At 39.9% G+C, this 141,055-nt stretch overlaps 7 protein-coding genes and 1 long non-coding RNA gene across 18 annotated transcripts in view; 3 read left to right on the forward strand and 5 right to left on the reverse strand.

Moving 5' to 3' along the window:
- Nucleotides 1–395: 395 nt before the first annotated feature.
- SCP2 (sterol carrier protein 2) lies at nucleotides 396–11,831 on the reverse strand. The gene is made up of 16 exons (XM_052665731.1): nucleotides 11,690–11,831; nucleotides 11,282–11,336; nucleotides 10,723–10,794; nucleotides 10,292–10,423; nucleotides 9,795–9,859; nucleotides 9,335–9,461; nucleotides 9,019–9,082; nucleotides 8,691–8,777; nucleotides 8,228–8,378; nucleotides 7,590–7,737; nucleotides 6,550–6,657; nucleotides 6,143–6,296; nucleotides 3,766–3,859; nucleotides 3,095–3,224; nucleotides 1,648–1,727; nucleotides 396–1,260 (listed from the first exon to the last, which is right to left on the reverse strand). The coding sequence occupies exons 1-16, from the start codon at nucleotides 11,729–11,731 to the stop codon at nucleotides 1,165–1,167; spliced, it is 1,605 nt and encodes a 534-aa protein (XP_052521691.1). The 5' UTR covers nucleotides 11,732–11,831; the 3' UTR covers nucleotides 396–1,164.
- Nucleotides 11,832–11,888: 57 nt separating this feature from the next.
- Nucleotides 11,889–17,307, forward strand: ECHDC2 (enoyl-CoA hydratase domain containing 2). 2 transcript variants are annotated; one of them, XM_052665733.1, is made up of 10 exons: nucleotides 11,889–12,016; nucleotides 12,766–12,833; nucleotides 13,409–13,496; nucleotides 13,616–13,702; nucleotides 14,355–14,447; nucleotides 15,004–15,060; nucleotides 15,436–15,623; nucleotides 16,026–16,076; nucleotides 16,344–16,391; nucleotides 17,021–17,307. In XM_052665733.1, exons 1-10 carry the CDS (start codon nucleotides 11,914–11,916, stop codon nucleotides 17,096–17,098), a joined length of 861 nt encoding a protein of 286 aa, XP_052521693.1. In that variant the 5' UTR covers nucleotides 11,889–11,913; the 3' UTR covers nucleotides 17,099–17,307. The 2 variants fall into 2 exon arrangements, with proteins under 2 accessions (XP_052521693.1, XP_052521694.1); XM_052665734.1 differs by having other exon boundaries at nucleotides 11,913–12,016; nucleotides 12,674–12,833.
- Nucleotides 17,308–19,904: 2,597 nt separating this feature from the next.
- Nucleotides 19,905–40,287, reverse strand: LOC128072206 (protein zyg-11 homolog B). 3 transcript variants are annotated; one of them, XM_052665729.1, is made up of 14 exons: nucleotides 40,199–40,287; nucleotides 34,765–34,930; nucleotides 31,677–32,431; nucleotides 29,364–29,504; nucleotides 28,235–28,411; nucleotides 27,397–27,461; nucleotides 26,627–26,726; nucleotides 26,489–26,539; nucleotides 25,726–25,887; nucleotides 25,572–25,619; nucleotides 24,770–24,967; nucleotides 24,628–24,680; nucleotides 23,649–23,746; nucleotides 19,905–21,538 (listed from the first exon to the last, which is right to left on the reverse strand). In XM_052665729.1, exons 2-14 carry the CDS (start codon nucleotides 34,814–34,816, stop codon nucleotides 21,348–21,350), a joined length of 2,091 nt encoding a protein of 696 aa, XP_052521689.1. In that variant the 5' UTR covers nucleotides 34,817–34,930; nucleotides 40,199–40,287; the 3' UTR covers nucleotides 19,905–21,347. The 3 variants fall into 3 exon arrangements, with proteins under 3 accessions (XP_052521689.1, XP_052521688.1, XP_052521690.1); XM_052665728.1 differs by lacking the exon at nucleotides 40,199–40,287 and adding an exon at nucleotides 40,075–40,192; XM_052665730.1 differs by lacking the exons at nucleotides 34,765–34,930; nucleotides 40,199–40,287 and adding an exon at nucleotides 40,075–40,192.
- Nucleotides 40,288–40,345: 58 nt separating this feature from the next.
- On the forward strand, nucleotides 40,346–42,370 carry LOC128072209 (cytochrome c oxidase assembly factor 7A). Its single transcript, XM_052665735.1, has 4 exons — nucleotides 40,346–40,480; nucleotides 40,760–40,977; nucleotides 41,047–41,187; nucleotides 41,746–42,370. Exons 2-4 carry the CDS (start codon nucleotides 40,872–40,874, stop codon nucleotides 42,189–42,191), a joined length of 693 nt encoding a protein of 230 aa, XP_052521695.1. The 5' UTR covers nucleotides 40,346–40,480; nucleotides 40,760–40,871; the 3' UTR covers nucleotides 42,192–42,370.
- An 836-nt stretch (nucleotides 42,371–43,206) lies between these two features.
- Nucleotides 43,207–63,131, reverse strand: LOC128072210 (uncharacterized). Of its 3 annotated transcripts, none has more exons than XR_008202174.1 (5): nucleotides 63,054–63,131; nucleotides 57,539–57,799; nucleotides 57,163–57,425; nucleotides 55,215–55,312; nucleotides 43,207–47,772 (listed from the first exon to the last, which is right to left on the reverse strand). It is a non-coding gene; the product is annotated as an uncharacterized LOC128072210 (long non-coding RNA). The 3 variants fall into 3 exon arrangements; XR_008202175.1 differs by having other exon boundaries at nucleotides 57,539–57,733; nucleotides 63,054–63,125; XR_008202173.1 differs by lacking the exon at nucleotides 63,054–63,131 and adding an exon at nucleotides 60,915–61,024.
- A 4,098-nt stretch (nucleotides 63,132–67,229) lies between these two features.
- Nucleotides 67,230–81,206, reverse strand: SHISAL2A (shisa like 2A). Of its 2 annotated transcripts, none has more exons than XM_052666775.1 (5): nucleotides 80,923–81,206; nucleotides 79,825–80,446; nucleotides 73,037–73,176; nucleotides 70,350–70,424; nucleotides 67,230–67,713 (listed from the first exon to the last, which is right to left on the reverse strand). In XM_052666775.1, exons 2-4 carry the CDS (start codon nucleotides 80,004–80,006, stop codon nucleotides 70,366–70,368), a joined length of 381 nt encoding a protein of 126 aa, XP_052522735.1. In that variant the 5' UTR covers nucleotides 80,007–80,446; nucleotides 80,923–81,206; the 3' UTR covers nucleotides 67,230–67,713; nucleotides 70,350–70,365. The 2 variants fall into 2 exon arrangements, with proteins under 2 accessions (XP_052522735.1, XP_052522736.1); XM_052666776.1 differs by having other exon boundaries at nucleotides 70,350–70,428.
- Nucleotides 81,207–84,319: 3,113 nt separating this feature from the next.
- Nucleotides 84,320–100,195, reverse strand: GPX7 (glutathione peroxidase 7). Its single transcript, XM_052666572.1, has 3 exons — nucleotides 99,963–100,195; nucleotides 94,059–94,320; nucleotides 84,320–92,279 (listed from the first exon to the last, which is right to left on the reverse strand). The coding sequence occupies exons 1-3, from the start codon at nucleotides 100,167–100,169 to the stop codon at nucleotides 92,116–92,118; spliced, it is 633 nt and encodes a 210-aa protein (XP_052522532.1). The 5' UTR covers nucleotides 100,170–100,195; the 3' UTR covers nucleotides 84,320–92,115.
- Nucleotides 100,196–112,123: 11,928 nt separating this feature from the next.
- TUT4 (terminal uridylyl transferase 4) overlaps nucleotides 112,124–141,055 on the forward strand; it is a 34,987-nt gene continuing 6,055 nt past the window's right edge. For all 5 annotated transcript variants that reach the window (XR_008202185.1, XM_052665827.1, XM_052665828.1 and 2 more), the window contains exons 1-27: nucleotides 112,124–112,699; nucleotides 114,144–114,304; nucleotides 117,677–117,793; nucleotides 119,014–119,191; nucleotides 121,866–121,954; nucleotides 122,867–122,918; nucleotides 123,661–123,730; nucleotides 124,701–124,827; nucleotides 125,918–126,037; nucleotides 126,377–126,598; nucleotides 126,744–126,918; nucleotides 128,876–129,618; nucleotides 130,009–130,159; nucleotides 130,740–130,826; nucleotides 131,537–131,640; nucleotides 132,028–132,085; nucleotides 132,180–132,283; nucleotides 132,705–132,794; nucleotides 133,252–133,365; nucleotides 134,442–134,519; nucleotides 134,761–134,938; nucleotides 135,273–135,320; nucleotides 135,414–135,496; nucleotides 135,975–136,090; nucleotides 137,737–137,897; nucleotides 138,828–138,925; nucleotides 140,136–140,661. Coding sequence is in view for 4 of the 5 variants with exons in the window: in XM_052665827.1 (XP_052521787.1) it covers nucleotides 112,138–112,699; nucleotides 114,144–114,304; nucleotides 117,677–117,793; nucleotides 119,014–119,191; nucleotides 121,866–121,954; nucleotides 122,867–122,918; nucleotides 123,661–123,730; nucleotides 124,701–124,827; nucleotides 125,918–126,037; nucleotides 126,377–126,598; nucleotides 126,744–126,918; nucleotides 128,876–129,618; nucleotides 130,009–130,159; nucleotides 130,740–130,826; nucleotides 131,537–131,640; nucleotides 132,028–132,085; nucleotides 132,180–132,283; nucleotides 132,705–132,794; nucleotides 133,252–133,365; nucleotides 134,442–134,519; nucleotides 134,761–134,938; nucleotides 135,273–135,320; nucleotides 135,414–135,496; nucleotides 135,975–136,090; nucleotides 137,737–137,897; nucleotides 138,828–138,925; nucleotides 140,136–140,661 (4,612 nt within the window). In the remaining variant the exon portion in view is untranslated. The remainder of the gene's footprint in view (nucleotides 112,700–114,143; nucleotides 114,305–117,676; nucleotides 117,794–119,013; nucleotides 119,192–121,865; nucleotides 121,955–122,866; nucleotides 122,919–123,660; nucleotides 123,731–124,700; nucleotides 124,828–125,917; nucleotides 126,038–126,376; nucleotides 126,599–126,743; nucleotides 126,919–128,875; nucleotides 129,619–130,008; nucleotides 130,160–130,739; nucleotides 130,827–131,536; nucleotides 131,641–132,027; nucleotides 132,086–132,179; nucleotides 132,284–132,704; nucleotides 132,795–133,251; nucleotides 133,366–134,441; nucleotides 134,520–134,760; nucleotides 134,939–135,272; nucleotides 135,321–135,413; nucleotides 135,497–135,974; nucleotides 136,091–137,736; nucleotides 137,898–138,827; nucleotides 138,926–140,135; nucleotides 140,662–141,055) is intronic.

Below are 141,055 nucleotides of genomic sequence, written 5' to 3' on the forward strand. Positions count from 1 at the left end.
TGTCTCCAGGGACAGCCACACCAACAGCCCAGGAACGTGGCTGTAGGCACACACCAAGAGGGCAGCCTGAGCACCATGCCCACAGCATGTTCCAGCCACGAGGAGCCAGTGGGGCACAGCTGGTGCTGCAGCACAACCTGGGCCTCAGTGGGGGGATGGCGGTGACATCTCTATGATGAAAGATGTGAAAGTTCCTCAGTCCTGACCCACATACTGCAAGTGTGAGTAACGGACTGAGGCAGAGTTGAGCAAGCATCTATGGGCAGAAGCTGAGGAAGAAAAGGAAAAAAAAAAGGATGGGCATGGAAGCCCTAAGTGACAATCTGTATAAAATACTCAATTTAGTGCACGAATATGAAATCTGTTTACAAATCCAAGGAAGAGATGCACAGAAGAACAGGAAAATTATATTTAATTTTCTATTAAACTTCCAACCAGAATACATGTTCCCAAAACAGAAGTTAAAGCTTTTACAGGTGAGAAATTCATAATGACCAACACCAGATTTTCTCAGGAGAAAACAGGTAAACATTGATTTTATTCCCTCTCTGCTCTCCTGACAAACCTTACCTTTGTTCAAGATTAAGTATGACCAAATTCTGTAAATCTCAAAGCAATCTCTAGCTACCTGTGGATAGCTTTAACTCCAAAGTAGTTATAAGAAAAGTATTTTATAGCAAATTCCTGAAGGCTATTTTAAAAACATTGTTAGAGATCCCCCTTTATAAGACCATTTTAATTTAAGCAGCAGCAGATTTGTTAGAAGTATGAAAGCATTCATATGATCTCCTATTACAGTCTTTTACAAATGCAAATTTAAGTGATAAATCAAACTATTTCTAACCTTGCTCACTCTCTTCCCAACCTGAACAACACTACGCAGCTTCCATCAACTCTGAGTTTTATTAATTTTTTCTTGGATTAAAAGAAAAATCTGTTCTCATAATACAAACCACAAAGCATTTGCAAGAGTTATTGCCTCAAGCTTAGCCTAAAAATCTTTGCCATCTACAAACTGATGGAATTTATTAAGCGTTAAGGTCTCTAATCACTGATTTTAGATGAGAGGTCCAAATAAGCCCTGTCTGTGTCATGTTATCAACATCCAGCATCATTCTAATTTGCTGTAAAGAGTATGAAGTAGCGACTGTTACTTCAGCAAGCTCAAAGTTTAGCTTTCCCTGGCTGAAGTTGTAGGTTTTGAAGTTTCATTGCCATGCCCATGTTCCCAGATATCTTCAATTTGCCTTGAAAGAAGGCCTAGAGAGAGAGAGAAAAAAAAAAAGGCATGAAATGCAATAGCAATGCAACTCATGACCCAGTCATACTCCTCCCAAAAGCTGTGTTGTTATACTCCTGTAGGTGTTGGCCTGCAATACTGTAATTCCAACAGTCCTATCAGACTCCTGGCATTCATCAGCAATTGTTATTTTCTGACACTGAAAGGAAGAACAGAAGCCTGGGACAGTATACTGCCTATCTTTGTGATAGCTGAAGAGAATAGACTTGGTTCTGCATATTACCTGTGTTATCAGAAAGCCCTCCCAGCCATGCAGTTTAAGAGGAAGGGATTTATTCAAGTAATTTAAGCTGAAATATGCTCCCAAAATATCAGTATTATCACACTTTCATCTATGTTACACTTACTGTCTGAGGATTCATTTTGCCAGTCATCAGAGCTAACAAATCAGTGTCAGCCATTGTAATTGTACAGTCTGCTTTCTTATCTGTAAAACAGAGATGACTATGAAGATTCAAACAGACAGAACAGGAACACAAGCTGCAAATCCCCAAAGAATCTGCCGGCACTCCAGATCAGCACAATGGTACCTGAAGCACTCTGAAATAAAGGCCATTAAAAAACATCAATAAGAGATCACTTAAGAGCCAACATGCATCTGAGCTGTATTGTAGCACAGACCACCTCAATGCTGAAGGAAGATGAAGCTTTCTGAAAAGTGCCAAGCAAACCCATCCGTTAAAACAAGATCTACTTGTAATCACATAGAATATTAATTACAATGTTCACAATCATCCTGAGTTTCACCAAGCTGGTAGTATAATCAACACAAAATGAAGGTGCTTTCCCTGATGCTTTCCAAAGATACATTGAGTTTCACTACCTTCTACTCAAGTGGGAACAACAGCATTCCAAAAACTCTCATCTGGATTAATTGAAATAAAGAAGGTTTTTGCATCTTCTTACAAGAAATGACTAGATATTGTTAAACATCCAGATTTAAGTATTAATGCATATAGTAAAGGGCTAAAACCTTCACACACCTTTTCTTCCAGTCACTGTATTACTAAACCTAAGTCTTAGATAAAATCTTGCCCACGCAACAGAAAAGTGCTTTTCTCTCCATAATATCCTAGATAAATGAATTCCAAATCAATCTCTTCTCACGTTTTTAATTAAAAGCTTTATAACACAGGATCACGGACAGACAAAATTTTGAGAACATAATGTTATCTTTGGCCTGACCTTTACATTAAAAGGATGCAGGTATTAGACAAGACACTTCCATGGCAAAGGTACAAATCCTTCACCTCCAATACTTTTATTGAAAACCCACCACCACCACCCAGTCCTCAAGTCTTATTTATTTATGTCCATGTAGTTGTTTTTAAAATGGACCTAAAGTTTACATCAGCTAGTACAGCATTGAAATCAGATAAGTTTTATTGCTTAAGTAGCTGCAGAGAAGGAACTAGACGAGATAGACCAGTCTACCACCTACTGGTGTCTCCCACAAAGCACCTGACAAAACAGAACAAAACTAACAAATAAAAAGCCACACACACAAACCCACAGAACAAGAGTTCTGTTTACTTCCCTCCTGGTCCCTGTGGGAGTTGAGTGACACAGCTGACAGGTACCTCTAACAAAACATGCACCTACACACACAGAATTCACAGGAGGAGAAATCTTGGTCCTAAACACCATGGAATAGAAGTGTCAGTATTAAGAATAGTTTATAAGTAAAGTAACACTAACTCCAGTTTTGTTCAACATCACTAACTCTTCAGCAGAACAGAAGTTTATAATCACCTTATTCATCTTCTGCAATGACATGACAAAAACAACACTGACCTGCATTAACTGCTACTGAGCCTTTACCATTCTTCACGTCTACTATCCAAGTCGCCTCCTTCCCACCAGGACCATCTTTGATTTTGAAGGCAAAAACACCACCAATTTTCTTGACAAACTGCTCTCCTTCCTGTAATGGACACATAATATGCACATTAGTCATCTTCTTCAGAAGAATATTAAAACAGTTCAAGTGCTTTAAAAAAAACTTCACTCTTTCTACTAACAACTTCTATTACCTACAGAACTATTGCTTTCCTTCTACTAGCCTTTACTTAAACAACCACTGAGAAAAGCACACCCATGGCCATCTTTCTCTATTAACATCTATCCAGCAAAACAAAAAAAGACAATTGCCCCAAAGGTCTTATCTTGCTGTCTACCAAAGTGTGATTTCTTCTTTTACTCATGCCTACAAAGCAATAGATAACAAACACGTTAGTGTGAGTTCCTTGTATATGGCTTAAATGTGTCTCTACTCAAATACTCTTGAACAGATAAGGGCTGTCTGAACAAAATGCTTTACGGTACAGAACTGAAAGACATCTGACAGGGAACTGTTTCAACAAGCAGCACTGAAAAGGTGATTTATGGTACTGTATTTCCTCCAGGTTTTGCACATGTCCTGTCATAAATTAAAAAGGCTACAGGTAAAAGTAGTCCCAGAATACCTCTTGGAGCTTCTTTTCTATCTCTTTGAAGACCAAGTCTGACTTAAATCCATCAACAGCTGCGCTGAGAGGCACAGCCGTAACTCGGCCATCACTGGAGGGAAAAAAAGAAAAAAAAAACACATTTAATCACATTTTGAACATCTTCAAATTACTGCAAACAGGCCAACACCACTGAGAAGAGCCACACTGAAACAACACAGGGCAACCCCACTAAATCCAAGCAGAACTGACTTCCTGAGGGTGAGGCAGCAGTGTCACAGCCACCTCCAGCACACAGCTGCTTCAGATGTGCAGGCAGGACTTGTGGCAAGGAAAGTAAAGCACCCAGATCAACCAGCCAACTCTATCGCCACACTGTGTGCAAAGAGAGAAACAGCACAAACACCGCCTCAAGGACTACATGGACTACTTTTGCTTTTTTTTGTTGTCATCAAATAAACTCCTTTACAGAATGGGTCCAGAAGCTCAGTTATTGAACTCCCAGAAACAATCCTAAGTTCTGCCACCTTGCTTAAGAACATTTTATAGTCAACATTATTTCTAGCTCAATTTACAGTGGAAGCTTCAAAGATTCACTGCCCCATCACAGCCAGAAGTCTTGTCTTTCCCCAGAAGAGTGAGACTCAATCATCTTTATCATTTCAAATACCTTCTATGAAATAGGTTGATACATTAAGTACCCAGTCAGTTGGTTACAACTTTTATTTTTATATTTAAAAAATTAACTGACTACAGTATCTATTTTGGGGGATTCTGCAACTGCCAAGAAAAGCTTCAGCCCTAAGGGTCACTGGGCTCTGATTTACTTCCCACTTTCCCACTGAGAGCATTCCTGTATTTTGTGTACCTTCTCAACAAACCATCATCAAATCCAATGCTAAATGTCCTGCCCCAGCTCATACAAGACAGCAGTCATTCAAAGACCATCAGTGCTGCTTCCCCTTTTCCCTCACAATTCACATGCACCTGTTTGCTGTTTCAGGAGGTACTGAGCATTGCTCCTGATCCCGCAGGGCCATCAGCCCACACCTCTACTCTGCACACCCTGACAGGAGCATGACAACTAATTCCTCATTTGTGCAGGAGCACCTGGAGATTAACTGGGTAGAGAAATATCCAAAGAAACAGCAATTCATGCAGTTTGTAATTATCATCATCTTCTCTCTTCGAAGCAGAGTTCAAAGCTGTGGTCAGGTATGACACTGCTGAAATGCCAGAATCACTTGAAGAAGTGCTGCCAGAAATTATCTGCGTGGTGCTATGAGCAAAGCACTCCAGCAGATGTTTGCTAGGGGAGCAATTGTAGGGACTGTGTCATTTGAAGACAACACATAGCTGCTAATAAATGAAGGATGTACCTGCAGGATGTAAAGCTGCAAGGTATCTACAAGAAGAAAAAAAAAAAGCAGCATTGTTTTAAGAACTAATCCAAAACAAATCAAGTTCTTCTATCATTTACATCTTAAATTCTTGGCAACTCTTACCAAACCCACAGGTTACGGGCAGGATCTGAATCTAATGAGTGGGTCTGTGCAGATCTCATAGCTGTGCAATGCTGCTGCCTTTCCCTCACTTACACAACGCACAGCACTGCTCAGTTACGTAACTGCTGCCTCAACACATCAGCTGCGCTGTATTCCAAAGTCTCTCACACGTTGATGGAACTCCCTGTGCCAAAGCCTTTCAGAGAGCAAGGGATCAGCAAACAACATCAGTGCAGGTGAAACATGGACTGCAGGGGCTATGAGGCCCCAGCGCTACCAGGGCTGTGGTGTTCTGCCCCTGGAGGTGCCCACAGCCACGGCTGGGGCAGCAGAGCTGTGCTGGGAAGGCACTGAGGTGCCAACTCGACCGCTCTGTGAGTCTCTGCCTCGGGATGCACCTGTGAAATAATGAAGGCAATTCTCCATGCCAATGAAAGTGAATATAGGAAATATCGCCTATAGGAAATAAAGGCATTTCTTTGGGAGAACCTTCATCTGCAAAGTCTCCCACAGCTGACAGGAAGGCGCTGCCCTGGAGGTGCACCTTGTACCCACAGACAGCGCGCTGCCCCCACAGCTCCCCGTGCTCACACGGAGTTTTACAGACAAGGCTCAAAGCGACAGAAAAGCAGGGCACGGCCTACAGCATCGCCCTCAGAAAGCATCACCCTCAGACTGCCAGCTGCGCCCAGTCGGGCTCTGAGCAGCAAACCCCGGCTACAACTCGTGCCTTTCCCCCACGGAAAGGCAGGTCGCGGTGCCGGCAGCAGATCGTCACGGACACCCGGCCCCGCGCACACACACGGCGCAGCCCCGCCGCTCGGAGCCGCTTCCCGCGCCGCACACACCACCCCATTCGGGGCTCTGCCCCCTTCAGGCCCGGCGCTCACCTGGCGGCTCCAGGGAAGCCCATGGCGTACAGCGTCACGACCACAGCCCCGCCGAGGCCCAGGTTGTGCTGCAGAGCCCGCCGCGCGCCGCCTACCTGCCGCTTCCCGGCCAGGCCGCGCAGCTGCCAGCAGAGTTCGGCGCACTGCGCCAGGCCTGAAACATCGAGCACAGAGCGCGTGTGGGCGGGAAGGAGGGGCGGCGGGAAGGAGGGGGGCGGCGCCGGGCGGGAAGCTCACACGAGGCTGTGGTAAATCTCTCCAAAAGCTCAGCTTTAAAGCACGACAACGAATAAAAGTTATTGAAGCGAGTCCCGCTTTTGCCCGTGCAAACGGCAGTGGGAAGCACCCGCCTGCCCCAAAACAGCTCCGCGCCTGAAGGTGTGACTGCATGCGATGTGTTTTATTACCTGTAGCACCGAGGGGATGTCCCTTGGAAATCAAGCCACCACTAGGATTAATGACCCATTTTCCTCCGTAAGTGTTGTCTCCTCTGTCAATCAGGTCACACGCTTTTCCTGATGGAACAATAGTTAGAAAAAGAGAAATGCTCAGTGTTTTTTTAAAACATCATTTTTCAGGTCTAGCATCACAAATCGAAGATGCTGCAAATGCTTTCTGTCCGTTTAAGCCTTAGAAATACACCAGCACAGACTTCACAAGGGCAGACTGAACTGAGACTCGGCTGACATGACTGGAGAGAGGGAACGCGGGAGAGGAGCCAGGTGTGGGTGCCTGGCACAAAGGCTTGTTTTAATTAGCGCTCAGGATACAGTGTGGAGATATGCCCAACACCACGCAGTGATTAGTTATTATACTAAGGAAGCTACCGTGAAATTTATAGGTTTTCTTTTGTAAAAGAAAGGTTAGTTGTAGTTAGTGACCACTGTGAAAACATCTTTGCTTTGTTATCTCTGAAAGGAATTACTTGCAGAATTGTCATCAATGCTGGGGGGCTGCATAACAATGTTTCCTGAAGGCCTATGAAGTTGTCTCATTGAGAATGCTCACTTAGTAAAATAAGTGACAACCTAGTGACACTACCATCCACTGACAAAAGTTCAATGTTTTCTCAAAGTCACATAACAAAATTAGAGAAAGACTGCATCAGATACTGCAATCCCAGAGCCCTTCATTGCCTCCTCCTGCTTGAAGAGCCACTCCTGTACAAACTTGCTGTGTGATTTCATACAGTTGTCCAACACACCAATTTGCCTTCTGTAGAAATCACAGCAATACACCAATCTGTTAAATACTTCCCACAGTTTGCACATCTTCTTTATGTTACTATACAGGCAGCTTGCCTTTTCCTCCAGGTTAGCTAATATGGTGTTCAAATCTATAATATCTGTCCAGTACACAACTCTAATTAATTATATGAAGAGACAAAAAAAATATTTGTTAACACTTTCCATTTTAGTAAAACAAAGAGCTTCACTGATGCTATTACCTTCTGGGCAGAGTCCAAGAGCTTCATAGGTAATGAACTCATTAACTGAGAAACAGTCATGAAGTTCAATCACATCGACATCCGTAGGTTTTAGGCCTGCCTTTTTGAAACATTTTTCTGCAGCTTTTTTAGTCATATCATAACCAACCTGCAAGAAATTAAAATATCATTAAAGAAACAGCCATCCATTTCATTCCTTCTCTTAATTTTAATGTGCTGCTGTTCATCCTGCGAGTGAAGATAAGCTGATGGAGGTGGCATTTTCATTCACTTTAGTGCATCTCCTACCATAGCCCCTCATGACCAAACAACAGGTTATTCCAGCTCCAGAATTATATTAACATAAGGAAAATGGATTTAAGTTTTATTCATCTTATAAACAGAGAAATTCAACAAATAGCTTTGCATGAGAAACTACATTTCTTCCAGTTCACATTTCTATTAAGTAGCCCTTAAATAATTACACAGATTTTTAATGTTTATTTATTTCTCAGTGTTATTTCATAACTATGCTCTTTGCCCACTTCACCTGCCCAAATCACAGTTTGCTTGCTGATCGATGTTCTGTGGTATCGTTAGGACTTGCAGGTATTAAAAAAAAATCCCAATTATTATGGACTGTAGGACCACAAACCTACCATCTTCATACAACTGTTCTCTTCAAATGTGCTTGGGAAATCAGTAGCCATCACCTGGGCCAGAATTTCCACAGCTTGAGGCTGTAACTTGTATCTTTTCACAAAGTCCTCACTAGCCAAAACTGCAGCTGCAGCGCCATTTGATGTCGGACTAATGGAAAGAAAAATAATGTCACCATTCTGAATTATTAATGTTGAAAACAAAGGAAAAAATGCATTTTGACTGATGCAATTGTAACTACAAATTCGACAAGTGTTTGCTGAAGACCTCCAGTTTTTTTTATTACTGCCCACTGCAGTAACATACATACAAACTTTGAATAGGATGACATCTAAGAAATTAGAAAATACTTAAGATGAACTGTAACTTTTAACTGAACAGTAAGCAAGCTTTACTTCAATAGATGAACTACCAAATCTGTCTGAACAAGATTTCTTTCCCAATGCAAAGTTCTCTCCTTACCAACACTGTAAGACAGTCAAGAAATCAAAAATTTTGCGAGACTGCAGAACTTCATCTAAGGTGTATTCCTTCTGGAACTGGGAATACCTGTGGAAAACAAAGATGCCATCTGAGTTTTAGTGCAGTCCTTAGAAGTATACATTACTAATAACTCACTATCATTCAACTAACTATATAGCTGTTTTACTGAGTAGAACACAGTGGATTCAGAATGTATAGCAGCTATAGCAGACAACACATTGTAAGCATTTCTAAACATTGCATCTGTTCTGCAGGAATTGCGTACAGGCAGCGTATGCTCGCTATGGAGTTGGAGTGCTTTACTCACGGGTTGTTGGTTGAATGGCTGTGATTTTTCCATGCAATTTTTGCAAAGTACTCTGGATTTGTCCCTGGCAGGAGAAAGTAAGCCGTGTTGGAATACTTGCCTTAAACACAGCCTTCTAACTAACTTTTTAAATACTGTATTAGTGTCTACAAATTTGAACTTCACAAACAACTTCACAAAAGACTGCATCAAAGCTTTCTTTTAATTCAACATAATTCTAAGAAAGATGGTTGAGTTCTAGGTAACAGATGACTCTACTTGAATATTCAATGCTCCCTAATGTGAAAATAGAGAAAATAAATGTCTTTAACAATACCATATTTCTCCATATGTTCTTTGCCAGCATTTGCAAACATCTGCGGTGTTACTGGAGCACTTGCTAAGCCGTATTTATTTATCATTATTTCTAAATGTTTGTCCATTGGATTTGTTCTGTCCGAAAACTAAAAAGAAGAGAAATAGCTATAAAGCAAATCATCGTTTCATTATTCGCAATTAACCCTGCCTTAAATGTATTTTTGCCAAGTTATTAAAAGCACCACGTTTGCTTCAAATTAATTCTAAAACACTCCATACTAAACCTGCACTTCGTAGCTGCAATCAGAATCATGAAACTCGTTACAAATTTCTGTGAGTAAAAAAAAAAAAAGGCTTATTTTGTAACTATCTACAGCAGCATGTCACACCAGCTCACATTCATGAGCATGTCTCAGGGAGTGAGGAGGTGTTTTCTATCCACGAATACAGTGAGATACATGAGACGTTCAGACACTTACACCTGAAGCAAGGGATCCTTTTGCCATTCTCTCAAAGCCAAGTGCCAGAACACAGTCTGCCAAACCTTAAAATGAAAGTTTTGGCTATTCAGAACACAACATAGCTATAAATGACAATATGTACAATCAACTTTCTCATTACAATAAATATCCATTACCGTTCTTCCTCCCTTCTCAATTTTTAAAAGTGGGGCGGGGATGGTTCTGTTACAAAAACATTACTACTGAAGACTAAACAAATCACCAGAGCACTTAGGGTTATTTTAGAACAGTCCTCCGCAGTTTGAGAACAAGTACCTTATCTGACCAAGCACTTGTATCTCTGCCAGGAATACTAGAATAATCGTAGGGAACCTTCCTGTAGCTGTTGTTACAGAAACATAAGCAATCAGGTGCAAGAAAGTAGCAGAATCCACAAAGGAACTTAAGAAACAGAACAAGGAAGTTGTATTTGTAGAAATAAAGCCTGAGTTACTCAGCTGCAGAGCAAAACTCACCTCCCTCTACCAGCTGTCTGGCCATGAACAAAGCAGTAGATCCCGTAGCACAGTTGTTGTTAACATTAATGATAGGAATGCCAGTTAAACCCAAACCGTGATAGATGGCCCGCTGTCCACAGGTTGAGTCGCCTTTATGCAAAGACAGAACATTAACACAGGACGTAACATTAACACAGTGCCACTCTTCAAGCCTGAGAGTCTGAGCTGTCATCTCGTCTATCTCTCAGCCACACACAACAGAAAAACCTCGGAAAGATACAAATCATCGGACTTTAAAAACCAGGAGTTTTTTATTATGTGAAACAGATGGGAAATTGATGGGATCCCCCTTCACTTCTCCACACAGACGTGGATAAACTTTACCCCATTTGTGAGTGTCACAGATCACACACGCCACGCACACGTCCCAAGCACAAGATGATACTCACCATAAACATAACCCACACAGGCCTGCTCCACTGCTGAATACGGAATGCCAGCGTCAGCTAAAGCCTTCTGGCCTACAGAATTTTAAAAGTTGGGGAGAAAAAGAAAAAAGTTCTTACAAAAAGCAGCTCTCACAATCATAACAAGCAGGCTTGGCTTAGCGTTGTGATTCGTGCGTCTGCACAACAAGCAGAGCAGTGAAAGTTCTCCATTACAGGACGCGAATGGTCCAAAAGTTCTGCATCTGAACTCTCATTAGGACAAGCCTGTGCTGTGCTTAGTTCTCAGCAAGCTCCTTTCCCAGCAAACACCAACAGATCAGTCCCGTGTTCACACACAAAGGCTGCGGCTGCTCCCAGGGAAGCACGAGTAGCATGCACAGATAGGAAAGGATGTCTGATTCAATGTCAAGGCATCCTTTTGACTTCAGTCCCGTAAGGCTGCAGGGCAGTTGGGATTCACTTTCAAGTGGTCTTTCTTATCAGTTTTAGATTTGCGCTTTGCATCTGGCTTAAAATAGAATTGGTGGTCAAGCTAAATGCTTTTCTACTGCTGACTTACCAGCCTCTTTGGCCAGGTCGGGATAATCAACACTGTTCTCACCAGGCTTTGCAAACTGACAAGAAAAAAGCAACAGAACAAATCACTGAGATCCTTCACTCAAATGGGAGTACCGGCCTCGACGACCCACCCGGAGACGTACTGTGATCCTACGACTCAAGAGCTACCACGGAACACGTTTGTAGGCAATCCAGTTTACTAACGTAAACCATTTCACCGACCCAAAAACACTCGGCCAAAGTCCGCGTAGGTTTGGGAGCCGCCGCCAGGCCGCCCCACACGGCCAAAGAACGAAGGAGCGGGCAGCGCCGGCACTGACAGCGCTACGCGCCGTCGGGCGTTCGTAGTTCACGCGCTTTCTCCTTCTGTTTCTCCCCCTTCTCCCCCGCCGCGGGGTCGCACGGGTACCTTGGTCATACCGACGCCCACCACGAACACGCGTCGCCCCATGATGGCTGCAGAACCACTCCGCTCCTCGCAGACGCAGCGAGAGACAGCAGAGCGGAGGGGCGGGGCTTAGCGCCGGCTGGGCGCGGCCTCGCTCGGAGGGGGCGGGGCTCCTTCTTAAAGGAGCCGTGGCCCGGGCCCACCCCCCAGAGGACGGGGAGGAGCGGAGCCGGCCGAGGGGCGCCATGATGCGGCTGGGGCGGGCGGCGCTCCGCTGGGGCTGCGGCGGTATCCATACGGCCGTCCCGCGGCGCGGCGCGGAGGTGCGAGTCGGCGGGGAGAGCGGCGGTGAGTCCGGCCCGGCCCCGCTCCGCTGCGGCAACCCCGGAGCTCGGCGCGGGGCACGAGCGCTCCGCGGGGCCGGGCCGGTGTCCCCAGCGTGCTCGGAAGTCACGCGTTGCGGGCCCGTGCCTCGCCCCGCCCTGGGAAGGCACCGCTGAGCGCCTCCGCGCCGCATAGGAGGGGAGAGGGAAGCGGCTGCGGGCGCTCTTCGTGCCCAAAGCGGCAGCCGATGATTTACAGATCGCAGAGCTGCTGTTCAGCTCAGACTTAGGAACTCTGAGCGCAGTCCTCTCCCCAGCGAGCTGACTGGAGCACGAACGCAGAGTCTGTCACTTTCGTGCAAACTGCAGTTCCCACAAGATGTTTATTTTCACGTTAAGAGATGGAGTTAAATCTGACTATAAAATAAAACCTGAATTAAGTAGCGCTTGAAACAGAAATGTAATATAGACTTTTTTTCTATTACTGCAGTGCTTCTGCAAGATATCCTTGGAGGTGATTTTCTTTTTAAGATCTGCTTATTTATATTACTTGTAGCATTACTGAATTTCACAGTCACCTTGAATACAGGATTTCACAGGCACCAACTTTCCCATATTTCGTGGTACTGCCACTTTTTACATTCATCAGTTGTTTTAGAATATACTTTGTATACATTTTCAGGAAAGAGAAGATGCAGCATATGCAGATATTGTTCCCATTTGATTTAATGCGACAGAGGATTAAATGAAATATAACTGAACTTGTCTCCTAAGGTATTGCTGAAATCCTAATGAACCGACCCCATGCAAGAAATTCTTTGGGAAAAGTATTTGTAGATGAAGTGAGTATGGGCCTGGCCTGTAAACATGCTTGGAATCACAATCAATTAATCAATGTGATGAGAATAGCTGTGGGAAACATGAAGCCAAGATTTGAAGGTTGGCATAGGCTGCGTTTGGGGCAAGGCAGGTTATCCTGAGGGAAAGGATGTGGGTCTGAATCACAGTAACTCCAGGTGGGGAGCAGCCCAGCAGTGGAGTTAGGTCAGCTAACTGAGATGTGAGTTAATGTCTTCACTGGAGTAATCACAGCAAAGATGTGCTCACTGTCAGGCCTCAGCAGAGCTTTGATAATGTCTGGTAACAGTTTACAGAAGAGCTTGGCTTGTACCAGGACAGGCAGGAGAGTGTAAGGGACAGCAATGATCTATCTTTGAATGGAGATGAGAAGGAGATGGGAAACATCCTGAGGCTGTCACAAAGGGATTGTGGATGTGATTTCTGGGAAACTCCTGGCACTAGCAGAGAAATTAAAAATAATTAAAAAAAAAAAAAGCATAGATTAGAAGCTTGCTATGATTTCAGTATATACATCCATCTACTTAAAGCTTTTCTCGTTTTTACCTCTCCCTCACAGCTTTTCAGCGCTCTGGAACAGCTCCGCTTTGATGAGAAAGTTCGTGTGGTAGTGTTCAAGAGTAAAGTGAAGGGTGTGTTTTGTGCTGGTAGGTAATGGATCTGCAAACTGTGATTAAAAATCCATGGCTCCTAAGGCTGTGTGCTGCTCAGATTGTAAAAAACAAACAAACAAAAAATTCTCACCTTTTTCTTTCTTCTGATTTAGGTGCAGACTTAAAGGAGCGTGAGAAAATGGATGATGCAGAAGTTGGGCACTTTGTTAAAAGGCTGAGAAATCTCATGGATGAAATTGGTTTGTGACTATCTGAGCTGGAAGACTGACAGAAATTCTATGGGAGGGGTAGGGTGCCACCCCCAGCAGGATGCCATTTAGGAGAGGTTCTCTGCATGGCTCCAGCTTATATCTGATACAGAGATCTGATCAGAATACCAACTATGTTGCTGCTGCTGCATGTCATGTATCTTGACAAACAAGATACATTTCACTACTGAATTCTCTAAGATGAAGAGCAGTGGACAGATATAAATATCAGTATCTGCTAATAATGAAGCATTCTGTATAGAATTCCATGTAACCCTTGAGAAACAATGCTAGACAAAGTAAGTGATGTTAGTTGTCCCAATTTTAATATGTGCTCAAAAGCACTCATATGATGGTGACCTAAGGAGGGACTTGGACTTCTGAATGTCTTTGATAGTGTGAGGGTATTTATACCTGCTGCTGCCCACTGCTCTTTTTTTGGACCAATATCTTTCCGTTTAAGAACTGTTCTATTCTCACTAGAGAAATACCAAAGTTAAATCTGACTGAAATACCAGTGAGAACAGCAGAACAGCCAGAATAGAGAACTGCTAAACACTTTAAATTTAGGCTTTTAAATTCCAGAAGCGAATGCAACATAGTTTTGGGAAGAAAACGTTATAACCTGTGTTGTCTTCTCTAGCTGCCCTGCCTGTGCCCACCATTGCTGCAATAGATGGCTACGCACTGGGCGGTGGACTAGAACTGGCGCTGGCTTGTGACCTTCGAGTTGCAGGTCTGTGTGCTGCTTCATAGGAGACTGCATTTTAAAGGAAGCTTACCCTTGTGATAGCTGGCTGTTACAGGAACCTAGTAGGTGGATAAGAGAACTTACACAGCTCAAGAAGTAAGTGGGCATTTGTCCAGAAGTTGAAACATTTAGTTAATTCTGGGGAATTAATTTTCTTGCATATTTTTAGACAAGATTAGGATTCCTTCAGAAAACTGTTGACAGGGGATTCAGTAGTTCTTAGGCAGTATTGAGACAGCACTCTGGCTAGATCCAACATTCACGACTTAAATCAGCTTGGGGAAGAAGTAAGGCTTTTGCTATTTCAGTTTTTCATCCGATATATTTTATCTCCTGTGGGCCCGAAGTTCATTTGTCTGTATAGTGTTGCTACTTGCCTCTAAAGTGGCAGTTATATACATTGTTCATCTAGCTTGAGATGGACATTAAGCACTGTAGTGATCAGACTTTCCAGCTACCTGGAAAAACACAGTACAGCTCATAAGGACAGTGTGTGCATAAGAAAAATAAAATCTTTTTTTTTTTTTTTTTTTTTTAATAGCTTCATCAGCTAAAATGGGTCTTATAGAGACCACAAGAGGGCTTCTCCCAGGAGCAGGTAACCTTCATTGCATCTTCAGCCTCTTACTTTCTCTACGGTTCCATAAATATTCTGCCATTAGAGCACTTGAGATGTGCTCCTTATTTGGTTTGGAATGCAATTTAAGTAACATCTTCTAGTATCTGAATCTAGAGTTCTGCTCCAGGTCCTGTCTTACTGTTAATCAATGGTCCCTCCACTCTTTTTCTCACTTATTAAAATACTCAAGAATACTGAAGACTTTTAGATATTTGTTGAATATCTGTTGGCACATTCCGCCAGCAGTTGTTAGCCCTTTGTTTTTCAGACTTCCCTCTTGCATAAAAAACAAAGTGCTGTTGCTTTTTGAGGCATTTCTCAGAAATGAAAAATGGTGTTTTTGCTCGTCCTAAGGTGGAACCCAGCGCCTGCCCAGATGTATTGGAGTAGGTCTTGCAAAGGAACTCATTTTCACGGGGAGGCAGATAGATGGACAAGAAGCTGCCTCAATGGGATTAGTAAATCACGCCGTGCCCCAAAATGAGGAGGGAGATGCAGCTTACCAGAGAGCATTAACTTTGGCTAAAGAAATCCTTCCTCGGGTCAGTGTTTTATTTGTACTGTCAATGTAAAGGATGTTCTTTCTTAAGGGAAGCAGAAATGCAAACAACTGAGATCTCTTTCCATGAAATATCCAAGTCTTAGCTCCTGATATTCAAGTCTCTTAATTCTGTTGCTTTTGTGAATGCAGTTGCTGTGGGAACAAATGTAACATGCAGTTATTTAACCCATAGGATACTTTTACTTCCCAGACTTGCAGGTTACACGTGCACAGTGTAAGCTGTCAATCTATTGATTGTAGGTAACACTAACCTGTATTTTAGAAGAAGCTAAACAACTAACTGCAGACTGCTTTAGACTGAAAGGTCAGTTGGAGGTAGGGTGATGCCATAACTGCTTCTGTATTGTGAACTGATGTGGCTTTTTTTTTTTTTTAAATGAAGGCTCCAATTGCTGTGAAAATGGGAAAACTGGCAATAAACAGAGGAATAGAGGTAATCTTTTTTTAAATACTGCAGTGAAGGAGGCGGATAAGCAGCTCTTACAAATTACTACAGTAAAAATACTTAGAACAGTTAACTATGATCGTTGTTTGAAGAAAGCCTTTAGAACTCCTCTTAGAGCTTTTAAAGACAAAATTAATACAGCAAGGTTTCATTCTCCAGATGATAGCACTGCAGTTCTAATACAGGAGTGAAATCTAATGCCAGTCACTACCAGTTAATTTTTACTGTGTCCCTTTCCTTCCCTCTTGTCTGCAGGTTGATATTGCATCAGGGATGGCGATTGAGGGGATGTGTTACGCACAGGTAAGTTCCCTTTAGAATGCTTTTTAAAAGGAACCACAACTACTGCATGTTTTCTAAAGCCAGATACTCCCAATGTCCTCTTGTATTTTCTTCTCCAAGAGGGAAAACTAGCAGCTAAATCCTAAGCTTTGACAACATAAACCAAGCACAGTTCCAGATCTTTATTTCAGACTGTCAACTATTGTCTTGAATAGTCCTTCCTTAAATCAATATCCTTCTGCCTGAAGTTGAAACTAGGAACATACAATTACAGTACATTAACTACAGCATGGGTTTTACTAACAGTTTTAGCCTGTTTAGAATTCCTTCTGTAGTCATTTGACAAATTTGGAGGGTGTGCACCTTTCTCAGTTAACCATTTAACTGCTGTGCCTCTCAGCAGGATTAAAAGGCTTATTAATTAATTAAAACTTCTCCCAGGTAGTTCACTGATTGCTGGGCTTTGTTTTGGAAACTCTGATTTTCACTACAACCCAGTCTTTTTATTTTCCTCATTGCAAAATGTATTTTTTTAAGAAAAGCAATCTCTGCAAAGGGTCAAGACCACTACTGCTAAATTAATTGGCCTAAGTTAATTACTTAAGTGTAATTCCTTCATTACCAAATATATATTTATTTCTTTAATGCAGAATATCCCCACAAGAGACCGTCAGGAGGGAATGGCTGCCTTCAGGGAAAAACGACCACCTCAGTTTATTGGCAAATAATGCTTCCTAGCTTAACCCTTGTTGTCTTAATGGGTTTGGTTTTGTTGTTGTTGTTTGTTTTTGAGGAGAACCTGCTAATTTCTTAGGATTATTTTTATGATTGCACTCCTTATAATGTAGCTCCTTCTTGCCTTGGACTGCATTTCTGAATACTCACTGGATCATTTTTCTCTAAGGATTCACCAATAAAGATTTAACTTTGTACAGCCCATTGGTCTTAAAGAATGTACATTTTTCCTTGTTCTGAATCTGAAATAAGCTAGCCCAAAGGCAGTACAACCAGATGAACAAAGAGTTAATCAGTTATTTATTTATCCATTAATTATGTCAGGGTGGACTGCCTCCAGGCTGAACTGATGGATCTAGCTTCTAACCTTGTTCTCATGCACGCTGCTCAGTTCTTCTGTGCTTCAGTAGGTGACTGCAGAATAATGTGTGTGTGGGCTAACGTGGGGAGCAGAGCTGCTCTCTTCAGACAGCATACTGACAGCCTGACCACAGATATCATTTCATAGATTACTTTCAGCCAGCCAGCCCTGAGGAATGCTGAATTACAAACAGGGGTCTGGTGTTCACTGTGACTCAAGGGGCATAAGACAGTATTTCTAAACTGAAGCCTAACAGTACAGAGGCATTTGAAGTCCAAACATTTGAGGCCAGCTTCCTTCTTAGAGAAGAGGGGCTGAAATTGTCTTCCTCAAGGACTCACAAACTATGCTTTCCTGTGGGATGGCAACACTAATCTTAAAGGATTGGCCTTTAAGAAGAGCTCCTCAAAGCAACACAGTATTTTCATAAACATATGTTTATACTTGCAGCTGTTAGCTTGTCTTGTGGCTAATTTAAGTCTATCAAAAGTATATGAACCTACACTAGTACCTTAGCAGGGATTCTCTGACTGTCAGGAGCTCTTCAGGCATTCTCTTTGTTTCATAGATGTGACAATTCCTCTTCAGTTAATATTACAGTACCTAGCAGCTGAAATAAAAAAAGGTTTACTTTTGGAAAGCTGAAGAGATAATAGAAGCCTAGGCAAGAATGTGGCAGTCAGAAGTGGCTGAGGATTTCCTTTCTGTTCCATTATTTAGCAGCTCTGGTGACACAGAAGATTGTGTGTTAATGCAGCAAAAACTCAAGCAAAAAAATAGATAAATTAGACATTCTAATTCACCCATTGCTTATGTACAGAGCCCGATTATAAAGAACGATAAAAGGCCCTGTTTCTGAGTTCAAAACAACTGCTTTTAGAACAGCTCTCAGAAGACTGAACAAAGTATAAGTATAAAGCAGTCATAGACTCATAATGCAGATAAAAGCCTGATTTTCAAATTACTCTGCAGTTTTTTGTTGGTACTGAGGAGTCCCTGACTTCCCTGTACACAAAGCAGTGGCTGCCAGCTGTGCACTCTGCAAGTTGGTCTTTGCTTCTCAGCACAAAATTTCCCTGTCAGCAGTCACAGCTCTCAAAGATGTCAAAGCTTCTCCATGTTCTTTGACTTTCCATACGCAAATTTAAAGGCAAAACAAAAAGGTAGAAAAGGATTGTTAAATACTTGGTAGGCTTCTGCAATGTAACAGTATGCTTTAATTTTTCCTTTTCTTTCTTGATGAAAATTTATCACAGTGGGTTAAAGTATTATAGAAGTCATTCTGGCAAAAATCATCTGTGAAACTGGCCTATAAATATACTGCATCTAAACATGAGATTAAAAACAAATCTGTTCTCTTGACAACTTACAAAGAAATAAAACTTCCCAAAGGTTGCTTTCCATTATCAGTGCTCTTCCAGCATTCAGACATGCACTCAGTGTAGCTCTGTTGCTTCCAACTTCCCCAGACTGCAGCCTTCAAGCAAAAGTGAATTAATAAATAAGCTTTTAGTAAACACATGAGAGGTTATCAGAACATACTAAGAAAATGCAACTTACCATATTAGAAATTGTCTTTACAGTCTTGAATCAAACCAGAACTTAACAATACTGTAAGAGAGGTAACCTTACTAGATTAAACAGTACAAGTTTCCTTTGTAACGGTCTGCAAAGGTAAAGCAGAGGCATTATCTTCAGCCTTCACAAAAAAATAAATGCCACTGGCCTCCATAATTACTGTAACCTGACAGGAACTCCTGAAGCTGCACAGCAACATGAAGAGTCTTTTCTATAAGTGGCACATGCAAGTAAATTTTCTGTTTAGTAAGTTTACAGCTTGCAGCCATTCATGTTTTTCTAGTTCTGCTGTTTGTTAACCTGAAGCAAATGAGAACAAAACAAGAAGGGCACAGAAAACCATTTACAATTGTCTGGCTATAGAATTTCACGGAGCAACATCTTCACAGTCTGGACCAATGCCTGCATCAGATTCATTTTGTCAGCACATGATAGCAGAGATTTAGTTAAGATGTTGCACCAATTTCTCCTGCATTAGGAAAGAACTTACAGTTACTGTACTGAAGAGCTGTCGTGTTTGGTTTAGATTCTCATGGAACCAACCAATTCACATTCATTCCATTAACACCAATTCTGATGGGTTGTGCATGCCATTTCAAGTAATAAAACTTTCACCACAGAAGCCTGATAGCAGAAATCCCAGAAGGGTGGTAGATACAAAATTTGCAGATCATTATTTTAAACCACCTTTGTAATTTAAAGGTGAAATCAATTTCTTTCTGAATCAAGAAAACAGTATAAAAAAACACGCGAGCCAAATTATACCTTCACACAAATAGCATTTACACAACATGACACTGAGAGTTACTAGATCACTTCATTTTGAAGTTGCTGAAGTACACAATAACTAGATAACTGAATAATGGATGTGATGTTTTTATTTGAAGGATGAGAATTAGGAGGGAGAGGAAGGGGAAGAGTTTAAAATAGTAAAACATGGTCATCCTGAAGTAGTGATCCGTGCTCATAAACTATCAAACAAGTTGTTTTTTTTAAGTACCGATGTATTTACAAAACAGTCTAAGAATATCAGTCAGTTCCTGTGGAAACATGGAGACTAACCTGACAAACAAACAATTCTTGAAATAAAAGTGAGTTTGAATCGACATGCAGTTTGCTTTCATCACTTGTATTTTATCAGGCATCCATATGCTGTGCAATACGTTTCATTCAACACATCATTTGAAACCCACAGGTAACCAAGAAATAAATTGTTACAATGAGCATCTTTATGTAAAATTTCACACCTCACAAAGCAATGCAATCGACGTGGGTTTTACACAGAACACTGGGTGATATTTTGCACTGTGGTGACTTGGAAATATAATTCACTGCACAATACTAACAGAGTATTTACAGAAAACAATCATTAGTCTCTTATAAATAAGGTGACCAAACATCCCAGGCCTCCTGCTAAGACATGCAATCCCTTTTAGGATGAGAACATCTCACTCTAACGAGCCTTCTCTTTCCCTATCGGTTTTTCCAAACAGAGAAGAAAGATCCCACACACAACCAAAAGTAGTCAAACAGCAAAATCCCCTTCATGCTAGCAAGTTTAAAATCTCAAGCTTAGCTCATTCTTTTAGTGTCTCCTATCAAACTTGTTTCTATTGCTTTATTTGAGCAAGTTTCCATTTTCCCTGACACAGTGCTGATCCCAACCTTACTGAGAGTGCAGAGGACTCGGGAGAGCTGAATTTCAAAAAGGCAAAGGCTGAGCAGCAAGGAAAACAAAAGAACACAGCTGGCAGACAAAAGAAAAAGGAGGCTGAAGTCCTCATGTTCAGAAGGGTTATGAGAAGATGGACATTTTGGTCGCCTTAGATACAAGTCTCGTTTGTAACTTGCATGCAGGAACTTTTGTTTAAATCTGTCAAAGTGTTGAATACCACAACCACGCACAGTTCTACTCAAACACCAGTCTGGTAAACAGTTTTATCAACAGCAATCATAGGGATGAAATAACTTTCTGTCCCAGAAGTCACAACCCAAGGTGTTCCTAGAATTGTTGGGTTTCTTCCTTCTCAGATGTGCATATTCATCTGTACGAGTCCAGTCTCTTTGTAGACAGCAGTAATCCTACAGGTATGACCAGCTCAAGCAGCGACCCTTTACAAGTTGCATATGTGGTTGCCATTAAAGTTGACATTCACCAAAGGTTACCATACATGGCTCTGGGTACCACAATTATAGGCAAATCACTTTAATGGTGACCACTATATTACATGTTACTCCAACTACACACACATCAGAAGGGAATATTACAGAGACAATACTTTACACTCTTATACCTGCAGCTCTCAGTTTGGTTTATTTTGTTGCTGTTTTCTACATGGAGGTGGCCTCCCATGACGCATAATGTGCTTTTCCAAACTGTCCAGGATGGCAATAGCAATCCTCTGGACATGCGGATCAGTCTGGACATTTTCCTTAATGTTGTACAAGTGCTGTAAGCCACCCTCTTCAATTAACATGCTGCAGTACCTGGCAGCTGTAATAAAAGAAGAAATCAGTTATCTGGGGTAGAAATAACAGTTACTGTAAACAACGCTTGAGATTCACTTTCATCTCCTAATCCAGGCAGCATTTAGGACACTTCCACAAGTTCCCACTGAAGTGCATTTGTACTTTGGTGGGTGACAACAAGACAATAGAGTTATTTTGACAGGATGCAGACTGTATCTGTTCTCATGTCTGTCTTAGCTAGCTGCCTGGAAGGCGCCTTGTAACATGCACAGCATTCTCTTTCCCTCACAGCATTTTAAGTGCACATATGTAAGTTTTAAGAAAAGAGAAGCAGAAGTATAGTCTGAGTACCCAAATAAAGCTGTCTTCTTTAAGAAAGACTTTGATTTAGAATAGTTAACAAAAAATGGTACCACATATACCGTGTCAATCATACAGGCTTGGAGATTGAAGAGGAAAGAGCTCCCTAGAAAATATTTTGCCAAATGCTGCTTAAGCTGACTGGTACATGGTATAGCTTAACTAGCTGCTAGGAAAACCTTTTCAGAATAAAGTTACACTTATCTTTCAATTTCATTATAGCTTTTAAAAAGTCTGCATCAATTCCAGTGTTACGACATGGAGAGATCAGCTATATGAAGAGCCACACACATAACCTAATACACAAGCTTCAGAGGTTGTTCCAAAAAGGTCAGTGACTGTAATGGAATCCACAGAGCATTATGTCAGATGCACCCAGTTGCACTGTTCATCTCAGTGAAGCACCACCTGAGTTGTTTAGATCCTGACATTAAACATTTCTGCAGGGATCACATTTACTGCAGTGCTACTGCTATTTTAGGTAAGTTAGCTCACTGAGTGGCTACAGCATCATGAAACAGCAAAAAAAGGAAAAAAACAACAAGAAAAATCAATGCTATTAAATCCAGACCACTTTTTATCCTCTTCTAAGAAGGTGACAACAATATAATGCATCTTCTCTCCAAGAGATAAAGTCTTTTTAGTGCCAAGCATCAAAAGCTTAAGATTTTTTTCTCCCATAAAACACTCCATATTTCAGAATTAAATACATTCCTCCCCAGAGCACATTACTACATTTGCTACTGAGCATTTGGTTTCTCTGCAACTTTCTCTGGAAGCTTCTGGCACCAACTGCCATCAGAATTAAACTTTGAGACATATACTCAGAATATAAATATAGATATCTAATAAATACACAGAAAAAAAATTAAGACTCTACTATACTCAAATTAGGTAAACGTTACCCAGTTATTCACAGCCTCTGTGCTCTACAGTGCAGTTACTCACTGTCAGGACAAACCTCTGAGGCATGCTGAAAGCTCGGAGGTTAGGCAGCACAAAATAAACACTAAAAAATAAGACAGTACTCTGAATTAACAGGGTTGGGGCACAAAGAGGGGAAGAAAGCTTGTTTTAATTTCACTAGCACCAAATTAGTTGGTCTTCATGGAAAAAACCGTTACCCAGAGTGCGACCACTACAACTTCATCAGATATTTTATTTTAAAAAAAATCATTAAAAAAGCCAGGAAGGTTTGTCAGCTCTTACATTTAGGTACGCTCAGCAGACTGATTTCCTACCTCAACACTTGTGCATTTCATTACATGCTCTCAAGGCATTTTACAAAGAAGATGCTGGTCTTCTCATTTTGCAGATGGGAAAAATAGGTTGAGAAAGTGCTTTCATGTAGCAGCACATTATTGCAAAAGGTAAGAAAAAAGGCAACAAAACTCCTTTCAAATTAAAGGAGAGCAAGGATTATAGCAGGTAGTTGTCTTATTATCAGACCTTACAGGTACTTACAGCTTACTTGCCTAATATTAACATTTCTGAACAAAAACACCTGTGCAAGCTGCAAACGTAGGTAATCTTGACACATGTATACATTTTGAAATTAATATTGTGCATCAAACAGTAAAATTCTGGTAAATAAAAAGGATGTAGAGAGTTTTTTTTATTACTCCTTTCCCACCTTCTTTTGGTTAAGCCTCAATGCAGTTTCTCCAAAGTACCAGAAATGAAAACCATAGAAATTCCTATTAATCCCACTTCATGCTAGTGAATAGTGTGCTAAGGAATAAAAACTGTATGGGTAATTTTGTCTTAATACATACGATTTTTGCTGCAGACATGCTGCATGGCCCACACTGCCCATAACTGGACGCCCGGTGTCATGAAACAGCCAAGTAGTGGAAAAAATGGATTGAAAGACCTATTAGAAAAGAGACATGATCACCTTACTTTGTTGTTAGCTGTCCCCTCAGAGATCATAACGTTGCCTACTCATCTGCTGGTTTAACTGGGAAAGACTTTTGAGAAACTTGGAGTTTTAGATGCAGTGTCTGCCTTTTAACATTTAGGGCAATAACTAGCACAAATACATATAGTGGATACACAGTATATTTTTGCCACTACATTTTGATGATTCTTACTCCTTAAAAACAGGAGTAAACAGTGGAAATAAAGACTAAGCAGCACAGGACAGTAATTATCCAATTGTACTTTATGTAGCTAGCAATAGGACTAGAAGGAATGGCCTCACGTTGTGCCATGGAAGATTCAAGTTGGATGTTAGGAAATACTCCTCTGAGAGGTGCTGAAATAGGCTGCCCGGGGAGGTGGGAGAGTCACCATCTCTGGGTGTGTTCAGAAATCATTTAGATGTGGTACTGAGGGACATGGTTTACTGGAAAATATTGGTGATAGTGGATAGTTGGACTAGGTGAAATTAGAGGCATTTCCAACATTGGTGATTCTATGGCCTCAAGCCCTCTTACTTAGGGCAGATGGTGCTAACCCTGTGCTCACTAGTGTAACTTTACTGGTTAACCTTTGCATTCAAGCCTTTTAGACCCAGTGGACCTGAATAACTGAAAGGCAGTCAGAAAAACACTACATTTACCTTTTACAGGAGCCCCTGCCCTTCTTTGATCACAAAGGGAAAATCAGCATGCTGTGTATTTCAAGTTGACAGGTGTTTTTTCACTGGACAAAACCATGTCAGGCTGGCAGCTTACTCTGCTTCAGGAACAAGTTTTAAATCTAGTTCAGTTCTACTGTATTTTCCAAACTCTAAATCAAGGCAATAGTTACCTGTAAGCCACCATCTCACATTCTGGAGTTGGCCAGTTCAAAATGGCAGAATGCTGCAAAGCACAGAACAAAGAATATTCAATCTTACATACAAACATGCACAAATTGAAGAGCATGATGAAGTGCATCATCATTTCAGTACCAGCTGTTCAAGGAGAGACGTTCTCTGGCTGCGACTTAACGTCCAGGCCTGCTCTCCTCGAGATATTAAATGTGCAATAATCCCTGCTGCAAAATAGCTGACCTCCACCTCCACGCTGTGCAATAATTTGCTGATGTGGTCTATAAAGTCCTTCCACATTAACTCAGAATGGAGTTCTTTAACTTCAGCTATGTTATTCTGGAGGGGAGAGGAAGAGGGAGAAAAAATTAAAACATTAATAGAAATAATACGATCAAAGGAAGATGAACATTATATATATGAACTACTACACTGTGCAAGCAAACACATATAAACACCAAGATGACAATCACATATCAAATACTGGAAACTTTTCCTTTTTAATAAAGAAATTCACCTTAAAAGAGAGGTTTTGTAAGTAATTCTGTAATAAGTAATAAGTAATTCTGACCCACAGCATGTAGATCACAGAAATTTATAAGCTAGCTTTCATATTTTCAAAACACAATCAATCTCATTAAATCTCATCAGTGTGCAGTTCTGAATCCCACTGATTTTCAAGAACTTTTTGCATTTAGATTTATCTGAAGCCTGACTCTCTGCCCTTTCTGAAAAGCTCTTCTTGTTTACTGTAACCACTGATTTCAATAAGATTAGAGCCTTTGGAGAACTGACAAAATAATCTGAAAAAACGTCAGTTGTGAGTGAGGAACACTGTAAAGATTAAAGAAGAATTTAAAAATACTCGACACTTTTTCAAATCCACATGGAAACAAGATGGATTTTTAACAACACAGATTTCAGATGTTTTTGTTCATCTCACCAGAAGTCCAAGAACCTTCTGCTGAATGGATGATTCTGATGGAAAAGACTGTGGGGAAAAAAAAAAAAGAAAAAAAAAGAAATTCTATGTAACTGTTTACAGTGTTAATTATAAAGCTAGGTTGACAATCCACAACACAAACTGTGCTCCTCACCTCTAAAACCCTCATGAAAAGTTCAAGACCTTGATTCTCAATGAAGTGCCGACACGTCGTCGGTGATTCATCGGTGAGGTTCCAAAGTGCACTCAGTGTGAACTTGAGGGTTGTATCTACGAGATTCTGATTTGTTTTCTGTTTAACTATTTGTAGTAGTTGCTGGGAAAAAAAAAAACAAACTAATTATGGTTGCACATCTAAAAACCCATCTGTTCCTCTGCTTGTTTCTGCACAGACTCAGGTAGTGCAGACTATCATTTATAAGCAGATTAAAGACCTAAATATTTGGGGTCAAACTTTATCCCCCAAAATATACTACTAAATGTTTTTTGTTCCCCCCTTTCAACACTGTCACCTGGCAGAGGAATTCCTTTGTTCCACCATAATTATATGCACAGTACCATTACTGCTGGCACAAAGCCATCCAGGTAACTCTGGGAACCACACCAGCATTGACAGCACTAACAATTTAATTCAAATATTCTCTTTTTAATCTTTAATCTTACAGAATAAATTTGAAATCAATAATCTCTTGCTATTTTACTTTGTATTAAAATTTGCTCAAGCTTTTCCCACTTAGGTTTCTTTTCACCTCTAGTAAATTCTCCAGGCTTTGTTGTTCAAAAGAACTTTCAAATGAATATCAGCTAATGCATTCTTAGAATTCTCTCTCATTTTTGTATCATATCATCAGAAATACTGTCTGCATGAATAGCTTGAGAAGTTGGTATTTTTGATGTCAAGAAAACATCTGACATACCCTAACAATGAAGAGCTCTGCACCAAGCTGAGCAGTTTGCTCTGTCGAAAGCTGTAAATAAACAAAACTACAATCAGCATTTTTCAAGGACTTCAGAAATACTGTCTAATTGATTGCATCAAAGTTGTAGCTTTGTACCTTTGCAGCAAGAATGGAAATTATGGCTACAGCCATCCTTTGCATGTTTTGATCTTCATGATTACACAGCCACTGCATAACAAGTTTGGCTGCTTCAAACCTGAAAGTTAACGATAAGTTTAGCTTTCACAAGTCTCATCAGTCAATCAGAAAAAGATGCACACACAAGACCCTTCAGACAGAAGTGCATGAAACAAACAGAAGTGTGCCCTGTACCAAAAAACATCCAAATGAACCAGGAAACTACAGGTATTGCATGAACTTCAGTCAACTTTCAGTTCTTTGCTTAGGAGCTCTTACTTCTGATTATATCAAAGTGCACAGTAATTGCTTCCAAAGGAAGAAAACTTCATGTGATCTTCTGGAACAGCAGATTGATATGCTTCAAAAGCTTTAAGCAAAACATTCAAGTAGAAAGTCCGTGCAAAACACAACCCCCCTGCCCCCCAGAGACATCTGACTCCTCTTATGCAAGAACAGATGTTGACCCAGCCAGGTGAAATCAAGAATACCTGCATACTAAAGGATTTTTTTCAGATCATAATTCAAAGCAATTGTGAATTAAAGGCCCAGTGTACCACAGGCCACACAAATGAGCAACTGGAGTGACAGAAACTGAACAAACTGCAGCCAGAAACCCAGTGACTGATCAAGTCTTCAGAGTTGCCATGATTTTCCAAACATCAATAAATGATGAGCTTATTTCAGTACTCAGCAACAGAAAAGTTTTCTGCAATGCTACAGCTCATTTTAACTGGCATAAAACTTGCCTGTTAAATGGAACATCCTGAAGTATTCTGTCACTGCACAGAGAAAGAAGACAATTCTTTTGCAGCTATGAGAAATTAAGAAGAAAGATTTCAGAGATGCACATATTTCAGAATACTTTCTTGCTATGAATCCTTAAACATATTGCCAAAGACTGTACTGAAAATGATTGCAACTCAAAAAAAAAAAAAAAAAAAAAAAAGAAAAAAAGGAGCATTACAGTAGAATTATTCCCACTGTTCCCCCAGTGTTGGTCGAATACCATTTTGCCTGAGAGGATCACAAAACTCTGGCTTGGTTGTTTAAATTTTTCATCTAATTCCCAGACACACACACACACACAGAATCACACACACACACACACACACACACACACACACACACAGAATCACACATGACACCTTCAGACACTGACCAGAACATTTGTTAGGACATATATCTAGAACTGTAACTGCAACTATAGATACATAAGGAAACTCTATGCAAAACAGAAAATCAAAGCCCATTTAACTCCTAATATTTCACCTTAAAAATGGATATTTTCAATAGTGACACTTGTCCAGAATCACACCATGTCATTCAACATTGACTAAGTAGATCAAACTTTTCATAAAGCCTCCAGAAGTCTTTATAAGAAGCCACATTATGGTTAATATTGATTCTGTCAACTACAGTCCTATAAGGAGGAAGTAAAAAAAGGAAGCAGTATTTACTTAAATCCTGCACAAATGCACCTGTATACTTGCTTACAGCTACTCTTGAAGCCATGAGATCTGGAGAAACATTTCATGAAGTCCACGAGAAAAAGAAACCAGAAGATAAAGAGATTTCATCTTTTACCTGTTGATGGTTTGGGAAATGTTCCATGGCTTTCAGGAGCAAGTGAGTGACATCAGCCAGCAGTCTCACAGGCATGCCTGCAGCTAAATCCTGCTTGGTTAGGTTGAAGACACACGCACTTGCTGCCAACTGCACTGGCAAATTCAGGGGATGATTTCTCATTCCAACAACCACAAGCTGAAATGCAGAGTTTTGCCCACATTACATACATATGCACTTGTGCACACATCCCATGAGCAACCCACTGCTGCTGCAGATCACAACAGTGACTCAGCAGCACTCAGAATCTGCCTCATAGAAGGCTGCCTCACAGCCTCCTTTTCCCTTCAGTGAAAAATCCATATGGTGCGATTTTAATTCTCAGAAAGAATATTTCCCTCTGCTCTGAGATTCAAAACTGCCAACTCCTATTTCTCCCTCTCCTTTTGTGCTGCTTCCTGCAGCCTCTCAAAGCAGATGAGACCTTCAAATACAGCAAAAGACCTGCATTTTTCACAGCTTTTTCCCAAAATACAGTTTTGGCTATGTATATTGATTATGATCTCTGTTAAGAAAATATTCTTGTTCACCACTCATTGTTAAAATCTTTTTGATAATGAAGCCAATGATATCAAAGCCATTTGTTTGACTTGAAAGAAGATGGGGGGACAGGGGACTAAGCCTATTTCACTGATGTTCCTCTTTATGATTACAGTAGAAATTAAACCATCTCTGGTGTTCTAACAATGAAAAGCAATTCCGAGAATGAGTGTTAAGGAACATTCCTAGGAATTGCCACTAGTTACAGCCAAACAAATAAATTATTTGACCCAATACAGACTGGATTTAAAGGCATAACTTTGCACTTGTAGCAAACTCCATTCAAAATTACATGGAAAAATAACATAGGTGCTACTAAATTTGGACACTACCAAGTTAGTCCAAATCAATTTTAGTTAATACAAAATGCTAACAGAGCATTCATCCACATCTCCATACTTAAGATGTTGTTAATTTTAATCCATCATAGAATTTTAACCTAAAGAAGTGTAACAGTTTAAAAATTTTTTTTACCAGGGCTTTGAGAATGGCCTCCTTGAAATTCCTTAAGGAATGACACAAGACTTTCTCATCAGAATTATTATTTTACCTTCAAAATTTCAGGCTTTGTTTTTTCCATTACATGTGTCAAGCTGAATAAGTGGAAGAGTGCTTCCCTCACAAAGAAGGCCCGTTCACTGTAACGCTTCAGGGCTTCAGAAATCTGAGTTTCATTTGCTTCTCCTGATACCTGTGAGCAGAGAAATAATCTTTAGATCAAGATGTCATCATTTACTTAAAGAATTTCGTTCATAAAGTTGCAAACCTGCAGTTTGCAACACCAGTGTTTAACCCAAAGTCTTCCGTAAGCAGATAGTGACGTTAGCTGCCCATCTTCATCGGGAACTACATGGGATCAAACACTCCCCATAAAAATTCACTTCATGAGCCAAAATTAGGCCTCAGTCGTCCCTATAAGCTCAGCTATATGAAACAGCTACTTACAGTAGCACTTCATAACTAACAGAAACTGCTTACAATACATCAAATGCTTAAGAGCAGTCCACAGAACTACATGCTGTATGAAATTCCTTGCTAAGCTGACAAATGTGGTATTCTGGCTGATATTTTTGGTTTGTGGTTCTAGCACTGCCAACAAAACAATATTTCCTTTTTATGTCTGCAGCAGGTTTCCTATAAACTCAATCTGTAGCAATAGCTTTCCAGCACTGTATTAAAGAACACAATCATACTGATTGCAAAAGGAATCATCCTCAAAACCAGCCTTGAAATACATGTGAAAACTAACAATGAACTGCTTTAGGTGAAGGGAGCGTTAGAAGATACGAGCTGTTGACTAATACCACCTTCATCTTTAATACTCTTTAAACTACTAAATCAGCAACAAACTGCAATTTTTTTCCACTTCCCAACCTTCCCCACCTTCCATTTTCCTGTATTTTGCCTACTTCACAGCTGCAGTTGCATTGTTACAGGTGATTTGTTCTTCAGCTCTGCTACTTAAAGAATCGCTGCTGCAAACACCTTTTTAAATATCCCAGGGAAGCAGGCAGAGCTTGTTTTACCTAATTTGCCACACAAGGAAAAGCAAACATTCATAGATGGAAGTGACACATTTCATGCATTCTGCATTGCAGTAAGCCAATTTTTTCCAAACTTGCCAGACCAGGAAGATGTCACAGCCCTGACACAAGTGATACCAGCTTGGACTTTATGCTCTCTGCTGATTAAAACAGAGCAATCGTGTTTACGGACATGTTTTGCAGACAACCAAACAGTACAGGAAGAACTTCCACATGGCTTCATGGTTTCAACTACTATGTTTGCCTAGTGTTTAATCTTATAAGAATTTTCTATAATCATATTTCACAGGACTGTTATTAAGCTCATGATATTTTAGTCATGCTGTCTCCACGAGAGCTGTGTTCTGTTTATTATTTAGTACTGTCTAAACTGAGCAGCTGAATAGTTCAGTACAGTCACCAATAAATTCCAGGTCACCTCAAAAAAAAAAAAAAAAAGCCAGCAACAAAAAAGACTGCCTTTGCATAGCAGTCAATTGTATGAAGCATATATTCTTAACAGCAAGGAGTATATTGGGCTGTTCTATACCAAACGTGAGCTGTCATTCCCTGATGCCATACATCAGTCACATCAAAGGGGAACCTGCTTTCTCCAGCACTGTTTCAACACTTATACATATTAACACAGCTTTAACAACTTGGCTGAGTCTCTCAAGTATCAAAGGTCAGAAGTTCAAGGTAAAAATTATCATTAAATAACTGCCATAACTGCAATGAAAAGGCATTCTAAATTTTTAAACTGAAGTATAAAACACAATTTGCACAGGAGATATTTGGCCACATTATGCAAAACCTTCCTCATCCCCTCAGCAGTTTCCTTTCAAGACCTCCAAAAGAACTTTTAAGGTAGGCAGAAGAATTATAATGAGGAAATTACACAGTGATGGAACACAGCAGTAGCTCAGTTATTAAATTTTATCAGCTGTGTTAATCATTAACTGCTCAAAGCTGATGCAAACCATACCTCAGCCTCTAACACTTTGCTGCCTCGTGCTACACACTGTGCTGGAAGCAGGAGAATATTATGTCAGTAAATTACTTCACACTAGATCAAGTTCAGCTCTCCTACACCTAGTGTATTAAATCAGGACTTGAGGCTCACTGAAAAGGCACAGAAAAATAGATGTAAATGTTACATTTCACAGTGATATTTGCATCTAGAAGTTTCTATGCCAGAATTAAGTAGAAATTGGAAGTCAGTAACAAAATTCACAGTTAAAAAAGGAACCTACATCCTCCTCCTCAAACACCCACACGCGTTTGTTACAAACGATTAGATCTGTATTGCCTGAACATTCTGAGAAATTCCCCCACTTAACCTTTAGGTTTCCTTCTCCTGTTAGGAATTCTGAGTAGCCGGCATCAGTAGCTAGCAATCCTACAAACTGCATGCTTGGCCGTTGCTGGATAAATGCTTCTACAGCCTTATCTGTGACATGCTTCCTTCCAGAAATGTCCAGAGACACGAGGTTTGGCAAAATATCTTTCTGTTCCAGTAAACGAAGTGCTATGTCTGATGTGAACTGTTTGTCATCCGAAATGTCAAGGTGATTCAGGTATTTTAGTTCTCTTATAACATCCAGAATCTGCGTTGTGGTCATTTTCAAGCATTTCAGGTGGTGCATGGTCAAAGATTTCAGGCGGTCTTTGCAGGTGAGAAGTGCTGTTATGTCAGTAACAGAGGTGTTTGATATATCCAGGCTTTCTAACCTAGGGAGCGAAGCGACGTCTGCCAGGTCCTCGTTGTAGAACAGAACGTTGGTAATGCTTAATGCACGAAGCCCACACAGCTGACTGAAGCACCTCTCGTAGGGGTCTTCCAAAGAAAGAGTCAGCGAGTTCAGCACAAGGCATTGAAGGTTTTGCTGGATCCATTTATTGCTGCCAAGCCCACTTATAATGTCTGTGATTGTTATATCTGCATTCACCCCAGTGGCATCAAGTTCTACCAGCTTGTGATGGCAGAATGCTTTCCGGAAGGCCACAGCAGAGATCTTTGCTTTCCGGATGCAAGCTCGTTTCAAACGCATCTGATTGCCTCGGAAGATGCCCACAGTGCCATCGTTGAGAAGCCCTGTTGGAAAACAGCATTAGTGTTTGGTTCTAGTGTTCTAAAACAGCATTTCTACTTTGAGAATCCAAAGGGAAACAAAAAGGAGCGTTAGCAAGGAGAACTCATTGCAAAACAGCACACCTTGGACCGCCGTGCTCCTGATCTCACAAGCTTTTGAAATTCCGCTTTGAAGATTATGCATGCACTGTTGGATAATCTCATGTTAAAGAACAGGACAGTGAAATTAAGATGCAGTACATTCACAATACACATCTTGTTCAGAAGGTGGAACATACAGCAAAATGAGACACGGGTCTAATTTGAAAACTTCAGACTACAGCCTGCTGCTTTTGGCTTTTCTCACTAGAACTGGATAGAAACAGAATTCCAACATGCCTTGAAGGTTTTATTCCCTGGACACAGTTCAGTTAAGCTCAACGCAGCACCAGCAATTAACAATCCACTTGTGTCTTGCTTTAACCCAATTGAATACTGAAGCATTCAAATGAATTGGTAAGCAGGATCAATACTCTATATAAGCCAGTTATGTCACAGCTCCTTCATGAAGAAGGTAGGAGTGTTGCTCAGAAACAAGCTACGTGTCAGAAAGAAACCTAAAAAGTGTTTCAAAGAGAAGCAGCAGAAGGGTAAGTAAAAAGTGGGAAGGAGAGAAAGAGAGAAAGATAGCAATGAAAAAAGGAAATATGGCAGTCTTGCTGGAGATTATTATGCACTCCTAATTTTGCACAAAGCAGAAAGATTAATAGTCTTTTCCTGCAGAATACTGACAAAACACTAGCTGAAAAGATTAGTTTCATGCACAGGATTATCCAAAACATACTGGAAACACCAAGGTACTTTATCTGTGTCATCAACAGAGCAATTACTGTTTTATAAGCAACCACGAGATGGGTATATGTACACAAGCATACATATGAATGCAGTAGGAAGTCTCTCCTTCTAGTTCTGCTCTAGAGAACTGTAATGTCAGTGTCCCTGTTTTGTATCTTCAAGCATACTGAAGACAGCAAAGAAACTGAAAACAATATATTTGAATAAAAACATAACTAATGCTACAGTTTGTCTAGATTTAAGTCCTGAGCTAGTAAATGCCTCTGTAAGGAAGATTAATATTAATTTAAGATCTGCAGATCTTTCTAAACAACAAACAACTCACACATTTCTGACCAGGTAGCTGAGGAATGCCTGTGCTGCACAAAAAGGAAAGATATAACAGGAGGCAATTGCTATTCAGGAAATAAATATAGTGTAATAGCTTGGTTAAAACATAACTAAAATGTAACTACTTAGTAATCTTTGCTACCTTTCTAAATGAAGGATCAAGCTGAGCTCCTTGGCTGGCCTACCTTAGCTAACTCTGTTCACCTGGCAACATCTGTTTTTTGGCCTTCCTGCACTCTGACACAGTGCCTGTGATGCTTCTGCGGCTGCCCTCATCTCTGTTAGCACTGGCAGTACTTTTCTGTTCTTTAAGTTGGATTTCTCAAGACTACTCTAAACCATTACTTAACACAAAGCAATGCACGCTGAAAATTGAGAGGTTTATTGCATTTAGCAGACTGGAAACAAGTGGGGGAAACTAGAACACTAATATTTGCTCAGCCAGCCAGCCAAATCTGCACCTACAGTAGGGGGCCTTCACTCTGTTTACAGCAATTTTCTTGTGTCTGCCTCATCTCTAAGGGAAGTTTGAAGGAATGGGAATCCTGCCTCTTCTGTAGGGTAATCCATACATTCACTGCTTTCATCCCATGAAGCTTTTACACAAGCTTAACATTGTCCTTTGTCAGGCTTAAAGAAAGCAAACAAGACAGTATCTTTCCCATCCAATGCCCTGAGACAGGCCAGTACCTGACACATAAGAACACCACACACCCTTCAGAAAACAATGACATTGCAGCAAAAGTGCTAAAAATCAACGAGAAACCATTTTAATGAAGGAATCACAAGGTCATTTCAGAGTTTAATTACAAAGAAAACATAATTCAGTTAATTGGTCTGCAGGAAGTACTGAAATATTTAAGCACTGTTCAAAGTTGAGTTAAATCTTTTTAAAAGTGATTGAAAGATCCACTAAAGAACAGTCACTTAAAAGAACATTTGATTATAATCCTAAACATGAAACAAAGGCCTTTCTATTTAGAGCTCTCTGTATGGCTGTGTGACATCCAGCTGAACTTATGGCACAGCCAAAACGCCAAAAATTCTCTACTTGGAGACTAAGAAAGCATTTTAAGCAGCTGCAACACATTCTGCTACAAAACACACCAGAACGGCACTGCCACATCCCAGTGAGGTGCTCTCACTGATGACCCACAAAGAGTTGTTTTTACCATGAAACGCCATCGTCTGCAGCAATCGATCAGCCACTTCCTGAGGAAACATTCCTGGCTCCTGCAAGCACAGCGTCCCATCTTGCCTTTCTGTACAGAACTTCTCTAGGTTAGCAGTGAGGAAATTCAAGCAGATGTCAAGTAAGGAGTAAGGAGAAGCTTCCTCCTGTCACATGCAAGACACAATGAAACAGAGGTGATTTATCAAACCATTTTCTCTGTGATTCTTCCACATGTTTGTTTTGGGGAAAATAATTCTTTCTGTTAGCTCTGCTTACCCTTGAACAAGCAAATATTACAGGTGAGAAGCCCCTTAGAGCAGCACTAAGCTGGTAATCCAGGTCACACAAGAAACAATGCCAAGCTGGTGGGCATTTCTCTCTCAGAACCCACCTGGTCTGCCTGCTGGCGTTCACAGAGATCACTCCTTATTTCTGATGAGAGAATTTGAGTGCTTGAAATCTGCTGGGAATTAGTCAAGATAGACTGAATATATTTGACTGAAATAATTATTTCTGTCAATCTTCCATTTAAATCAGCTCACGCTCAATGCTGACCACCAACTTACATGAGAAACAAAGATAAACCTCGTGTAGTTTGGAGGAATTTTTGATACCCAACAGGACAGGTAAAGCTTTGGATTTAAAAAATAAATAGATAAATAAATTCTGTGCTGCAACGAGGTAACAACTCTTACACTATTCCTTCTAATAAAAGATACCAGCCTCCTCTTCATGCTGAGAATCTGGAAATCCTCTCTAGCACCAGAGCACTGGGTAGGGAGGACAAGGTGGAACATGAACTTCAACCTTTCCTTCAGAGACTGAGATTGCATATTGATATCTGAACACCCCTGAAGCTTCCCTTTTTTCATTCAGTGCTAAGAATAGCCTTCTGTTTTGGGTCTGGCAGATTAATCACAGCACTGTGAATCATCCCCAGGCTGCACAAAGGAGGGCTGACTGACTGACTGGTACAAACTCCCCCAGAGAGTTTTGAAAATAACAGCATCAACTGTTGGCACATCTCATCTGTAGGGCTAGGGGGAAAAAAAAGGCAGCTTGCTTCTTATATTGAAAGTTGTAGATGATTTCACCTTTCTTTTCTAGTTCTGTTGCTTCCTTAGCCTGATATCCTCGCTCACCATTCAAGTACAGAAAGATGCAAAAGTCACATAGAAGAAATATAAAGAAAATGACAACTGAATCTTCTAAAATAACATGAGCCTATGTAAAGACTGGGAGGCACCACATTATTAGATGGAACAGCACTTATCTTTAATGAATCATACACTGTCAACAAAGAGAGACTGCAGCTCAATAGCTCCTGAAAGCTTAAGTACAGGTTTGGGAACAAGAAACTCCGAGTCACTCAAACACAAACTCCTTCTGCAGCATTCAACATGCCACTTCCAACTCCTTTGACTCGATCTCAATTTTTATTCAGCTTGATTATTAAATATTATGGTTGAAGAAACAGGAGTTATTGTGTGATGCGACTCACGGCATTACCAGGAAACAGCAATTTGGGCTGCCTCCCACCCTGAGCTGATATGAAGAGGAGGGACAGAATCTGGAATCGTTAACGCCTTTTGTTTCTTATGATGTGCAAAAACACCTGAAATACTTCCCAAGAGAAATTCAACCAGTTATTTTTAAATATTGAGAGAAAATGAAAGAGGAAAATATTTTTCTCAACCTGACATTAATACGAATACAAGGCTTAAGACAGCTGTCGATTCAAATGGAAATCAGAATCCTTACTCAAAGGAATATGAAAATTATTCTCAGTGCAGCACAGACAGGCACATCTCTCATTAGCTCTGGCGCTTCTAATTTGATCCTTAGACATGACAAAAGCCAGAATCCGGGCTCTGTTCATCCCTTCTGGCACTGTTGCATAATTTGTGCCAGAAGAGCTAACACACTTTCATACATCAGAGAACAAACTGATGAGAATTTTTAGCCCTGCAGACAGGCTGCTAGCATATGACTCACAAAGCTATTTTCTCAAGCAGCACCTCTAGCTGGCCAATCTAATCCAGAGACACCGCTTCAACTTCCGTACGAAACAGGCACTTCAGAAGTCCACCCAGTACCTCTCTATGGCAATAACGGGACCGAGTCCACAGGCAGGGCTCAGTGACACCTGTGAACAGCAGGGCCATTTTTATTCGCTTCTCTTCCAGCAATTGCAGGAGAGGTTTGTGACTTTCTTCAGTTTTCTGCAACAGTTTGTTGCAGAAAGGCTGAAGGAACTCAGCAGAGGCGCTGGGGGTAACAGATAGACAGAGGAAATGCTTTTTTCCACGCCTAGTAAAGTCTCTTGACGAGAACCATAAAAGTGAATTCCTGCTACTGAAGTAGAATAGCTTGAATGCTACCTGTAAGCCTCTCACGTGACCAGCAGCATTCCTTTTCTTAACTTCTTTGCTTTAAGAGAACATTGCCCACTGGAGGAGCTCAGAATGAGGCTGCAGCTGTACTGAAGTCTTACCCGGTCAGGATTTCAGTGCTTCCTTTCTATAGTTATGCTTCTGCACATCAGAACAAGCCTAAAGAACAAGCCTGGTACTTGTTGTGCAGTTCATTTCACTTTCTGGTTGTGGTACTTTAATGCAACACTATAAATGTGTGTCACCTTCAGCTCGGGATTTATTTCATAAAGATCAGTAGAACTTTTATCATATAGGTCTGACTTTCTTATAGCCAGCTTAATCATCCTAAACTAGCAATTTCTTTCATTTCAGCAAACTAATTCACTGATCAGACCAAAAAAAAAAAAAAAAGAAAGAAAACAATCCTCAAAGCACAGGATTGTGCACTACTGGGTAGTGCTTTGTTTGCTAAAACATGCATATACAAAAGCAATGCCATATCTAAAACCAGCTAGTTAATGGAATAGTATCTCTAAGCAGAATAGTTCTGGGGAGGCTTTTTAAGGCTTATTTTGATTAATTCTACAAAAATATAAGTGGTCAATATCACCAAGGCCAGCTTTATAAAAGGAGAAGAAAAAAAAAAGGCGACAAAAAGGGGTAAGGAAAGAGGAAGGGGAGCACTGTGTGTCTGCCAGCACCCAGCAGTAATCCAGTACAGCATGGGCTGAAATGCAGCCCCAGCCTCAGTGTGGAGTTACCTTGCTTGGCCCATAGCGCATCCCAGGTTGGATAGGTTCTCTCACCAGGAACACCATCCTTCATGTGTTCTTTTAAAAACTCATTGTATCAACATTAGTTATTGCCAGACTACAGCTACTCAGTATTTCAAAATGCAGTCAAGAAGAAAACAAAGAATTTAAAGGCACACATTAAAGTACCCAGGGCAAACGAGAACCTTAAACCCAACATTATGGCTATATTGATATGCTGGGTGTGAGATTCCAAACAAAACCTGGTCCTTTGGAAAGGTATCACCATGCAGCCACCTGTTTATACAACAATAACAAGAAAAAAAAAAAGAGACAGGTTTACCCCATGTTTTCCACCAGTAATTGCAATCCAACTTTGCAGGAAAACTAAACGCCACTGCTGTGTGAGCCTTTTTCACTATAGGGATTGTGATCCTACCAACTCCAGCTTGAAAAATCCAGTTCTTTCCAGCTTAGTCTCAGACTCATAAAAATCAAATCACTTTCTCCCCACCCCCAAGTAGTTTTTGATCCGTTTTTCCTCAGTAAAACTGTATAAAGCCTTGGAAAACACCAACTTCAGCACCAAGAGAACTATTTCTAGGATGCACCCTCCAATTGCTACACCTAATTACTGACTCACTATAACAAGACTCAGGTGTGTGAGGTCTCTCTGCTCCAAACTCATCCCATTGGCTTTTCTTCCCTGAAAGCCCAAATAAAGGACACAGCATAAGGGACTTTTCAAACAGTACCAATTATTTCTCTCAACAAGTCAGCAGGGGAACAAAAGGTGGCACTGCCTTAGGCTTGTGCCCTAAAACAAACCCTCATAAATGACAAATAAACAACAATTCTGTGGTGTTCATCAGAATTGCTTTGAGCACTAGCAAAGGGAGGGGAGAGCAGCAAAAAATCAGCAGGTGGTTTAGGGATTTACGCTATGAAAAAGAAGTGTCACAGTTATCCTACTGAAATTAACGGAACGAAACAGAACTACACAATTTATTAACCTCTCAAGGAAGTATTATGCACGAAACTCAAATTTAATACTTTCACTAATTACTCTGGCACATATGGGAATGCACTGATTAGAGTTGGTGGCAATGCAGTCAGCAGAAACCACAAGAGGCCCAAAATTAAATAGTGCCACATGAAAACCATGCAGTGAGGCATATACTTGAAAATTAATATAAAGAACTTCCGATATGGGTCCATCAATTAGAAATGAGTGGAGAGAGGAGCCCGAGTGGTTTGCTTAACCACAAGGAAACAACGTGGGGCTGCCAAGGAAGGCATCAGGAGGAGCATCGAGCAGAAATAAGCAACTATTATGTCACTTTCAGGGCACTCCTGGGGCAATCTGCATTAAGAGATATCTGCACCATCGCCATTTGAAGATGGAGAATATGCTGGGGGGGGGAGGGTGGAAACAGCTATTAGGCTACAACAGATCATATGGGGAGGAAATAAATGAACAGCGCTCATAAATAAGGCACAGCGAATAAACGCTGCTGAAGAAAGCAAGCTGTGGAGGCGACACACAGGTGCACAGAACCGCCATGAGCTGCAGCCGTGCCATTAACTTCCATGTCAGCTCCCCGCACAGCTCGGCCCCAGCCCGCTGACAGCACAGCGGGTGCAAACGGCACCGACCTTAGAGCTCAGAAACTTTATTAGGAGATTCAAACAAAGGCAGCCGTCGGGCCGGGCCGCACCTCACGGGGACGCGAGCGGCAGGCGGTACGCCGCGGTGCAGCGGGCTGCAAGACGGTGCTCTGCCCCTGGGGCCGGCCGCTCGAGGGGCTCTGCCCGCCGGCTGCCCCCCGCCCCGTCAGGCGGCTCCGTGAGAGCGCAACAACCGCCCCTCTCCACAGCCCCCGAACCCGCCGACTCCCCACCTCCTTTATATAACCGGCAGGGCGGCAGCCGCCGCGTTACACAACAGTGAGGGCAGCGCGGCCGGCTCGCTGCGCGCGTTCCCTCAGCGGCGGAGCTCCGCGCCTCATGGCCGCCGCACCTCCCGCCCGCGCGCTGATAGAGCAGCACCGGCGGCACCGCCATCGCGGCCCCCGCTTCCCTCAGCACCCGCCTGTCAGCCCGCAGCGGGAGCGGCCCGCCCGCCTCACGGACACCGACCCTTCCCCTCCGCGGCACCTCGGCCCTACGGTGCTCACTCACCATCGCGGCGCTGCGTGCCGGCGGCGAGCGCCCAGCCGGGTCCGCAGCTTGTCTGCCTCTTTTTTTTTTTTTTTTTTCCTCTTTCCTTCCCTCCGCCCCCCTCCCGGTTTTTGCCCCTCCCGACCTGGAAGTGAATGCTCGCACCGGCCGGGACGCAGCGCCGGTCCCGCCTTCCTTAAAGGCGCCGCGCAGGGCAGCGCTGTACGCGTTTCCTGCCCGCAGCGATCTGCTCCGGTGCGGTCGGGTTTGCTGGAGAGGAGCTTTGCCAGCAGCCTTCGCACTGAATAATTTCAGGCTTCGGATACAGTAACAGCGATAAAGACAGCTCCCGTCGGGCAGGCACTGTGAATACATTTTTTGCCTGTTGGCAGCACAAAGTGAGCAGCGATACAATTACTCTGCCCAGGTAACGTGGAGAGTTCGCAGTTACACCTTGTGAGGAATTGCTTTGTACAACATTCGCTCGCAAACCCCCAAATAACAAATAACCCCAACCCACCACGGCCGAACGGCGTCTCGCAGCAATGCCGGAGGCGGCCAGCAGGGGGAGCCGCAGCCCGGCCCGCCATTAGCGCTGCTGGCGGCGTTCCGGGTTCGTCCCGCGCCCAAGGTTTAACTGAGCTCTGTTCATCCCGAAAGCTCCGCAATCCCGAGTTATCGCACTGAAATCACCTCCCGTTTACAGAACTCATCTGTGCCGCGCAAGGGGCGGCCGCACAGAGCGGCGCCAGGGGAGGCGGTCCCGGCCCCACCTCCGGGCGGGCGGTGACGGCCATCGCCGGGGGCGGCCCCGCAGCATGGCCGGGCTGATCGACTTCGGGGACGAGGAGGAGGTGAGGAGCTATCTGGAGAACTTGCACGTCGAGTACAGCTACCAGTGCTTCAAGGAGAAGGACCCCGAAGGTAAGCGGCTCTCCGGCGTCCCTCGGCCCAGCCCCCCGTCGCGGGCGCGGCTCTGACGGTGCCTTGCAGGCTGCCAGCGCCTGGCCGACTACCTGGACGCCGTCAAGAAGGACTTCGAGGCGGCCGCGCGGGTGCTGAGGGACAACTGCGAGGTGTACGGGCACAGCGAGAGCTGCTACAAGCTGGGGGCCTACCAGGCCATCGGCAAAGGTGCGCCCGGCGCTGCGTCGCGGCCCTTTCCTCCTTCCCTTTTCCCTTTTCCCCTTTTCCTTTATCCCCCTTCCCCTGCGCCTTCCACCCCGTCTCCCCGGGCTCCGTGCAGTCCCTGGGCTTTTTGATCCCAACACCCACACGTCCTGCCCCTTGTATTTTCCTAATAAAAGCAGGGAAGGATGGAAAACCTTAAGTTAAAGTCTTAAGTTCATCACCTAAGGAAAGAATTTCAGGTTAGCCACGTGTGCAATGTTTTATAAGTGTGTCTGCGTAAGCAGCAAGTATGTATCTGCTGCTGAATGTTGCTGTGTGCCCTTTCCTTAAAATCTGCTTTTCTTCCATTTATTTATATTATAATGTCTGCATAAACTAATTTGGTCACCAGGAAGCGGAGGAGGGCCTCCTAAGGTTAGCAGTGTGGCCTCTGAAGCCCTAAATTCTGATTGTAGTGCCTAAAGTGAGGGCTGCTGTCTTTCCCAGAGAGAGCAGTGTGGAGCAGAAAGCTGCCATCCATTTCAAGCTGTCCTTGCAGTAACCTTGGTTTCTGGTGCACAGGTGGACTCGCTGCAGACTTGAAAGCTGCCTACAAGTCTTTCCTGAAGTCATGTGAGAAAGGAGGGAAGAAGTCGGTGAATGCCTGTCACAGCGTTGGGCTGCTGGCCCACGATGGGAGAGTCAATGGTAAACCTGACCCAGTTGTTGCTAGGGACTATTACACAAAAGCCTGCGATGGCAGCTTTGCTCCTAGCTGCTTCAACCTCAGTGTAATATACCTCCAAGGAGCAGCTGGGATCCCTAAGGACATGAACCGTGCTTTGAAGTACTCGCTGAAGGGCTGTGAGCTGGGTCACGTATGGGCTTGTGCCAATGCCAGTCGAATGTACAAACTGGGAGATGGTGTTGAGAAGAATGATGGCAAGGCGGAGGATTTGAAAAACAGGGCAAAACAGTTGCACAAAGAACAGAAAGAGGCCTTGAGTTCTTTAACGTTTGGGGAGTAAAACTGTCTGTCACAGCTGAGACTGCAGCTTTAAGTGGCAGGTGAACTTGCATTTAATCTCATGAACATACAGTTTTCACTCAATAAGTATCTTGGAAGTATTTGTGTATGCAAATACATGTATATTTTTGTGGATGCAATAAACATGACCAACTCAGTGGCTTTCTACATTTTTAAATACATACGTTCTTAAGTGTTTTATTTACATCCCATTCCAATGGAGGAGAAATTCTTCTGGCCTATTGGGAGTTTGTCCCCATGGTTTCAAGCATGGAAGGCTCTTTCCTGTCTGCTGCTTTGGTACTGAGGCTTGTTTTAGGACCAGTTCCAACACACTCAGGTCCACACCCTCATTCCTAATTTTGCTGCCTTTGGATACAAAAGTACTGTCCTTGCACATCAACTCTGTTAGTTGTGAGATGTTCCTTCAGGCTGCCTGTTCATCCTGGACAGTGCCTGTTGCTGTCTCTGGTGATTATAGGTCTATGTGGATGTTTCTCTGTTAGTTTAGACCTAGAAGCATTTAAGTCATGTACAGGTGATTCCAAGCCCAAAAAAGTAATGTGTCTGCATGACAATATGTATATAGAGACATGCTCCCCTATAGATCTTGCAAATGAAATGGACAGGAGAGATGAGAAGCAGGAACAAAAGGAACTTAGTTTTGTTGGGCAGATGAACTGAAGGAGCAGAGTTTAAGAGAGAGGCTGTAGTAGAAAAAGTCAAAGAGCTGGGAATTGACCCACTATGGAACAGCAGGTAAGTGTCTAAGACAGGAGATTCCCTTGGACAAAGCATACAAACATTTCAAAAAACAGAATGTTGTTTGCAGCGCCTTGCCAACTGGTTTGTCACTGTGTTTCTGACTTCCATGTCTACCTGGCTGCTTTAGGATCACTCTCCAGTGCACAGTGATCACTCCTTGCTCAATTACACACTAATTGTTTTTAGTTTCCAGCCAGCTTTTGAAAGGCTCTCTCTTTATATTTTTTTGATAGATTTAGGAAGCGCAGTGCCAACTGATCACATGTTGGACTCCAATTAAACAAAATCATATAGCTTACATATATATAAACCATAACTGAAACAGTCTAAATATGTAAGGCAGTATATGTAAATAGACAATTTTATGTATATACGTATGCAAAGCCTGTGATACAGGTGTGTACATTTTGCTGCAAAGGTACAACTGATTCAGAACATGAAAGCTCTGGCTATGGTTTGAATAAAGAGACAAGCTTGCTATTAAAATAAACTGAGCGAAACGAACACAGATTTGATCACAGCCCAGAACTGAAGGTCTACACGGCAGAATAAATGGCTAAAGAATCTCAGTGTGTACTATTTCAGACAGATCATGTATGAATTACAGTAATTCTTCCAACTCAACTGTACTTACAACAGATTTCTTGCAAAACATTCCTTGCAAGGGATATGCTTGCTGCTGGAATAAAAATCACAGAGGCAGTGATAAAACTGGCATGCTGGAACGGCAGATGGCAGTATATCTAAAATGTTGCATACCTTAGGTTTAAGGCTCTTTGCTCTGCTTTTAGCAGCCTGCAAAAAAATCAGTAATGACAAAAGTGAGATTATTTTTTTCTGTTAAGTCAGTTAACATTTTGTGGCATTTCAGGAAAGTAGATCTGTTTCAGATGAAGACATGGGAAAGGTTACCTGTGCACTAAATGTGGCATTCCATTAATAAAACAGTTTGCAAGTTCTGTGTTCAAGAGTAAGCAATTACAGGTAGCTCAAGGCATTGGAGAACAGAGTGAAATGTTGAGCTTTTGAGTTCATAACGCTCGCTGCCTCCGAGTACTTTGTTCAGATCTTTGATCCAAATGAATCTGCCACACTGGTACAAGCTTTATTCCAATTATCAGTGTTCACAATACAACAAGCAGGGACTTGGGAACATCCTGAATAAAACGGACACACATAGCAGATAATTAAAGCCACATGTAAGTGCACACTGAAGAGATTTGTAGTTTGTTTGCTTGTTTTTTAGTAGCATGTGAACAGAGTTTAAATATTATTAACTTTGCATTTAAAAGGTGTCAAGTGTGTTTGTACAGATACGTTTGTGAAGCATCATCCAATTTTGTATCTCTAGTTTTGGCAAGCCCGAATTAAGGAAATTCTGTTGCACTAAGACATGAGAGTGGTAAAGCATTAAATCTGATCAGCCTGCTGCATTTCAGCATGTTATAAATTATACATAGTTAGTGATGTTCCCAGCAATCTATTCTCGACCTAAAAATGGTGTTCATGAGACATGATCAAAATTGGCTAAGATACGACAATTGCACTGCAAATCTTGGCTTATAACCATCTTGCTGTGATATTACAAGGGCATTATCAAAAGGCCAGTGCTCCTGCTCTTTCTTCTTAACTGATGTTACAAAGGATAAATTTTATGTCCTCTTGGGAAGAAAACTGTTCCTCCAACTCCTCTGAGGTGATACAGTAAGTGTGATAGACCCACGGTTATAATAGCATACTTAGAAATACGGAGCACTTGCTGGTCTCTTCAGGATTGGCGGATCGTCTTAGGAGTAAAGCAGCTTAACTCAGTCTCACAGCTTCCAAACCATTCTCTGTTTTCCTTTTCACTGATTTGTATTGATTTAAGCATACGGCCAACTTCCTTTAATAAAGCAGCAATGTACTCGAAAAGGAATTGTGACCAATTTTAATTTGTTAAATACACTCTCAGATGTGTAGTTTTAAATCACAAAAGCATTCACAACAGGGTGCCTCCTGGAGCTGTGAAAAGATTGCTAATGGACTGCTGTTCTTGTGCTGATATTTGAAAAGCACTGCTGCCACATCCTGTTGTGTCCCAAGTGTCCTTTGTATTCATTCTGGACAAAATAAGCTGTCAGGTAAAGAAGCTGCATGATGTTATGTAAGCAGAAAAGGGCTTGTTCTGGTGGCTCTGTTCCTGCATTGCATTGTAAAAAGCAGCTTTGCAGCTTGCCAGACCGTGTACATCTGCCAAAAACAACTTATTTCTGCAGCGTGTGAGGGTAGCATGTGAGCATTCTTATGTCCACACCCACTGGGATGGTCTGGGAGACTGCATGTAAATCATCGCTCTGGGAAAGAACACTGTCTTCAAACTTTGTATTTGATACGGAAAGAAATTCAGTCTATTGACCATTTTCATTATCATGAAACTGAGAGAGAGGAACTTGCCCAGGTAGCTTCTGCATGGAAGTGCAACATCCCTGGAAAATATCTGTGTCTATCATGCTCTGACTTTCCAGACGCTGTATCAACAAGATGGCCCAGAATCTAAACAAAGCAGATTTCTCCGAGACTCTTAAGACTTTAATGATCTAATTCTGTACGAAATTTGTGATGTCTAACTTCTTATTCCATATCTGTAGCCTCCCAGTGCTTTCATATTCAGCATCCACTCTTGAAGCAAACACTATAACCACTAATTATACTAATTTTAGATACTAAATCACATATATCTAGTTTGTTGTTATTGCCTTCTACTCTTACCACTAGTTACAATTACCAGTGGTATATTAGTTCCAAATATAGTGCTTTATACATCTTGCTTTGTTTTACAGTCTTGTTTGTAATATAGAAATTGGTTTGGTAATATAGTCTGATTTGTTATCCTTTCTTCAGCTAGTAAAAAATTTGTACAACATGGATTTGTAAAAGTAAGACCACTTTGGAGAGGTGATTTCAGATGGGGGTTTATGAACAGCATGATAGTAATGCATACATACACTCATAATCGTGAGTATAGTGGGAGTTCTCATCCTGTTAATGCACAACTGAAACGTGGTGCTTTAAACGTACCCCGGAGAGTTTTTCTTAGCAGCTGAAAGCCATCTGATAAAACAAAAGAAAGAAAAGAAGTGAAAACTCCATGTTTGTTACAGTAGTTGTCACCTAGAGCATTTTAGTGCACTTCAATCACTACAAACACAGAACTGCTTCTCAGGTCGTGGAGCCATTATGTACCAGGCTGGGATAGGAAAGCCACAGAATAAAACTGTTAGTTGTTTGGCCACAGTGTAATTTCCTAACTTAAAGATGAGGCCATTGTGAACTTACATGAAACATTCCTTATTCTGTCAGCCCTCTTTTGGCACTTGGTAGCTTGGTCTGAGCATTTCATTATCTCAGGATAAACACTGGAAAGAAGTGAGTTGATTTCCTGCCAGCTCTCCTGTAACTGGAAGCACTCCATGTTCCTCTGGAGTTTCCTGCCCAAGAAACTGGTTGTTCAACAATAGCTTTACAATAACCAGTGCTGCAAACTCCTGAGAAGAAAACCTGTATTTTCCCTACTGTACATGAAATGAGAACAAGCATTGAATGATTACTGACTTAATTAAGGCTACACAGTATCTCAGAGGCCCAAACTGACTGTTCTCCAAACAAACAACAGTTAGCATGTTCTTCACAAGCCAACAAACACTAAGATGCCTTTGAATTTCTGATAATATCTGTGGGATGCTATTCTGTAAAGATGCAATAGCCACCTCAGCACAAGTGTTTGTTATTAATAGCAGCTGAAAAGAAGATGAGAGGCTGTGAGACCGCCAACACTGCAAGCAGCTTTTTGTGGCTGCTATCTTCAGGAAAGTCGTGGGCCTTTTCTCTATGGCAATGTTTGCTCATTTGTTCTGCAAGTGGGACAAAGGAAACATGTAATATCTTACTTTAAAGGCAAGCCGAGATAGAGCAGATCTAGCTGTCACAGTAATGCAAATGTCCCTTGAACTGGCAAATTCAATTAATATTTTGCCTCAGCATCTCACAGCACTGAGCCCAGAATACCTGCTGTCATCCCACATGATACCTTGCAACACTGCAAGAGCTTGGTGCCCAGTTGTGGAAAAGTTTTACATTTTACAAGGATCACGGAAACACTATCCTCTGGAGAACAAAGGTGAAGCCCTCTGTCAGACTGCAATGACAGCATTGCACACACAAGCTGGGAAAATGGCATTTAGAGGCAAGCAAAGACACCTGGTGCTCAGGAGCCTACTGCTAATGCTACAGAAGAGCAGTGACCTTCACGCTTCGCTTAGCGCTCTTGAAAGGCATTAACATTGCCTGGGGACATAAAGGACAGAAAAAAATTAGTGACATCTTTTCATGTTCAAGAATGAAAGAACAAAGGTCTTTGATTCAATTCTTATTCATTAGGCTGAATCAGAGATATTGTAAAACTGAGAAACAGATATAACCTTGAAATCTAATGATATTGACCCTTAATACCAACAGCTCTGGGAACACTGCTTTTAGAAAGGTCCTTGTGCAATCTGGGCTATAGAACATTCATTCTCTGCTTTTGCCTTGACACTACAAATTGATCAGATGACTGTGAGGAGAGGAATTGATTAAGCACTTTCTGTGCTTGGTGGCTTGAACTAATAAGTGACAAACAAATGTTGTTTCTTGTTGGAAATTATTATGTGCAATACTGCTCAGACAGTGAATATGGTTAAAACAAGGGACTCTGTACTTCCTCCAGTATGTCAAACATCATCTTCTTCCAGGTGGGCCCCATGTCGTTGTTCTAAAGGACTTGCTGAGGACAAACACTGCAAAAAAAACCAAACCAAACCAAACCAAAACAAACCTAGCTTATAACAGAGAAGTAGAAGAAGAAACAGGAGGGCCTGCAATGAGTTTAAATCCCTGCATGTCAGAGGACTGGGACAGAAATACAGCTCTTCATCATAGACATCTTCACCTTCTGTCTGCAGCCAGGGTTGAACCAGTGCACAAACACAAGTCTGATATCAGAGACCAAGCCAGCTTTTTTTTTTCTGGGCTACCTGTGCATTGTATTTGATGGGATTGCAGTAGCTCTTTGAAGCTCTCCTACACCCATTAAAGGCTGAAGAAAAGATTAGAGCTATCCATCTATATTAAAATAAACAAAACACCTAGCCCCACAACAAAACCCAAATGTTCTCATGGTCTGGTGAGCCTTTTGTGTGTTGTCCTCTCTATGTGCTGCTCAGCTGTACTTTTAAAAAAATTTTGCTGCAGGAGGGCTGTTCCCTTGGCTACCAGTGCTGGCCTCTAATAGTTGGCATTTGGACATTCAGAGCTAATAGGATGAAAACATTTCCCTGTTTTTCCTTCATTCCAGTAGGAAAATGTTTCTGGAAGGCAGCAGCTCCATGGAAAACCACTGCATCTACTTGGGTGCTCTAGCCCCACTGCCAGGTAGTTCCATGGGGTCTTTTCCTGCTGGCCCCTACCTTGAGAGAGAAGTGCCCATGGGAGGTGAGGCTGGTGGCTTGTTTCTCTTCCCTCCTGCACGAGATCACATGTGTTACCTTAGCTGCTAACCCAATCAGATATATTTCATTTTAGCCACAGGCACCACGGGCAGTAGAGCATCACGCATAACAGACACAGCAAGTCTCATGCAAACAGGAGGGGCAGGGCACAGCAGACGCAGCTACCATCTAGGAGCTATAATCAGCATCTCTTAGTCTTGGCTTTCTGTGTTAAGGACACCGTTGCTTTTGCATTAGAGGAATGGAAATAATCTCCACTGAAGACATTCTGCCTCAGTGTTCTGCCTTCACTTGCCATCAAGTGCTCCATGACCTTCCATTTCATTAAAGCCTTTGCAAATTAACTTTTGCACAATAACCTGCCCTCCATAGACCCTTCATAGACTGAATCTGTTCTAATTTAAATTTGTGTTAGTGACGGATTCAAACACATCTTTTTCTTCAGTTAAGTGCCTGGAGGAAACTAGTCCTTTCACAGTCAAGCAACACCACGAAGGGACACTAATTCAAAAGCCAAGGTGAGGCTTGGAGTATCTATGGAAACTGGAGACCAGTCTAAAGAGAAAGCAGAAGAGAAAGCAAGAACACAGGTCTATCGGGTGAACAGGAGATGTCAGATCTCAGACAGAAGTTGAGAAAAGAAGGCAGTAAATAAGGCAAGTCAAGAAAGAGTTTTACACTGGATAGCTGGGAATCTGGTAAAGACTCATGGCTCTCTGTAAGTACACAACCACCAAGTTCCATGACACAGCAGAACCAAACAGTGACCACTAATCTATAGCAGGAGAAAAGGAAGAGTTACAAACACACAACGCCTTTACTGTTTTTCACTTTCTTCCTCATGTTCTCCTACTTTGGCTATACCAGTTGGAAATATGAGCAAGGCTGTTTACTTAGGGAGTATCTGCTGCACATGCTGAATAATTTTGCATGCAGGGCTGCTGGCTCTGAAAGCCTGCAAGAGCTCATAGGGAAGAGAAGGCAGCTCAGGGCAGCTTTCACAAAGGGCTGAGGAGAAACATGGGAAAAGTTCATAGGGAATTGCATTCAGGGCTTACCTATTTTTCAGGAATTTGTAACACTCGTGTGTAGTTGAAGAACAGAGGGAAGGTGATCAGCAAGACTGCTTGCTGAATTTGCATGCCCTGCTTTACACTGGTTATCGGGAAGATGCGAGGGCAGACATCTCTCTTTTCAAGGGCCAAAGAAATTAAGTCATAGCATCTTGCCACGCAAAAAGTGTCACAGTTCTCCTACACTTTGACATCAAGAAACCATAACTAAAGAGCTACTGCAAATCAAAAAAGCATGGAAGTGCTGGGGGTCCATGAGCAGATCAATGGAATTAAGCAACCCGCCCAGGCTGTAACAGCTCCTGGCTCTCTGCTAACCCAATTGAACTCTCTATTTTATTTCCACAAAGCCACTCTCTGTTCTGAGGTTTCCATAGGATACTATGGAAAAAGTCCTTTATGATCCACCCATGACTCAGGGCTCCACAATTCATACTTTGTTGAAGAGGCAGCACCTTAAAGCACATCAGAGGCTTATCTAGTTCAAGGCACAGTGCAAGCATATCAGACACTGCTTGTCAGCATATTGATCACTGCTGACCAATTTGCAATCATGAAACCAACACTGTATTTAGACACAGAAGTCATACTCTTTTCATTCTTGCTGATGACATAAGGTGATCCTGCATGAATGTTCTCTAGGGGAAATAAAATTTTATTGCAGTAGAAGTGATATTAAGACACATCACACTGGGACACTAATATGCATATTAATAAAGTATGGGCTACATAGAAACCTAGAAAAATTGAGCTAGCAGGGACCCTGAGGTTATGCAGTCTACCGCACCGCTCCAAGCCAGAATTATCTGTATTTATCACACCTGACAGCTATCTGCCCTCCAGTCCAACCTCTTCTACTGGCTCCACAATCCCTGCAAACAGTCTTTTCCTGTGTTCATTGGGCTTCCCAGCAAAGCACAGGGCGAATGCAGTAAAAGGACAGCATGCACACAAGAAAGAACGACCCCATTCCAACAGCAGCACAGACTCAGGTGTCCTGGCAGCTTAAGGGAAGTCTCACTCAGTTCAAGTGTTTATTTAAAGTTGATTGCAGTAGAGCATTATTTATAACCAGTTGAAAAAGAAGTCTTTTCAGTGTGATGGGAAGTGCAGGCAAGATACAATTCATCAGAGCAGAGAACTAGCAACAAGTCATGTAAAACAGCAGTTCATGGCAATGCAGGAGTGGCAGAAGAAAGGAGCAGCCACTCGCACTACTGATGAGGATTGTCCCAGATTTATTTTTTGCTGTAACTGCTCTTTATTTTTGTTGTTGATGCAGTTGTTACAACAGCATGTTAGAAATTAGCTGCTTTGTTTTATTTACTTCTTGGTAAGAAAAGAGATTTACCTGCCACGTGACATGCTGCTGTTTTCATATGGATAAAAAGATCACATCTCCAATCCCAAGCAGCCTGCAAAAATCTGGGATTAGGGCAAACGGTGGAAACCTACAGCTCCCAATACCTGTTATAGAAGGGGTGTTTTAACGTGCAGTACATCTTGATTTTACTTCAAACACTTTTAAATAAAAATGAATGCTCTCCAATGGCTGTGGTTCAGTTCCCCAGAAAAGAGAGCCATTGGCACAGAGTCCATTGCTGGCACAGACAGCCCTGCTCTGTCACATCCTAGGAAGCACAGCCAAGAGGCCAAAGCTGTTGATCTGACTAAGAAGCCCAAGTTGTTCTTCCAGCCTTAATGTGGTAAATGTGCCTCTAAGGATTTGTTTCATGTTGATGGAAAAGGAAAAAATACATTGTCCTCTGCACAAATGGCTTAATCGATCACTTTTCATCGTAAAAAAATTTCCCATTTCAGACAAAGTCCAATAAGGATCATATAATGATGGAACTGAAGCACTACAGCTAAATTATGGCAACTGGCAAATTCTAAGGAAAACACATTCGCAAAACTAAGTAATTCTGCAGGCTCTTCAATAGCTGTTATTCGGGTGCAGGAAAACAGACACTGCCCCTTCCTATGCAAAGCCTACTCCTCCTACCCACAAAAGCTCTCACGTACCTTCCCATTTGCTTGGTTAGCTGTTATTCCACGTGTTTGTGCCCCAGCCAAGTCCCTCACATATTACCTCATCTCTCAAATCTCAGAGTTTGCAGTTAAAAATCCCAAGCCTGGTAGCTCAGCAGACACAAGGAAGAACTGTCAGACCTTACAACTCTTAAGCTCCTTGCCTCAGGCTTCCTGGGTATAGTGGTGCTCCTATGGAGCATCTCAGCTGTGGGGGCAACTGACTGACAGCCCCAGTCGGAGTGTATGGGTAAGGCCCAGTTTTCATTTAGCTGAACACCAGGATTTATTGACACAAATAACAAACATCACCTAATGAAAAGAGACTTGCAGAGATGCGTTATATCCTTGATTCGAAAGAGAAATCCATCCATTAGAGAGAGCGATCTCCATTATAAAGCAGAGGGATGAGACAACTCCATTCTTCGCCCTTGTTGGGGTCCCCTAGTTTATAACATGTTTTAGTCTCTACCTTGAGTCACTCTGTCCAAGGTGATGGGCACACATGAGATCTGCCTCATCCATCTGTCCTTACTGATCCCTGGAAATCCCCAAGCAAGTACCAGACCCTACTGGGAAGAACCTTCCCCAAAGTACCTGAAGGAACAGGAAGGAAGAAAAAGATCCAGAAGTTGTCTTTTTCCCCCCCCATCAATTAATCAGAGTGACTAGAAGTTGCAGTGAGGATTAATTTGATCCCTCTTACGCTATCATGTTTGGATTTATTCATTTAAGAACAATTACTATATTGATACTGATGGTGTCAGTGGTTCCTCTTTTTTTGCCAGAAAACTGATTGACATCAATTCAAACAAAATGAACATGTGAAGTTCACTGCTTTGTGCAGTGGGCCTTTCAGAAATAAAGAAGTTAAAAATAATAAAAAGAAACAGCATGAATCATTGGCAGCCTTTATGTCTTATGATAGCTTTTGGTGTATTTTACTGAAATTAAAAATTACTGGGATATTACTGCAAGTAATTTCACTACTTTCCTCCTGAAACAGTTACTAGAATCTCTCTCAACTCCAAGTTGCCCTGTGGCCTGTGATAATTTTGAAGACTATCCTGGAAAATCTGTTAAGACCAGCAGTAACTACTGATGATGTGTCTTGTTCTCTATACTCTCTCTTTAATTCCTGCATACCAGTGAACTTTTTTACCCTTTCCTTTGATAAGCAGCACCAAATTCACCCCGTAAACTAATGTGCAGTCAGAGAACTGCAAGGAAGTGCTGCCAGCTCCTTTGGGTGCACTGCTGTGTTGCACAAGGCCAAGAAGCTTCCCTCCAACAGGGGGGACATGAGCTGCCGTTGGTGCCTGCTGAGAGCACACCAGACTGGCAAGCAGTCTGCCCAGGAGGAATGACTTGTACTCCTGACTACTCACCTACACCCATTGCCCTGCTGAAATACTTTCAATCTGAGTCAATTACCGCCTCAAAAATTTGATCAGGGTCTTTTATTTCACCCACTGTTAGGTGCTGCCTTGGCAAACCATCAGTGACAACCTTTTCACTGCTGTTTGGCCTAAAATGTAGCTGTGCTATCCACAAATGGAACAATCACAAGATGCTGCAGCAGTTCGTACAGAAGAGGCACAACTACACCAGAGCCTTAACTTTCAGATCAGATATCCCTTCAAATATGTGTACAAACATATTTTTCAGTATATGCTTTTTCTATACAAACATTGTGTCCAATCGAACATGCTCTACCAAAAATCAATTTATATTTACACTCTGCAAACTAAATACAAGTCAAGTTAGGCTGATCTGATTTAAGAGCTGACACTGACATTGCTTCCACTCCTACCCTAACATGAGTTCTTCCTGCTCTCCCTTGAAGAGGAAACACAGTAGACCTGGAGTTTTATTAGCTGTAATTAGAAAACTACATCTATAGTTGAGCAGTGGGAGGCTTTTCAATTAAAATGGATTTCAAGAATACACCTCTGTTTTAGAAAGACATGCATCTTTTGAGGAATTTGAGCTATACAATTCATTTATAGATAGTTTTTCTACAATCATAGTAACAGTATCAGAGAATGAGGTATCTTGACTGCAGAAGGGATTCATTTCTGCTCTTTGGAACTAAACATAATGTCACTAAAGATGTGCTGGAGAGTTTTTCAGAGGAAGAGTAGTAGAACGGTCAGCGTTTACCAGTTGTACAAGAACAGATCCCTTTTTCCTTGCTAAAGTGCCCAAAAAACATCACTGAATTGGTAGGTTCAAGTAGGCCTCAAATACACTGAACACCTTCACTTATGCTCTGCTCCTAGTAATGGTGCTTTTTTAACACATGAAATAGGGAAGTCTACCTTGAGGGCAAACCTGGACAGCAAAGTAAAGGTGCACATTCGTAGCTCAGGCCCACTTATGCATGTCAGCACGAACCTCATAGAATAACACAGCCTCTCCCAGCACGCTGCTTCCCCAGGACAGCAACACGAAGTGCTCATGGTGTAGAAGTACATGGAACAAGAAGTCATCTGCCTCAAGGCACGCCTGCAGGGAGCCATGAACAGGAGGGGGCCTGCAGCTCTGAAACGCCCCTTCTGTCCTTTGGCATATTGTGACTCTGGTCAGAATAGAACCCAAAAGACCGCACTGGAAAGGCAGCTCCAGTGAGGATAAGCCTATGGTGAATGCTGAGGAAACTGCACTGTGACTCAGCTCAGTTCAGATTTAAAACACAGCTCCAGGGGCTGTTAGTGTTGGGACGTGCACCTGGCACAAAAGCAGCCCAGAAAACAATGAAACAGGAGAATGCATGAAGGAGGATGGTTATTTTCAAGGGAAGCAGCACCTAACTGAAGCAATTGATCTTTATCCATTCTGACTTCCAAGTTTTTGCCACCTTTAACTTTTGACAAATCACTACTAGAAGAAAAATCCTACATAGTAGTTTAACTTTCTCACCTTCTGGTGAAATTCTAAGGATGTTCCTACCCCTGGTTTGCCAAGTTCACAGTAAAGTCAGGGGAAGGCGAGATTTTGTATTCCAGCTTAAACTTAAATGTGAACTGTAAGCCAAATTATAAACAACATTTACAAACCTCATTCATATGCTATAAAAAGATTAGAAGAGTACTTCTGTGCACTTCTGTGTCCTTTTCATACTGTCATCTCACTGTTTATACTTTTCTAAAGAAAAAAGATAATAGTATTAATCTATTCCTTGAGGCTGCTGGGAGGATTCATCAGTTAATATTTATGCAGCAAACTGGAATAAGTGCTTTTCAAGTGCTAAACATCATTATTGTTCTCTTCCTCTTAGTTAGTACATAATGTACATCCCAAGTAGACCAGAGAAATACTGAAATTGTCTTCAGTATAAGGGAAGTGGGAAAAGTAACAACCAGTTAAGAGCTAGTACTTAAAAGTGATGTGAGTGACATCTGTGTGTAACAAAGTAATCCACTGCATTTTGCAGAATTACACATATATAATTTTTACACTCATCACAGCAAGATTTCCCTGAGCAAAGATCCAAGAAATGTCTAAATTAAATACCTCAAATGCTTTTGTGTGCCTTGCAAACTAAACATATAATAAAACATACAGGACATAAGATTTGCAAAGAATCACTGAGGAGGTTTCCAGATTTTAGAGTGCAAAACCTACCTGCTGCTTCAGTTTGCTTCCTTCTTTAGAAGTGAGCTCTATGGGAAGGGACAGCCATGGAGGAGCAGGGCCAGTCCAGAGCTGGAAAACACCCCTTACTGGAAGAGGAAAAATAAAATCAGAAAAATACAAATTCCAGAAAAGACAACTCAGCAGATGGCATCACTGGTGATGGAGGAGCAGAGGTGAGCACCAGCATGGAGCCATAGTGTGCAGGACCCACGCACGCTGTCATGCACCTTCCCTCGCCCCCAACCCCTGCCCAGTGCAGTGGCAGGCACTCTGCTGTCCCATCTTCACCCAAACATCCCATACTATTTGATTTATTTTTTTCCTATTCCAGTGATATAGGAACGATACAGTATGTTTATCTAAGCTCAAATCAATTGGAATTACAATTTTCCATAGATATTTGTGGGAACTGTGAGAGATGGGCAAAATCTTAAGGCATCTCCTTGCTTTTCAATACTTGCCTGTTGTTAGTAGTAAAGTACATTGCAGCCTTGCAATCTGAAATTCATCTAACCAACGTATAAATGAATGAAAGGCAGGTTCCTGTTTCAAGACAGCCATCTGGGTCTCTTCCAACAGCAAATGACAGGAACACATGTTGCTAGAGGGTAGAATCTCTCCTGGGCCCAGATGAATTGCTGTGTGCTGGTTACTGTATTTCTCCCTTGGCAGTGGGAAAGCTGTGGCTGTATAGCTGAAACCAGGTAATTAATTTTTATGTGGTTAAAACAAGGTGGGACGAATCTCATCTTTGCAGTTCTATTTTACTTTGCTTTTAAAAGATCTGCTTGGTTTTACAAAACCTGAGCAAGTTTTCATCACTTCAGGACAAAGCCATGAAGATTAAAAACATTCAATTAAAAATAATCAAACGTGCTCCAGTAGCAGGGAGGAGCACAGTGGTATATGGTGGAGGGAAAGAAGTACACTGCCTGAGTACTGGCACTGCTGTGTGTGAGGCAGGAAGGTGCCAAGAGGAAGGTTCCCGAATGGACTGTTAGCAGGACTGTGTAACAAAGTTAACATATGGACATTAAGGACTGTTGAGATCATGCTAAAGGAAGTGAAATAGGAAACTCACCTCTTAAGCTTCTTGATGAGTTCCTAACTACCCTGGTAGCGCTGATGCTCTCATGCATAAAAGAACGCTTTTATTTTATAGCAAGAAATGATTTGTTAGTCAGCCTCCTCTTCTGCTCCCTGATAATTTAAATTAACGACACTTCTGTTTTTTCCTTAAAGAAATGGTTATTGCAACCTTCTTGTGGTGCCTATATATATATATATATATACACCTATTGTTCTTCATGCTATTACTATAATTTTTTAAAGTCTAAGCTGCTTTTTTGTTCATTTGAACAAGGAATATGAACAGAAAAAGCAAATGACATTTGCATAAAATAAAGGCAAAATAATTTTTTTGGCTTCTTGTTAAGCATCTTGAAAATTCCCACATCCCCAAAACACATACATGTATACACACATCGAAGGTCAGAAGCTTGTTCAAAGGATGATTCCCTTCATTATTATTTATACTGTTTGGCCAATGAAATGATATGCTTTCTCCTCTTTCCAGAGGGATTCTGGGTAACCTGAAGGGATCAGTAACACATTTGTTGTAGGTAAAATTGACTAATGACTAATTATTGACTATTACAAGCTTTCTTTTGCTTTTCCCACAGGAGGGTGTTTTTTTTCCTATTGTTTTCATTTTGGCATTAGTGGATACACTTTTAGCATAAGTTGCAGCAGCTCAGTCTTTGTCTTTGAAGGGTTGAGGGTCATTCCTATAGGAAGGCTGTGCATGATCTCTAACATAATCTGTCAGATGTATTAAAATCTGAAGAGTTATTCCAAAATTTTTCTAATTAGTTCTAAGGAGAATGTATTCTACTGCTTGATCAGCCTTGCAATAACAGGTACAGCAGCATCTTACCCATCATCCGTACTTCACATTCTTTATTTTGATCTGGTTATGGAGTCCACAACAATGTATGGAAATCACAGAAAACCTGGAGCACGTAGGAGCCAAGAGCCAGTGGCGTGGTGGATTCAGGGAGGCAACTGGAGAGCAGCTGGCAGTGACAAGCACAAGGCAATCACAGCATCCAGGCTTGGGCAGACCTTCTCTTGTGATGCCTTGGCACATCAAAATGGGACTTTCTCAGCTTTCTCTCAGAGATCTGAATTGTTAATTGTCTGGGAAGAGGGAAAAATTACTGCTACACTTTTGTTGAACAGATTGGTTACTGTGATTTACATATCTGCACTAATTAATTTACATCCCCAGCTGTCCTTCACACAGTACTTACCTCACACTAGTAATATGGTATCTTCTAAAATTTGGTTGGAACGAAGCAATTTTCTCTCACTAATTCCAGTTGTTTCTAATTTCAGTCAGAACTGATTGAGCACATCACTAATATCCCTCAGCAATCTTCAGCCGCCGTCTCACCACTGGGGAATGCTTTAGTGGTTGAGTGTCATTTTTTAGTTAGATGGCTTTGCTGGAAAAGTTGCTTTGTGTCAGTATTGCACCCTTTAGAGCCACATAAAACCAGGAAACTGACCTGCTATTTGAAAAAAAGGGTATTGTAAGATGATGTGTGTATAATGGGAGTTCACACAGTTTTTTAGCACTTAAAAATCACATGGTGTCATCAGACATGCAATATTGAACTGTCCTAAATGCTAAAGCATTAGGGTCATATTCTGGAATTATCCTGAGGGAGTTGCAGCACACTTTCTCTGATCCTTGGTATCCATAAGCAGATAATATTTCATTTAAAGAAAGCACCTAGCAGGATGAATCCTCCCTCCAATTGCATCAATTCACATTAAGCAAGCTCTTTAATTATATTCAGCTATATGGAGATGCAACAAAGTGCCTAATTTGCAGGGTTTGAAGGAGAAATAGGCTATGACGTGTCGTAACTCTTTATTCAGTTTTGCTAAAATTGGCCTATCTTTTTTTTTTTCCTTCTCCAGTTCTTTTCCCTCAGCTTTCTCCCAGTGTTTCAGGCTGGCTACAAGCCATAGCAGCAACAATAGCACAGTTCTGGAGCAGAATGAACAAATCAGAGCAGAGCAGGGCTTTGCTAACCCATTGTTTGGAGAGGCACTTTCCTAACAAGCAACGAGTGAGGTCATGTCTGCTCATAAAAACGTGTAGGCAGACCACTAGATATCAAGTTAGCATCAGTTATTCTTGCAAATTGTTTGCATGTGGAATGAAAAAGAGGCTAACAGAAAATCTGGCCTTAAAACTCCGTTTCTGTGCAGTGCTGTTGAGGACTCTGCAAACATTCTCAGCCAGCAAACCCACAGAGAATCCCCTTATTCTGGCTATCATGCCCAGGAAAATAAACCATTGTAGTAGAAACAACTAGAAGTGGAAAACATCTGCATTATTTAGCATTGTAGCCCTCTTTCTGCAGAGAAAATACAGTTGCTAGAAGAATGAAACCCATTTTGATGGATCTTAGATTCAAACCGTGACAAACAAAACCTGGGCCACCAAATACACACTGAAGACTTTAAAGATAGTTTCCTGTTGAACTGCTGTGCTGACACCAGCCTCCAGCTACGGATGATACTTTTCTGGAACCTCTGAAGAACACTGCTGAACCTTGGAGCTCAGTGTGAAACATCAATTCTCTCTACACCTTCAGATGAAAGCATCCTTGCTAGTAGCACCCCTCAGTATCACCCAGCACTGGTCTTGCACTGGAAAGCACAAAAGTGGAAGATATCTATCTTTCCTAATACCAAATAAGGTGTTTTCCAGTTCACTTATGTGAAAAGCACAGCGCCTTAGTAATTAGTAGTTTGGGGATTCATCATTCTGCCAGGTCTGATGAACATTAGCAGCTGAGGAATACTGCTGTGAATAGCCAAACACTGCCGTAGTTGTTTGTGAAGGGGAATTTTCAATCTAGGTCAGACATAGTGGATTACAAAAACAGTTTATCAAGCTACACTGGATAAAATAAAGGACTTGCTACAAAAAGAAAATGGGAAAGCTGTTATGCATAGTTTTAGCTTAAATAACTTGTTTTTGAAGTGTCATTTAATGTCTTTGTGAGGCATTCTATTTTGGTACTCACGCCACAGAATTTCATCAGTCAGTATAATAACAACTACATGTTAAAATGGAAGTTCAGTCTTGCAAATTTTTATCCTAAATCTGTATTCATACAGGTGTCTTCTTTAAAGTCCTTAGGCAGGAAAGTAACAGCAAAAGCTGGTTTCACTCAAGTGAAACCTGTCTGGTCCTGTTTTCACATGGACTCAAGCCTTTTCACAGATCCTGGTATTTCTTATGTTTATCTACACTAAGCTACAATCACAAATAAAAAGCAGTCCTAAGACAGCTATATCAGTGTGGTCAGACTGTTTAGAAATATCACAAGATTTTTAAGTAAGTGTTTATGAAGGAGGAAAACTCCAACTTGCTGATACACAAGCCCTCCTCGCCAAAGACCATAATGTCTGTTCTTGTTTTCAGAAAAATGTTCATTATAAAGCTGGAATTAAGGCCAGGTGATGTCACAAACAAGCTTGGGAAGGTGAAATAATGATTTATTGAAAGTAATTGCTACCTATTTTGATTACCATAACAATTAGATTACCATAACAATTCCCTAAGAAGCTTTGAGTAATAACTAATTTACTGGAGAAAAACAGCAAATAAATAACTTTGCCTGCTCTAGAAAACATATTAGTACCAAATCTGATTTACTATATAGACAGCAGGAGAGCTTCATTGTCCTTAGCACTTCTCCCCTGCTTTTGAATATTTGGCTTAGTGGAAGTTATGAGTCAATTAGGCTGTTGTCACTTAGCAACCACAACTGGGTTCAGGAGCAAAGCTCCTGGGAGCAGACTGCACTTGACTACTAAATATTGCCACTCCAGCACATCAGCACCACTCTCTCCTACTGACAAAAAATGGGGAGGAAGGGAGCACGGGAAAAAAAGTGGCTTCTAGAAGTATTCACATCCCCTTTTTCAAACTACCATAAGAGCTTTATCTTCCCCGGCTTCCCGCCATCCATATAGAATGCTTTTTGAAGAAGTGTTTGAGACAGTAAGGACTGAGATAAGCCTCTCTGCTTAATATTATTGGATTTCAATCCCACCAGTGTTTCACCCGTCTTGTACCTTCTCCTAATACTATGGAAAATAATAAGCATGCGAGTGTGCCACCAACTGCAACATGGGGCTGCCTTTATCCTAAATCAAGTTACAGTTGGATCTTCATCACAAAGGTATTTGCTTCTGCTGCAAAAGTTGGCTGGGAGCTTTGTCATCAAGCACAGTGATGGAATATTCCTGAGATTAAATCCCATCTCACTCTGATTATTTCAACAAACTTTTTTTTGCCTGTCAAAATTTGAGTCTAAACATACAGAGAGAATCCTGCAGATACCATGGCTTATCACTGGCTGATGCTGGAATACTTTAAAATATGTACTTAGGATGTCCCTGGATCAATAGCAAGTTTTGAATAAAAATATTACTGTAATTTCACATTTCCTGTAAATCATGAAAATTAAGTACTTCCAAAGTAGTAGACACTGCAAATGTTGGTGACAAAAAAACCATTATTCCTTTATATAAAAAAATACTTCAATTAACTCCTTTTTCCCTCATCCAAAGTACCATAAGTAGATTTATAAAACCTACATGATCCCTTGTGCCCGCTCTCGTAGCAGGCAGGAAGGCCTGGAGAAAGCAGTGGGAACTCACAGCACCCAGAACAAGATTGCAGACATTCTGGTCCAGATCTTGATGCATCCCTACAGTGCAAATAAACTAGTGCTAAGAATTATTTGTGAAAATAAAATGCAGACAACAAATAACTGATCAATTTAGAAAGATCACAATGCATTAGTTGAGATTCAGGGCCTAATTCTGATGCTGTTTAGAGCCATTTAAACCATGGACTCTGAAGGAACCTGCCTGGTTCCTTCCATACACTGGTGCATAGGAAGGCAGCCTAAGGCGCATTCTGCTTACAGCTGTGACCTGTGACCAAAAGCTCTCTGGAATTGCAAATGCACAGCAGAAGGCTCAAGGCCATCATCCAAGAGTGTGTCAAGGGAGTGTTTTCCTAGAAGTTTAAATGTAGGCTTGAAAAATGTTAGACAGATATCACAGGAACTCCCAATGCAAGCTGAAGCCCAGTGCAGCTGGTCTCAGAGAGCAGTGACTGGTGAGCATAAATTTGCTCAGATATTCTAGCATCCAATTAAACTACTCTACATTTTTCAGATCTAGCTGAAATTACCAGTAGCCAACTATTTGTCATTATATTTTGCCTCTGAAATACACTGTGGAAAACAAAGGTAATTAATTTGGCTGCTGCATGCAATGCTTGCAGGGTAGCCCCTAAGTATTTTGTTCAGCCCCAGTACATCTGAAGGAAAAATGTCTCAATTCAGGGAGGATCCAATTTTCTGCTTGTCACACGTAGCAGAAAAGCCTCGGCTGGAAGGAAAGTGCTGCTGCTGCTGCCCAGGGAAGAGCAGTTCTCCCTTGCTGCACCATTCACCTCATCTATCACTCCAGTGACTTGCTCACTGATCATTACCTGAAGGTCCAGATCTACAAACAGCATCTGCCAGGGATGCAGATATGCAGTAAAATGGAGTCAGGTATGAAGTAGAATCTGCTGCTGTGGAGCTTTGGCAACTCAAGAGCTGTTGCCTCCCCTGCACAACTCAGAGCAGCAAGAAGCAGCGATCCACAGAAAAAGCTGCATTACATTCCTCACAGTGGCAGTATGGCCTGTGTGTATCTGAATCCCTCACAGCACCATCCCTAAGCCTTTGCCCAGCCAAGTTCCAGGCTGCATATCAGCTGCATACATTTGTGTGTGTTTTTCTTCTCTGCTACCCAATCCACAGCTGTCATACCAAGCTGCCCCATGCTGCCACAGATCCTTTTCCATGGCCTGTGCACTCCCATTAGTCACAAAGCTTAGCATCTTCTTAGGAGCAAAGAATTTTGAAGACATGAGCGCACGACCAATGTAAACAGCAGAAGAATAAGAAATGCTTAGAGTCCTGTCTGATAGCACTCTTAAGTTTCAGGATATGATGTTCAGAGTTCTTGGGAACAGCATCACAGCAGTAGCAATGAGGTAAGAAGTGATCACTTCAATACGAACCGAATATTTCATAAAGCTGCTAACACAAAGAGCTAACAGCTTTAGAGCTAATAGGACATTAAAGATTTCTATGTCTAAAGTTTTCATGTTTTGAAACTGAAATTAGTGTAAAATCCAACAACATTCTTGGTAATTAGAAGCATATTAAATAAATTCTACAGAGCAATACGATTACGTTTAAATTGCTTCTAATAACATAAACTGCACCATGAAACAACTGTATTTCCTAAAATAAGGAAACAATGTTTAAAGCAAAAACATTGTTACAATAGGATGTATATATTTTAGATAGCATAAACTTATGCTCCTAACTAGCACAAAATAACGGACAAGCATTGATCCAATTCTCAAGTTTAATTTATGCTCAACAATGCTGTAAATCTGCTCCTTAACTGGCAGAGAAACAAGTGCTGCTGAGTGTTTTCCTCTAGTTCCCTTAAGCACATACAGCACTCCTGGCTCCTAAAAACTCATTCTATAAAAGGCTACTATATGTGTTTGATAATGTAGGATCCAATTTGTTGTAGTCATTAGACTGGAAAGTCTACGTGCGTTTCAACCAGAAAAGTCAGTGTGCTGGAATAGTGATACAGGACTGTAGTAACAAAGAGACTAGTACAAATGGAACAGTGTTACAAAGGAAAAGCACTTACCTATCTCTGAATATCAAGGCCCCAGCGAAAAGCCCACAAGGAAGAGATCTCCAAACAGAGATCCTTTCCCAGTGGCAGTCAGCCTTAAATGAGGTCTAAGGGAGGTGCAGCCAGGCTCCACCCCCTTCTGGTCACACAGTTGAATTGCCTTCATCTGTGCATCCAAGGCTGAGCCAGTCCTTTCCCCAGGTGCTCAATCAGTGGTTCAGGCTGTGACTCAGCAGTTCCATACAATGTGTTACCCACATATTTGTTAAAACGCTCAGATCTCAAATTGGTTTCAAGACTTACCTTAAATAAATTCAGATTCTGAGTTCAGATTCTGAAACTTACCTAGTATAATGTTTTCCACACAAACCCTGCAGTTTTGAATACTGAACTGAACATGGTGTTCCTGAAAGGGAAGGACAAAGTAGAGAAGTGTAAGTGTTAGGGGAGATGAGCCAGAAGACAAAGTGCTAAGCACTTTTCCTGAATCATCTTCTATTGTGGGACTGGAAATTTGCACAACTGTTGTCCTCTCTTAAAGCAGAAACAAGCAAGGAAAAAAAAAAAAAAAGAAAAAAAAAAAAAAGAAAAATGCAAGATTGGAAATAACTTCACCTAAATTCTCTCACATTTCTGTTGGCAAGATAAAAACCAGAAAAAGCACAGAAGTGGGTGAATGTTTGGTTGCAAACACTTGTCATGCTGTCATGATCTACTGTTAGACAAATGTCACAAGAATGACTCTAATGCAAGCTTTACTGACAACGATAGCGTGAGCTTGGGCAGTTGCACAAGGATAAGAAAGCAATCTGTACTGCCCCGTGATCTCTGAGTGCAGAACCGTTTGTCTCCCATCTGGTCTTTCTTTTCCTCTTTATGTGCTTTTCAAACATTTCAGAAAAACAGCTGGTGTACCACTGGCATTGCACCTCACAGCTTTATCCCAGCAGCCTGAATCATAGTGATAAAGCTGAACCTAGGTGTCTATTACCCAGTTTCTTGACAGGACACCAACACAGTTCTACAGATTGTATCACTGCTGTAAACAACCAGACAAACCAATATGTAATGCCTTCAACAGGCTTTCCTGTTATCTTGTCTCTCCTTTAGAAGCAGTCCTCCACTGCTCTTTTCTAATACATATATACTTTTTTCTCCTTTATTTCCCTTTTCCTGTATGTTACTGTGTGGGATTAGTGGTAGATACAGAACATCGTTCAAATGCAGCTCAACAATTTGCCAGGAAATTCTTTCCACAAGTGTTTAAATCTTGAAGTTGCACTTGAGATATTCAATTTAGTCCCACTGTATCACTGGAACAGAGTTCTGCACTTTCATTACTCTCAGTCCTGGAACATTTTACGCTTTCTCATGCTATTCCAGAAAACATACATATGCAGATAGATGAAATGTAATGTTCTATGACATTTTTTGTTTTAGCTGGCTCACATTTAGCAATTACTTGGTGAGTAAAAGCATTATTCCACACATCCCATGACTAACACTACAAAGTGACTGCTCAGTGAAACCACTTTTGTTGTTTTGTTTTTAAGATACTGTAATCTTCTGAGTAAACTAGAAAATTACTTTACTGAAATGCTACCAAATTACTACCAAGAACCCTTCAGCTCCTCATATCATTTACTGTTGCCTACCTGATAAATACAAAACAGTACCAGTAGATAATCTGCAAGGAACATTATTATCCTCAAGTGGAGCAAGCTCTACAGCTGTGATGTACTGGAGGGATCTTCACAACTGCCATCCAGCAGCAACAAAGTGAAGAGCTAGATCCAAGACTTCAAACTCCAAAACCCATCAGAACTTGAGGGAAAACACTTGCATGTCACTCACAGTAGCTGTACAGAAATTGAGTTTGCTGCATCCCTCATAAATAAATCATGAATCAAAGATCTGACCTCATGCAACGTTATAGTTACTGCACCTCAGCATCAGTAAAATAAGGCATTTTTATCTTTTAAAAAACACAAAGAAAAATGCTTCACCTGCAATACTGTCTCCACTGTGGATTTGGGGATGATTGATATATTTCTTTTTAAGGATGGCAATGTACAGAACAAAAGGACATTTTAAAAATAACAAGTCCCTCTACCTGTTTTAAAACCCGAGTACATGAGTTCTGACTTTCTTTCTCTCCCCTAGCTTCTCAACTAAAACATTTTCTAAAGAAAATATGTGAGTTCTATGTAAGAACAGTAACAGACCAAAGGGAGCAACTGATCTGTAAAGCTCAGGAGGAGTGAAAATCTTAATTCTATAACTTTGCAGACAAGTTGCTCTGAGTCAGTTTACCCACATCCAAATCTATGCTCTTGTCTATTCTCATTTCCCACAGGTAGTTATGGCAGAAGCAATTTGAAGTATTTCGTAAATAACTTACTGGTATTCAGCCTGTTGCTTTATTTCCTCTCGTATAATTGAGTTGTGGTGGTTTGACATTTTGATTCAGTGTTGTAGAAAGAGCAGATTCAATTTACTGAAATTTCTGTGGTTGATGCATTTAGGGAAAAATAATGATTCCATTTTGCAATGCATTCATTAAAGGAAAGGTACTTAAATTTGTTTTCAGAATCAAGTAGCCATCAGGAGCATGAAGAACATGGCGCTTTCCTCCTTGGGCTGAGCAACAACTTCAGGCAGGATGGTTCTGACCTATGGCCTGATTTCCACAGTGATTTGAAAACTACTTGCAAAGCCATTTTGGTACTCTTCTTTCTTCATCTGTATATATGAAAGGTATTGACTACATGCCGCATGAAAGCGGAGGGAGAATGCAGAGATGCATAACAGCAACGGGCCAAGTCATCTTAAGGTGCCATCTCTGGAATCCAGACTATCATGTAAAACATGAGAACTGACAACATAAATAATCTTCCTGCTCTCCCCTCCCCCTTCCTCTCTATTCCTGGGGGCAAGCTGACTTCTGAACGCCCTTTTGGAACTGATAGAGATTTTACAGTAATCAGAGCTGAGGAGGCCAATTCCAACCGTCAAAACTACTTGTACCAGATTTAGCCAGACTAGGGCCTGCTCAAACTGAGTGGGTTGGAAAAGAGGAATTGAAAGAAGAAACAAACAAGACATTCTCATTGCTGGGGAGTAATGCAGGAACTTCCCTTTCACCAGGTCCTTTGAGGTCACTCTTTTTGAAGTACAGCGTATTCCTGGCCCATTAATACCTCCATATCTCTGTGCAGACATCCATCCACAGCCAACAGATCCTGAGCCTCCTTTAGCCCGTTTTCTCCCACAAAGTCCTCAAGGCGATGCTGCTTGGACTGGCTCAGTAACAGCTCAGAGTTGATAGAACATGATAATGACAAAAACAGTCCCGTGGCCCTTCCATTCACACCAGCTTCTTTTTTAGCAAGGGGAAAACGGAGCTGTTGTTTTCTACAACTTATGTCTCACCAGCTAGAGAATCCTGAAACATCAGCTGTAAAAAATGGTATTTTTATGCAGTTATTTTTGCTTACATTGTTTCCACTAATAAATTTCAACTTCGTGTTGCTCTTGCCATCAAAATGTACTCTTCTGTACGTAAAGCAAGGCTCTTCAACAGTTTTTTGTAAAAGATACATATTGGAAAAAAGCATAGGAATACAGGAGAAGGCTATAAAGAAGTGGCAAAACTATAAGGTAACTAAAATGTAAATTTTAGTATATTGGAGAGAGACTTATGGCCTAGGAGATGCATGGATAGGTTCTTTCTCTACAGAGATGTTGTGCACATGCACTATACAGACAAGTACAGTCATATGAACCAGTTATCTGTAGACAACACTCTTGAGGTCACTAAGGTCTTTCATCACGTCTGCAACGTTCAAAATCTTACTACTTTATAACTGAAAAATCACAAGACCTATAGTTCAAGCTTGTATGAAATTCAAGCAATTTCTATCATTTCTTTTGTTTTAAAAGGATTTGACTGCTGATTTAAAATTAAGGATATATTTATGTGAATTTCAAGGTTGGAATCCTCAAAGAAAACCAGACAGCAAAACTGGCAAAAATCAATTTTTTTTTTTCCCTTCTGATCTTTGACTGACTTTCTTTTATGAACTTCATTTTGTTAAGGAATTTCCTCATCACAATAATTTTAAGATCTATGATAACTTTGAGGAGACTAAGCTGAGGACAGTGATGAATTAAGAAAAACAACACAGGTGAATGCCAGATTTTATTGAGGAACTGCATTCACATGTTTGTGAACCAAATCATCACACTTGATTAAAGGTCATACTAATAATGCAAAGACATCACATTAAGACGGCACACAAAGAAAATTTCAAACAATGCTTGGTCAACAGGGTGTACCAAATTATGCTCTGCCTGACAACTGTTATATCACTGAAATTGCACAGCATAGGACAACAATTTGCATGAAACTAATTAGCAGCAGTAGCTGATGCAAATTAAAATATACTTCCCAGTACAGTAATCATACAGAAATGCATATCCTGGCACAGCTCAGGTTGACATCTTGTAATCAGCTGCAATTACAGCAGCCAGGAAAAAAACTCTGGAAAAGTTGGTGAGGTTCTTGTGGGCCACAGTCTATCCTTGTGTCTGAGGAAATATCTCTTGAAGCCACTTGGTTCTGTCAACAGCTTGTTTTGGTAGCCACTATGTGAAGGATGCAGTTCCATATCTGCAAAACAACAAACACAGGTAAGAATTAGTCTGAACAGGGGAAGATTTTCTTCAGCTGAAAACCAGAGTTGAATTCCTACAAACAAATACACAGGTCACTGCATTTCACTGAGATTACTCTTCCAAGCAACTATAGTCCTAATATTTATCATGAGAAGAATTATACTCCTCAGTGGAATTATTACAGCTATGAACACTAAATGCCTCCTCTGGGAGCGGATAGACAAATCTACTTTTGTTTCTTTGCTTTGTAGCAGAGGATTTATTCCTGCATGTGATAGAGACTTCATACACAATGTTGCTGGAATAAGACAAGAAAAATAAAAAGACTTAACTAAGTAGTTCATTTAACATTTCTGTGCTGTGCTTCTTGAAAAGATGTACCACTAATACTTATATTCAACTGCATTTCTTTTTTTCAGCTAGGCATACAATGTGCACACCTCTATTCCTGAAGGATAACAAAATATTCCAAATTACATTTAAAAAATTTATATGCAAAGAAATAACTACTAATTTTCATGAAGATGTGTAGTCACAGCCACTTGTTCCCACTTCCCTGACAGGCAAAATTATCTTGACAAAGAGATTAGTCTGGCTTATTACCACCGGTCTTTGTGAAATCTGTGTATTTATTTATCATAACAGGTTTAAAGGAATGCCTTCAGCTCCCTGGCCCCTCTCCTTTCCCTTATGGTAAGCTACACAAGCAGCAATAGTGTAGGTGTCCTGTCATTAACACCAATATGCAATTTGGCAGAAGTATGCATGTCACATTTAGCTGCCATGTGTGGCTTTCTCACAACAGTTGAAGGTTTGCAGCTACTGATGGACAATCACTGAATAGTGAAGACATGAAATCTGCAGCAAACAGACAACATGAAAAGAGGATCAAGAAAAAAAGCGATTAGAACCAATCCTTAACCTAATTGTTCACTAAAACTCAAAAAAGATCTTGCCCTCTTCTCACTTTCACTGAAAGTTCCCCAGCTGCTCTATCCTAGTTCTCGAAGCAAGAAGGCTGAGAATGTGGTTTTCTTTGTTTTAGCCCAGCAAAGATATCTCAAGCATTTTGAATCTTCATGACAAAGTCAGTCTCATTCTGCCAACAAAATAGAATTATAGGATTCATCCACAATAAAAACTTCCAAGGTTTTTAGTCTTCGTATAATATATACATTCAAACCATACAACAAACCCCTTTTCAGCTGGCCTTTTAATTTTGTCCTGTCCCTCCCCTCCTGTAAGGAACAGTGTGTAGCAGGCTATATTTCACGGCACTTTGTAAACACTGGTCTCCATAACATAGTAGAAAGCAGGCAAACTGAGGAGCAGTGGAATGAGACTCATTACAGAAAACAATGCCACTTTCACAGACTTGACTGTGATCTCATCTCAGTACTCAGCACCCTTGTCAGATATTTTTGCATTTTCTCTCTACAAATGGCTGCAGGATCATTTTAAGTCTTTCCACAGCTTTTTTCTTTTTCCTGATTTTGCGAAGGAAAGTAGGAAGGATTCAAAATTTCAAAATTAGTCTTATTACTCTTGAGTATTTGCAGGAGGACAAGCAACTTGTTCTTCTGATAAGAGCTCTAAGAAGGATGCAATTGCACTTACAATGCACAGGGCAGCCTATTTTTTTTTTTTTTGAAGGGTATAAGAAAAACAGAACAGGGAACTGACACATATACTTTCCTACTGATCTAAGAGCAATTGCTGAGCAAACAGGCTTGCTTAGTTTTCTGTGAAAGATAATGCTGATCTATGGCATGTACTCTTACATTCCATGGGTGCTTTTTCAAGTTTTCAACTTTTTTGCAGAAAGGGAAATGGACATTTCATGCCATCTGAAGTCATCTGCATTATTCATTAATTCCTCTCAAGTCTGTAGTACAATTTTTCTGTATTGCAGTATATTTTAAATACTATTTTGCATGATCTGTGCCAAAGGCAGTTTGACCTTTAAATATGATTTTAGCATAGAAATCAAGTCAGTATATGAGGCTTCATTTTTTTGCGTGGTAACCCTATTAATTTCTATTACAGACTGGATTCAGCAATCATAAGAAACATCACCAGGAAGCAGAACATGACTAAACTACCAACCAAGTATCTCACTGCTCTTCCCTTTGGTCACACAGGAGTCCTTCTACCAGTTAATGCCTGAAGAATTTCTTTTGAATGGTAACTTAAAATGGCTGTTTTCTTAGTAAGGTCTGGGGCAGCTCAGACAGCATGATGAAAATGACAGACAGCATCAGGGGAATGTAGTCTTCTTTAGCATGCAATCATGAACTGGTATTTGTGCTTAAGTAATCAAGAAGCAATTTCTTTGGAAATACTCTTCCAGTGTCTCTGTAGATACTTTCCTGTGCAAGAAGAGCATCAAGGCAATGTAATCTTCTCTGTCTCATCTCTGCAAAGGAGTATGCATGTATATAGGGTAGAGACAGTAATAAGGTCTGTGAGGATGCAACTCAAGGTCTCCCACTCTTCTGTTAGTGATTTTCAGAAAGATAAAAACTCATGTGAGGAATCACAGTATTTAACAAACACTATACTGCACCAGCCAATACAGAACAGAGGGTCTGTATAAATACAATAAAGTAAAAATAAATGTTCTTACTGTACCTTTTTCCTTACAGCATTAGTAGAATTCGTCCAGTACCTCTACTTTTTTAACATATAGATCCCCCTCTAGTTTCACTATCTGAAAAAACAAAAGCATTTTTAGTAAAATAAAAGGTATTATTCTTCCTTTAGTTACAAGTAGTGATACATGTATTACTGCACTAGAAAAAAAACAATTCCTGGAATCTTCTTTCCCAACCGTTAGAGGATGAGATGAACCACAATATTCCACTTTCCATTCCTGAGCCTCTGAGAGGCTGCAGTTACTAGCATACTTGTGTTAGAAAAATAAGCATGAAGATGATGAGTTACTTAAGGTAGCTGTGCTGAGGTGTAAGTAGGACTCATATCAAGCAGTCAGATTCCTAAAAGAAATTGTAAGAAAAACTTCCAATTCATGAAAGTAGATCAGAACTCTCAGACCCTCACTCCTTCCTAAAAATGATCGGTCACTTTTGCTTTCACAGCACCTTCCATATAGTCACACCAAAGCATTGTGTGGTACAAGGCTCACAATACTTCTCCACAGCAAAGAAATACCACCCTTGCTTTTCAGAAAGATTCCTACTTTCTTGCCTGTATACCTTCCTGGTCCCACTCCTCTCCCAAAACTATAAAATCTTTACTCAGTTCTCCTCATCTTCCCTGAATGCTTCAGCCTTAAAACACTTGCAATATAGGGATGTAGGGATAGTTCCCTACATACTGAAGGGGATAAACCATTTACACAAAGAAAAGCTTATGGTTAAAAGGAAAGCAAAACCACCTAGAGGCAAGATCACTCTCGTTCAGAAAAAGCAAGGTTGGGATGAGAAGTAAAACTCTCATTCCAAGGCTCATTCTGAAGCTTCTAAAATTTGTTTTTATTGCCTACAGATGATTACACTAAAAATCAAAGAACTGAAAGAGCAGGAGAGCTTTTATTCTTCCTTATGCCTGAAACGAGCCGTTCTGTAAGGGACTCAGATTTTGCATGACTTCCATGCAAAAGGAACCCAAGTGATGAAGATAAGCGTTCAGGCTTGTCAGTGAAATCCTTCAAGTTTTTCAGAGACCTCTCATCCTTGGCAAAGCAGGCTTTCAACTTTTGGCAGCCTACCTCATCAACAGCTAGAACTATCAGAACTTGGATGAGAAATAATCAGCATTCAGAACAGTCACAAAAGAATAATAGGTGAAAACAGGACAAGTACACTGCAATCTGAATAAAGCTCAAAACAACACCAAAGGCACTTAGGCAAAAGCAGAGATCTCAGCATCCTGAGTCCTAACAGCTGAAACTAAGACAGAATGTGAATGCTGGATCATCACTGGGGAAAAAAGGAAGGATCTGTAATGCCACAGCAGGATGTGGTTTCACAACAGAGGTCAAGTCTGAAAAGGAAAGATGGCAGCATTTGGCAGCAGCAGTGTAATAGCACCTGTCTCCTTCCCAGCCTAACACATGTGAAATATGTCTGTCACAAAAACAGACCAAGAGAAAAACAGCACTGCTGTCCTGATAATGGCTTAAAAGTTGATGCTGTTAAAGGAAAACTGGAGAGAAGATGCTGAATAGTAAGGCATTCAAAAGTATAAAGTCAGTTTATAATTAGAATACAGTCATCTTATAAAAGTTCACTAGACAATTTGTTCATCCCACCTAAGAGTTTATTTAGGCTTCTCTATGTAGCAGGACCTATTTCCTCTGCCTTTCTCCAGAGTAAGTGTCAAGTTTTCAATTCTCAGATTAGTAGCAGCTTGCTGAATGTGTGACTCTCACTTTGGACGTCTGCTCAGCTTACGGAGCTTCAAGAGACTCTACATTTCCTGAGAGCCCTATGAAGAGCTCTTAGACCAAAACCTGCATTCTCTGGAAAACAAAGCAAGGTCAAGGAAGTTTATTATAAAGTGGATTGAGTTAGACACTCAACTGTGTGCTTACTATCATATAATAGCTTATAATTACAATAACTCACTGATCATCTATTGCCATTCAGTTATGGAAGCACATTAAAAGCTAGCAAAAATTTTGAAATTGAGTGATGATGGTTGATGGTAGATACTGTATTATACTGGCTAATCTGCATATCTATTAATTCTTTTACCAAAAAAATGTTAATTCAACTGACCACCAAGAAGGTCCTCTTTGGAAAGAATGGAAAAACAAACCTTTCAGTCACCTTTCAAGTCTAAGCCACAAATACTGGCTAAAGCATTCAGAAGCAGTCGCTCTCCTGTGCCAGTAGGGTACATGCAGTGTTTCTGCAGGTGCCTGCTCACACACAGTTTCAGAACAAAGTTATAGAACAAAAAAGAATGATCCCTCCCTGTCAAGAAAATGCATTTAAAATTTCTTTTGAGCTTCTTATCACTAGAATGAAAGCATTATTATATATGTATGCATTTAAACAAGAAATTAAAATAACCCATTCAGCCTCTTGCTGATAATGGGATTTATTTGTTGCATCCTTAATAGGTATTGTCAAGTTTTATACCCTTTCTACTAATAAGGAGGAAGCTTGTGCTAAATATTTTCATTTGAGTTCACTACTGATTTCATTCAGTAAATAAAACAGCAAGATAATGCAACATCATTTGAAGAGATGTCAGAGAGAAAACACGTAGCTGGATTCTTCCACATGTGATGCCAAAATAAAGCTTTTACTGTGGAGGAGATAATGCATGTCAATAACAACTGGCCTTACCTGCCATCTGTAGGCTTAAACCAGTATCCAGTTTGCTGTGTGGCTTTGTGCTGATGAACAAATAACAGAGAACACACACAGTGATGATAAAAGCAAACAGGACCACCGCTGCTATTGACAGGCCCACAAGCGCTCCAATGCTAAGAGAGAAAACAAACAAATTAAGTGTACAAACATGCTGGACCCATTAAAATGACATCCATGCACCCATTAAAATAGACATCACAATTATGCCTGGAGGCTACATGTGCTCAGTTATAGGAATGCCTGTTTTTACTGTACACAAGTTTAAAGCTCAGTACTTAGTGTATGTATAGATATGTATATCTATATAAAGCATTACTTCATCGTCCCCAAAAGGGCCAATGTCATTACACAGTGGTTCAGCACCAGGTCCTTTGACATTCCATGTTGTCTGTGTGTCCTACTCCTTACTGCGATTTAAATGTTTACAAAAATCAGCAATAACTTCATACAGTAACTTGTATCTATCTCCTCCAATGCAGTGCACACTCCCAGATAAGCCACTGGATAATTCAAGGGTGCGTGCTGTGTTTCCTCATTCAAAGTATAGCTTAAAGCATGCACAGCCTTTGTGCAGCATTCTCATCTGTGCAGAAACTGAAAAAATTAGCAATAGTCTTCACAAGTATCAAGTAAAAGAAGTCAAGGCATTTCAACAAGAAAATGCCAGGTTTTTTCTTCCTTTTTTACATTAACTTCTCCCAGTCTTTGCAATTCCTGAACAGGATTTTGACCAATGTAGAAGCTCCTAAGACACACACAGGGATGCCAGAGCTCCAGGCAACTGGCATAAGTTCTTCTTTCTCAACCATGACTACTGAAGCAGTATTTTCAGTCTGAACTGCCACTTCATCGCAAGAAAGGCGAACTAGAGAACTTCAAGTAAAGTACACCTTCATAACAGACTTCTCCAAGGCTGATACGTTCATAAAAAAAACAAGGTAACAGATGAAAGCCACATTTCAGTTCTGCCAGCAGCTCTGTAGAACAGGGAGAAGTACTGTGATCATTGTTGCTCCTCTTTGTAACCTTTATCAGCAGATTTTACCAGAATACTACATCTGCAGGATAAAGCTGCTTTATACTATTTCCATGGTCACTCAGCAAGAAGGTATGTCTACATACATATGGTTTTTAGCAGCTTCCTTATTTCTAATCCTTCTGTTCAAGTCTTTCGCTAATCAAAAAAACTTCCATGCCAAAATAAAGGGTCAATTGTAATACAACATACAATTTGCTTTTCTGAGCCCTCATCTAAGATTCCTTTCAAATAACAGCAGCACAGTTGTGCATCACACAGCACAACATGCTAGCATTATCATTACAGAACTTGTCCAAGTTACTTTTCACAGCACACAAAGCACAGGAAAAAACAAGCAGCTACTGGAGAACTCTCCCATATTTCCTACTACAAGTCAAAGACTTGCAGGTTGCTTAACAGGTTACACACCAGTGAAAACGTTTAACATGCAGCAACAATGTGAGAAGATCTTACCCAAAACATGGAAACTGTCACCACAAAATTCTAGATTTCACTTCCTAAACCAACCCAAATTAAACACAGTTCGTATGTACTGATTTTAAACATACTTTTAAAATACCAGATTGTTCTCTGTGTAGGGAAGCTAACAGCCCTCTTAGAATGCATTATTCATTTCTTAAAGGTTAATTCTGGGTTAAAGTTCGAGAGGAGGGGTTGCTTTTTCAAAGATTGAATTAACTTGGGAATTTATAATGCCTTCCACAGCTCTGAGAACTGAAGCATCTTAAGACAGCGGTATTTTATTTTAAGATAGTTCTCCAAATACCAAAAAAGCCATCATTTTAATGATTACTTTTCCCGGAAAATAAAGACAGCCCCTCAGTAAGTCCCCTGGCTTATACAGGAATTACTATGGTGCTGCATACCCATCTAGAAATGCTTTGTTAAAAGCATTTCACCATCATCACATCTTTACTTAAAGCAGTGGATGCTTAAAGTTCACCCAGCAGTCCACAGGTTGCATCTTCAAGATCAGTCTTCTGGTAGCACAGACATTTAGTTTGAAACTAAGAAGCTGCTCTTGTCTAAAACTGTGGCCTCAGTAGCACTAATAAGCTACCCACCCACCCTCAAAACAATAATCTAGCATAAGAACAGCTACAGAGTCCTGGGAGGAATCCAGATGGCACTTACACAACTTAGAACATGAGCAATGGTAAGCTTGACAGAAGAAAACTGCATACAGCAACAGTGCGGGCATGCCACAAATCTCAGCTCTGACTGCTGTTACACAGTGCCAGGTGTTCGCACACAGCCCTTACACACATGCACAACCAGAGGCTGTATGAGCCGAAGCAGCAGGCTTCAGGGCTCCCTCTGCTGCTGTAGGCCATCAACACCTCTTTCAGTGGGGGCTCAGACACCTACTGCTATTTTTAGCCCTTAAAACTAATCCATCCACACCAACAGCAGCCAGGAACAATTTAAATATTGGCTAAGCAGATGCAGTACGTCCACTGAAAGATTAGAAGGAACCTCATGAGTCATCTGGATCTGAGTGAAACAAATGTTTGCAGCTCCTGTTCTCACAGGCTGATCTCCAAGCCTGAAGATTTGATCCTCCTTCTCTCCTGGTGGTGAATGAGCCATTAACTCAGGGTCTGCAAACCTTGCTTCCAGTTGCTGAGCTCAGATAGTTTCCAATTCATTTGTTGTGCAAATTGTGATAGAACAAGGGGGAACGGTTTTAAACTGAGACAGGGGAGGTTTAGGTTAGATATGAGGAGGAAGTTTTTCCACACAGAGGGCTGTGAGGCACTGGAACAGGTTGCCCAAGGAGGCTGTGGATGCCCCATCCCTGGAGGCATTCAGGGCCGGGCTGAATGTGGCTCTGGGCAGCCTGGTCTGCTGATTGGTGACCTGCACGTAGCAGGAGGGGGTTGAGACCAGTTGTTCATTGTGGTCCTTTTCAATCCAGGCCATTCTATGATTCTACAATAATACCATTGCTGCAGTGATGCACTGTATGTTATACTTGCAAAGCCAACACATTAACAACAGACCAGCAAACAGAAGCAAAAGACTTGCTTTTTTGGAAAATCAAAACAAACTCCCAAATATCTACTCAGCTAAGCAAAGCCTGCCAAGATTAAAAGGGCACTGTGGTTCTACAAGTGTTAATTTTGCATCTTGAACAGCATCTCCACTCGGCCTGAGTTTTAGTAAAGTAAATAATACTATATGAAACTTAAAAAATACAAGGACTTGAAATGGATATTGTAATGCTGTTTGATCATGAAAGAAGCCATACCATTTGCAAAAACAACTTAATTAAGAGTAACAATAATTCTAAGACTTTTTTAAAAAAAAAAAAAGGCAACAGCATCACAGCTCAGTACAAGTTTCACCTGCTCAGCTCATCTCCCTTTCCACCCAGTTTCACAGGTAAAGCAGATGTTCAATGACTGCAGGTAAAACACAGAGGAAGGGTAAGCTGTTCAGTGCTTTGCTCCTGGTGTTCTGTAGCATCTGTTGATGTCGGGTTTTTTTGGTGGTTTCAGAAGCTATATAACCTTCTCTGAATTCTACACACCCATCTTTTTGTTCCCTTTCCTGCTCCATGCATGTTCGGCTTGATTCAAAAAGCATCCTTTGCTTTTCTTCACTGAGATCAGCCTATCCAGAAAGGTGAAAAGGGAACCTAGGTCACTATCAAAAAAAAAAAAAAAAGTTATTTGATCTTAAGTGCCAGCAAATGAAAGGACAGCCAAGAAATTACTAACATTGTAGATAAAAATGTTTAAAAGTATGAAATGTCAATATTGCTTGAAGATCATTTTCTGATTGTGCAGCAGCTCCTTGTACAAGTGTTAGAAAACAATTTTCAAGGACCAGTTTTTGTGGGAGCGGCCAGAGAAAAGGACTCATTTTCACAAAGTGCAGTATATAGTTCTAAACATCGTCCAGACAGTATTGATTTGGAGAAAACAACAAAAAACCCTAAAGGCCTGTAAGAGACAATTGCTTCAGTTTGCCCAGGCGGAAGGTTTCTTTGGGAACTGCTTCCATCAGAGCTAGCTGCCAAGTGGTCTGGCAACGTGTTTCCCACAGCAGGAAAAACACAAGTACACAATAGCTGCCAGAAACCAAACTCATGTGTGAAACAGAAGTAATCCCGAGATAGCACCAACCACTTGGTGATGCCTTCAGCCGTTGCTTTCAAATTAATGGGTAAAGTCGAGCAGGGGAAGAGATGCAGGATGAGAAATTGCAAGCTGTGGAGTAAAGAAAAACTTGCAACAGTTACTCCAGAGGATCTTGCAGCTTCCTTCGCATTCTCAGTAGTTTTAGCCTAAGGGCTTATCTTAGCTGGCTGTGACTTATTCCTGAAGTTTTAAGTCTGTGTCCTCATAAGCTGTAAGAATCATTTAGAGATTTATTTAGAACTACTTTGAAGAGTTAATTAGTTATGTAGTTGTTACATTCTGATTTAGGCAACAGTTTGAAGTCAAGCAAGGTAGTGATCACCAAAATACATCACTTAAGAAAAAAAAACCATTACTTATGTTTTCTTTAAGCACCTAATGGAACCACTATGTGCAAATATTTACTTTTCAAGGTCCTAATAGACTGTACAGCTTTCAGTGTAACTTCTAAGTGAAAACTGTCATTTGATTTGTTACTGGAAAAGCACTTATGACATCAGCTTTCAGCACTAACCACTCAATGGCTTTGCTTAGAGAGGTAAATTGCATTTATTCACTTCAATTCACATAGGATGGTTATGGCAGGATTTAGCTACAGTAACTTAGGACCACTGTACTGAAAATAAGAAATGAATACTGAAGTATCAAAATCATAGTCCAAAGTTCTGACCCAAATAAAGTCTTAGCAGTCACTTCTCAGAAGCTAGAAGACCTCTATGAGATCTTCAAAGAGGTGCTTCATTAAAGCCTTTCACAGGATTTTGTTCTTTGAGGTACGTTCTGAAAATCATGCTTTATCTGCCTTCACTGCACTATCCAATCCTAGTGCAGAAGCATAATTTTTAAATTTCATTTTTCTGTTGTTCTCTACTCTTAAAAAGGATTCCTGTGGCCAAAAATTATACCATCTGAAGTTGAAACAACATGGCTATTTGATGAGAAGAGTGTAAAAGGCACATTTACGGATGTCAGTCACACAGCAGGGAAGCTGAACAATTCTGTATCATTCTTCACAAATGAGGATACTTGGGAGACTCACATTCAGTGTCAGACAAAACAAAGCACTGAATAGCAAAGCACTGAAGAAATTCTTATATGAATTTGCAGGACTGCTGGCCAAGGCATGGAAAACAAGGCCACTGCCAGAGGACTGGTGGACTGGGAATGCAACTCCAGCCTAACAGAGGGCTCAAGAGGGGAACCCAGTAACTACAGACAAGTACATCTGACTTCCACATGGACAGGACAAAAGTCTACAAAAAGACTAGTGAAGACCATTAAGTCAAGAGATAAATACAGCATCAAGGTCCCAGATGCTCATGTTCAGGGTCAGGCTTGCACAGCTGGATCTCTTTGGGAGAGCTCCGAGGGCTGCTCCTTCTTCCCTAACAAGCTACTTTAAAGTAAAGCTCTTACCATGCACCAGGCCACAGATCCATTCAGCCAGACACTCGCTCACAAATTTACCTCCTAATTTGATCACAGACAGGGTCAGTGGGCTGTGTCTGTCTGGTCATCATCTCCAGACCTGCCCTTGAACTGCTCACTTGACTTTCCAGCTTGCCCTCAGGCATGCACCACAGCTGTGGTCTTGTGCAGCAGTTGCAGGGTTGTGTCTGACCCCAGCTACTGTCCCTAGCCCACCACAACCAGACCTGAACTGCTTATTCCACCTGGAATCAAGGGCCAGGTCCCTTACTGGTGAGGCTGCCATCCGCAGCCACCTTCTTACATTTTCTGCTCTCAAGATGTTGCTTTGAGTCACAAACTTGTGTAAAGCAGTCAGCATTGCCGTAAGGGGATAGTACCACCTCACCAACCTGATAGAGTCCAGGGCATGTCAACAGGCAGATCTGAGTGATCCTGAGCTCTTTTCCAAGCAATTAAATACTATGAGGGCAAGGAGTGCCAGACTACTCTCAGAAAACCAAGCGAGTGGTCTAAAGCAACACGGATGAGCTTCAACATACACAATGTAGCTAAAAGTAAACAATGCCAAGCCTACATCAACTCAAAACTGCCAGTTCTGAACTGCAGAGAAAAGTTTGAGTGACAGTTCAATAAAATCAGTGTCAACCTGCATCAAGAACCACAGATGTCCGCAGACATCTGATGCTGGCTGTCAAACTGAAGGATTTTGAGTCCAAGACTGAAGGCATCATTTTGCCACTGTGTAAAACATTGCCTTACCCTGCACCTTGAGCATCCAGCTCTAGGCTGCGCACCTCCAGAGCAGCACTGTGGAGATAAGGTGACTAAAATGATTGCAGCAGCTCCAGGATGCCCCAACTCCACCATTCCACCTACCATGCCCCTCCATGCACATCAGTGTTCTTGAACACCTCCAGGGACAGTGACCCCACCACCTCCCTGGGCAAAAGCAAACTAGGAAGAAGAAAACTCCCAGGATGCAGTATGAAATAAAGGATCTGCCCCCCAAAACCCACCATGGTGTAAGGAGAACTCTCTCAGCAGCAGCTGCAGTTCTACCAGTGCCTTCGAGGACACGAAGTCTCGAAGTGCCTCAGACACAGACCCACAGACAAGTCCCAGGCCCCCACAGCAGCCTTCCCTACCTGAGCCACCACATGTAGCTGTGCTCGTAGGGGAAGAAGCTGTGGGGGTCATCGCAGCAGTACTTGACGTCCTGGAAGCCGCAGCAGTACACGGCGCGGGCATCGCCTCCCACCCGCGGGCAGCTGAAGCCGCTCACCAGCACCCTGTCGGCGTTGAGGTAGCTGCTGCACTCGGAGCTCATCGCGCTGTGGCGGGGCTGCCCGCCGCCTGGGCTCCGGCGGCACACGGGAAGGAGGGAGGTGGGGATGCGGCGGGAGGAGCTCGGGCGGAGGGTGGGGCGGGCGGCGGCCCCTCAGCGCTCCTCAGGTACCGCTGCAAGGCGGGAAACGCGTCCTGAAGCGAAGAGCCCGGCGCCGTCCGTTCCTCCCAGACAGAGACGGCCTGAAGGGCAGCGCCTCTCGGAATGGCTCGGTTCTCCCTCAGCACTCGGTCCCAAATCGAGGAGGGCGTTCAGGGAGCTCCATACGTCTGTAAGCTCAGAGTCCCTTGGTTTGATGAGGGTAACATTATCCTTAGTTTCTCTCAGAGGCCAGCCTCACAGAGGTCTTCCTTTCAGTGGTTTTATAACACTTTTTTTGTTATCTATTTTTTAAGAAGCAGTGCCCAGGCAGCCAGCATTCCCTGTTGAGGAAAGAGCCATATGTGAGAGAAAGGTGGGGAGAGCTCAGTTTGAGATGCATTTGTGTGTCCATCAGATGTGCCTCAGGGTGCACTTTGGCCACAGAAAGCAGCAGGTATACACAGCCCCTCCACAGACCCAGTCCTCAGTTCTGAGGTTGGTCTTTTCAAGCTGTAAAAAAGGCTAGAGCAAGTAGGTGATAGATGTCTCATCTCTGAAGACATTCAAGGTCAAGCTGGACCTGATAAAGCTGTAGGAGTCCCAGTTCACTGCAGGGAAGCTAGACTAGATAGCCTTGAAGCATCCTTTCCAACTTACCTGAATCTATGATTTTAAGTGCTTTGTCACAGAAGTGACAAAGTTACCTCAAGCAAAAGTTTTTAAAGAAAGGATGCTGTTAGAACAGTGAGAGACCAAACTTACTTTGCAAAAACACAACAATTCAGCTAATGCTTCACATTTTAATTTCAGGTTTTACCTTGAAATGAACCACAGGCAAATGGAGTCTTCAGCAGCTTTAAGAGATGCTAGGTCTTCATCAGCCAAGGTACACTCCTGCAACACCTACACAGGGTGAGGCTGCTAACAACAACAGTTACCATGAGAAGGCATAGACAAGGTAAGCTACTAAATCTAGGACCCATTTAGTAGATGGTACATAACACAAGCTACTTATAATACATGCCTAAGGTTCATCTAAGAGGCTCACTAGTATACTAGGTAGGAGGTAGAACTGAAGCTAAGTAAATGGCTGGTGTACCTTAAGAAAAGTCAAGCTACTGAGACATTAACTTAAATAAGGCACATGGACCAATGACTGTAGGATTAGGGCGGAAGCTAACCCAGGTGAGAATAATCAGGGCGCATCAGTGGCCAATTAGAGTCTTAACACAGGTGTTTTCCACTACTGCATATACTCCCTTTACATTAGAATGGTCTATTTGTCAAAAAGTATAAATATTCTTCAGTTAGTTGGCTGTGTTTGTTTGTTTGTTGTTTTTGGTATGTGATCTTGAGAAAGAAAATAGCCAGGTTGCTATGAGATTATAGTTTGAATCTACTCGTCTCTGTTCAGATGAATTGAGAATCAGATGAGTTGTTCTATGATAAAGTTGAGGGTTGATTTATTCAGAATAGATACAACAGAACGATCTGCTAAAGACTAGAAGGAAATATTTTTACTTCAGTTATGTTGCTAGTGTTACTACGTGTTGTGATTGAATCATGGCTCTTATGGTGCTTCATTCATAACATTTATAGAATTTGTTTCTATAATCCGAGCTTCTAAAAAAGCAGAAAACTAATTGTGAGCTACTGTAAGGTGTGCTGCTGTCTAGATCACCTTCAGTCCTCACTCTCGGATCTATGTCAAAAGTTATTCCTTAACCATTATCAATAGGCAGACAACTGCATAAATTGCTTCCAAAAATAATCTTGCAATAATTTTCGTAACTAAACAAAATTGTTATGTCATGGTTGAGTAATTAGTCCTGATTATGTATTACAACTCAAACTGATGTTATTTGGTGTAGGCAATGTGTTCTGTCTCATATGAGTGATGCAGATGACAGAGTGATATTTTAAACTAGAAAGGGCACAGAGGTTTAAGGGATGCATGCTTACAATGTGTGAGCAGACGTACATTCACAAGACATGAAATACGTGTTTCATTTAGTTCTCTTTTACAAATGTAATGACAAGTAGTAACACTTTATTAGTTAATACATGTAACGAAGTTCTGTATGCTAGTTTGAAATATATCAGATGACTCGTATGATTGACAATATGGAATTTCACTATTTTTTCTATTTGTTTTCAAATGTGAGAAATTACGCTTAGAAAATTATGTTCAAATAATATGAGGTTACTCAGAATTTGGAAATGCCAGACTTACAATTGATAACATGATTACACTCTATTTCTTAAGAGATTCTATCTCACTTGACATTGAGATTTTAAATATTTTATTTTCTCACTCTTTTCTAATGTATGATGAAAAGTTGATATGCTGAGTGTTTACCATACATACTGTGAATGCAGTTTCAGCTGTGGTTTTGTTCTAATAGTTTTGATTGCTATGTAGGTATTCATTTTTCTGTGTCCTGTGAGATGAAGGGTTGGGCTATTTATCTATTTTGCAAATACCAAAATATGTCATCACCTACTTATCTCTCATGCCTGAGTCTGGAAGCAGAGATGTCTATTGGAAGTCTCAATTATTTTTCTTCTGATAGGAAAGCTGAGGATACTTGTTATTCATAAAATGTGTGAGACCTTTGAACAGAGAATTACAAAAAGTTCAAAGTATGGCTTCCAATTACTATGATAGCATTTTATTGAAATGCAAAAATATTAATAATAACCCTGGAGGGGGAACTTTTCTGTCTGTACTTGGCTGACATTTGAAATGTATATTTCCCCTGCATCTAAAAATGCATTTAAAATGTATTTGGATTTTAAAAAATATACTGCAATATTCCATGAGCAATCAGAATAATAGCATAAGTGTTGGTTCAACCTCATTGCAGATGACAGTGCTTTAAGTTTGTCAGGGAAGAAGTCACATGGTGTATTCCTTCTTGGTACATGTACTGTATATGACTACAGGAACATGGGAACGAGGACTTTTCACTCCTGATATTGTGTTAGTCACAAGGAATTATATGCTTCCTTCTTTTCTTGACAGTTCCATTTTATTTCCTAGCTGCTAAAGCTCATTTTTTTTTTCCCCTTTCTTCTGGTGCTGAAAGATAGTTTGTTTTCCGTGCTGGGAATGCTACTTGGTTTTGCAGTGATGTAAAGAGAATCAATTTCCATAGCCCTTGTACCTTTGGCTGACACTAGAAAGCTGTATTCAGTTTCAAATTCCTTTTCACTTCAGCTGTGAAGATAAGGAGCAGTTGTCCAAGACAAGCTGTCAGTTTGAAGGAATGATAAAAAAGAGGTATATTCTTTTTGGTTTTGTATGTCTTCCAGACACTTTAAGGGTCCTTCAAACCAATTACATTTGCAGAGCAGTTATTAACCACAGAATAGATGAGGTTGGAAGAGACCTCTAGAGGTCACCTGGTCCAATCCCTCTGCTCTAGTAGGGCTACTTGGAGCTGGTTGACCACAACCATGTACAGATAACTTAAGATCTCCAGATGGGAGACTGCACAACCTCTCTGGGCAACATGTGTCTGTGCTCAGTAAAAAAAGAAAGTATTTCCCAGTGGGCATAAACTGGGACACACAAGGTTCTATCTGAATATCTCGTCACTGGGTACCACTGAATATAATAATGTTCAATTAAGGCATGTGATTGTTGTCTTTTAATTTGTGTCCCTCCTTATCAAAGCATTTGTTTACTAGGGAGCTGAATGGGTGGAATTGCTCGGAGTGACAGACTAGAGATTTTGAAGATATTGGATGTTGTTTTAAATCAGAATTCTTCAGGGGGATTTTCAATAGATATTAAAGTGCTTAGAAATGATGTTTTGAAGAATATAAAACAAACAGGGAAAAAAAAGTACCATAAAATAAGGTCATTTTTACTTGATGCTGTCATCTGTAGCAGTTATGGAGCTCAGGTATCTGGTATAGAACTTTAGGAAGAACATGTATTAGGACAGACTCATGAAAAATTGTTTTGCTTTGATGTTGGTCAACTGAATTTTGGCTACATCAGTGGAATGTTTTTTTCTAACATAAGTGGAGATGGAGGGTGGCACAAAAGTATGGTGAGAGCATTTTTGAGAGCCAAGTCAGTATGATTCCACCAAGTGATAGTAGTCTGTTGTGCTAAAATGCAATTGGCACTACAGCCTTTTCCATCCTGTGTAAAGACATATATTCTTGTTCAAAACATTGCCAACAGAAGCATCATGAACATCTTTTTTACAGTCTTTTGCCCTACTTTTATTAGAGAAAGGAAAAAAAAAAAATACTGATTATGAACAAAACCACAAAAAAGACAAAATAGGAATGTCTTTGAATTACTATGCTTTCCATTGGACCCCTTTTCCTCCTTTGATCTATTGTGTTTGACCTGCTAAATGGCATTTTAAGAATAGACTTTAATAGGCATAATACTTTCATACTTCATTAATTGAGGCTTTGAACTTAAATTAGGTCAGAAAGAGGCATCAGGGGAAGAACCAAAAGAAATGGTCAGAGGTAGGAGACTGGAAAAGCAATGAACTTTTATCTTCACAGGTAGAATTGACAGAGAACTCAACCAGAGCAGATTAAGTAATCAAAGGGAGAGGTATTTCCAGGCTGATGTGGAAATTCACAAGCTTGTTTCTAATAAATGGATGATTATACATCCATTTTTATCCTTGGAGTAATTACTGCTTTTTGTTATTATTATTTTTTAATATAAATTAATTACTTGCTCTTTAGTTGTGACTGATAACAAAAGAATGTCTCTCTCTCCCATCTTCCTTAAGCACTGAAATAATTTTCTCTGAACTTTCTATCTGCAGATGCAATCATACCTTTTTGTTGCAAACAGCTTCAGACCTGAAACTTGGGAAAGATTTATCCGTATCAGCTGGCCATCTATTAAAAAATATATATCTAGATTATAAGAATTATAGTGTTACATGTTTATGGCATGGATTACTCATATTACAATAACTTTTAAGTGAGTTCTCTGAAATATTTTTGTTTTCTAGAGCTCTATGAACTTTTGGTCCCTGGTTTCTTAATCTCAATTTTGACAAAATATATCTCCCATGCATGCAGTTAACAACTACAATTGGTGTCTTGCAATTTCCAGTATTCAGTAAGATTAAATGATTCATATAATTCAGTGGTTTGATCTTGCAATTTTACTCAATGATTTATTCCTGTTCACTTCAGCACAGCCATTTGCTGAATAGATTGGGCATCTCTCAGGATAGCAGGAGTTTCTTTTAAAGAGAATTTTGTTATGAGAAATGAGCAGTTCTTTCATAACCGAGCTGTTCCCCAGTCTGAAATATATGGGGAAAAATCAGTTCTGACCAAATTCCCCATACCTACTTTTGAGTTTTAAAGTCATCAAAGCTCTCTTTATTGACATCTAGATTCTATTTCTTGGCGTGAAATAATTTTTTCTTACATTTTCTGCATATTTTTGAACACTTGAATATTTGAACATCAACCTTGAAACATCTCTCATTGATTTTATCCAAGCAAAAATTTTCACCTGAACCAAATTGATTGCGTGGGGGCTACTTCTGCTTCAAAACTCAAGATAGGGATATTCTGTTCTCATCTGGAGGAGGAGACTCCAAATTTAAAATGCTTATGTGACAGGAAAGCATTTTACTGTGCATCTCTAATGCTTAGTGGTACACCTTTGAGAGAACAATAAATTAGCACTAATAAAATAAATGTTTTCAGTATAGAAAGAGTTAAAAAAAAAATCTGAGTGGTTTTACTCTACTGAAAGGTTAGAAAAACCGATTTGTACTATAGGCACTTTAATTATGAGAATAATTTGACTCTTCTGCCCTTTTTTAGAAGATGGAGAAACAATTTGTGGATTACAGACATTTTCCTCTACAGCTTTTCTTCATTTATCATTGTTGGATTCATGTGTTTACTTGATTAGAAATACAGTGGTATCACAATTCAGATGAACACAATTATGATGAAACAGCTGTGCTTTTAGAGAAAGGGGAAAAAAGACATAGGACTATTTGATCTAATCTAGTAATAGCTTTCTCACTGTCTTTAATTCAAGAAAACTAAAACTGCAGCTCCATGAAGGTAATATTTCTCTAATTTCTGTCTCTTGTATTCCATTTATATAGCAGATCTTACAGAAGTTAGTTCTCCTAAAAATTGTACTTTCCTATCACTACAGAACATTAGTTCTTTTACTGTTCTAACTCCATCAATTCGTGCTTAGGAAAGAATCTGGCCCTGGTTCTGTTGATGCTGCTATTTCTGAACAGAGAGAAAAGAGTCTGTGTAGGCAGCTTCATCTCAGAACTCTCATGCTATCCCTACCTTTCAGAATACAAATCTGCTTATTTAAAATACAGTAATCCTGCAACTGCTTTCATTTTCTAGCTTTAGTTTGAAAGTTGTTCTTGTCAAACACGATATCTTGCAGTGCTCTGAGATATAACACCATGCCTTTCCTAAGTCTGTAGATTGACAGTTTGGGTCAAGTTTTCTAGGCTAAGAAAGGAAAGTTACTTGGTTCTAGCTTCAGCTCCAGGGTAGAGACAGCTGGCAAATGTTAGCCATTATCACTAGGCAGCTCCCCACTGTTGCCTCTACCTTTCTGCTTCAAAGCTGGCATAAATGATGTAAAAGATGAGAAGTGGAGTTGAATTTTGTTATTGCTGATCCTACGCTATAGGCAGCACTATGTTTGTGAGCTGGCTAGATGGGTGAGTCAGCTATGTAGTATTAGTTCATACAGTCTTCACTGAATGGTAAACTTTAAGATGTAGTTCAAGGATTTCCTTCCATTCCACGTGTGTCTGCTGTGTAGCTTTAGTGTGGTTCAGAATTAGTTTTTAGATCTGTGTTTTTAGCGCCTCTTCCATCAGTGTGTTTGCAAGCTCTTTCCTGTTTTGCCAGTGATGTTTTTACTCCAGAGTGTATTAATACTGTGTCACAGAGAGCACCTGATTTGTCTGCTAACTCAACTCCTTCCACGAATGAGTCAGACATAAGCTTGTTAAGTTTCATTTGGCTCTATGAATAGCTGCAGTATACATTTACATGCATATTTGGTTGTGTGTGGGAACTGCTGAGTCACAGCCTAAGCCACTGATTGAGCACCTGGGGAATGGACCTGGTCAGCCTTGGATGCACAGGTGAAGGCAATTCAGCTGTGAGACCGGAATGGGTGGAGCCTGGCTGCAAATCTCTGAGACCTCGTTTAAGGGCTGACTGCATCTGGGGAGGGATCTTTGGTGGAGCTTTCTCCTGCAAACCTGGAATCTTGTGATACAGGTGAGCAATCTTCTTCCCTTCCCTTATAGCACCTTTCTATTGTGCTTGTCCTTCTGTCAATTCCCCTCTGGTGAAACACCCTTTTCCCATTGTATTGATCTGTCCAATTGCCATTGGTTGATTCAAGAATTGAAGATAGAGTAAAATTTGCTTTTGCTTAATCATATGGCTTTCTAGTCTTTGAAAAGTACTATGTTCAGCTAGTTATTGAAGTGGATGCTAATTTGTTTCTAACGATGAACTTGGTACCATTCAAGAGAGAAATTTTTTGGTTTGCTAATGGTATTTCAGACCAGAATAACTTGAGTGAAACATCATTAGCGTATAACAAAAATACCAGAGGTAGATACAAGGGTAACTAGGCTGCTTAGTGTTGATCTCATTATAATGCTCTGCTCCATTGTTTTGTTTCAATGTAATATATTCCATTTCATAACTGTTTGGAATATATGCAGGCCTGATTTTCCGTGCTTTGTGAGACAAACTTCTGGAACTTTGAAATGGTCTTGTCTGATTTTTAATATCATACCTAGGCCTTCAAGTGACTTCTTTCTTCTCTGGCATGCCCTGGGGGATATGTGACTGAGCACAGTCATGAGTCTATGTGGTTAGTTTAACATTTAAATTGGCTTGCAAAGAGTTTACACCTTCAGATTTGCAAGCTGTAGGAGATCAAGTCTTAAGTTATCAACATAATCTCTCTCCATGCATCAATGCTTATCTGTTAAGGCAAACTCCTATTTTCTCTGTAAAGCAGACAGGCTGCAAAGCAGCTAGTCTCATGCTATAAATTCAGTGCTGCTGTACAGTTTTCAGGACCTGCTGGAGGAAAAAAGTAATTTCAGATCTCTGCATGATGACAAGTAGTCTCAACACGCCAGCACAATTTTGTTTGCAATTTTTTTTTGGAGCAGGTAGTCATGAAGAACTAGATGTAAACTAATCTGCAGCCAAGAATATTTACTTTTCCTCTGTAGCTTTCATTAAAAGACCAAAACATTTGTTCTGCAGGCTAGAATTCCAGGTGGAATACATGCCACGTGCTCAATCATAAAATGTTTGCTAACTTCAGAGAGAGTATTCGTGTGCTGAAAGCCATGTACCTGTTCACATTTCAAAGCCTGCATTTGTAATATAATTCTCTTTAAATTGGCAATTTGTTAAGAACAGCACCAACCCCATATTGTTCATAACACTCAGGTGTCTGCTCAGACTTCACACTGCAGAATTTCTTAGCTCCTACTGAAATAACATCAACAATTACAGCCTCACTGTTCTTTGACAGAAACCCTTTGAAAATCTTGTCAGCAAAAGTTATTTTTACCTCAGCAAAAACACAATGTACAGGTCCCCTGCTCTTAACCCTAGGATGCTTTAAGAAGAATCTAGTCCTGTCCAATTGCAGTGTTATTGATGAGGGAAAGCTTTTCTTCCCTTGCTTTGTAATGCCTTTAATCTCTTCTTTAAAGAGATTATTTGTCCATGTAGAATGAACTCTTTCCAACTGGTCATTGACATGACATCTTTTTAGGCTTTCAGTACTATATATATTACAGTATAGGGAATGCAAGACCACACTTAAGCCCAGCTGTCTATTTGAAGTTTGTTGGAAATATCCAAATGATTTTCTAGGACAGTTTCTCTGATAAAGCAGATTTTATTTGCAGTTGCAATGGCAGGCCTCCTGCAAGCAGGAGAGCCTCCGGAAAACAGTGTTCCATCTTTTATCCCCTGTTGCCCACCGCTGATCTCTTTCTCCCCTGGTTCCACATTGGCTGAGTACTGCAGGTTCACACTCTTTCCTGACGCTTCACCAATCATGCAAACACCAAGTAGACACAAATCTTTGCCGCCCAAACACAAATGTCTTAATTGTTTAATTGACTTCTAACAATTGCTTTCTTAACAAATGTTTGGTTGTAACTTTTCAGATGTCAGTTTTACAACGTAAAAATAGGCATAGCCTCAATCGTTTAATTACCCCCTAACATTTGTGCCCTTTCACACTGGGTCATTGTTCTGGTCATTCATCTGTCCTTGCCTAGAGATAAGCTCGGAATGAGGATAGAGGGCAGTATCTTGGAGCCTGTCTATGGCATCCTAACATTCCCACAAGGTGGGACAGTTCTGCTTTGTGTAAAGACCCTGACTCCTTGAATGTTTATTAAATGTATTTTGCTTCTGCCAGTCTAATGAATGACCTTACAATATATTTCCTAGTTCAGAATACTATACCCACATCGATTAGAACATTCAGAATCTATTGCAGCTTTGTGAGAAAGTATTTGTTAGGTAATTCGGTAACTGTGTTTCTAAAATATGTTACTAACATGTATATGGTATTCTTACTTTCCACATCAGCTATTTCTAAGGATATGTTACAGGTTAATTCTTTAGATCAATTGCCCTTTTCAATGTTCAATGCAGAAACAATACTTTCACTTTCCACAGGTTGGACATCGTGAATCGAAATAAAGAGGGCTTAAAATGTCTTGCAAAGCACAATCTGAGCTCATCAGGGCTTCAGCTAATAGAAACATCTGTTCTATGGAAAATACTTCTGGTTCTTGCTTTCTGCTAACAGCGTGTTAGAGCACTGTGTTGGCATAAGTGGACAGAAAAGATAAATAACTATAATCATAAGAGCTCCTTTCCTAATAGTTGGGTTCTTTGTCCCAGCACACTGCTGGCCTAGTCTGATTCTGCTCTTGTCACTTTACTTTGTAGCAGCTGTCCTGAGTGATTGATGTAAGCATAGACTGAATGACTGAATGGATGGTGGCATCCACTTTCCTCTCCATCAGAGGAAAATAGAGACATGTTCACTGCCACTTGCAGCGATTTCCTGTTCTGAAGCTATGCTCCAAGAGAGAATTAGCTGATATAGCTTGGAGTATGCTCATTAGTTTCAATATAACTGAACGTTTCCATCCTCCATTTTTCCCAAAGAATCTTTGATTACAAACTGTCTTTTCATTTCTTTCCCATTTTTTCTTTCTTACGTGATCTCCTTTTTTTTTTTTTTTTTCTCTTTTGTACTTCTGTTACTTCTTCCTTTTGTTTTCTCACATCTTTTTTTTTTTTCCTACCACCCCCAACTAAAAATTAAAACCCCCACACCTGACCCTTGCATTCTTTCAGGGAAATTCAGCTTGCTTTGTACTGTACAATCTCTGCCCCTCAGAGCCATTCTTCAAACCGTAAAACATCTCCAGCCTTTTTCTTCCTTAGGCCAGGCTATGTCATGTGTCCAAGACCTCAGAAGTGAGCAGCTGTTAAAGCATGGGATTGTAATGGACTCTGAGATCAATTCTTTTATTTCCAATAGTTCTTCAGTACTCCATTTTCCCCCTTTTTTTTTTCTGCAAGCCAGTGCATGCCGTAATGCTTGCCTTTGATTTCAGCTGAAGACTGTTTGCATGCTGAAGAGCTATTCCAGCTCATCATGCCATTATAAGTTCGTACCATGGCCAGAGCAATTAAGGCTTATTTATGTACTCGAGCCCTGACAACTGCATGGACAAATACTGTTTTTGCTACTTTAAAAAGCATTACAAAGCACCAAAAAGGCTTTCAATTATCAATAGCGCTGCCATTGGACAAGACCGGCTTCTTCCTGAGTTTAAAAGCAAAGGACCTGTACATTGTGTTTTTATTGATGAAAAGAGTTCTTGCTGACAAGATTTTCAGTGGATTTCTGTCAGAGAACAATGGGCTGTAATTATTATTGTTATTATTTCAGTATGCACTAATAACCTCTGCAGTGTGAAGTTTGAATAGGTGCCTGAGTGCTACCTTTGAAACAAGGGTACAACTAAACATTTGCAACATTGAATAATATAGCATTATGCAACAGTCAAATGTTTGGAAAATGTGCTTCATAGGAAAATGCTAATTCTCTAGTGTTTGTACGTGCAGCCGAATCAGATGGTGTTATAAATTCCAAAATAAACTTAGAATCAATTATTGGAGGTGAGAGTAAGTCTTCTAAGCCACAGTGCTGCTAAAAGAAAGCAACTGCCATCCCAGATAGGCTCTCGTCCTCCAGATGTTCCGATGGCTTTTTATGTTATCTGATAATCCTTATTGGATGAAAAAATGCTGAGATCTTACAGCTTTTGGAGAGTTTTTACAGAGGCTTTGTATTCTGTTACTTTTAAGTTTCATGGATGTGTTTTCCTCAGGCCCTTGACAACTGACCTTCCAGTGAAATGTTTGACCTTCATAATTAGAAAAACATACAGTGAAGTTGGTTTGGACGAGACATATCTATTTTTTGTCCTCTTCCTAACACATGCCTTAAATCACTCACACACTTTTTATTCTTTTTCATTTAGATAGTGATCAAAATATGACAACAGAATTTTAGATTTGAGAAATATTCCAGCTGGGAAATTCTTGTTACTGTGAGCCTGTTTGCTAGAGGTATGTTAACTGGCTTTGTGTAGTGTTACAAACTGGCAGTAATTTGAATTGGGAATCAAAAAGTTGCTGATGCAACCTTCTTTCTTGGAAGGGCCAAATAGAAAATATTTGGGGATAGCAATAATGAAATTAAAAAGTGATTAAATTTTAAATTTCTGTTTTTTGCATTCTGAAGGTGGTGAATATCAATTCAACTGGTCATGTTTTCTCTTCTGCATATTCTCTCTTTTGGAATGTGAAAAGACAGAGCGCATTCCTAATTCTCAATAAAGATGTAATTGACCTGCTGTGATTTTGAAAGTCATAATTCATCTTTTTTCTTCAGGATGATTTTCCTCACAAGTTCTGTAATATGAGGTCTTATTTCTTCAACAGAGACAGTAGAGTCCCAGGCCTTTACTACTTTCCCATTGGGGTCTACCAAGTATTTCCAGAAGTTCCAGGTTGGTTCTTCTCCTGTAGAATCTACAGGGAGGGGGGGAAAAAAAAAAAAGGAAAAATGAAAGAAAGTCATGTTAACCAGTTCTTCAGTTCTTATTTGTACCAATCTGATGATTACCAAAGGAAGGAGGAATGTCAAATCAAAAAGAGGGTGTTCAGAGTGAATGTTAAAATGGTGTCTGACAGGGAGATTTAAGTAGATATTAGTCCCCTGGCAAATGATGGAAGCACAGTCAAGCTTGAGACAGACAGAAGAAAGGACTGTAGTCATGAGAGAGACATGTGTATGTTACTCTAAGGATAGTTTAAAACAGTTGAAGACTGAATTTGGGATATAAAAAAAAAAAAAATCTAACTGCACTGGGAGCAACAAGTTGTTTGCTTATCCAGAATTTTTCCTCCACAAACACCTGGTATTATATGCTTCAGAAAAATGTTTCAAGAAATGCTGTGTGAAGAAGTAACAAGGTAAAGGTTTCCTGCTAATTCTCATATACTACTCTCTCACTCCATGACTATGTATTCATTTCACTACAGAGGTATTTTTAGCCTTTACTGCCTTTTACATATCTAACGAAATGTTCGGGATTTTGAGTAAGACAAGGAGTCTCATTACACTAAAGGCACAAGTACAGACCCTACAGACAAATTAGCATATTTTTCCACTGATTATACAATAGACAAAAATCTCATATGGGATCCAAAGATATTTCAGAGTATTCTCAGTATACAGACAGGCCTACGTGGTTGACTGGTTGTTAAGCTGCAGTAAACCTAGTGACTCCAGCAGCTTCCCTTTGTGTGTGGGCAAACAGGGAAGGAATGCAAGCTTCATGGTCACATCAGTAGTGACAACCTCAAAGGGAAAAACAGAAATGGAAAAGCATGAAGAGAATTAAAGGGAATTTTTTTCTAGCAGAAAGAGCTACCTGGGGGGAGGATTGCTTTAGGTAGCCAAAAATAGTAGTGGAACTCCCTTAAATTTGGTGATGTATGGGAGAACATTGTGGTGTCGGAGAGAATAAAAAGTGGCATGGTTCTTGGCAGCTTGTGATACTGTGTCATCTTGGTCTTTATTATAGGTAATTCCTGGAAGTAATTTCTTTAGCATTAGATAAAGGCTGTCATTTCAGTCTGGCATTTAAATGGTATTTTAGAGTGTTCGTTCAGTGAATGAAAAAGCGTCTTGATAGAGAATATTCTGCTTTACAGTGTATTTTGTAAGCTGCCTGCCAAGAATGAACAAAGCCTCTTCAAGTAGCATTTAGCTATAATGCAGATCACAACTGGAAGAACAGTACAGTATGGCTGTTGCAATGTTTGGTAAGGAATGAGGAAGGAAGTATTCAAGATTAACTCTTAGTGGCTGGTTTCACTTTTTGGTGAAGAAGTAAATCATGTAGGCACTTTGCTTCTGCTTATCCTAAAGATCATTAGCTGAATCTTTAAATCCAACCTGCAGCAGCTGTATCACAGGAGAACCACTTAAAAGATTACAAAGTGGAAAAATGAAGATCAGGTGTTGCATGCATGTAGGAGAATATTTCAATACAGAAGTGACTAGCTCTTACTGGGCATTTGTTATTGTAGAGTTCTTCATCCCTTGAAATATTTTTTAAAGGCTAGACAAACCTGCTGTAGTGACATAGAAGTCCTGCCTTGTGCGGGAGGATGGACTCAATGACTTCTGACTATTCTGTGCTGTGGTGCTGTGTGCTCAGTCATAGGCATTCTTTTTAATCAGAGAGTATCCTGTGTCAGGAATTCTACACTGGGGAAACATTGCTGTTCCAGATTACTCACCAATTAAGTACTTGAAGGCAGGAATTGCACCAGCTCCACTGACTGCAACTTTGCTGAACATAGGAAAGGAGGCACCGTAAGTCTTTCGTGCAAAACTCTCTATTTCTTTGTTGGTGTCTGGTTCTTGCTGCCCAAACTGATTGCATGGGAATGCCAGCACGTTGAAATGATATGGGCCGAGGTCTTTCTGTAACTGTTGTAAGGCCTTGTAGTGACTATCTGTAAACCCACATTCACTTGCAACGTTGACAACTAATGACACCTGAAGAAGAAGAGGATGAGAGATTAAAAAATGCTGCACGTGTCATTTTTCCAACAAACAGGCTGGGATGCAGCTCAGTGTCAAAAAATGAGATTTTCTGCAGAACTGTGACTGAACACTCATGTTTGAAACTGCATTAAATCTTGTTCACTACAGTAAGATTTAAAATATGTATTTCTCTTACGAATTACCACTGGGCAACTGTGAAGATAATCAACAAACTATTAAGTAATCTTAATTTCCAGTTATGGAGAGCCTACTCTATGGAGAGCTGCTCTGTTCTGCATTTTGGATAGTTTCTAAGCATTCTTAAGAAGTGACCGTTCAGCTGAGCAATACTCAGTTGCCTGAAAGAAATCTGCAACATTAATGGTTGTTACTGATTGTCCATTTATCTGTTGTGCAACATCTTTTCTTGTAAAGAATTTAGTACTCAGATAGAGCTGGCTGATCCATTTATCACTGCCAGTGTAGATGTACTGGCAATGATAAATGGATGCACACAATTTCTAGGTTGTCTACTCATTTATGACAGAATAGCAACATATGAAATATGAAGGTTACTGCCCCAATTACAGATCCAAAGCAGTGAAGAATGTGCCCATTTTAGAGTTTTCTCAAGAGTAGAATAAAGCTGAATATTGCAGACCTTTTAGATACAGTATGTTTTTGTTAATAAAAGTAGCAGTAAGCAGCTTACGGTGCATATAACTATACTTTTTACATATAACTACATTATATTCTTTTTTCAAACCATTCTTTAAGAGTAATCAGCCAATGCAAATATTATACCACCTAGTTTACACTGAAACCAGTGGGTTTCTACAGATGATACATCAGCCTAGAAGTTGGTGCTTCATTTTAAATTGCAAAAAAAAAAGTTTGAATTCAGTCATCATGGCCAGTGTGTTCCCCAGTATTGCTACACCAACAGCAGCTATTCACATCGATCTTCCTGCAATAGTTAGGAAGCTTCATGGAAGCTGGCATGTTGGCTTCGTTACTGTCAGTGTGAGACAGCAGTGCTGAAGGGCCCAGAGCAGCAAAAGGGGAACCTGAAGCCTGGACGTGTTAATTGACCTGATCCAAGTTACACAGCAAATACACAGCAAAAAAAGTAAAATATATATGTACGTATATATATATATATATACGTATATATATATATATATATATAGTCCTGTATTTTTCATATATATATATATGAAAAATACAGGACTACTAATAACAGTTAGTCTCAAACCCAAACTCTCAGGTAAAAGCTCATAATCTGGGTAAGATATGGAATGATAGGGTGAAGTTCCTGTAGGTGCAGGAAGCAGTAAAGAGAAAGCTAAGGTGAAGTTGGCGTTTATAATTTCTTATGTTAAACATCAACATGTTGTGCATTTTCTGCCTTGTATAGGTATGTGGCTGTATTTCAAGTGTTTTCCGAGCAGCCCTATTTGTTTTCCCTGGAAAACAGAAAGGTGATCTTCTAAAGTAGAAGCTGATGCAATCTTTGTGTTGTAGTGTGTCAACAGAATACTGAGCAATCCCTCTAAACTTGCACATGAAATACTATCTGGAGCCATCTAGCTAACTTTCAAAGCACCGAAGTCATTCAAACTACATTTAAGATCTCTACTTGAAAATTTAAATATATGCCATATAATTAAGGATTTTCTCTCCTCTCTGTTTCCCATTCCCTCTCCTCTCCTCTCCTTTTTTTGTTTTTGAGGAGACACGATGATTTTTTGATGCATTCTTGTCATAAATTGTATTCGAATAGAATGATTATTTAAGAGCCTTTACCAAGCTATCTCTTAAGTGTTTCTGTCTGGTACCACAAGTGATCAAAATGTGGTAACTAGTATTTTTTGTTTACTTTTAATAAATAACAGCTGTTCTTCTTGTTCTCATTAAGAGATTGTACTTTGACAACTATTAATGATTTAAATTAAACTCAATACTCCCTTTGACTTTTCTCCCACCTTAGGCTTTGAGAGTGCAAGTCAAGCACACCACCTAGTGTGCAATGCCAACAATTCAACTGAACCTTTCAAAACCAATTTAATCTGAATTCTATATAAACTGTTGTCTTTTAATATTATCCTTTCCTTAGGAAACCTGTGCATTCCAGTAGTGAACTCATCTATTCAACACTGCAAATTCAGATCTTGGTTTACTTGATGTTTACACAGTGTACCCTAGAGGTTTAAGAATCTGCTATCACCTTTAAAGTATTTCTTTGTGGATCTTTTATCAGAAATGGTAGATGCTTATGTTCTTAACTGTCCCCATCTGGCTGATGAAAAGATCAGCTACAAATGTTAAATTAAGCTGACTCAATTGTTACCTTCATGGATTAAAGTAGCAATTATTATAGCAATTATTTGTACAGTAGTTAAGTATCAATATCCAGTACTTATACATGTTCCATAATGCTGCATTCTCAGACTGCAGAGAGCTACGATGCAAGGTGCCTGGCATTGCTTTCCACAATAAAATAGTGCTGTACGTTGTAGCAGTGCCTAGTGCTTTAGAAGATTATAGTACCTTTGCTTCAGGATTCCCAAAGAACTGTCCTAGCAGTGCTATATTGCACCCCAGCACACTGTATGTATTGTGTGGTAGGCAGGAAGGCAGACAGGTTGGTACTGTTGTACCAACATCTGGATGAGTATAAATACAGCAGGGAACAGCTGATGTGAGCTTTCTAACTCCCAGACAGATGTATTTTTGGAAAGAATACTGCTTCATACTTAGAGCACGTCTGATAGAGATGATAATTTAAAATATAAACTTTCTTAAACTTTCAGGTGTTCTGGTAAAACAAATCTTATCTGCATCCCATTGGTTCTTTTCAACTGATCATCACTATTCCTCATGTTTAAAGTAGATGGAGTAGATGGTAGTCTGGACAAAGCATAGCATGATCACCTTCTCATGCAATGGAGTAAAACAACCAACTTTTTGATCTACTGCACTTGTGGTACTTTTTTTTTTTCAGTTGTAGTATTGCTCTCCTCCTCTGCTTTCAGGTAGGTATAGTACCAGACCGGATTTGTAGCACATACGTAAACTTCTAGCATTCTGCAAATGGTATTTCTTATATCCCCACAGGAAGAAAAATCTTCCATCATCTCTTTTTAATGTTTTTATTCAAGTGGAGGACAGGTTATATCTGTACATATTTACATCAGGAAAAAAGAGTATTTCAGAATTGTAAGTAGTACTTTTCTTATTTACTATATGATCAATGGTACTTCTAATTTGTATCAAGATGCACTTGAATGGAATGGAAGTTGAATTAATATCAATCAGCCTCGCTTTTTTTCCTGGTAAGAGCAATTATCCCCATGATCTGAATACATAATTTAGATTAATAATGAGTTACTGAAGAACCTGCAAGTCATGAATTGCACTGTTTATTTCTACTCAGCATGGCTCTTGTGTTTTTAGGATTTACAGACTTTTTTTGATCTCCTTTGGAAACCTGATTTTTTTCAATTCTTGGTTGGCTTCTAGACTACAAATTAAATAATTATTTAAATAAATTAGCTGAATGACTGAGCTGAAGAAATGCTTCCTCTATATCCGCCAGAAAGCTTAATCCTGTTAAAAGCTGGTTCAGCAATTAGCAGACTTGTTCCAAAGGCTAACTAGTGCCACGCTCACTTTTTATTACCAGCAGCACATACATAGCACTGATATATTACTTGTGCTCTTTTAGTTGCTTCAAAATATTATGATAAACCTTATGTTAATATTACTTATCTAGATTTAAGAAGGTTTATTCTAAGAAATAAGTGTTTAACCTTTGTTTCCTTGATACTGAACTCTGATGACACAATGGCAGAAAGTGGAATGGCTCATTATTATGAAGTAATTTAAAATTCTGCATGTGCATTCCCAAAGAGCAGTTGAAATGAACACTGATCGGATCTCTGAATGCCAATCTTTTGCTCCACATAGAAGCTGGTCATCACCTGTTTTAGAATGCGTTCTTCCATAAGGCTTAGCAGAGATCAAGGAGGAACACCGCTGATGGTGCTAACCTTTTTCAAGGTGTGGCTCAAGATCTCTCCCTTAGAAAGCCTGTTACTCCTTGAGGATGGTGTGCTGTCATAGCACCAGTGGAGACAGAGATGCACGCACTAATTCTAGTGCAGCCATGAGATACCAGAGCAGGCTCAGCAACATGCTGGGGTGGGGGCAAACAGCCACAGAACTCAGCAGGGTGGCTGGAAAGAGTGCCTCCAGTTTCACCCCTTTACTCCTTTCTATGTGGATTCTGGCTCTGAAGTAAAGCTACAGGTGGTATTTGCTTATTCAGACAGATTAGTAAATGATGTGTAGAAAAAACATGGCCTTGTGACAGGTTTTATTGACAGAGACTTTGGAAGGAACTCTTTATAAACAAAGCAAATATTGCATAGACTGCATGTTTTTCCGAGACAGATATTTGAGTGTGCATTTGACCAGTTCTGCTCTGTCTTCTAACCGAATTGTGAATGGAGGAGGACTTTGACCAGATAAAGTTTAATGCCTCTCATTTGGTTTAAATCCACCAGTATTTCTCTTTACTCAGCTGTTCAGGAAAATATATTCCTCTTTCTATGGGCCCTCTTTTGTCTTCCTGCAAATGTTTTAGTGACTCACCACTGTGGACCAGTGGGCACAATAACCTGAGAGAAGTAACTGAGGAGGGTGAAAAGGACAGTGGGAACACAGAGCTGAAGCTAAGAGTGAAAGTGAAAGCAGTGCCTGCCTTTTTTGGTAGCATCACATAAGATGCTCCTCTTGAGTGCTAAGGATGGAGGCTGTGGGCTTTGCGTTGTTTTATTTTCTCTAATTTCTGAATCTATCTGCAAGAACTTTATGCCCCTTTTCTTATTCTAACCTCTCTTTACTCTTACTGAGACTAAGCATCTCAGATTGTCAAATGGCTGAAAAACAATCAGATTACATTCAGGACAATTGTTTTTAAACTGGTAAGCTCTGCCTAGAACTCATTAACGTAACATTTAAATGAAATTTAAAGACATCATAAAAAATGTTTTCTTGCTCATCTTGTTGTTATCCTAAAATCAACAAGTAGAATGTAGCGTGATGAGCTGCATTTTCACAATGCTCTTACACAAAAATAACTGTCAATAAGTCATTCATCTTTTACCACTGTATTACTTATGGTGAAATGTTAACTCCATTAACCACTGATTAGTTTTATCATTTTTAATGCAGAACTTTAAAAGAATGGAATCCATGAAAAAAAAAAAAAAGAATTACTAAAACTCATGCAGTTAAAAGGCAGAAATAAGTTCCAAAAGTAATATGTACAAAGATAACGTGCTTTAAGTTTAATAGCTGCCATCCAGTGCAATTCATCCTGCTGCATAAAGGACAGGCGTGCAGGCAAACGCTGCTTGCCACGTATGCAGGGAGCAGCGTGCAGAAGGAACACACTGACACACAGAGGTGAGACCTGCAAACGCTTTATTTAAAGAGTGCAAAGACCTACGGAGCGATATCAAAGCAAGCACGGGCAACACTCCAGTTCAAGAGTTGCAAATGCAAATCTATCTGCATGCATCGGGTTAATGTCCAACCTCTCCCTCCCCCCTTTGGTTTCCACAGACATGCGAGGAGCGTGCACTTACCGAGCCCCTGTATTTCTCCAGAGATACTAGTTTGCCCCTGATATTTACAACTTTAAAAGTGTAAAAATCAGTCTCTTTCTGCTGAGTGGTGGAAAATGCTAAGAGCAGGAGTGCTGTAATTGCAAGGAGCATGGCTAGAGGAATGAGAAAAACTTTAGGGAAGGAAGAGGAAGGCTTGTGCTCCACACTGCCCTCAGGATCTAGCATGCTGCACGACCAAGCTGCAAACACTTGCCACAAAAGCAAAGCCCTGCCGGAAAGAAGAGACTGCTGCAAACGAAACTTTTGCAACAGTCTGGATATTGCAAAGAGCACAGAATCATAAAATCCTTAAGGTTGGAAAGCACCACTAGGATCATCTAATTCAACCATAATTTAACAGAGTCTGTGTCTATGCAAGACCTCATGGGCAGGTATTTATGGAGCAGCCAAATACGAAAAGAGAGTGTTTCCTTGCCGTAGTGATGTGTCAAGTGAGGCCTTTTATGGGTACAGCCTGAATTGAGTGCTAGTTCTTTGGCCCGAGAGTAGCAAGATGGTATGCATCTGTGGAATGTCAGATGAACAGATTTTCTTTAACTATGTCCTAGGAAAATAAGGGAGTTCTGTGATTTTTTCTGATGGACTTGCAAGAGCATTTTTATTTTTTTTTTAGTATACTAACTATAAGCATCTAGTAACTGGTGTAATGTCAGAGGATATCAGTGGCTTGGTTGCTAGTGGTTACTGATACAAGTGCTCAGAGCAAGAGTCATGGCATACAGTCAGCAGAAATTGAGAATTACAAATATGCCATGCATAGAACCATGTGAAGTGGAGCACTGCTCAGGAGACCTTCAGGAACTTCTCTGTGAGGACTTGGTTTGCAGTGACTGACAGGGTGATGTAGGAGGTAGAACATTACCAAGGAGCTTTTAAGAAGCATTAAGAGCTGAACGTGTTACCAAAGCTTTCAGGTTTTCAGAGCCACACCAATGCCTAAGGATTAATGTACAGATGCCACTCTTGGGTTGTCTACAAGAAAAAATACCAATTTCAAACATTTTCTATGATGTCTGCTGAGGGAAAAGAATTTGTATATGTAAAGTAACAACCGTTAGAAGGCATTTGATGGTCACTGATTTCTTCTTGGACCAAAAAACTGTTCCTCCATGCCTGACTCTGCTATTTCTTGGCAAAGAAAAGCACAATGTAGAGATTTACAGAAAACAATTTAGTACATCCAAGGCATATTGGAAATCCATCTTTTGAAGAGCAAATCACATTTTGGAATAATCTGTGTTGGCTTTTTGTTTTTTTTTTTTTTTTTTTTTAAACTGTGTAGATTTTTTGGTAGATCTTTGACATCTTGATTAAATTTGGTTAGGTGGTCCAAGCATAAGTGGCATTACTGTAAGGGGAAAATAACCTTGGTTAGATGAAAGATTTAATGAGATTATTTAACCAGTTCAAATTTTGCATGCTTTTCTGTATTTCAGCTTAAGCAGACATCCAGCATCAAGAAATCATGTAATGTTCTACATGGATGAAAAGTCTTTCATCATGCTGTCCATAGGGAAAATACATTGTGCTGAGAATCTGAAGTTCTCATCTCATCTTCACAGGTAAGTTCTGTATTTCTGTGTATTTTCCTACCTGTAGCACTGACCATGAACCAAGTGCAATTTCCTCACTTTAGAAACAAATCACCTCAAAAGCTTTAGAGAATCTCTGAGACAGCTGAAGGTGCAGATCAGGGCTTTAAAATGCTTTATGCTTTTAAATAAAGAAATTAAAACTAATTAATTCCAAAAACAGTTTTAAAAAGTCATTTCAACAATGAAAATAACTTTTTTTCTTTTTTTCCAGAAAAACAAGAAGAAACGTTCAGTACACGTTTTCATTATTTTTAGATATGACTATATAGCAGTTTAGGTATGGGACAACAAATAAGGCATCATGGTACAAGCAAGGTTTTGCTCTGGAAAGGGACTCTATAAAATCTGCTTCCTCCAGCCTCATCTTTACTGTCTGTTTTCTATGCAAAATTCACTTGTTTTCCAAGTTACATTTTCTCTTACAATCTCAGCCAGAATCTGAAGGGTTTTGATCAGTGGCACTGAATTGCAATTTCTTTAAATGATGGCCAGCTGGCAGTGAAATTCAACTTCCTCTTTTACTGCCACGTTTCTTTACTATTCCCTGCAATAAAATTCTGCAGAGGATGCAGAACTGTTTCTGAATACACACAGTGACTTGGTTCTGTAATGATTAAGTTTTCATGGTAAAATTGCACTAATGTTTTCTATTCAAGTCTATCCAGGTATTTGAACTAAATTGTTGAAAGAATCTGATATATTCTAATAAAGTTCAGCTAGTAGGAAAAATGCCAGTCAATTTTGCAAACTGGTGCCTGTTTGCTCAGTAGCATGTCTAAATATTGATTTAGGAGCACTGCATCCACCAGCAAGTTAAATTTAGTTATTTCTACAATTTACTTTTTGACTTACCAAACCTAATCAATATCTTTGTCTAATAGGGCTGATTTGAAGCCACCACCCAGCTGACCTCAGCTGCCATCAGACAGCACTGCAGCACTGCAATTTTTGTCACTGCTGACTGGATTAGGCTCATGTTCCTAAGGGTCTGCTCTGCACAACCTCCCAGAAGCAAAACGGAGGCACCCGTTCTTCATTTCGTAAAATTTGAGCTTGAAGTGAACTAGGAAAAAGCAGATTAGCCCTAAGGATTCCAGTGAATTAACAATACATTTCAAAGGTACATCTTGCCAGTATTCATAGCATCCAGAATTACACATTTTGCAATTTTCATTTGCCTACAGACTAAGCTAGTGTTTTCAACACTATTATTTATTTTTAATAATTTCCTTTTAACCTCTTCCATAGTTCAACAACACTCTCTTATACCTCTTGTTTTTCTGGACAGGCCTCCTTACCCAGGGTTAGGCAGTGCCAATAAGGTGTTTCCCTGCCAAGAGAGATAGCGCTGTACTGGGTCCTTGAAATATTTGCTTTATTCAAACACTTGCCAATTCCTTTAGGTCACTCTGCAGCACTGCCAAGAGCCCAGCAGGCCAGCCCTTCTCTCTTGAGACCTGCCCAAGTGCCAGCAGACATGCTGGCCAAGGTACTGTCCCTTGGTGTGGCCAGAGATAGCTTCGTAGCCAAGGCCAGGGAGCTGGGGTCCCCTTTCCCCCAGCATCCCAGCGATGGGAAAGGCCTGCAGAGGTTGAGCTTTATGTGGAGCTTGCATTCCTCCATCAAGTATCAGTGAGCAGAGCAGGGGAATGGGGAAGGATGGCTTTGAGGCCCAGGCTGTGGAGAGGAGCAGATCCTCAAAGGACCGAAGTGCATCATAGAATCAGCAAGGTTGGAAAAGACCTCCGAGATCACATAGTCAACCTACAAGACCGCCTACCACCGCTATTTCCTCACTAAAACACGTCCCTCAGCACCAATCTAGACGTTTCTCGCACACCTCTACCAGCTGTTAAACCCCGCAGGTCTGCGCGGGGAGGGGGCGGGCGTTCCCTCCCGGCACGGGAAAAAAAAGAGAAAATGGGGAAAAAGAAATAAAAATGGGGGTAGGCTAGTGGAAAAAATGGAGCACTTGCTTCCCTCACTCCCCTCTGCTGCTGTAGCGTGCGGGAACAGCCGCAGAGTGGGAAGCGAGGCTTCAACCCCGGCAGAGCGATCCCGAGCAGGGCTGGCACGCACCGGCCCGTGCCCACCACCCGCCGGCCCGGCGCTCCCCGCCCGCCCGCGTCCCACAATGCACCGCGCGGCTGACATGGCGGCCGGGCCGGACTGAGGCGCTGGCGTCGGGGCCTCCAGCAGCCGGAGCCGGGCATGGCGGGGGCGCAGCCCCGGCACCCCTAGGGCCGCAGCCAGGTACCGGGCTCCGGGGGCAGCCGCCGGCTCCGGGGACATCACTCCGAGGAGGAGCTGGGCGCGCTCTGCCCATTCCCCCCGTGCGCGGCGGGGGTAAGCGGGCCTGGGGGGCTCGGCGGGGCCTCGGCACCCTGCACGGCACGCAGTGCCCGGCACTCGGCGGCCCGCGGGGTGCTGGTGGCGGGGTCGGGGTCGCTGGGCGCGGCGTCGGGGTTGTCGCGGGGAGCTGGGGCCGTATCCCTCCTGGAGCTGGGTGCGTGCAGGTTGTTGTTCTTCTCGGCTAGGATTAAATACATGCTGGGGGGGGGAGGCAGGCCGTGCTCGCCAGCTGTGCCCCTGCCTGCGGTTACTCGCCTAAACCGGAGGTTCTGCTTTCTGTGCGCGGTGGTGTGCCTGAAACGATGCACATAGATCCCTCTACCTCTGTTAGGGCTCTTTTGTTGGCTTATCTCGTGTACAAATACGTAAGCGACTCTCGGGCTTTTGCAGTAGGTTGCAGTTTGCCAGTTGGCTGAATGTGTCACATTACCTGAGGCTTTCTGGCTTTTAAAGTTGTTTCTAGGTCTGTCAAAGGAGGACGAGCTGGTTACACGCAGAGAAACAATATAATCAGATCCAGGCTTAGGTTCTAGGGAGGGACTGGGGTGCTAAGGTGATAGTGGCATCTGCGTAAGAATCTATTAATTGTTTCTGTTTTTCATGCTATCTGCACGTTACTTTGTTTCCTGAACGGTAGCCTGGGTTTAAGAGTTGTTGTGTTTGTTTGAAAATAGGAGGTGCGTGTTCTGTTTTTGTTTGACAAGTGCTCCCGGTTTGAGTAGGTGCTTATGCATCGTCTGACCCCTGATGGTTATGACATAATTATTTCCGTGACAAGAAAAGCAACTCGGCCATGGAAATGTGACTTAATTACAGCATCTGGCAGAAGAAGCTATATTAGGAGTGAGAGGTCTGCTTTTCAAACATTGTTAGTATAGTGAGCTTTCTTATCTTTTTCTATTTCACTTCTGTGATAATTGCTTCCTAATTTTTTTATTTATTTTTTAAGATGAAATTGGTTTCCCATCAGATCTGTGTGGGAATATATTCCCAGAAGATATGTGGGGAGAGATAGGAAAGTTCCTTCTGTTCTCTCTTCTTGCATAGAAGACAGCTGGGGCTTTTGTCTTGTACTTGGCGAGCACAGGAAGAAAAACAGCCGGATGCCACAGAGCACCTGCACAATGCAGGGCATTTACCTGGCCCTTGCTGTGGAGGGAAGTGCTGCTATGGGGAGAATGGGGAGAAGGATTTCCCTGTGTTCTGTCTGAAAGCAAGGTGTCCCAAGAGAGCTCTTCTTACATTTCTGGTGGATCTGCTTGTCACACTAACAGTTTTAGTTGTGTGTTCACATCGATGCCGGGCTGTTCAAAATTTTTCCTACCTGAGAGTATAGCTAGTTGTAATGCTTGCTCCTAAATTTCACAAAGTGTTTCTTCTTAATTAGCTTTATTTCATTATTGTTTCCACCTTAATAATGTATTACTGATACTGACTTGTTCCAAAACCTTGTAGAAAGGAAGGTCCTGCATTTTGCTTATCAGGTTGATTACAGAATGGAAACCATCCAGGGGAATCAATGCTTCTGGTGCTTTGGGCACATTATCAAACAACATACGATATAATCATAAGTTGTTTAATTGTATGTAAGTGATAGATCAATAATTCTTTTAGCTTTGAAGTACTAAAAACCTATTAACTAAATTTAGTAATAAAGCTTATGGTATTCAATTTTACTTTTGAGCAGTGATGCATATATAAACATATACGTAGCTGTATGGACTGGATCTCAGATCTGATAGTTTAGTAAATCCTTGGGAAAAAAAAAGAGTCAGATGTTACTAGATAACTTATATAATTGTTATTTCTGTTGCGTAAAGGCAACACTGCTGGCAAGATGTAACTTTTGAATTTCAGTTTTTGGTGTCTGCAAAACTTGATGGAATTCTGGAATTGATTTTGTGTTAGGAACAGTTACTACTCAGTCTGTGTGCTCACTATATGAGTGTATACTTGACAGCTTTTCTCAAGTCATGGTTTTCAGCATATTTCTTTCAGGAGTGAAAGCACGGGTTACCAGGAAAGCAATGAGAGGGATACAGGTAGCAAATCCATTTGCATTAGTGAATTAGTTTGTGAAGCAGTTTGCAACTGGTGTGAAGCAGTTCAAAGAATGTCCTAAAGGATTAGAAGTTGGGTGAAAGGATCAGTGTCATTAAATGCAAGAACCAGATAAACTTCTATGCTGAAAATACGTAAGGTTGTATTTTTATTTAGCACAAATGGAGTTTTACGAACAAGGTGGATAGACTGGATTTAAACATGTAGCTACAGTCTAAGCCAGCTTCGTGATCAGTTCAGGCCTTCAGAAGCTACTCGAGCCTCTGAAAGGCTTTACACATATGTAGTGCTGTACTGTTTTGCTTTTTTTCCAGCCTCCTACCCAGTGTTGGTACAAATGTGTTTGTTTTTAAAAGTGAGAGCTGAATTGGTTCAGTTTCCTGATCTGGTTACAGAATGTACCTTACAGTACAGAGCAATGTTTGAGGCAGGTGGCACCCCTCTTTTGGCTTCAGTGCTTCAGCTGATTGTGGAGCTCTAGTGTTTTTCAAAAGTTAAAACAATTATTGCAGTAAAATTGAAGTCAGAATCCAAACATATTGAGGCTTTCCAAGTCCTTATGTGAACTGTAAAAGGAAGGAGAGAGAGTCCAGCTCGACTGCACAGCTAGTGGGACTGAGAGGAGGGCTTTCCTGAGTTAGGGATGGGAGTTGGTGGCAGTGATAGGTTCAGAAAGAAGTTCTTGGCATCTGCTGTTGTTGGCATGCCTCTTTCTTACCTTTGCAGTGAGCCACATCTTGCTATAGGAAAGACAGTGGGTGTCAATGTGAATAGGAGCTGGCTGGTAACAGGCACATCATGTCTGGATTTCATGTCTTACATATTCTGCTTATTTAAGGATTTGGTTGTGGGGTATTTATACCTACAAACATCAGCACTGTTTTGTATAAAACAAAGCATTTCCCGTTAGTTCAGTTGTTCATGGGCACTTGTCTAATTCAGACACAAGCTCACTACAGTTCTATATGTAAGCTTGCTTATCTAAGGAGTCCTTCTTAGAAGAAGTTTCTAATCCTTCATGGTAACATTAACATCAGAGCTTCGTGCTCATCTTCCCTAGGCCCAAAGCTAAAGTACTGCTGTGTCTGTGTTATGTTTAATGTTATGTGTGCTGCCCTGCCTTCCTTCTGGATAGATTTTGGAAGTACTCTGCTTACAAGCTTGAATCCTGCAGCTTCTAGAGACTGGAGGCTCTGAGACTGCGTAGATAGCACTTACATGTTTGTTACTAAGAATACCTGTGGGTTTATTGCTGGTGGAGCCTGAGGCGCTTTAGTGGTCAGTAATCTTCTGATAGTTTTAGTTCTAAGTAGTTTGGAAAAACACCAGGGATTGATAACAGTTATGTCTACTTTATCCCAAAACAAATATAAGCATGTGATTTTTCTTCTTAACTATTGGCACAGAACAGGGGAATGATACGTGTGAGTTTTCAAGTGGAAAAAGGGGCCTGAAGCCATAACCAGTGCAGAGAAGACTCATTCCCCCCTTCCCTTCTCACTAGGACATTGGCACTGTCTGCAGGAGGAGACATCACCTGTGCTGCAATATGAGCAGAGCTGTGAGACAGCCTGTCCTTTTGTTTCTGTCCCTGGCTGCAGCCTTTGTTTGTTGAATTTCACTTTATTTGTGTTGGAGGTTCAGCTGGACTGTGTTGGGAGGCTGAGGTTAATCACCCCTGTAGAGGCTGGCTGGGAAGATTTCAGCTTGTGGACAATCATAATGGGGCAGATAAAGGCAGCTTTCAGATAAAAATGTCAGGGCTCTCTATCTCAAGGAGGGAATACTTTACAGAATGAAGGTGATAACAGTTATGTTTACAGTACTTTCTCTATATATGTTTAATCTAGTTGTCCCTGAGGAAAAAAACAACAAGACCACAAGAGACTGTTCATTTTCCCTTTAGATGCTCTTCTACACTCTTGTAGACATCTTTGGACATTTGAGTCAGTTGGGAGCAAATTTTAGAGCACATTTAACATAATGTCAAAAGGTTGCTGAATTTCTGCATGTTATCTTGGAAAAATGATCTCAGTTGAGGAGCAGTCTCAACTGAGGGGAAGGCGGGAGAAAGTTTTGTTTCCTCATAGGGGACAGCCAGGAACCATCAGCGTGTGCTCCTTGAGCTGCAGCACGCCTCCACCTGCTAACCAGGCTGCAGCTGAGACTGTGACAGCAAAGCACAGAATGAGTGCGTAAGGAACTGAGAGTCTTTCGTTTGACTGCTAACAAAATGGTTCAAACAGAAATGCTTTGCAAAAGAGCATTCTGTCACAGCTCAGAGTAGAAGAGCTCGCAATTCCACTTGGCCTTTGCATAAGCTGTGGCAAAATCTGACCCAAGATGGGTGATTTTAAAAGTAGTTGACTGCAGCTGAAAAGCTGAAGAAGAAACAAAAGGGCAGATGGGTAGAAAGATCTTCTTGAAACTTGGGTTTTTTTTTTTTTTTTTTTTTCCTTTCCTGTTTGGAAGTGTTACCCTGGTTTTTTGCAATTCAAATGCAGAATTTTCTATTACTAATCTGAGAGAACGAGGAAACAGAAGAAATGAAAGTGAAACAATCTTGTTCCTTCATTTTCTCTGCCTAGAATGAATTCTATAGTAGAAAAATGTAAGCCAATTTTCAACATTTTAAAATTTGGTTGTTGCAGGTGTGTGCAGGCTTAACCACTTTGTAGAATTTGAGGTCAGACGATACATTCCCTTACCTCAAGCTGTTGTATTTCAGCCAGATTATTTTTCAATGGAGTGCCAAGCATTGAGGTGGATTCAGAGGAGTAAAATGGGCACTGTCCATTCGGGGGGGAGTAGGGAAGGGATACTGAGTCCCTAACACCAAAATACTAAATACATGAAATGTGCTGAAATGTTTTCAACAGGTGAATCTACCCCACTTTGCAGATGCAGGTGAAAAACTGTTTTTGTTGCCAGCCTGCCTGGGAGAAAATTCTCTTTTCATTCCAGGTCGGGCAATTAGTATGAGCCTCAGCTTGTGAATAAGAGATGCCTTCCAGGTTTCTGCAGAGATGCCACCTCAGCACTGATTCACTGTGTTCCAGTGTTTTGTTTCCAAATGTGTTATTCTTTTTGGAGGCACTCCTTTCCCTCCCCCCATTTCCCTCTCTGCTGTAAAGATGCCCAGTGGCTGGCAGAGGACAAAGGATTTTTTTAGGCTGTCGTGTTTTAGTAGTGGTCTCTTTTTCCTTTTAAATGATAAAATTTTGTGACTTGGTTTGCTTGGCAATTTGTTGAGATGGATGATTTGATTGATACTGAATACGTGACAGCAGTTCAGGTTAATGTTAATGTGCTACATCATTTCAGTGTTAAAGAACAAAATTTATCCCTAAACACAACATTATTGCTCTGGCTCTTAAAAGTAAAATTTTATGTGAAACTCTTAACATTTCTTATTACAAAATATTCAAGCCTCAGGAAATTGCATGAGTGCTATTTAATCTTATATCTCTCTGCTTTTCAATCTTAACTACTTTCATTTGCTTACACTTCCTCTTAATATGTGGTGTTACTACAGCTTTCAGTTTCCTAACTGGGTTACAGATAGGTGCTTTTCCTGTCTCATTTAAAACTAAGGAAGCTGCTAATAAAAGGTACGCAGTGTTTGTGCATTTGTGCAAAGCTTTCTCTTGGAGTTCTCTTTGGATGTGTAACTGTGTTTTTGATTGAACAGCTGAGATCTAGTTTGGGCCTGCAGTAGAATGTTTGTGGATTTGTTTTAAAGGTTCTCGTGAGATGTGACTGTAGCAATCTGACACTTAGAAAAAGCAGAGCAGAACGAAGCCTTCCTTTTGCTCCAATGCCGCATTCTCACAGTAACCTCAGGCTGGCCTTGGTGCCAAGGGAGGTTGTTCCACCACGCTTCTGGCTATTTGCTGGCAGCCCTCCTGCTGCTCCTGCCTCCTGCCAGCTGCTTTGGCTATCCAGTTTTTGTCTCTGCAGAAGTGCTCAAGGGTGGGAGCAGGCTAAGTGGCAGGGACTGGAGGAAGGCATTTGTGCTCTGTCAGGGCTGGTGCTGACTTCCATTGCTTCACAGTGAACACAGGAGCGTGCCCTGCCGTGTCAGTCCAGCTTCCATCAGTGGCATGGTGTGGGAGAAATGAAAGTGGAAGTGAGGGCTTATCTTGCTTGTGTGTGACCCCACCCAGGGCAAGCAAATGGAGTGTAAAGAAGAGTTTAGAATGTTGAGTCTTTCCCTCCATTTTGTTTCCTTTAAAAAATATATACGTAGCTCTGCAGGAGAACCCAGTGTTGTTTAGAGATACCGGGGTGCTGTATGGAGCTGTAATACCAGTAGTCCTACAGGCAGCTCTTTGGGCAGGGTGTCGCACACCAGAGCCAAGTTTTGCAGCCCAGGCCCTTCTCACTGCAGTCAGGCTGAAGCAGCCCTGATCCATGTGAGTGGTCATTCCTGCAGTGGGGCTGGTAAGAATTGCTGCGGGAAAGATGGACTGCAAGCCAAAGGCAAATGCTGCTTGTTCTTCTGGGACTTTGGTCTTTGACTTCTGATCTAGAAGTGTGAGCCAGATGTAATAGTGTTTGATAGGAATACATGACTTTTTGAGGTAAGATGCATAGCTATTTCAATATGTTTAGTAGCATCATTTTTTTTTTCTGAGTTTGTTATTTTTTTAAGGACTCTGACATTAACTTTATAAAAGCTCTTGTTTTTGCTTTTGTTTTTTATATTTTTTTAAGGTAATATATTTCAGTGGTGTTAACAAAGGTTTAAGCTATCCATTTTTAGTATGTGGTTTGTATCCTGAAGTGTATCCTGGAGTCTGTGTCTCCTCAAAGTGACAGATAGTAGGTAGTTATGTAAGCTGAAAATATACTATCCTTTATGCTGATGATATTCAAAAAGACGTATTTTTTATGAGGCATTTTAATATGATCCCTCTGTTGTTTCTTTTTTGCAGTACAGAAGTGCTTTGTGCTACCCTAATAGTTGTAATTCATTATTGATTTTTATTACTGTTACTAATTTTTCTTTTCAATGCTGTTCCTTTGCTAAAGATGAGGTACTTATTTTAATGGGTTCTCTAAAACCCAGAAATTTCCATAAATGATGCTTCTAACTACCAAGTATGTAGGTGGACTGGAAAGAGTTCCAGAATTCCAAATCTTGCTATGGCTATACACAGTGGATTTTCTTCTATGTCTAACACTTTATTCTCCTAATTTCTTACTGCCAACTCAAGGCTGTTTTAAAAGAAAAAATCCTGGTTCTTGTCACAGATTCTTCTTTTTCATTGTCTACATTGCAAAGATTAATTCCTTAATAACAGGTTCCATTCTTCATGCTTAGCTTCCCATTGGCAGTGTAGTCTCTAAGAAGTCTCAGTGAAGTTCAGATGATATACTACTTAAAGGACAGAGGTTTAGATAAGTAAGGGCAGTCTCCAGCTAAATAAAACATTTACTATTTCTATTTTTCACTGATGAAAATCTTAATTAATTGATGGTAATTGCTGTATGAGAATTGTATGTGTGAAATGTTGTGCTTACTTGTCTGTGGATGTAGATGATAGGTGAGATTTGTTTTTAATGCTTTGATTTATAGCCCTGATTTTTTTTTCCAGAGCTAACTCAATCAGTATGTTTTATTGCTGATATTTTTTAGATTTCTTCAGTTTTCTTTTTCAGTGTAATTACAGACATCCTGGCTTGTAGATTTTTTTTCCCATAAAGCCAAAAATAGGGAGGACAGAAAAAAGCAAGCTGTTGGCAGATTTATTACTGAGGTGTTTTTTTTTCACCACGTTCTGCCATTTTTTGTCACTTTACATCCCTTCCTCTTTAAAACAGAAGTTAAGATTAACGACGTTTTCATCATTTTTATTTGTCATATAGAATATGTTATGAAAATTCACTTATGCCTCTGGGGAGTGGGAAACGTGCTTTCGTTAATCATTGGTAGTTTGACTTTTCTTTGTAGAGCTTCATTTTAATATATTGCCTCTGCAGAGCACTGATGTTTTCCCCTCAGTTTACGAATGTCTGTCGTTATTTTTTTCAGCAGACAATCAGCCACGATCCTTGCACAGGGGATTTAAAATCAACTTCAAATTATTGGAGAATTGCACTTCAAGCAGGTCTTCACTATAATGGAAGAGGCCAGGAGCTCAAAGAATGGAAATCATGACCCAAGGAAGTCTGTCCGTCTCGTCAGCGAGGAAGGCAAAGCAGTTAAAGTTACAAATAATCAAAATTATAAGCATAACAGAAATGACAAATCTGTGAAAGATATTGGGAGAAGTTCTCCAAGTGGGAATAGCAGCAAAAAAAGTAAACAAAATGATGTTTTTTCTGAAAAACAAGGAGAAAATAAATCGTGCAAAGTAAATAGTTGTATTCCTGGGACTAAAGACACTGGGTCAAATGTTCAGGAGCGAAATCATGGAAAAGTAAAAAAAAATTCTAATTTATCAGCAGCAGCAGAAAACCTGAAACAGACAAAAGGTCAACAAATGGGAGAAAACTTTCTAGGCTCCCATGTTTCAGGAAATGGGGTCAGTATGGAAACCTTAACAGCTACTCACAAAGGGAAACTGGTTTTGGAAAATCCACTTGGAGTTCATGCATCGAAGACTAATGTGGATCAGACTGGTGATCCTGGTAGGACTGCTTCAGATCAAAGAAAACTGGAACATAAGCCTGATGACTTCAGTGAGTATTACTCAACATTACACACTTTTTTTTTTTTCTGATGGAATGGTTAACCATGGGCTTTGAAATGTTTTTGTTGTGTATTTTTTTCACATGTAATAAGTTGCTGCTTGCATTTACAGGTAATATGTTAATATAAGCACATTACTTAGAGAATAAGAGATTATGATAATGACTTTTTTTTATGCCTTAAATCTAAACATCTTTGCAAGAGGCTTGAAGTGCGTGGGTTTCAGGCAATTTTGTGAATATAGTGTCTTGGCTGGAGGAGAACCCTTCATAATATCATTGCCATTTATGAAAATGCCAGGTGTTACTGCTTTTCAGAAAGATCTGGAGAAAAGAAATCTGTTAGAAAGCATTTTTTATAGATATGAGGGGAGTATTTACCTTTTTTTGTGTGTATTATGCTGTTTCCTACTGAAAATGTTTAAAATTGGCAGATGGCTTTTCAGTTTAGGGAGCTGTGGAATACTTTCCATCCATCAGAAGTTACCTTTAGGAGTGTTTAATTTTTGTGTCTTTTTCAGTTTCAGAATTAAACATGGGTCAGGATTTATTTCATTTCAGGATTGCTCCTTATCACAGACTTTGTCATGCTTTTTCAGAACACAGTATTCTCTAATAAAATGTTGCTTGAAGGCTGTAATGTCAGAGTGCAGAGCTTCCATTTGAAATATTTCCTACCACTGCAGCAGAAATGTGAAAATAAAAGGGAAACTATGAAAAATAAATATTTTTTGGTATCTTTATAAAATTTCACAGGAAAAAAAGTTGAAATGATGGCATCCCCTGACTGGCCAGCTCTTTGTAGACCACCATCAGTACTGAGGGGACCATCTGTCACTGGCCAAACAGGACTTGAAAATTTGCTCAGATTTTGTTTCCAGGCGTTTGGTGATGTAAAAACTACTAATTTAAGATGTAGGTGTTTGTAGAGGTTAATGAACTATGAACAATTCGTAGGCATCTGGAGGAACTGGACTGGAAGTGAGCTGTGTGTTTGAGTAGCAGCATTCCAGAGCTCTGTGGTTGCTAGCCCTGGTATCATGGCAGTGTGTCACAGTCTGCCCAACTACAACTCCCAGCTGTCATCTAACATGGGTGGTTGCAATGTCTGGCAGCTGGCTTTTTGAGGTTGTTTGGGTTAATGTATTTAAAGTTGTTTTAGATTGTTTCCACAGCAAAATATGTTATTTAAAAGAATAATAATTAAGCCTAGTACTTTTATTTCTGTTAAGCAGAGCATCAGGACCTCATGTACTCTGTTCTTTTTTGCCTTGAAGGCCTTAATGGAGTTAGCAATATGAACCTTACTTGTTCTGGTGTTTAGCTTGCAGTATAACTCGCTTTGTGCCTCGCCTCTTAGTGAGACGATCTATCTATAGTGACCTCTGTACTCTTACTTGTTTATTCTGAAGAAAATAACTGTTTCTTTCTCTAGGTAAAATAAAGAATTCTGAACCAACTGAAGAACATACCTTGGAAGCTGATTATTTAGAAAGCACAGTTATTGATGAGTCTAATCTGACGGCTGAACAGCAGTTGGGATTGAAACAAGCTGAAGAGCGGCTGGAAAGAGATTATATCTCCCGACTTGAAAAAGTAGGTTGAGTATTTATCAGATAAAAAAGAAGATGAATATCTTCCTTTGGTGTCATCACCATATTTTGGGTTGAGTAATATCTCTATTCCAGACTGTTGCCTCTGTTTCTTCATTATAGTGTATCACTTCAGTCATTTAAGATACTAACCATTAATAGATAAAAATAGGTTAAAAGATACTGCCATTAATTGTGACAAGATAGGAATTGAAAACATTGTCTTCCTTTTGTGGTCACACGCAGCATTCATAGAACAGTTGTGTTTTTTTTCTAATTCTGCACATGTAAAGGTTTACATTTCCATTACTTATTTAAGGTGTTCTAGAAAGTCCTATACCTGAAAATTCAAGGTATTGGGTCAGAAAGGAACCTCAGTGCATCTTCAGTATGTTAGCCTTCTACCAGACTAAGTCACCTGTATTAAAGATGACTTCTTAAAAACGTTTATTTAAGCTGCTGTAGTAATCTCCAATGAAATATGTTTTGCAATCATTATAGGTATCTCAGAAGTTAATACCTAATGTAAGTGTCTCTGGAGCATTTTACTCTCTCATGTGTTGGCCTAGGAAAATAAACGTAATGGTTTATAACCTTCATCAGCAACTCTCCACGCATTTGAAGATCATTACCGTTTCTCCCTGCAGACTTGTCCTTTCCAGATCCACTCTTTGTTCTTTAGTCAGAAGGGTTTTTTTCAGTTAATGGTGCATTCTTGTTGCTCTTCTCTGGGCTTCCACCACCTGGCCCATTTAACTGTGGTATCCTAAAGTGAATGCTGCCTTTTAGCTGATGCCTTACGTGTAAAGAAGAAAGCTGGCTTAATCTATCTGAAGTAAAGCATTTGTGTTTAGGATGTCTGTTGGTTGTTTTTTTCCTGTGGGTGGGTTTTATTGTTGGCTGTTGTTATTTGCTTGTTTGTTTTTTATCAGCAATAAGATAATGGCTTGTAGCTTGGTCAGCTATGATCCACATATCCTTTTCTTAAGAAATGTCCAACTGGGTGTCCTCAGCCCTGTATTTCTTTTAGTTGACAGTATCTAAAGAGGAATGATGTGGTGCTTTGATAAAATTTAGTTGCAACTTTCGTGTTCCATGTCTCTGATTTCCTGTGATCAGTGAACTGTCATCTTAACACAAAATGCATAATCACTTCCAGCATTATCTTTCTCATCTGTAGTCAGCACACTCTCTTTTGCACTTTGTAAATCTCTAACAAAAATGTGAATGATTCTCACCCCAGAAGGACCCCTGTTGGAACCTACTTGGCACATGCTTTTAGACCAGTGATGAGCCAGTGTAGGAATGTGTGCTCTGAGGACAATTTTCTGAGCAGCTTCACTCTCACCTTACTGTTCTTTACTTAGGTAGCATTCACTGCCTTCTTAAGATTCTATGACAAACGACAAAAACTTTGTAAAATTCAGCATGCAACATCTGCTGCTTCCTCAAGCTTTATGATTTTCTTTTAAAAAAAAACAACCCTAAAATTGGTTTAGTGTAGTTTGGTTTATAGCAAATCACTTTGTCACCCATGGCCTATTTCTTTCCTGACTGGTTATTAATAACTTATTTATTAGAGGATTTTACTGGGCACTAATTCTAACTGACTCATCCTCTCTAGCCTTTTAAAGATATTCTTGAGTTTTTCTTTCCTAATGACCTGGAACTTTTCCATTGTTTGAGTTCTTTAAAATACATCTGCCTTTGGGATGTGTTTGCCAAACACAAATTTCAGTAGGCTTGGCTTCTCCTGAGGTTTCTAATTTACTCTGATAATAGTCTGAAGCTATTTGTTTATTTAGAAAACTATTTCCCTTTTCTTTGGTGTTAAGCATATCTACATGATGGAAATAGGCTTTTCAGCAGGGGCAAAATAAAAGGCATTATGTGATTCAACCTTTCTGGGAACTATTGGCATAATACTGCAGATCAGTGTAGTAAAGGAGTACCTGATTGTTGTTAGTGCTGATAGCCAGTTGATTTTAGAAGAGTGTTAAGAGTATTACTTCTGGTCTCCTTCAGTCATCTGGGATCAAATATGTGAGTCTTCTGAACTAGCCAAGTGTAGCTGTAAATTGTGTTCCAAAAGGTGTTTAATTTCATTTTATTAGCTAACAATCTCCAAGAAAATAAGGAGGAAGAGAATTAGTAAGAAAGGTGTAATTACCATTGCGTTTTACGTTCAGATTTAATCCACAGTTGGAGACTATCAGACCTTTCTTCCTCAGTTGTTCTTCTTTTCTGAAAAGCAGAGGATTAAACTCAGTAAATAAAAAACTTACCCAAATGAGTCAGTAACTTAGGTCTTCAGTATGAGAAGTGAAATCTTAAGAAGCTGTAATATCTTAAAATGGTGTTCTCTGCTCATTCATTGTTATGTCGTTGGTAGGACAGCTGGTGACATTAGGATGAAATTTTTAAGTAGTTCTTTTGCTCTTTCAATTACAACTAATAGCTGTTAGAAGTTTTCCAGTAAGTCTGCAGGCATATTTTTGGGGCCCTTTCAAGAGGGACTTGAGGAACAGCTCTCCCATTTGAAATGAATGTGTCAAAGTGCCTCCTACATCGATAGCAATGTTTAATTAGAGCAAGAAGAACAACAGCCAGATGAAATAGGTTAAAGTGGAATACTTGAGAACAGCACCCTATCTTTGCAGAGAGGATCATTTCTGACTTTTTTCCTCCTGTGATTTCCAGAGGCTTGGCAGCTCAGCTGCTTCTTGCAGACTCTCGCCTGTCCAGCCAAAACGCTGAGCACCTCAAATGATTCATCAAAGTAGAATCTTACTCCTTGTTAGACAGTCCCACCTTATTCAGAATTTAATCATCAGGAAGGCAGTAACTGGCTATTGTCCTCCTTGTCGGCCAGCTACACCCTTCTAAATAGAACAAAAAAATGCAGTACTTGCACAGTGTGCTGTGAATATGGCAGCCAAACAACACCACCGTTTGTCATTACATATACAATAGTTAATGTGTTGAAGACTTCCCATCTTCTCTTCAGAGAAGGGGAGATAAATGCAGAGGTTTAATAAATCTGTGGTTATTAAAAGCTTGAGCTGACAAGGGAATGGCTTGCTGGCCTTTAGTTCAGCTTTAAGAGGCAGAAACTTTTTGGTCTTAATCTTGCTTAAAAAAATGTAATGAGAAGGGTTATATTCAACTCATCTCACTTCCTTTCTTTACCTCCCTAGTCATATGGGTAAAAATCCACTTGCACCATGTTCTTTGAAGATTACATAATGTTTACAAAGCACCCTTATATTGCAAATGCTCACTAATTGTTAAATAGAATTTGTTATTGAGGCAGTTGAGTTTTTCAGACACTATTGGCAGCAACATTTTCTTTTAATCTGTGGCCATTTTTCCCCAGCGCTCCCCAGAATATACCAACTGTCAGTATCTATGCAAGCTCTGCTTAGTTCACATTGAAAATATCCAGGGAGCTCACAAGCATATTAAAGAAAAACGTCATAAGAAAAATATAATGGTAAGTTAACCACGTTTTCAAATGCCTTTTTTTTTTCCCTGTTATAATAAATATTGAATAAAATGGCAACAAACCAGCCTCACCTTTAATATGGAAACAGTCCTGTGCCATGCTTTGCATGTGGGCATGGAGACAAGAATTCAGAAATGTGGTTTCTTTACCACTGAATGGAAATGATAGAAGACAGGACGTGGTTTCACTTTTTAATATTTGTCTTCAGAAAGTTTTATGTAGGACACCACATGACAGTGTGTGTAACTGTCCAAATGTTACTTCATAGAGTACCTGTTGGCAGCTCTGATTACTGATGTATGACTGGGAATGAACTCTGCAGCAGCTGTGGGTCCTCACTCAAAAAAAAAAAACAAAAAAGAAAAAACCCTTAAAAAAAAACACACACAAAAAGCAGCCCTTCAAAATGTGTTGTGTTTACTCAAGTGAGAAAAGAGCAGTTGATAGATGAAGGCTAGTACTAAAGAAATGTTATTTTCATACCATACTGATGTGCTTAGTGTAGAAAACAGTGTAACTATTTTCAGGTTATTATTTATTTCTGTTGTCAGTGACATTTCATTTAGTAGATGAATGCGTGAAACTAGTTATTGTTTCATTTAGCCCCAAATGCTAAATGCATCTGACACAGTTATTGCTGTTGGATAAGCTGATTATAATGTGATGCATTAAAAGTTCTTTCTTGTGCTAGTTGTTCAGGCAGCAGCAAGAGGAGACTGTACTTTTTAAAACTTCCTGGGAGCCAGGAATATCTCTTCTGCTACTGATGTCCTTCATTCCAGTACAGCCTGCTCTGAAAAATCTGTGTGATTCTTGTGTGAAAAAGTAGCTTTTTCCACTCAGATGCTTCTATTATGTAGGAACAGATAGAGCTTTTTGATTTCTTTGGATGATTTCTGTTTCAGAGCTGTCAGAAAACGTGGTTCAAGAATATAACGCACCAGATTTCTTCTCCAGTTGCCAGCTGTGAAATAACGTGTTCTCTTTTAAACACAGCATCTACTATCATTTCTGTAGGACAGAGTTACCACCTTTGGAAATGTTTGATCAGGACACTTGTAAATAGAGCTTAATTAGCAAACAGTACATTTTTAGCGTATAATGCAATACTGTGAGATGCATACATTGATACGTATCATGCAATTCTACAAGATATCCTTATCTCTTAAAATACAAGTTTTTACTTTTATCATTCAACAATTATTCAGGAAAAACAAGAGGAAAATGAGCTGCGTGCCCTCCCACCCCCTTCTTCTGCACAGTTGGCTGCCCTGAGTTTTACACTCATTGAGGCAGCAAATGAACAAGGCATATCTGATGATGACTTCAGAATTCGTCAAGAAATTGTAAACGAGATGGAGAAAATTATTCAACAGCCCTTACCAGGTATCCATAGCATCCTCCATTTTCTCTACTTGAAAATTGTTCTTTTTATTAATGGAGAATTAATACATTTGAGGTTAGAGTATCTTTGTATTATACAAATGTATATGTATGCAGGCATTTTAATACTGGCAATTAATTTAAAAGCAGCTAACAAATCTACAAAAAGAGAGAAATGTGATTGTCCTTTCCTTTGCTTCTTTTTGTATGTGTTTATTGAAGCTCTTGGTCCTCTTTAAAGTGGTAATTTCTAATAAAGACTGGAAGTAACCAGTGCACCAAATATTTCCTACCTAGTTATGATTAAAGCTGCAGCCACTGAGATCTCCTTCGGGCTCCTTCAGTCCTACTGACCCTTCCACCTGTACCTTACCTAACAGTACTGAGTGTCTGTGCATTTTGCAGTAGAGTGATTTATTTTTCAAGTGTGCTTAGCTATGCTTGCGTAAGTGTTTCAGGGGTTGGGGTAGAAAGGAGAATATGAGAAGGTACTTGAAGAAAAAAAAAATCCTACCAGTCCTTCAAATGTTTTTGATGTCTTTAGGGGCAAATAAAAGTCACACGACTCAACTTTCTTTAAAGCGTAGATTAGGAAAAAGAGTGTTAGACCCCAGTGGTTTCTGTGGCCAGATGAGACATTTTCAGTACTTGATTGTGATCTGAAATATCTATGGATATTAATCAGCAAATATTTATTAAAACAAGTTTAGATCAAGAAATGTTACTGTTTAGCAAGTATTTCTTCCTATGTGTATTTGTAGCTAGCGGGTATTAAATGAAGGAGTTACCTTAAGTAAGTAAAAATATTGCATTCACCTAATGATGTATAAATATCATACCTTACCTTTATGAGTGCTTTATGTTGATAAAAATGTGAAACAGTCTGGGCAGGTATACACATGCTTGGTCACATGTGTTGCTTTGGTGGATCATTGAAGTCAGTGGATTTATAAAGTTCCTAGAAATGGTCTGGGTTTGGAAAAGGCCTTTAAGATCATCTGTCCAACCATCCACCTACCACTGATATTTCCCCACTACCCCATGTCCCTCAGTACAACACCTATACACTTCTTGATCACCTCCACGGATGGAGGCTCAACCACTTCCCTGCCCATTCCAGCACCTGACCACTCTTTCAAAGAAATGTCTTATTTTTAGGGACTGCATTTAATATGTGCTTAAATGTAAGATGCTGTATAGAAATTAGGCTTGCAGCGTGCAGCTGTGCTAAATGTTCACTTAGTGATATTGCCACGTGTGGCTCCCAGTGCAATCTGACACACTTGAGTTTTCCACGGATAGTATTTTGACAAAGGAGAAAGTGAAGGAAATGGTCAGTGTTCTTGTCAATATTCATTGAAGTTACTGTACTGGTGTCATTCAGCTGCTGAAATGGTTAGAGTGATGAGCTGATGTGGGGCTGTTTGTCTGCAGCAGTAAGTGGCAATGTGTTATTCTCCATTTCAAAGCCTGTTATGTTTTAGTGAGTCTCTTTTCAAAAGTTGTAAATTAGGAGGAAATTTAAGCATAGTGTAGTAAACATTGGATGTCCTGGCATGGTTTGAAACTGTGCGTGAATAAGATTGATTTTCTCATAAAAAAAAACCTTATGATAGTTCTGTTTGAAAATATTTGATCAGAATGCAAAGAGAACACACAAAATGCAGTAAAAATCCTCTTCACAGTGAGACTGTTTAAACACTGGCACAGGTTGTAAAGTCTCAGTTGTTGGAGATATTCAGGACCCAACTGGACACAGTCCTGGGTGTTGTGTGCCAGGTGACCCCATGTGAACGGGGTTGAACTAAAGAGTCTCCAGAGATTCCTTCCAACCTCAGCCATTCTGCGACTCCGTAACGAAGATCTCTCCTTACTGCCCCAAATGATCAATAATTGGGAAAGAGTTGAGGATAGTCTCAATTTGCAGCTAACATACGTACATCAGAGCCTTAATATATGTTGCAGGAAAGGTTTGGCTTACATAAATTGCTTCATGGTGTGATAGCAATTAGTGCTCTTGGAGCAGAATGACTTTTCACATGATAGCATTACTAAATGGTTACTTTCTAATTAACTTAGACGAGATGTGTTGTACGTCCTTGCAGGTAAGGAACTGTGTTAAGTGCAAAAGCCCTATTAAAAGGGTACTATACTTTGTGGCTTTAGTTATATTGAACTTGTTTTATATGCATGGTTATCAATGAGTTGTGCAAAGGAACTTGCAGATGTCACCTATTGAAATTGTCGTACGTGTTAAAAAAAAAAATTGACAGAAATGTGTGTGACAATTAAATACTGCATCGTTGGGTAACTTTTCCTGTAAGGTGAAGTTATTAACAGCAGAAACTGTTAATTAAAATCCTGCAATGGGATGGCAATGCTTATTATTGCTCAATGGTTTTATTAAAAACAAAGAAAACTAAACTTGCTGGCTGCATTGCAAATATTCCAAAGTAGTTTGGACTCTTAGTGATGGTACAGTTTGAATTACTAGTTTTGCTGTGATGTTGTGTTGTAGAAATGAATAAATGTCACAGATGTGAAAAAGTGGTTCAATATTTATTAATCTGGGAGCACTTCTTGGGAGCTAGAGTATCTAAAGTAAAGTAAGGCACCATTAAAGAATATTTTCTTCTTAGCTGATAATTATAAATAATTATGTTTCTCTCTCTTCCAGACTGTTCACTGAGGATGTATGGCTCCTGCTTAACTCGATTTGCTTTTAAAACCAGTGATATTAACATTGATATAAAATTCCCACCTAAGGTGAGTAGACACTGTCTTGATTTATTTTAGAGTGTTTGTGTGAAGTATATGATCTTTCATCTGGTTTCACATGTGCTATGAAACAAATGGAAAAATTTTTTATTATTTAGTGGATAACTTTAATTCTGTTTTTTGCACAATCTTATGCTACCTTTTTTAAGTTTATTGAAGGAGCACTAAGGCAGTATGAAAATAGCTGGCTCCAGGTGAGCAGGCTTTTATGTGCTCAGAATTCTGACAGCAGAATCTCACAGATCTTCATCTCCCAGCCCTTTCTGGTTTTGTTTTTGTTTTAAAAAAGTTTACTTTAAATAATGACAACTTTTCTTTCACGTTTTAGTCGATTACAAGCAGATCTCATATTCCAAGTTACAATATACTGTGGTACAAAATTCCTGTAGAGTGGTATAACTTGCCTTTAGATGTTGAAATTGTTGGTTTGTGTTTAGTACATGATTTTAGCAACATGTCCTTGCTAGAGACACAGCTGCTGATCTTGCTCTTTCTTGGCCTATGCTGTGGAATTCAAGATACCTGTTTTGGGTGCATGTTTACGTGTTACATTTTTAAGTGATACTGCAGCTAAGTGGAAAAATGAGGTCTTTTTCTATCAAGTGCACTTGGAATGTATCATATAATTTCACATGGTGCTAATTTTTAGGGTTTTTTTTCATAATTTGCAGCCACTTGAGTAATTACAGCTGATTTCTGGGGAGGAAACATTTTAAAAAGTTAATCTTTAAAAACCCTTGGGAAAGAAAGTTTTTGTCATGCATTTCTGTTGGCATCTTCTGACATTGGGATTGCTGAATATACAGTGTATACAACATCACCTTAAGTAATTTGAAATGAGGTGTGAAGTAAAATCATTTCATCCTAACAATGTAAACTGTTTGAATTTTGTCATTTTAGATGAGTCAACCAGATGTTCTGATACAGGTGCTTGAAATCCTGAAGAACAGTGGTGAGTCTCAGTTGCTTCTCATTTCTATTTAATTAAAAATCAAATTACTGTTCACTTGTTTTTATATGGAAATCTTCAGTAAACTTAAATAATAATTTTCCACCAAGTTATCTGAGTTGCTTTTGGAGTACCAGTGATTGTACAGAGGTAGAATGGCCGCTCAGGTGGGCCAGCCTTTTCAGATTGTCAGAATTAGTGGTAATTCTTTTTGACCTGATAGCTCAGGCTGTTTCACTTAGTGGGAAAAGTTCCAAGCAGTAAACTTAGCAAACAGTTTCCACTTCCATATGAATGTCAGTGGGAACTATTGCAAAACTGCTGAAACTTGTAGCCTCCTTGTTCTCTCAGGAACTCATCTAACCCCATACAATGCACGTGTTGAACCAGGTGACAGAAGTAGCATTGTATTTTTGATCCTTCAGACGGTTTTTGATCGACCAGCTCCACAAGCAGTCTGCAAACCAGCCCTCTTTGGTCAAAATTCTACCTTGTGTCATTCAAATCTTATAAAGATGAAAAATGTTCTAAAAGAAATGCCAGCTGTTTCCCAGTGAGAACTTTTCTTCTTTTTTTTCCTACTGACTGTGTTATACTTGTTGTGAGAACCGAAAGTAACCAGAATATGCAACTTAGTGATTAGAAATGCAGCACTTAGTGTTTTCCTGTAAATGCCTGCTATAGAGGACACAGCTGGGAAAACTGTGAAAGATTTTTACATGTGACATTTTTTCTCCTTGCATAGCTGTCTACTCCGATGTGGAATCAGATTTCCATGCCAAAGTTCCTGTTGTCTTTTGCAAAGATGTTAAAAGGTACGTGTTATTGAAAAAGATTTTTCAGGAGATGCTCATTTCTATTGTGCTTGTTTGTAGAAGCTTCTGGCACGTGTTCTTGACAAGTATTAGCTAACATTCATGTCAAAGGGGAAATTCTCATACTGAAAATGAAATATAGAAAGAAATCTTGGTTTTGTTCTTGTGCTTGGACTAGGGGAGATGCACACAGCTTATCAGCTGTAGGACTCTGAAAACAGCAGTTTTGATTGCAGTTATGTAAAGAAAATGCAGAGTGGTTCTCAGACAATACTTAAAATTTCTGCCAATAGTTTAATCCAGGAGTTTAAGAATATTTTGTAAGATTCACATTGCCAGTAAGGAAACATCAACTGGCAGTTTCAGTAAATTCCTAATACGTAGCGACCTCCAAAATGAAATGTCTTTGCTGTGTGATGTCCATGTGGTTTGACTGACTGGAAGTATGTAACTGAAACTCTGAAGAAGCAAATATAGATAGGATGGGCATATGTTTTTCTCATGCCTTGTTAAGTACTAAGAGAATAGAAGTAACTATTTTGAGAAGCAAAAACAAACACACAAAAAATGTTCAGACAAGCTGTTTTGTGGGCTTACCAACTCTTGTATGAAACAGACCTGTTTTTATTTATTTAGTGTGTGATAGATATACATGGTGCTTGTGAGTTATGCACAGTCAAGAAAAGGGAGAACTTAGAGCAAATTCTTTTGCATTTTTAGCTGTGCTGTAATGACAGCTTTTATATTTAGCTGTAGTGACTTTCAGTAAGTTACAGTTTCAAGTGATGAATTAATAGTAAAGAGAACTGCATCATATTCTGTTGCTTTTGTTAAAAAGTTTCTTTCATAGGGAGGATGCATGTTTTTAAGATTGTGGAAATGATTTCACTGTCTCACACCTCCAATCATTGTTTGTGTACTTGAGGAAAAGATAATTTTTTTTTTCCCTGTCTCATATTTGTAATTACAGTGGTTTGACATGTAAAGTTAGTGCCAGAAATGACGTGGCTTGCCTTACAACTGATCTGCTGGCTGCACTTGGTAAACTGGAGCCTGTCCTCATTCCTTTGGTTTTGGCTTTCCGCTACTGGGCTAAAGTAAGTGCATAAATACTGAGGACATTGAAATATGTTTGTTTCCTCTTCTTAAGTACTGTGTACAGTGTAATATGTGTTATACCATGAGAAAAAAACTTGATGCTACTATTTCACCTAGAATGAAACTGAAGATTTTGGTTTGGAAACTATATATGTTTTTGAAGCTTCCACTATTCTGTTGGCAAGCTATTATACTAGTTTCTTAAGTTAATTGTTCCTTGAAAACCAGCTCAACTGAGCAAACAGGTCTTACAAACTCCCTGCTATTGAGATAGCATTGGAGAAATTTGCATTTGCTCTTAACAAAATTGGTTGCCATATCCTGCTGTTCTTCTTGTAGGTATCAATGGCGATCACGTTAAAATGTTCACAGCCAGCATTTAACTGTCATGTAATTGAACACTGAAATTGCTGTCAGTCCATATTTAGGATGTCTTGGCCTCATCAGAAAGTTAGGTTTTGATGTTGTTTTCATATAATTTAGCAGTGCTCTTATGAAAATACCTGTTTTGCAACACAGAGAGAAATAGGAATAGAAACTACAGAGAGCTGTTTGAAGTCTGACATGTTACATCTCTCATGATTTCTCATGAGAGAGATCAGTATCAGATTACAACTAGATGAATGGAATCTCCATACATGAGATGTCGTACAAAACAAATACCTGACATATGTAGAACATAAATATGTCCCACAATCACCGAGTGTGAAGATAGTGAAAAGAATAAGAGAAAATAAAATAGTATAAGTGAGACACTGTGTGAATGATTAAAACTTGCGTTTTCCCTGTACGGGACATGACTGATGTGTGCTTATAAATGTGCCTAATGCTACAAGAAAATAAGTGTGTTGTATGATAATCTGACTTACAAATGAGCAGTAGATGACTGAGAATTGCTTATATTACTTTGCCATTTCCTGTCTGCATTTATAAAGCAAAATGCATTACTTTGTTTACTGCAGTTTTTGAGATAAACGGTTTTGCGTTCGATTTTGTCACATTACTTCTTAAATATATATCCCTTTATGATATATTTTAAATTAAAATGCTGATGTTGCATCAGAAAATTAATGATGTGTTCTGTTATAGCTCTGCCACATTGACTGTCAGGCTGAAGGTGGAATTCCCTCGTACTCCTTTGCCTTAATGGTGATATTTTTTCTTCAGCAAAGAAAACCACCTATTTTACCATCCTTCTTGGGCAACTGGGTAAGTGTTTTGATAATACAGTACCCCTACTATTAAATTATTGTAAGGTTATTTCCGTATTCTAAAAGGTCATAATATGCGCAGAATTTGTTTGCCTTATAAATCTGTAAATAGAACACGTGGGTATCTAACCTTGTGCAGCTGATAGCTGCTGTAGCCTCTGCAATTGTACCATGGTGTATTTTAGAGAAAGGAGAAATCCTTTCTTCTTTAATTTAGTTATCTGTCATCAGTTATTCTTGAGAGGGATAAATGTGACAATTGTCCTTGTTACTTTCGGTGAAGTCTTTGTACGTATTATATGCAGTCTTTGTTCAGAGCTACTCTAATTGTTATTAGATTGAAGGCTTCGATTCAAAGAAGCCAGATGACCACCAGCTGAAAGGTGTAGAAGAAGATGAGTTTGTACGGTGGGAATACAAACCGTCAACAAATGGTTCAGCAAAAAACTCAGTTGGAACAGAAGGTAAAAGTAAAGTTGAACAGCAAAAAGGTGGTGGTAAGAAGGCAACAAGCTCAGAAGTGGACAACCAAAGTAATGCGAAGGAGAAGCACGGCAATGTAAGTCAGCGGTTTTATTTCACTGCAATTCACAGTCTGTACCTTAGCCCTGTTGTGGATCTTTAAACATTAATGTTAGATGCAACCAAGAAAAAAACTGGAATTTGCGATTCTTACAGCATCTGAGCACTCTTATCTATTTCAGTCTCTCTTAGCATTCAAAACCCCTCACCAAGTTTCACTGGGGCAACTGTGGTTAGAACTGTTGAAATTTTACACACTGGAATTTGCTTTGGAGGAGTATGTCATCAGCATACGGGTACAAGAACTCTTAACCAGAGAGAACAAGAACTGGCCTAAAAGGCGAATAGCCATTGAAGGTAGGGTGATACCTTTTTCTCATTCTGTGGTCTGTGCGTGATCATCTTTTGTTTACCCAATACAAATCTGTCACAAGATGTCTAGACAACAGACTAAATAATATTAGAAGGAATAGTAATTGAATGGGAAAGTAAATTGCTTTTGTGGTGTATTTTGTCTGCTGTTTAAACTGTTTGAAGACCAGTTTCCTGTATAGCACTATGTTTTCTGGTCCTTGAAAAACAAAGTACAGATCTCACTGTTTCTTACCTTTCTGTTGTTATCTTCATTTCTTTCATTTATTTCTGTAAACCATTATTTTTGTAAGCCATCATTTTTTTTCTTTTTTGATAGTACTGATATTTATGAATTCTCAGCACATCTGTCTGCATTTCCAAAGCCATATGTTGAGTGTTAGCAGCTATCAGCTTATTTCCTCTGACATAACGTGGGCTGAGTAGAGAGGTTAGCTCTTATCTTGGTGAACTGGAGCAGCTGGTGCTTGATGATCCTTGGGGTCTCTTTCAACCCAAGCCATTCTATGCTTAAGCCCACTAAAGTAATCTCTCCACCCCTTTCCCTGTTGACAGTATTTCCATACTGTGAAACTGAATAACATGTCATAGACTGTGCTTCATTGCCTCAATAATGTGTCTAAGGGAAGTGCTTTTATGGGGAGAATTGAGTGATATATAACCTGAGTTATGTATGTTGGGGAGAGAAATGCAAAGAGGGGAAATTATTTTGTCAATTGCTTCTTTTATAGCTGGAAGGCATCTTTATTTCTGTTCCTCAGCTCAGAAATGTGTGATTGATACTTTACAGGGAAAGTAACACAGCACTGCCTAGCATTCTGGATTGGGCTTAAGAACAAGAGGACTGGGTGGTGAGGAGTGCTAAGAAACCACTTTAAGTCCTATTTTTATAAAAGAATAAGTAATGGATTTTGGAGATCTGTTGATAAATTTGGTTTTTTGAAACACACATCAGGTGATAGAGGCAATAGGGAGAATTATGTCACGGTGGCAAGGAATCAGTTACTAAAGGAACATCGGTGGACCAGTCAGTGAGGTACAAAGAGGAAAAAAAGTAGCAGATGTTGAGTTGTGGGTCTCAAAATCACTCCTGTGACTTTAATTTCTTCTTTACTTCAATCAGGTTCAATGAGAAAGTTTTAAAACTAGGCCAGTATACAGTTATCATCTGAGAAACTAAAACCTGCAGGATGAGAGAACAAATTCTTGAGAAAGAAACAGCAAGCTCTTTTTGAAAAGATACTGCATTCTGGTGTTGATGCCTGCTACTATTTGGTGGTTTTGTTGTTCATTGTTTGTTGTTGTCATTTTGTTTTGCTTTGTTTCTGATGTTAAACGTGTAACTGAAATTACAAAGTACTAACAGAATCTCAGTGTGATAGAATCTTTAGAGACTAACTTACAACAGCTGTGCAAGTGCTCATTTATTTGGAGAAAAGTATTTGCTTTAGCAATTGCTAGTAAGGGCTAAGAATGAAACCTGGTAAGACTGGTTCATGTAGTGCTTATAACCTTAATGTTAGGACAATTCTTCCAGAGAAATTAATTCACTGGAATTGAAATCCTTCTCTAATGAAGAAAAAAGTGCAGGCAGGAGTCCAAAGGTGCAAAATAAATGTAGGTTTGTTTTCTTTTCTAGATTAGAAATTGACTATAATATAATGGTGTACAATACTAGTGGTGTTGTTGATTTTTGTTTTTATAAAATAACACTATTTAGGATCGCTCATGATTGCTCACCATTCTTGGCCACGTGTTGATTTATATGGAGGAAATCCAAGAGTTCTGGGCCCTACATTGTCTCCAAATCTTCTGGATTTTATTATAAAAATCTCTCATTTTTAACTGTTGTATCATAACTTAGGTATTTCAACTTCTTTAGTTTGGAATAGCTGTTTGAGCAATTAAATATTAATAAAGAAATTGCAATCTTTCTTCCTAGATCCCTTTGCACTAAAGAGGAATGTTGCACGAAGTCTAAATAGCCAGATGGTCTTTGAGTACATCCTGGAGCGATTTAGGACAGCGTATAAATATTTTGCATGTCCACAAAGTAAAGGTGGGATTAAATCCAAGCCAGATACCAGAAAGAAAGAGAAAGGGAAAATTAATAACAAGAAATCCACAAGATCTGAAGAGTCCATAACCAACTGTTGCCTTCCACAAGGGGATAAAACTGTAGATAAACAAAATATAGGAAGTGCATGTACCATACCAGAGAATGAACTTGAATGTAATGAAATGGAAGAATCTGTAGCCAGAAGATACACTTTGAAGAACAGAGACTCTTTGCTACTTTCGACATTGGACTCTAGTTATGATGAAGACAAAGAAGAAGCATTATCCCTTATTTCTAATGAATGCTGTGAATTAAAGCAAAAATCACTTAAAGAGAGAGATGATCTGGATATTTCAGAAGTTGGTCAGACTGAAGGTGAGCTGAGCCACCATTGTAACTGCAGTGAACATCAGTCCTATGACACAAATTCTAGTAATGAATTCTCTGATGCTGAAAGTAGACAGAGTTTGGTAACGGAGTCTTCTCAGAACAAGTGCACTGGCACACCAGCTACCTCGCACAACTGCAGAGCAATGGTGGAAGCTCACGATCTCAAAGATGAAGGCAGACTCTCTACAGAAGAAATGCATTATGTGTTTGATAAGTTTATTTTGACTTCAGGAAAGGTAAGTGGTGTATTTAAGCAGTGCTGGTCACGTACGAGTGGGCTGTTACTTTCAAATAACTAAAATTAAGAATGGGTGGGCAACAAGGTTGTCCACTTATTGTTCCAGGCTCTGTTATGAATGATAGCTCTGGTATTTTTACAGTACCTCTTACTCAGGACTGAAAAATTCTGAAAACATGTGCTGTTTGGACTAGACAGCGTGGTGTGTCTCTCTTATGCAAAGCTTTCTGATCTTTCACTTCTCCTACTTTACTGTAGAATTCCTGGGTGCTTATGTTCATGTAGAGACTGTGTAACTGTAAAAATTCTTGCCTGTGTAAGTTAAATTAAATTGTTGGGTCTATTGAATAATCTTAAAAGTATAATAATAATAATTTTTTTTTAAAAGCCTCCAACTATAGTATGCAGCATCTGCAAACGGGATGGACATTCCAAAAATGACTGCCCTGAGGATTTTAAGAAAATTGATCTTAAACCACTACCACCAATGACAGATCGATTTCGGGAAATACTTGATATAGTGTGTAAGAGATGTTTTGGTAAGTTGGAAAAGCATTTGCACTCCACTGTAAACTGTGATCTGTAATCTGGAGGGAGAGGGGGGGGAAAAGGAAAAGAAGGGTTAAATGACTGATTCCAGTAGATTCAGCAAGAACTTGTTCTTCTAGGTACCTTAGGCTACCAACTGGCTAGTATTTTTGTTCTCTCATAAGTGATGGTTGTGTTATCAGGTTCTCATTTTGAGGAACTAATACTGTACAAGAATTTTATTAGGCTGGTAAGAAGTTGCTGGTGTCCTCAGAAATTAGGCTCTGGGCAAAACTCGTTTTTGTGTTTGTTAATTTCTGTCTCTTTCGACACTGGGTGCCTACGTGTGAGTAATTCCAGAAGAATTAGACATCTGAAATAAAATCCTAGCAAGTCTAATGACAACATAAAAAGAAATAAAAACATTTTAGTTGATAATCAAAGAAAGGAAATGTTTGTTGTTTTTTTTTTTCCCAATAAAAGTTAAGAAGAAGTAAAATATATCTTATCTGATGCTTGTAATTAGCTGAAAAAGGATTTTTGAGGTAGCAGAATGTATATCTGATTGTGTTTTAACTTGTTTTTACTTAGATGAATTATCTCCTCCTTTATCTGAGCAACAAAACAGAGAACAAATTCTGGCAAGTTTGGAAAGATTTATTCGTAAAGAGTATAATGGTATGTATATAGCAGTAGGTAGTGATTCTTGATAATACTTCTTCACTGAAGTTCTCCAGAACATGATAAATTAATCTGTATCCTTAATGCTCATTTTCCTTGTTAAAGCAGTGGCATTTCTTCTCCTCTGCATGTAAACCTATATTATAGGCTTCTAAACTTAACAACTGCCCTATGGTATTCCATGGGAAAGTCCTGTTATTGTCAGAAAAGCGTCAAGAGAGATAATGCAGACACAGTCCTTTCACAGTCAAGACAAGAGAAAAAACAAAACAAAAAGAATGGGCCCAGGCCAGTTGGGTTTAGGATTATCTGGATTGCAGTCCAAGTACTTTTGTTGCCTAGTCACCAGTGTTTGAGTGTTTTGGAAATCTTACTCAGCTTGCATCTTAACATCCCTTTTATAAAGTAGGAAGAAGTATCTTATTACAGAAATGGCATTCAGGGCACAGAGATGAGAAGTGACTTTTTGGATGTTATAAAGCAGTGCTAGAGCACTGTTTTTCTTTCTGATTCAGTTCCTATAGTTATTGAAAATTATGCTTCGTCCTTCATCAATGATGAAATGTTAGAAATGATGTTGTAGGTTCCCTCTAAAGCTCATTTTTATGTACACCTGTGCATCTCAGTTAAGAGATATTCCATAGTAAAGATTTGTTGTTAAACTGTAACAGACTTTTATTTAATTTCTGTTCTACATTTTTGATTAGATAAAGCTAGACTTTGCTTGTTTGGCTCTTCGAAGAATGGATTTGGATTTCGGGACAGTGATCTAGATATCTGCATGACATTGGAAGGCCATGAAAATGCAGAGGTAAGAGTTCTGGAGTTGGTAAAATTTACTATTTGAAATTCAAGACTTCTTGACGTGTTTCATGCAGTTGGGGCTTCTGTATACGGAGCAGGTGGGATTTTGCTTGTAGCACTTAGACTTGTGCTCTTCACAATTAAAGCAAGATATAATTTATTTTAGTTCTGACGCCCTGTAACACTTAGTGCATTGTGAAAGCACACACTTTTGTGTGAGTCACCATTTTACATAAATTCACGTGTTACTTTATAGATTGTTTCTTTCTGTACATATCAGATGTATGTATGAGATGTGCTTTGTGCTTGTGAGATGTGTGATTGATGGTAAATATGCTTATTGAGATAGAACCCATGTTTAAACATCTTAAGCCGTGGCATTTATTTTTCCTAGAAATTGAACTGTAAAGAAATAATAGAAGGTTTGGCAAAAGTTCTTAAGAAGCATCCAGGTAAGTGTTTAAAAGTATTGTTTGTTTTATATTTACTTCTAACATATATGTAGTTAATAGAAATGTTTTATGTACTAAAGTGTTGCCTCTCCAGGTCTGAGAAACATCTTGCCTATAACAACAGCCAAAGTGCCTATAGTAAAATTTGAACACAGACGAAGTGGTTTAGAAGGAGATATCAGTTTATACAATACACTGGTAAGTATCTGTTTGTTTGACTGAGTTCAAAAAAAGCTTTTTTATTTGTTGTAACTCATTCAAGTAATCATATGAAGGAAGAGTTTTGAGACCAAAATTAAAATACTTGTTTGTGTTACTTTTTTTTTTTCTTTTCTCCATCATTTCAATAATGTCTTTACCCTAAGGCCAACCCAAGTAGCTGTACAACATGATGGCACAGCAGCAGCATGGCATACCGAACATCTTTGTGAATGCTCCTGAATTCATCTGTCCCAGTCTCATATTTCAGATTTGTGACAGAAAAGTTGTGTGAATGTTAGGGAATAGCTGTGTGGGTTTTTAGTCCTCCAGTTGTATTATGCATTTCCTGTGCTTGAACTGCAGGCTGTACTATAATAGACCATAAATTACACTGAAACACTTGTTTAATTTTTTTCAGGCCCAACATAATACAAGAATGCTGGCTACGTATGCAGCTATTGATCCTAGAGTGCAATATCTGGGTTATACAATGAAAGTTTTTGCAAAGGTAATATGCAAAGAAAATACTTATTTGTACAGCATGATGTTTTCTGATACAGCCACTGAGTTTACCTTTTGCTTGACACCAACGAGAAAGGAGATAGCAGAATGCTATTAATATGAAGAAACACTCTTTCTTAAGCTGACTGTGGTCCATTCTGATTGTGTCTGTCTGACTCAAGTTCTAACTGGATTTTTCAGCTTTGGCATATTATAAACAAACAAAGAAAAATGCTTATTAACAAGTTTTCTGGTTTTATGTTAGGCAAAAATGGATTTTGAGTTTTCCAGATGGTGCTTGATTTTGACGATGTTTATTTTTCATACTTTGTAAACCTGTTTTTACTTAAGAGATGACTGCATTCTCTGCTAGTGGTGGGTTTATGTTTGCTAACTGGCATAGTTAGCAATCTTGAATGATTGAATGTAAACTCAGTATTTTGTTTAAAATGTATTTTTTTCAGCGCTGCGACATTGGTGATGCATCCCGTGGTAGTCTGTCTTCATATGCCTATATTCTTATGGTTTTGTACTTTCTACAACAGAGAAATCCACCAGTTATTCCAGTTCTTCAGGAGGTATGTTTATGTTTTAAAAAAAAAAAAAAAAAAAAAGAGGCTGCATAAATTCATGTATGAGAAATTTAGAGATTTTAGAAATGTGCATTTAGAGTCAGAAGGATGAATGAAGCACAGAGCCTTTCCTCACTAGTAGGTTCTTAACTCCCACTTTGTTTTAGTGGGTAAAACTGAAAAAGAAAATTATGAAAAAATTGGGTATCTGTTGGACTTAAATTTTGCTGTTGTGTTTACTTGAGATTTTGGCATTACGATACCTATATGCTGAGCAGGATTTAAAAAAAAGAAAAAGCAAATGGAGTGGAAGGAAGGGAATTGTAATTCAGGCTGTGCCAGATGCTCATAGGATGTAACTTCAGCTTTTCTATCAATTATTGTAAGAAACGTCTTTTAAGACTCAGTTTCTTATCTGTAGGAGAGGATTTATTTTCCATTTTCATAAGAAGGTGTGGGAGAATAACCATTGATTTGGTACAACTTTAAAGATACTGTTTTACACGTGCCAGGAAACCTTATTAAAACTATAACATTCTGTACCTTTGCATGGGCTGGGGGAGTATAGCTGGTTAACTGTCTGCCTCTTCCTGGATGTACTCTATAACTGTAAAGAGGTTTTGAAGGTTACCCCTTGTCTGCATGCATGAGGAAAATTGGCTTTAACGTAGCAGCTGAGACTCTGACTTCTTGGTGATATTTTAGTAGTGATTGAGAGTTGTTATTTTATTGCTATCCCTGAGAGTATATTAAAATAAAAATGGAATTTCCCCTTTGACTTTGCTTAAGTCTCCTGAGAGATTTTGTGGGCAAGAGGGATGTTGGAATCTCAGTGACTTAATTCAGTCGTTTTCTTGTTTGCAAGGAACAAGTGAAAATAAAATATCCAAGTACTTTGCAAGAGGCACAGCAATAATGCAAAATGACTTTCAAGCGTTTTACCAATGGGAAATTCTGCCTGTGTGTAAAATAATAGCTAAAATTGAAAGATTTCTACTTTTGTGCTGTTCTTAACAACTGCAGATATGTTTGTGGTGACTTTCAAATTGCAGTGGTAACTGTGTCGCTCTCTGTTTTGGCAGATATTTGACGGAAAACAGATTCCACAGAGGATGGTAGATGGGTGGAATGCCTTTTTCTTTGATGACATGGAAGAGCTGGTAATATTCTAATTTCAAAAGAGTCACTAAACCTTAGGGCTTATTTTTATGAGAAAATGATTTATTTATAACAGTGTCGTACACAAAGGAGAACTTCGATATCCATGTGGTTACAAAGTCCCGCTTTAATCCTGTTTTGCTTACATGAGTGTCTGCTTCTTTATATAAATGTATAAAATATATATAAAGATAAATAAGAAAGGTGGCCCTGAGTTGCCCTAATGTCTTCAATTGCATGTAGAAGAAGCGTCTGCCTTCTCTTGGAAAGAACACTGAATCACTTGGAGAACTTTGGCTGGGGTTGCTGCGATTTTACACTGAAGAATTTGACTTCAAGGAATATGTGATCAGCATCCGACAGAAGAAGCTGTTAACTACATTTGAGAAACAGTGGACATCGAAATGTATTGCTATTGAAGGTACTTACACACTCGAATTGGATGAATGCTGTTGCTTCAGGATCTGTTCTCATAGTTGGACAGGATCTTTCTGTTAGCAAACTACCATGTTTAAGAAACCTGTTGTTTGCAAGCCCTACACCATACAAAGTGAGATTAGACTCCTAACTTGTAGTATACCTCTGCAAAGTTCTGTTACTTTATTAAAGTTCTGTTTTGCAGTCGTGAGCATCGCTTTGCTTTCTACTGCTGTGTGCTCCATGAGTTCATTTGAAATGGAATTCTCTGTATTAGAATTCATGTTGCTGCATGTTTTTTCCAACTTTGCTTTGTTTTTTCCCCCGTCTTTACACAGATCCTTTTGACTTGAATCATAATCTTGGTGCTGGAGTCTCTAGGAAAAGTAAGCTAAGTCTACTAATGATTAATCTTCACTGTTTTCTAAAGTGGTGTGCATTTTCTGTTGTTTTCTAATAATTTTGTCTTTCTTCATTAGTGACCAATTTCATAATGAAGGCATTTATCAACGGGAGGAAATTATTTGGTACCCCATTCTACCCAACTGTTGGAAGGGAAGCTGTAAGTTTTCAAAATTTTAGTTTGGTTTTTAAAAGCTTTTCATAATATTGCTGAAGACTGCAAAATCGGATTTAAAACCCAATGAACACCTTCAGGAGCTTTTGCAGCTATTTGTGTAGCAAAGAAAACAGAGTTGCAAGACATTACAAATGTGTAATTTTACTTATTTTTTTCTAGTGAGTGGGAAAAGGAAGAGCTCTCCCTTAAGGAGGGTGATCAACTTTTTGTTAGCAGCTGACCTTCAGAATTTGTATTCTGAGTCTCTGTTGGGAGCCTGTCCATATGACATGCTATGAAGAATGTACTCCTCTCTGGTACAGGCTCCAGTCATCTGTGTGTAATAAAGAACTATTTTTGTGTATAAGTAAATCATCTGAAGTGACCATTACTAACATCTGCTTATTAAGGTGCTTTCTAACACAATTTAGGACTGTGATAAGTGGTTTATACATTGTGTCTGTCTGGTGTATTTTGATAGGAATACTTCTTTGACTCAAAAGTGCTGACAGATGGAGAATTGGCACCCAATGACAGATGTTGTCGTGTGTGTGGAAAAATTGGTCACTACATGAAAGACTGCCCGAAGAGGAGGAGGTAAGTAATACACAAAGCTAACTTCTTAAAAGTTCCAGTCTTTGAGATTAAGCCATGAGAGAGTTGGAGATTTGAAGTTTAAATAGAAATGAAGCAAATGCTCTGAATTGCATAGAAAATCAGAGCTTCATATCTGACCCTGATCTAACCATCCAATTTTTGTTTTTAAGCTATTTATCATCATCCCTTCAAGTCTTAAAAGTGTTCACTCAAGCACACACATGGCAAAATCAGTCCATATGTTAACATTTTTGCTTTGTGATCTACTTTAAATATGTTCATCTTAAAATTTAAATCACTCAGTTACCCTTTATATTGTAAACTTTCAGTTGTGGACCATATCACCTGATTGTACAATTTATGATATGTGTGTACTGGTGATGTTTGGAAGGCAGTATTGAATTCAAACTGTTCTATATAGTAACATATCTTGTAAGCCAGCTAAAATCTTATTTATTAAAATCTAGATGCAGGTTATATCATGCTAGTGTAGCCACTTAATGATCATACATCTGTACATCAATTGCAATTATGTCATTGGTTCCAAGACTCTTGGAGAAAAGAATTCCTATTACATGGTAGGTCGGTGTCTCCAAAGAAAGTTCATCAAGGATTGACAAATAATTCACACTCTTTGCATTTTTACATCTTTACATTTTCCATGAGCCATCCAGTGCAGGTTGTCTGACTCCTCCTACAATCTGTGGAAGCCCTTAGAAGTCAGTATTTTATTGTTACAGACTGAGGTCTGGGCTTTTTCATATAGTCCTTGTGTTCAATTATATATTCTATAATTCTTCCAAAAATTCTGTTTCTTTCCTTGCTATAAGTCCTTTACTAATTACAGCCATTTATTTAGTCTGCAGACTTCAAGATACATGAAACTGGACTGGGCCCCAAAGTCACAGGTTGACCATTTCTTTCAGCGACTCTCAGTAATACATTCCTCACAAACACTAGCACATTGAATTGCTTCACCTCTTTCCTTCTATCTACCTCAGGAGGAGTTGTGATCTGTTCCTCCCAGAAACTGCTGCTACAGTGCAGCCACCTGGAATCTCACATGAATAGTACATACAGCTCACAAAATAATACTCAATGCTTCGGACTTCATGTGGAGGAAGACTTGTTTCTTGTCTTGGTTCCTGATCACTAATAGTTCTCCAGTGTTTTTGCATTAGTTCTGAATGTTTGAAAGAGCTTCTGTGCTCTCTTTCACATCCTGTGCAGGTTCAGGTTGCTCATACACTCTTATAAATATGTACTCCAGGTCCAGTCAGAAGGAGCCTTTACCTACAAAATATAGTTAACTTGTTTTTCCAGTATTCTGACTCAGTTGGATTGTTGCATAAAATTAACTCCCAAACTAATTGGCAGGCTGAGCCTGCTTAAGTGTCGGTACAGTTCTGGACCAGTATTCAGGTAGCTTCTGGACGATACTGGGGAGTTTCTGAATTGGTTGTTTGTACAAACAGGTTACTAACCAGATTCGATTCTGAAAGTTCCTTTTCTGGTATTCCTAAATTATTTATATGCTGGTACAGCTGTTGGTTATGTAACCATTTCCTTTGCATATACCAATGTAATAACAGAGTTTTTTTTCTCTGTGGTTTTTGTATTTGTGCTCATAAAAACTTGCCAATTAGGTTAAAGAAAAAAGAGAATGAGAAAGATGATGAAAAAGAAGTGAAAGAAGATGACAGAGAAACAAGAGAGAAGAGGTGTTTCATCTGTGGAGATGTGGGTCATGTTAGAAGAGATTGTCCTGAATTCAAACAAGCCCGTCAGAGAAATAATAGTGTGCCAAGTAAGTAAAGCTTCTGTGTTCTTAATATCATTTTAAAGTCCTGAGATCCATTCTTTCTAGCTTTCTATACAGACTTAGTAATTATCTTCAATTTTTTTTGCAACTGATGGTTTCAGTGATTGCAAAATAAACCCCTTTTAGTCTAAGTGTTGTTTTTTCTGCAAGGGCAGTAGAATCTATTGAAATTCAGGCTTTGCATGGGTGGTTAAAAAAAAAAAAAGTACTTAGCAGTAAGTATAGTGTACTTCAGTGCCTTGCATTTATTTGTCTTCCACTCACACTGGGTGCGTTTAGTGTGGTAACCAAATTAATAATTGAATGCATTTCTTCTTCCAAGTGTTTGTTAAATGTTAGCTAACCCTCCATCATGTATGAGAGGTAAGTAAGTGTATTTTCACAAGAAATGAGTGGTTTTAAGTAACACTCTAAAAGCATGTAAATACATTAGGAAGCTGTTGAATCACTGTTATATAATCTAATTGCAAACCCATTTAAATTAGGCTCTAACAGGTCTACAGTACTTGAGAAAGTAAGGAAAGAGATGATAAATGAACTTTAGAGAGAACCTTGTTGCTTTCTGTATTCCATTCCTTTTTTTTTTCTCTCTTTGCCCAAAAAGTTCTTGCTGTTGCTAATGCCATTTGAAATCCCACAGCTCACAGCAATTGTGTGGAAACCTCTGTAAAGTAGCCTTTCTTACCTGTTCATACTAGGGTTTGTATTGCACAGAATTAAATGTTGACTTTAGCTGCTGTAAATACTACTATCAGCTGTTACCAATAGATGGAAGGCTTTCCACTTAAAGGCAGAAGTGATTTACCTGTGCTGTGTCACACATTGCTTACAGTATCACTGATTCCTGGTTCCAAGTTCATTATTCTGTAACCCATAACCGTGTGCTTTTTGTTTAACTTTTTGTTCTTTGATTAGGCAGCCAGTTGGTTCGAAGCATGGTAAATTCACAGCTAGTGGCTGTAAGCCAGCAGCAAGTGGAAGGACCCTTGCGCACTAGACAGTCGTCAGAATGTGTAAGTTCCAATTGGCTGCAAAGTAAGTAGCTTTAGCAAGCCAGGAATCTTGGGCTGTGCTAGGAATAAGTTTGACCAGACTTGTTTAGCAGATTGTGGATCTCTGAATGACAACATTGCACTCTACCTAACCAGGTAATACATCTGTGATTTGTAATGCAGTGTCTGCTTGAGATTGTTCATGATGTTTCAATATGGAAACCGTATAGTCAGATTTCATATGAGAACTCACAGTTCTTAAAGGTCAAATTCAGTATCTGTCAAATACAGGTTAGGGTATCTTGTGAAATCTTGTGCTTGGTTGTTTCTGGCAATATTCTGGAGTAACTAAGAGAGGTAAAACTCAGCTTATCATTAAGATACTGTACTCGTGGGTTTATGACTACTGTGATTTTCTTTGGGTTAAGAGGGGACTGCAAGAAACAGACAGGAAGCACAGTAAATCATACCTTGGTTCAGATGTGATAACAGGAGAGTCTGCCAGCAAGAACTAGAAGAACAAACAAAACAGTGGGGTTCCCTAGAGCACGTTACCCAGGACTGTGGCCAGATGGCTTTTGAATATTGCCAGGGAGAGATTTCACAGTCTCACTGGGCAACCAGTGCTCAGTCACTGTCACAGAATAGAAATATTTTCCTCTTGTTCAGACAGAAATAAAAAATAAGTTTTTACAGAAAATGCTGCAATACTGTCTGTTTCTGTGCCTTCAGCAATGACCTGATATCAGCATATGGAGGATCTAGAAAGTTCAATTTCTTGTTTAATAGATTAAATAACAATTAAATAAGAGCTTATTTTGGAATCGCTAAAGTGTCTGTGGCAATAAGAACTACTCTATTTAGAAATAAGCTAAGTCTTTAATGAGACTCTGGGCTACAAATAAGCAGGCTGGGAAAGACTGATTAAAAATGAGAAACAGATGTGTAAAAAGTCTAATGAAGAGCTTGTGGTTAATATTTGCTCAGAATCATGTTTTTGGTGGGATGGGCCATGTTAGCAGGCTAAATCATCTGCTGGGGAAAACAAATGTCAGTTGAACTGCACAGGTTTAAACCAGCAGGAACTTGGGCTTAGTAGTTGGGATATTGCTGGGGAGTGCTCTGCATTTTTTTTTAACGAATAGAATAATGCATTGTGTACTTATTAAAGAAAAACACTATTAAATTGCTAATGGACTAATCAGAAACACATACTTTTTTTTCCCTCCAGTCTGATTCGCATCAGTCATCTTATTCTCCACAACCTCAACAATTTACACAGAATTCCTCTCAGCCAGCCTCCATTAACCAGACTCAGCCACAACCAATATCCCAGTCTAAGCACGTTCCACAACCACAGCAGGGTGCACAGCCACCCCATCAGGTCCAGCTGTCTTTGTTTAACTTTCCCCAATCTCCCCCAGGTCAGTATTCTACCTTGCATAACCTGGGACTACTTCAGATGCACCATCACCACCAAATTCAGCTTCCCAACACTTCGTGGCCTATTCATGGGCCTGTTATTCACTCTGCACCGGGTAACCCTCCTCATTCTACAAATGTTCCATTTTCTATGAGATCTGGCAGCAGCAGCACCACAAATAACCAGAGCAGTGTAAGCTTGAACGATCCCAGTATCATCTTCGCACAGCCTGCTGCCAGGCCCATGGGAATCCCCAGCACTTCTCATGAGGGACACTGGCACAATCCTGTGACTCCAAACTCACTGGTGAACAATGGCACTGTGGGGAATTCAGGTAATTCTTCTCTGTTGTATCAAACCTCTCACACTTTGTGTACAAATGTTAAATGCTACAGAAACAGCTAACTCTTCCAATTTGTTTTGCATTAAAAATACAGTGCTTAAGAAACCAAGTTATTACCTTCATTGTCTTAATGTTTTTGTAGGAAAAAATTATGCAGCTTGGATCTTTGTTAACTTTTAATCGTTGATCCTATTTGCCAGTAATGGCTGTGCAACTCATGAGAAAACATGCATTCAACTGAGAAATGTTCTAATAATTGTTTGAGTCTGAAGTTTATTTCTGTGAACATGCTTACAAAATCAGTTTCTGTTTATGATGCTGTATAGAATTAGATGAATGCTGAGACTGCAACTATGAATTTGAGAGTCTGGCAGACACATTGTCC

This window comes from Tympanuchus pallidicinctus, unplaced genomic scaffold, assembly GCF_026119805.1.
Source record: "Tympanuchus pallidicinctus isolate F22 unplaced genomic scaffold, pur_lepc_1.0 scaffold7, whole genome shotgun sequence".
In the NCBI taxonomy this organism is placed as follows: domain Eukaryota; kingdom Metazoa; phylum Chordata; class Aves; order Galliformes; family Phasianidae; genus Tympanuchus; species Tympanuchus pallidicinctus.

Excerpts from the sequence above, each read along its gene's own strand:
- SCP2 (XM_052665731.1), bottom strand. The coding sequence starts at position 11,731 with ATGGGGCGACGCGTGTTCGTGGTGGGCGTCGGTATGACCAAG. Across the intron at positions 10,795-11,281 it reads CGACCTGGCCAAAGAGGCTG|GCCAGAAGGCTTTAGCTGAC; the intron begins GTAAGTCAGCAG and ends AAAATTCTGTAG. Across the intron at positions 8,379-8,690 it reads TTGACTGTCTTACAGTGTTG|TCCGACATCAAATGGCGCTG; the intron begins GTAAGGAGAGAA and ends TCTTTCCATTAG.
- ECHDC2 (XM_052665733.1), top strand. The coding sequence starts at position 11,914 with ATGATGCGGCTGGGGCGGGCGGCGCTCCGCTGGGGCTGCGGCGGTATC. Across the intron at positions 12,834-13,408 it reads GAAAAGTATTTGTAGATGAA|CTTTTCAGCGCTCTGGAACA; the intron begins GTGAGTATGGGC and ends TCTCCCTCACAG. Across the intron at positions 14,448-15,003 it reads TTGTGACCTTCGAGTTGCAG|CTTCATCAGCTAAAATGGGT; the intron begins GTCTGTGTGCTG and ends TTTTTTTAATAG.
- LOC128072206 (XM_052665728.1), bottom strand. Across the intron at positions 23,747-24,627 it reads TGTGAGATGGTGGCTTACAG|GTCTTTCAATCCATTTTTTC; the intron begins GTAACTATTGCC and ends CTTTTCTAATAG. Across the intron at positions 21,539-23,648 it reads GCATGTCTGCAGCAAAAATC|CTGCCAGGTACTGCAGCATG; the intron begins GTATGTATTAAG and ends CTTTTATTACAG.
- LOC128072209 (XM_052665735.1), top strand. The coding sequence starts at position 40,872 with ATGGCCGGGCTGATCGACTTCGGGGACGAGGAGGAGGTGAGGAGCTAT. Across the intron at positions 40,978-41,046 it reads CAAGGAGAAGGACCCCGAAG|GCTGCCAGCGCCTGGCCGAC; the intron begins GTAAGCGGCTCT and ends GGTGCCTTGCAG. Across the intron at positions 41,188-41,745 it reads CTACCAGGCCATCGGCAAAG|GTGGACTCGCTGCAGACTTG; the intron begins GTGCGCCCGGCG and ends TCTGGTGCACAG.
- SHISAL2A (XM_052666775.1), bottom strand. The coding sequence starts at position 80,006 with ATGAGCTCCGAGTGCAGCAGCTACCTCAACGCCGACAGGGTGCTGGTG. Across the intron at positions 73,177-79,824 it reads AGCTACATGTGGTGGCTCAG|CATTGGAGCGCTTGTGGGCC; the intron begins GTAGGGAAGGCT and ends TTTCTCTCTTAG. Across the intron at positions 70,425-73,036 it reads TTTAAGCCTACAGATGGCAG|TGAAACTAGAGGGGGATCTA; the intron begins GTAAGGCCAGTT and ends TTTTTCAGATAG.
- GPX7 (XM_052666572.1), bottom strand. The coding sequence starts at position 100,169 with ATGCTAGATCCTGAGGGCAGTGTGGAGCACAAGCCTTCCTCTTCCTTC. Across the intron at positions 94,321-99,962 it reads TGGAGAAATACAGGGGCTCG|GTGTCATTAGTTGTCAACGT; the intron begins GTAAGTGCACGC and ends CTTCTTCTTCAG. Across the intron at positions 92,280-94,058 it reads TGCCTTCAAGTACTTAATTG|ATTCTACAGGAGAAGAACCA; the intron begins GTGAGTAATCTG and ends CCCTCCCTGTAG.